This window comes from Simochromis diagramma, unplaced genomic scaffold (genome assembly GCF_900408965.1).
Source record: "Simochromis diagramma unplaced genomic scaffold, fSimDia1.1 OVJJ01000603.1, whole genome shotgun sequence".
In the NCBI taxonomy this organism is placed as follows: Eukaryota; Metazoa; Chordata; class Actinopteri; order Cichliformes; family Cichlidae; genus Simochromis; species Simochromis diagramma.
This window is the reverse complement of record NW_024387414.1, coordinates 10,239,579-10,363,395: the sequence shown is the minus strand read 5'-3', so window position 1 is coordinate 10,363,395 and position 123,817 is coordinate 10,239,579. Positions and strand designations below refer to the sequence as shown.

The 123,817-nt window shown below is 40.5% G+C and overlaps 2 protein-coding genes across 6 annotated transcripts; one reads left to right on the top strand and one right to left on the bottom strand.

The window, feature by feature from the left end:
* The first annotated feature begins 3,097 nt into the window (after positions 1-3,097).
* On the top strand, positions 3,098-10,725 carry ubl7b (ubiquitin-like 7b (bone marrow stromal cell-derived)). 2 transcript variants are annotated; one of them, XM_040011863.1, is made up of 11 exons: positions 3,098-3,211; positions 3,612-3,813; positions 3,900-4,019; positions 4,113-4,198; positions 8,607-8,691; positions 8,780-8,837; positions 8,925-9,058; positions 9,229-9,278; positions 9,390-9,566; positions 9,742-9,855; positions 10,029-10,725. In XM_040011863.1, exons 2-11 carry the CDS (start codon positions 3,639-3,641, stop codon positions 10,167-10,169), a joined length of 1,140 nt encoding a protein of 379 aa, XP_039867797.1. In that variant the 5' UTR covers positions 3,098-3,211; positions 3,612-3,638; the 3' UTR covers positions 10,170-10,725. The 2 variants fall into 2 exon arrangements, with proteins under 2 accessions (XP_039867797.1, XP_039867798.1); XM_040011864.1 differs by lacking the exon at positions 3,098-3,211 and adding an exon at positions 3,253-3,423.
* A 6,046-nt stretch (positions 10,726-16,771) lies between these two features.
* Positions 16,772-106,349, bottom strand: zgc:158464 (uncharacterized protein LOC791139 homolog). Of its 4 annotated transcripts, none has more exons than XM_040011836.1 (7): positions 105,569-106,349; positions 91,084-91,216; positions 41,478-41,696; positions 32,353-32,499; positions 26,368-26,542; positions 26,144-26,263; positions 16,772-20,251 (listed from the first exon to the last, which is right to left on the bottom strand). In XM_040011836.1, exons 1-7 carry the CDS (start codon positions 105,998-106,000, stop codon positions 20,065-20,067), a joined length of 1,413 nt encoding a protein of 470 aa, XP_039867770.1. In that variant the 5' UTR covers positions 106,001-106,349; the 3' UTR covers positions 16,772-20,064. The 4 variants fall into 4 exon arrangements, with proteins under 4 accessions (XP_039867770.1, XP_039867771.1, XP_039867772.1 ...); XM_040011837.1 differs by having other exon boundaries at positions 32,353-32,496; XM_040011838.1 differs by lacking the exon at positions 32,353-32,499 and adding an exon at positions 40,542-40,634 and having other exon boundaries at positions 105,569-106,346.
* Between the last annotated feature and the right edge of the window lie 17,468 nt (positions 106,350-123,817).

Below are 123,817 nucleotides of genomic sequence, written 5' to 3'. Positions count from 1 at the left end.
TACTCTTGCTTGTGCTGTTCTTGGTCCATCAGCCAGCCACAGAGACAAAAACGAAATAAAAATAATGGAAACTGTCCACTGCAGCCACTGTCTGCAATGTTCATACAATGTTCAATTATTTGTAATATCTTTGATGGGGTTTTTTGTGCTTCTTCCATTCTTGGTGGATTCTGCTGTTTTCTTCTTTTTCTTTTCCCTGTTCTGGTCAGCATTCGACCAATACACAGCGCTACCCACATCCAGCAATCTGCAGTTGAGATTGTGGAGGACTGCACTGGAGCACTTTTAGGTTGATTGAAAACCCTTCTCCATAGCCAAATACATATGGAAATGGACACAATCATGGTGCCATAAATTAAGCATTATTTGGCACACTTTTTTCCCCACATGCAGTCATCGACTTTTCTTTCCACATACAGCATTGCTGTATTTCATAAAACACAACATTCAGAAGAAAACAACACAATAACAGAGGGGTGTGCTACAAAGTGATATTAATGGCTTGGCAAATTAATTTCACTTTGATCTGCTGACAAACTAAAGTTATGGGCTATGGGATGGTAAAAATGTATCTTTAAATTGATTAAAGTTTGACATTTCAGAGCTCTAATGTGCAGATGTAAAAAAAAAGAAAAATATATAGTGGTATTTAGAGTGCGCTCAGTGATAAATATACATATACATATATATATATATATATATATATATATATATATATATATATATATATATATATATATATATATTTAAACTGGAATTAAATGTTTACCACTCTTCATGTAAATTGTTAAATTGTTAAAGCCCAAGATAAAATACTTTATACAGTATTAATCTTTTGTCTCATTTGCAACAGGATTGCATTTTACTGTTATATTTTAGATGTTCTTTATTGATTTTTCATCACAATTTTATCATCATCATCTGCTAATGTCTCTTATTGGAGCAGTCAGCGCTCATAAGGATCATTTTGTGTGAAAGAAGAGTTATGCAACCCATGAAATGCACTTTTTCTTGTGAGCAAGCACAGAGCCTGAAGCAAAAAGCCTAGCTTAACTGAGAAAGTTGATAACCGCTGTCATGATACCCATCATATCCAGCTGGGTTTTGAATTTTGTCGAGCCAGCTACGGCAAAGAAAGCTTGGTTGTGTTGAAATACATTTATAGTATACCCTTCAGGAGAAAACAAACAAAAACCTTGAAATTAGGGCCTAGATGCAGACTGAGAAGGCAGGCAAAGTAAACACACACAAAACACACCTTTAGTAGCAAATGGATCTCATTCACTACTAAAAGTAATGTTTTGTTTGTTGCTTCGATCCAATTCAGAAATGAAAAAAGTCCACAAACATGCAAGAATAAGAGTGGGAAACACACTGGAAGGATAAACATGCATGGTGATAAAGGCTGAGGAGAAGACAGTAGACTTTAATATACATAAGGGTAACCAAGAGAAGTGGACAAAGCAGAGTAAGCACACAGATGATTAAAAAATAAAGACAATGAGACAGGAGTGTAAGCAAACCTAAACACAAAACTCTAGAAACAACAAGCAAAATAAGACAGAAAGAAACTTCTACAGAGGCCAGACCCACACAGACACCTAAGAGCTGCTAAACAACGAGGGAAACTGGAGTGAAAGAAAGCTGAGAATGTGTCAATAGTTGTGCACATTGTCATTTGGTAGGATATTAGCAGCAAATACAAGCAATGCAAGGGATAATACATAAAGGTTGTTTTTTTTGTATAAAGGGTATAATTTTTTGATAAAGTCTATCAATGATTGCAGAACTGGTGATAACAAGGCGATTACAGAAGTGTATAATTTAATGGTATTAGCAGCAGTAGGACTTTTTTTTCCCAGTTATTCCCCGAAATTTGATTTGCATTATAATACAATCCTGATTTTATGAACTTTAAAAAGCATGTTAAAAAATTTTTTCCCCCTTCCTCTTCCTTCAGTGACAGATTAGTAATGGGTAGGTACAGCTGCAGAGAAACAGGCTGACATATTTCCTGTCAATTATGTTTTTCACAAATGTTTACTCGTTAATTACTCATCTAAAGTAATTGATTAGCTACCCAAGGGCACTTATTGCTCATTCAAAGTGGCCACTTACACTTGTCTAGCGGTTTATTGGTAATTCAGACTAGTCTTTTAAATGTTGTAGCACATGTTAACCAATCAAATCAAGATTTATAGAAAATAATTGGCTCATTTAATATAATCTATTATTCATAGTATTGTTTACCTTTGTGATAATAGCCCATAACCCATCCCTGTTTTGTGAGATGTTGTTTTATTTGCTTTGTTTATGTTGATTTTGTGATATGGAAGAATGTCATTATTAATCTGCTTTATGCAACAGACATAGATAGTGACCGATGAATTTACATATTAATGATTCCTTATATTAGAATATTTTCATGATTGTTTATTACAATTGGTAACACTACCAGTTCCCTTAGCAAGGCTCTCAAAACACTTTCCTCACACCTGTAAACAATATTCAGAGTTTTACATGTTTCTGTGTAAAACCTTCTTTCAATACTGCATGTAAAAGTGGACTAATTAACCATTCAGTGCAGTATATACGGTATGCACTTTAACACACACAGTCAGTCCAATATAGTTAAGTCAGCATCATCAGAAAACAAAGAAAATATAATATAAAATATAATCTATCCACAGCTGTTAACACAAAGTCATTAATAATCGCTATCATTAGTAATCTCCATATCAGTAAACTGATGCCCATTCTGTGAATACTGATTTCAGAGCATGAAAGCCCATTTTGGTATTAAGTGAATCCCTACTACAGCGATCAAGGTAGTTTGAAAAAAGTGGTTTACAAAAGGTTTATCAGTTGAGGGCTGGAGAATTTTGGACTGATTCCATCTTGGACAGGTAGGATATGAAAGTCATTCTATGTGATATTCCCACAGATGCCGTGGGATAGAGATACTGATGTAACAGTCTGACCGAGAGCTAAGTTGGATTAGCATTTATTTTTCATTTGTGTGTGTGTGTGTGTGTGTGTGTGTGTGTGTGTGTGTGTGTGTGTATTAAAGAGTCATCACAAATCTTCGAAAATATATCTATCTATGAATATCACAGAAAAGTGAAAGCTCCTTCGTTTGGACAGTGGACGTAAACGCAACCTAGACACGTGACTAAAACCAGGAAGTGAATTCAGTGTCAACAACAAAAGGGTGAGTGTGCAGTTATTCGTATAGAGTTTTAGTTTTATTCTTAGTTCTATAAGACTCAGTTATTTAAAAAAAATGTTTTAAATCACCCAAACTAAACGGCATGAAAAGTTTAATTTAGAAAATCGGCATGCTTCGTGAGCAAACGCTAGGCAGCTAACCGGGTTGAGTGGTAACGTGATTCATTACAACCTCGTAGAAAAGGTAATCGTCAGGTAATAGCGCATTTTGTCGTGAGTTCCTCCTGTGGATCATGGGTCTAAGGTTTATTTTGTGTCAAAAAGACCTGCCTTATCTTCACACTGAAGCAGAGTGAAGCTATAATATTATACTGTTAGCTAACAGTGTATATGTTGTGGTCTACCCCACTGTGTTAAGCTTGTGTTCTGTGGACTAATTGCAGGTGTGTAGGGTTATTAAACAGGAAGAGATGGCCTTGTCAGAATGGAATCTGTCTTTGAAGCTGGTTGATCAGCCCAAATCTACCTTCCACTTCCCGGAGATGATGCCAGGTGATGTTCCACCTGGAGGATACAGGGTCGCCACCCTGAAACAGCTTGTTGCAGCTCAGTTCCCAGACTCCATCCCAGACCCTGAACTAATAGGTACGTCACCATCATCCTTTAGCTGTCAGTGAAATCTGTGCATGTCTCTATGTGAAAATCTCACCACTCTTCTGTGTGTTTACCAGAGTTGGTCCACTGTGGACGCAAACTTAAAGATGACCTTACACTGGATGCCTGTGGGATTCAACCAGGATCCACCTTACACATCCTCAAAAAGACGTGGCCAGAGCCAGAGAGTAGTCCAGGTCTGTGTGTATGCATCATTTAAGCTTAAAACTGTGTTTAAGCTGTAAATGACATTGAACGTGTGAATCTGAATGTGTGTTTATATTTTCCAGAGCCAGTAAACAGGGTAACTGCAGCAAGGGAGTTCAGGGTGTTTCATGCTGCTCTTCATTCTCTCAGCTCGGCCTACAGGGACTCGGTGAGTAGAGGAGAGGAAACACACTGACGGTAACTGAGCTGCTTAGGATTTCAGCTAATTTTTAGTGAGTGTTAAAAAGAACTTGATCCTTCATTCACTTCTTATGAGATTTCTCTCTCTCCACAACAACCATTTTGGCTAATATCTAAATTTTGTTTGAGGAAAAGAAGAATCAGAGATCTTTTGCTTGTTAGGCAAATGTGTAAACAAGCTGCTGTTTCAGCAAGGCGTGAATGCTGTTATGCACAGTATATTAGATTAGTTAATGACTTTATAAATTAAGATAAGATAAGATAAGATAAGATAAGATAAAACTTTATTAATCCCTCGGGTGGGTTCCTCTGGGAAATTCGGTTTCCAAAAGCACAGCACCGACAGAAGTTACAGTTACAGAATGTTATATATATATACACACACACACACACACACACACACACACACACACACACACACATATATAAATACAGAGACAAATATAAATAAAATATACGAAGGGGATAAATAGAATAAATAGGAATAAAAATAAAAATACAAGGGAATTGCACATTTCAAGTATTGAGGTCTATTTGCACCATTGACTATTTACAAAAGTATTGCACAAAGGTATTGCACAGTGAGGTGAAGAGGCACTACAGCTTAGTTGTTCCCCCCTCCTTTGTCCTCCTGTTTCCCCTCCCTCTCCCCTCCAGAGAGGAGTTAAACAGTTTGATGGCGTGTGGGACAAACAAGTTTTTAAGTCTGTTAGTTCTTGTCTTGGGGAGAAGCAACCTGTCACTGAACAGACTCTTCTGGTTGTTAATGGCCGTGTGCAGAGGATGCCCAGCATTGTTCATAATGTCCAGCAGCTTTTTTAGTGTCCTTTTCTCTGCCACTGTCACCAGAGTGTCCAGCTTCATGCCGACCACAGAGCTAGCCTTCCTGATCAGTTTCTCCAGCCTGCATGAGTCCTTCTTTGCTGTGCTGCTCCCCCAGCACACCACAGCATAGAAAAGTACTCCAGCAACCACTGACTGGTAAAACATTCTCAGGAGCTTCCTGCAGATGTTAAAAGACCTCAGCCTCCTGAGGAAGTACAGTCGGCTTTGGGCTTTTTTATACAGGTGCTCTGTGTTGCATGACCAGTCCAGTTTATTGTCCACCCACAGCCCGAGGTACTTGTTGACCACCTCCACCTCCTCCCCCTCTATCTGAACCGGCAGTGGACCTTCTCTGGACCTCCCGAAGTCCACAACCAGTTCCTTAGTCTTTGAGGTGTTGAGTTGCAGGTGGTTTGTGTGACTCCATGCGACAAAGTTCCTCACCAGACTTCTGTACTCCTCTTCCTGATCATCCCAGATACACCCCATGATTGCTGTGTCATCTGCAAACTTCTGAATATGGCATAATTCAGAGTTGTAGCAGAAGTCAGAGGTGTACAGGGTGAAGAGAAGAGGGGACAGCACAGTTCCCTGTGGTGCTCCTGTGCTGCTGACCACAGTGTCAGACGTGATGTCCTTCAGCCTGACGTACTGTGGCCTGTCGGTGAGGTAGTCGGAGATCCAAGCCACCAGGCAGGGGTCCACCTCCATCCTGTTCAGTTTTTCCTGAAGCATACAGGGCCGGATGGTATTAAAGGCACTGGAAAAGTCCAGAAACAGGATCCTGACCGTGCCTTTTCCCCCATCCAGGTGTGAGTGGGCTCTGTGTAGGAGGTACAGGATGGCATCCTCCACTCCGACATCCGCCTTGTATGCAAACTGTATGCAAATTAACATTGGTTTTCCAGTGTTAGTCCATGATGTGTTAACTCTATTTGAAGTAAAGTACCGGAATAAGAAACTCATTTCAGCACCTGCAACTGACGCATGCAGTAGAATGGGACCACTGAAGGTCACTTTGAGTTTCATGTCTTGTCCTGAAGCTATCATTAGCTTCTTTACTTTCCAGAGCCATGCCATTAGACAAGGCAGTTCATCTTTCAGAGAAAAGTACACAAGTGTTGACATTTTGTGTTTTTGAAAGACATCATACTCTTTCATTAATGAAAAGTATGCTTAAAACAGTTGGCCCTAAATATGAACCACTCAGCTGGAAATATTTTGTGGTGGTTTCACAGCTGCTTCTTGTGCTTTTTTTTTATTATTATTATTATTTTTACAGTGATTACATGCCTTGAACAGACAGAAGTGTAGTTCCAGAAAAGAAATGTTGTTTTGTGTTGAGTTAAGGGAATAGTTATCAAGTGAAAACATGAATCAGCTGTAAGAATGGAAAAACAAAAATCATTCATAATTCATTGGCTTAGCTCTTTCTTTTTCTTTTTTTTTTAGGCCATGTGGCTTCACAGCTTGCATAAAGTTATTTGACACAGGCACTAAATTTTATTTTGGTCATGCCTTAAACTAAAATAAATACATAAATAAGTAAACAAATAAGCGTTTGTCCTTGACCATGCTGGAATCTTCTCCACTGTCCTTTGGATGATGTCACATCTTTGTTCAGTGGTGTTTACCTCTGATTGCATCACCCTAGTTGCATGTCGGAGCTATGGATAAACAGACCCCAGGCCACTAGGAGCTGCTTTAAACATAAATGAGTTTAACTGTTGCAGCCTTTGCAGCATTCAATCTCAGCAACATTACAGCATGTTGGCTTAAAAAAAGATTGGACTAGGTGGATTCTACATAAACTGGTATAAATAAGTCACTGCTATTGATAGTGCACTATATGAACAAAACAAGTGTGCCACATATGCATTACAAGAGCTGCTTGGCCTTGGTCCACTGGAGCTCCAGGGGCACCTTATTCAATTATTAAATCTTTCCTCCATAAAGACAGCATTTGATGACCTCCCCATACCCTTAATGATGAGTTTTCTGACACCCCAGAATAAATCTTTTTTTTTTTTTTGTTAAAGAGATGTTGTTTAACATCCATTGGAATTGTTTCTGGGTTTTTCCAAGCTGCACAGGCAGAGACCAAACCCAGTAATCTTGTTCTTTAAGCAGGCCTGACATATGGCAGAAGCCATTCACTTCAGAAAAACAAGTTCAACCGTTACTTCTAGTAACCTTTAGAATAGAATAGAATAGAATAGAATAGAATAGAATTCAACTTTATTGTCATTGCACATGCACAGGTACAGGGCAACGAAATGCAGTTTGCATCCATCCAGAAGTGCTTTAGTGATATCCTTTCAGTCCTTTCAGGGAGTAAAGAGTTATGAAGTGTGTGCCCCAGTTCTTTGGTCCATATAGTGTAGCTCATAAAAGTCAGGTCAGATGATACAGTAGGTCCTGTAGATGTATATAATCAGACGTACTTGTTAGTTCACATGCTTTGGGTGCTGTGTTATGGCCCTCAAACATCATTGCTATCATCCTCAACTTGTCATTTACATTCTATATAATGTATTTGTACAACTAGTACTTGCCCATGCTACAGTATTGCTTGGCCTGTTTGTACTTTTTGGCATACTGATAGACTGCATTGCCACGAGAAAAGTGAAACAAAAAAAAAATCAGGTTAATAGATGTTAACCTATAACATCTATAGTAGATTTAATAGATGTTGTTCCCAACAAGCTCATCTATAACCGGAAGGTTGCCGGTTCGATCCCCGGGCTCTCTGTCCTGGTTGTTGTGTCCTTGGGCAAGACACTTTACCCTACCCTACTGGTGTTGGCCAGAGGGGCCGATGGTGCGATATGGCAGCCTCGCTTCTGTCAGTCTGCCTCCACCAGTGTGTGAATTTGAGAGTGAATGAATAGTGGAATTGTAAAGCGCTTTGGGTGCCTTGAAAAGCGCCATATAAATGCAATCCATTATTATTATTGTTATTATTATTATTATTATTATTGTTATTATTATTATTATTAGTAGTAGTAGTAGTAGTAGTAGTAGTATTACTATTATTATATGCTAAAAATGGGTAATTTTAGCCAATTGCTAACTGGTTGCTAGACATGTATAATTCAACTTTTGAGGCTATAAATGAGATGTTACTGGCATGAAAATAAAACAATAAGATGCTTTCATGTGGCTAAAAACAGGTTATTTTAGCTCATTGCTTGGTGGCTGCCAAGACACTTGATGACATCATAATATATCATGAATAATACTACAAATTAGTCATTTTAGCTTGCTAGTTGGTTGCTAGGCAACAGGATGATCTTATCATATCTGATATCGATTATAAACTCGAGGGTCCTAAGATGCACCCTTGTGCCAAGTTTGGTTACTTAAACTCTTGATGGTCTCCGAGGAGTTTGCGATCAAAGAAACAAAGCTAACCCTAACAGAGAGGCAGAAGTTTCATATGTTATCGTAAGAAAACACTAGTAAATACCACAGCTGTTACTGTAACTGCTGCTACATCACCACTTCTTCTTCTTTTGCTACTATATTTATTGTCTTTTCCCCTCTCATAGGTCTATAAAATGCTGACAAACAAAGAGTCTCTGGATCAGATTATTGTAGCCACACCTGGACTCAGGTCAGATCCAGTTGCTCTAGGTAAGGTCATTCTGAGTTTTATGAACATCTTTAAGCGGGTTTTGTTGTACCATGCAAATAGTAACAATTTCCTTAAATCCACACTCAGGAGTGCTCCAGGATAAAGATCTCTTTGTACAGTTTACAGACCCCAACATGTTGGATGGGTGAGTATGGCTTTCCTCTGATTTCAGCTCTGTTATGACGCATAATATTCATGTACAGTGCGGTGGATGGTTGTCTGTCTCTCATAGGTTAATCAGTTCACATCCGGCCCTTGTCAATGCCATCATCCTGGTCCTGCATTCTGTGGCAGGCAGTATGCCCGCTCAGTCCAGTGCCAGCTCTTCTCGCAATGTATCAGCCAGTTCATACAGTGATATGCCGGGTAAGCAATATAACTGAACTGAAGGAGGAGCATATCGATAAAGTAGTTCCAACTGCGAAATCATCTAAAATTCATTGTGCTTTTTCTTCCTTTTAATAATATTGTGCGTGTTTCTTTTAAGTGAATGTCCAGGTTATTAATCAGACAAAGCTTTTTGTGTTTCTTGGCAGGAGGCTTCATGTTTGAGGGCATGTCAGATGATGAGGATGAATTCCAGTCTGTAAGTCAATACAAAACTGCAAAGATCATGTATAGAAACACTGATGCCGTGTGATGTTTAATGTTGTTAATAGCCATAACGTCACTTGGTGTGCCTAAATATGTGTGACAGAGTAGCCCAGCAGGCCCCTCTAACAGAGGCGGAGTCTCTGCAGGAATGCGTCCAGTGTCCCTGAGCCATAGTGGAGCAACAGGACCGAGACCTATTACACAGAGTGAGCTGGCAACTGCACTGGCCCTTGCTAGCACTCCTGATAGCAGCGCTGTCACTCCGACAACGGCAAGCCAAGTGAGGGTTATTTCCATTTTGCGATAGATATTCAAAAACATGCATAAATCTTTAAAATAGTACATTTATGCAGAATTTACTTAAGATTATAATGTTACACATTAAAAAAAATTACAAAAGCATTATTCCTAACACTCATTGCTTGCTTTTATTTCTCATCCTGTCTTTGATTAAGTCGGACCCCTCCAGTGGCATAGCCCCCATGCCAGCAGGGACACCAGTCAGTAACGATCTTTTCAGCCAAGCACTACAGCAAGCTCTGCAAGCCACCAACATGTCTGCTCTGCAGGTGAACTAACTGAATAAATCCCACATGTGTTCAGTTTATGGAGAAAAGAATAATATAACTGCCATTTTCCTCAATGGGTATTGGCTTAGGTATGTAGTGCAGCTGCAAGCTTGTTTAGACAGGGCTATGTGTGGATAAAAGATTAGGCCTTGAACATGTTTTTGTTTTGCTAGGGCCGCTGGCAGTCCCAGATGCAGCAGCTCAGAGATATGGGGATTCAGGATGAGGAGCTGATGCTGAGGGCGCTACAGGCTACAGATGGTGACATCCAGGCTGCCCTCGAGCTCATATTTGCCGGAGGCCAAGGACTCTGAGCCCGTACCCCACGGACAGCCTTTTATAGATAAGAGAGCTTAAAAAAGCTGGTCACCCTGCTGCCCAGAAACAATAGAGCAAATTATGAGTGACAGTGTAAGGATTTCTTAACGTTTCCCAATAAAGAACAGAAGCAATTCAGCTCATCTCCACAGGCCATTTTGTTTCTTATTTATGAGACAAATCTTCTAATAAACTTGTTCATAATTACCATTCAAGCATTGTCCATGCCAGATTTATAGTTTGTTTGCAGTATTAAAACCTTAAAGAATACAACTCAAAGTTAATTTAAAAAGGTATTGGCTATATTTTCTTTACTACCATATATACCATCATTAATAGAATTAATTGACTCGTCAGGTTTAAATGTTGATTTAATTTTGACTAAAATTAACAATTTTTTATTTGGTTTCTTTTCTGCCTAATGACTTGAAGGTATGCACAGGCATATGGCCCATTGTAGATTTTTAACATTTCCCACATCTCTATAAAAGATCAGTTTTCAAGTTGTTGTTTCATATAAATGTGTTAAATAAAATCTTCTTTTATTTCAGCTCCAGAAGTTCCATTTAATGCACGTAACACTTATTCTGTATTTACATTATCCTGCCTGCATATGCAATTCCCCTTTGTGTACACTAGATGGCAATGCAGTAGTTTAGTACTGTGGAGAGTTGCCTGATTATCATCTTAGCACACTTGCTGCCCTTTACCCCCCCCTATTAATTTAAAGTCTTGGGTTTGATCAGTTTTTTGCTGAACATTTCTTGGTAAATGGTTTGTGTTTGAAGTTGTGTGCCTTCATTTCCTTCAAAGGAGCACAATGCGCCTAGACAGACATCAGCATAAAAGAAAAAGTTGCACAGATAAGGTGAAAGCTTTATTAGCATTCTCTGATATTCCTGTGCTTGTTGGAGAATTGTTACATTAGTTAAGCCCCCTTTCCCCCCCAGCATTATTACAGACGGATACATTTGCTTTGTTTTGTTGTCTCCCGTTGGGGTATTCAAGGGGAGGACATATTGTTAACCCCCCCCCTAAACACGCACACACATACACCCTTCCACCCCCTCTTCTTCTGCTACCTACCGTTCTCCATCTACAGTAATTGCCCTGCTTAGTTTTATTACGGCATCTGTGAATGTGACAGCTCAATCAGTGGATTGGCCTTTCATGAGCACAGCACCCAAACAGCGCTTTGTGTCTGTCTGTCCCCATTACCATTTTATATGCACGCACACCTGCGGGCAATTTCCACCTCCAACTGCCTCCAAGGGTATTTTAAAAATAAAGCATTTATATTGTGCTGAAGGAAACGGTGTCACAGGTTCAAAAGAACAATGGTGAATAAAAGTGCCATTGCCTTTCTTGCATATTAAAAAGGAGACAGTTTCAGTCTTTCAGAAAGAATTGTTTAATTTGAAGCCAACAGAGTAGATGTGGCTTTTTGGTGCTTGCTTTAGCTGCAGAATAAATTCAGTTCATATTATATATACTGGTGTTTTGAGTGCATACTACTGTATCTAAAGCACAGCTTCCATACTATTCTGAACAGTTTACTGTGGCAAATGGCACTATGAGAAGTTGTCATGGAGATGCTCGATGGTGTGCGAAATGCTGCCACACATACAGTATGGAAAACATGTTATTACACACCATATTTAAGTCCCTTTTGTTGGCAGCTGTGAGAGTAGTATTGACTGTGTAATCCCTGAAATTATAAAACACTATAGAGACTGTTGGTACCTGTCGACTCTGTTTTCACCTTTCCATCTATATATATCTATATATATATCGATATATATATATATCGATATATATATAGTAGGGGTGCAACAATACACAAAATTCATGGTTCGGTTCGGTTCGATATTTTTTCGATACAAAAAAAAAAATGTTCATGCCTTTTTAATTTGTCATTTATTAAATTTTCACGGCACATTCCGCACCACATCTCTGTGCGTTCATCATTTGTTTGAAGCCAGCTCACCTCCTGCAACTACTTTTCCGAGAATACGTGCTTCTTTTGTGGTTCGGACTCCTTCTGACATTTGTTTAAGAGTTCTAAACAAATGTCTGTCCTCCTCCTGAAAATCTTATGTATGCAAACACACGTTGCAACTTCTTATCTTGTGCCCGTTTTTTATTTTGACAGCGAATGCGCACCTGCGGACCACTCATGTGCACCCCTGGTTATTTCGCTTGTCATATTGCAGCCACAGAAATTCTTTTGTCCATGAAACCATAAAGCTGCACTTTCTTTTTGCCTTATAGTCTGATTTGTCATAACTTTTCCGTTTTGTGGTAAGCTTTTCTTTGGCTGTCACTTCTTCACCCTGACCTGTCTTATTTGGCTCAGCAGAACTAAAATATTGTGGCGAGCTCAGACAAGGAGGAGACGGAGGTATCGTTTGGTCTTGCTTCCCGTGAGCTAGCCAGGGAGCACAGCCGTTTATTGACATCTGCAGAAGAACACTGCCGCTAGCTAACTGCTCAGCGCGGCAACAGCACAGCAACAACAACAACAACACACAGGGCTCCCTCTGACCCCAGAAGGACACACCGTCGCAGCGAGACGGCGTCACCCGTCACTATAGCAACATAAACAAAACATAACTGTACAAACAGAACCCCGAACAGCCCTGACCCGCTACATAGCCCCCACCTAAGGGGTCAGTCGTCCCCAACGACCCCATTACCCCACACAAAGTCCTGCAAATGTCCAGGTGCCTTCTTTTGGCGCACCGGCCGGTCACGACCGGCGGGGGGAAAGTCACTCGGGTCAGAACATGGGGTGCCACCATCATCCCACTTCTGACACCAATGTGGCGAGCTCAGACAAGGAGGAGACGGAGGTGTCGTTTGGTCTTGCTTCCCGTGAGCTAGCCAGGGAGCACAGCCGTTTATTGACATCTGCAGAAGAACACTACCGCTAGCTAACTGCTCAGCAAGGCAACAGCATAGCAACAACAACAACAACAACACACAGGGCGCCCTCTGACCCCGGAAGGACACACCGTCGCAGCGAGAGGGCGTCACCCGTCACTATGGCAACATAAACAAAACATAACTGTACAAACAGAACCCCGAACAGCCCCGACCCGCTACAATATATATCCTGCTGCTTTTACACACGCACTCACATAACGCTCAGCAATTCTCTGCGCGATCAACCTCTCACATGTTTAAGCTTGCTGCGGGAGATTTCACTTGTCATGTTTGCATAGTAAGCTAACGATTGATAAGACGATGTCAGAGGAATTGGTGCGCAAATTATCATCACTCACCAATCAGTGCTGTCGCTCTCTATACACAGTTAGCACGATTGCAAAGTGAAAGCAAAAAACGAGCAAATTCAAACGCGATTTCAATATGTCACATATTGGCAGTGGCTCACCGATGCCAATGACATAATTACCCAGCTACATTTCCGAAAGAATGCAAAAGCATTGACATATATTTTTCCTTCCTACAATAGCCCAACGGGCAGGGAAGAGATAGATTTTGGTAGCCCGACTGGAAAAATCGCTAAACTAACCTAGCCCCAGGACGTTGGGCTAGCGATTTTGCGAGCCCTGTATCTGATTGAGGAATCACTCATCTTTGGAAAAGAGAGTTTATTACAGAGAAATGGCTCTTTCCAAAATAAAAGCTATACTATACGCTTCTTCTGGGCTATATTCTCAGCAGCATATTAAACATATCAGGTCCCCATAAGAAGAATCATGTGCTAACGGCTGTCTAAATGACTCGGGTAAAGTTTGTAGCATGCATGCTTGTTGTTTTTTTTTCTGCTTCCACTTGTCTTTGCACTAAGATGATGTCGGTGTAAATGTGCAGTCATATTTGTTGTGTTCCCACTAGTGCTGTCAGCGTAAATCTCGTTGAAATGACGTTAATGCCACAACGGCAAATCTCCGTTAACGAGCTACCGGGATTGCCCGTGCATGGGGCTGGACGGCCAACACGTTAACGAACTAACTGCGCTAACACACTAGCTCCCACCCATGTAATTGAGCATTGCGTGGCACATCCAACATACTGTTTTACTTTAGTCCATGACGCGCTTACCTTCAGGGTCATACATCACATGAAAACCAAAATAGTTCCAAACGCCAGATCTGAATGAGGGTGGGGGAGGTTCAATTTGCCATGTTGCAAGGAGAGCTTAACTTCTGTCTCGCTAGCTTGCCCTGCGCTCAGTGAATCTGCGTTCGACTACTCCGCCTAGGCTGCACTGTCGAGCGCAGATCCACTGAGCGCTCAACACAGACAGCATCGTCAGCAGGAAAGTTGATAAAATAAATTAAAAATTTCGATTTCGATACATATGTCTACCGAACCGAAAGCACTGTATCAAACGGTTCAATATATATATATATATATAGTCATACTCATACCAACTATGGGTATAATAAATATATAAGATCTGACAATTCCCCCCCAAAATTTAACAGATTAGTTCTATTTAAATTGTACAACAATTACATTTTGATATGGTATTAAAGCATTTTCACATGAAACCAGCAAGTTTGAGGAACAGACACTTTTTTTTTTTTTTTTTTGACCGTTTACCTGTGTTTTTGTAGATCAATATAGCCCTATTTACTGGGCTTTGCCATTGTTATCACAAGGTGCCTTCAGTGCACTACAACCCTAGATGATAGAGCTTTTGACTAGCTTTGATAAATCAGATATTTTAAAACATGGACCAGAAATGGCTTAAACAGTTGGAAAAGGGTCCTTTTTAATGAATCAGGCCCTGAGCTTTGAAGCTGGCACAAATCTGCCCAATTATTCCCACAGTGACCTGGGATTCAGGTAATGAGCAAGGTTCTGGAGCGTGTCATTAAGGGCAATATATTAGGCCAATAGAAATCATCAATACCAGGCCTTTTGAAATGGTGTAAAAGCTTGTCTAATCAAGCAGCTTCACAGACAAGCAGAACATTACCAACACTATTCTCTAGATGAAATCCTCTGACGTGCTGTTGCAGGAGGATGGGATAGGGCTGGTATAATGGCTTCCATGCACTTTTGTTTTTCTGAAAGGAGGCAACTCACATGTTATTAACATAAGGTCTGTTACCTGAGATTGCTTTCTGCCCATCGTGACTGAGCAGAATATGAAATGAGCTTCTGATAGACACGAGGCCATTTTATCCCCTTGTGGCCCATTCATTGCTTTCAAGCCATGCTTTTATTCGTTAGCCTTCTTTTGCGGCACACTTTTTGCCCACAAAAGGTTCTTTGATGCATTTCATCCAGGGTGCTTTAACCCTTCACGGAGCTTCTCTTAAGGAGAACAGAATTGAAGCAAAGAGAAGGGTAAATATTCTAGAAAAACTACTGAGGGGAGTTTCTGAGGGTACAAAGCTTGCTCCAACAATCCAAAGACATGCATTTCAGTTTAACTGGTGATTCTAAATTGGCTTTAGGCGTGGATGTGAGAGTGTGAGATTGTCTGTCTCTCTGTGTTAGCTCTGTGATGGACTGGCAACCTGTTGAGGGTTTTCCCCATCTCTCTCTGTGGCAGCTGGGATAAGCTCCAGTTCCCTTCATGAACCTAAGCTGCGTAAGTGGTTAAAAAAAACCTGAAAATGCAAAGTTCTGTTTTAATTGTCTTTTTTTGACCGAGGTTGTAAGTCAGATTAATTTGTGTTGGGTATGAGAAAATGAAGGAAAATGTAAACCGACAATGTTCACTGTCATTTTTTATTTTATAGTTCTGCTAAGAAATTGCTGGAAAAAAAAAAATACACAGAACAATTTGATTTAAACTAACCTAAAGTTGTGGCTTTTGCATAGTTCACCGTTCCAATTACCTTCAACAGCTGGACTCAGTATATGATAGTGCCATGGTGAACTGTCTGGTTGAAAAGTAAAGAACTAACAGAAAACAGTGCAGCTTTTATCCATTTATAGGAAGTAAATTTTTTAGAAAAGTTAAAAAACAAACAAACAAAAACTTAATCCTTTGTTGTCACATTAAACAAATTAACGGCACTGACTTTTTTTCTTTCTAGCAGTTGTTTCAGAAAATTTTACAGACCTATGAATAAAACCATCACCAGGGAAAATTAACAGTTGGCCAAGAAATGGCTGCTCAATCTGTCACTTGAGGTTTTTTCCAAATGCTAAAAAAAAAAAAAAAAAATCATGTATTATTCACACTCTGTAAAATCTAGGAAGGATGACTACACCTTACATATAATTCTGATGTACAATAAAGGCCGAAAGATGTGATTAAAGGGAACCGGGAAACTAAATGTAGGAAACGCTGCCAATTAAACTTCAAAGGCAAGTCAAGATAATCGTACTGGAATGAAGAACAGAGTGAAAAATATATTACAAGACTGCAACAAAGTGGATCAATAAAGAACAACAAGGGTTTGCAGTACTGGCTTGATAATAGCTTCAGCATTCTGTCCTTGACTCAAACAATGGTTGCTCTTCACTGTTTATTGAAGGGCCTCACCATGGTAACTGGTCATGGCCGAGATTCTGAAAAGGGTCTTTTCCCCCCGCTTCTTTTACCAAATAATTACGAGTTTGCTTTATTGATCTGAGTCAGTGTAAAACAGGGACTGTCAAATCAAACTCAACTTTATTTTTGAAATGTATTTATTTTGTATTTATTTTGAACCTTGATGCCTCTATGTCCCCATACAATACATTCAATATATACATTTGGCCATGAGGGACTGTACAGAGATATGTTGAAGTAGTGCATACATACATGGCACGAAAATGTACACAAAGAAAACTCAAAGTTTCCACTTTACCACAGTCAAGTCTCAGGGCAAGTCTGTGGCTGATGGCTGCTTACACCAGTGCACACACATGCGCGCGCACACACACTCACTCATTCAACAAACACTGCTTCAAGCATGCACATTGTGTGTGTACGTACACCAACACACACAAGCTTTAAGACACTTCTGAGGGAGGAGAAGGGTTCTTTCAGGTTCTCATAAATAGATACACAAACGTAAAGAGAGCGTCTGCTGACTGCATCACCCTTTTTTCAAGAACACCCTCTCCTCTGTCTCCTTTATTCTTCTTCTACATCTTTCCATCTTCTTACTCTCCAAAGCTAAGGCCTCTCTCTAGACAGTGCTGCCATCATACGCAGGATCTTTCCTATAGTAGGGTAACACTCATCAGCAGCAGTAACTTAATAAAGAGCTACTTTCAACATTTGATCTCTTAAGTAGTGAACATTTGCAACATAAAGAATTCAACACACACACGGTTAATTTTAAATTTGCATTTCCTATTTGGATATCTTCTCTCGAGAAGCACATAGGTCCACTTCAACAATGCACTATTCCTCGATAAAGCTGCAGTGCCATGATGAGACACCCTCATGCGATAACAGCACCTGTCTCTTCACTTAATGCACCAGCAAAATATACCTCTAAATACATACCACATTCTGCAGTTTATTTTTTTACTAATGCCACTCTAGTGATTAAATTTCTTCCTGGCAGACATCTTGTACCATCACATTTGTCATTAACATTTGTAGGAGGCACACACCTGACATTTTCCCTTCAATGACTGTAGTTTATAGTTGCATAGCACACAGCAGAGATAGTATTAAAGCCAAAAGTTAATTTGGCTTTATACAGAGTGGTCATGCTCACATAAGCCAGTTTCTAACTCTTAGTGTCTGTAACTTTTAGGTAGGACTAAAGCCTCTCCCCCCCCAACTTTTTTTCCTAATTGCTCATTAAACCAATGAGTTTTTCAGCTCATAAAAAGTGTTAAAGTTTACCAATGAAGAAGAAGTTTGGTCACACGTGCATCAGGCAGCCTTATTAAAATCACTTCTCGGTGCGACTACTGTTGGAAAATCGGCTTCTTCGGCTTATAATTTGTCAGTAACATTAGAAGCAAGCATGTCATTACTTTGAGTTGTTAAAATACAATCTGCTTAATGAAAGAATACAGGAAGAAAGGGGGTAAAAAAAAAAAAAAAAAAAAAAAGCCATAGGTGGGGGGGTAGAGGTGACAATCTAAGAGGTTTGAGCTGTACCTGTCACCAGGGGCCAGCGGGGTAAAAAAAAAAAAAACAATAATAAGAAGAAAACGACTGCAATTCTGAGTGTGTGCACACATTCTCATGTGCATACAAATACTGCACACACAGACCTGTTGGACACATGCATACTCACGCTTACACCTAGTATAGACATCTGGAGATTTTAATGAAAAGTGGAAGCATGACAGGTTGAAGGTAAGTGATTATCCAGTTTTTCGACACGCTGGACTGTAATCGATGTGTGTGTGGACGGGTACGCAATCGTCTCTCACACGAGGTTTGACAATCCTGTTGGACAGGAGACGCGGTGACTCGTGTCCCAGAGTGAGGCCACCGAGGCAAACTTGCACTTAAGCAGAACTGGAAACAACAAAAATGCTGAAGCACCACAGCAAAAGAGGCTGGAGTAGTCCCATAAAACACGATCACGTTGGCACAGAACGATGAGGGTGGGGGTTGGGGGTTGGGGGGGGGGGGGGGGGGGGGGGGAGCAATCACAAAGGAGTAACACATCAGTAATAATCACCCCAGAATAAATTACAGTCACAGAACAACTGTTAAAAGCAGAATTAGAAATCATCTGATCTAAGCGGACTGATTTGACCCATGCATTTTATAAGGCATTAACCAAACATTTCTTACTGACGTTGCACAGTATTATAATAGTGACTATACATACAGTTGCTGATCTGAAAAAACAAAAACAAAAAACAAACTGCTTGTGTTTTCATAAAACAGATCTCAGATTAATTGTATATAAAAAAAAAAGCATATTCCTAAAACTAATGATGCATTCTTTAAGGGAATTGGGAATGTCGAAGAGAGAGCAGATCGATGTCTGCAATCCCATTGTACCTATTGATCTGCACATGGGCGAATGAAATTGATTTTCTGAGGTAGACAATACAAGCATATTTCATTCTCCCGATGCAAAGCCATTCTAAGCAGGGGTAGTGGGGATAATTTGGTCCATTTGGACAGGCTCTGGTCTTTAGCCTCAGCCAAATGTACTGTGTCAGATGGGTTGACCATCCATCATGCTCTCCTGCCTGTCTCAACACCACGGTACTTACATTGTCACTGGTGTGATACACCCACTCAATGATGGATAGCAGACAACATGCACTATGACAAGATAGAGAGATCAGTCTGCACAGCTCACAGGCTTGTTGTTTCCACGCAGCTGGGGACGCTCCATTCATACACAGCCAGTTTATTTAATATCCCGGCCACTGTATGAGGCACACGTGGACGATATCGCTCAACATGCATCATAAATGTTGCTTCCCTTACAGAGGTCTTATAATCTTCAAATCCCCTTTGCAATATGATTACAGTAGCAACAGAGCCTAACCGAATGAGACACTCAAACAAACATTTCAAATATAATCGTCATTTTGTGTACTCACAGGACACAGGGTACAACAGTTTATGCTAAAAGGTAAATCCCAGTGACAAACGTTAAGTTGTACCTTTCTTTTTCTTTACGTCTTAAGTGCTATGGGTAATCAGCTCAACAGTCAGTGAAATGATGTTCTGTAGATAGTCAGTCTGATCTACTAAGCAGATGTCTATCATAAATAAAATAAAATAACATAACATAAAATAAAATAAAATAATAAAAAACTTCTGCAAATCTGAGTCTGTATGTATGAGATAGTAAGCAGAGGGCCTTCAAACAGGTCTGGAATCTGTTGGCCAGTGAGGTGAGTCAAGATCAGCAGTTTAGGATGCCACTGTTCATCTTCCCGTGAGCCTAGTGGGCTCTTTCCAGAGGGACAGGAAACAGCGAGCCACAGGTTGGCCCAAAGTACTGCAAAGCAGATGCCTGCAAGAGACCTGGAGCACTATAGTGTCCTGATGGCTACAGGGTAGAGCAGGGACATATGTTCAGCACCTTTGATGGGCAGCTTGCGGCTGGAGTAGAAATGGATGATCTCAGGCACGCTGTCGAAAGGGCAGCTGTTCTGGCCCAGGATGTACTTGTTCTCCTTGGTCCGTGACAGCTTCATGTGCATGAAGCCCTGGCTACTCCTGGAGACAGAGGAAGACAGAAAAAGCTCAAAACAAAATTCTGATCTTTACAAGACAAAACCAGATTATTTTTATCATGCTCTGACACAAAAAAAATCTTTGAAAAAAATAATTTGTTTTGTCCCCACTTCCTATATTTCAGGAGCAAAGAGGCCTTTCCTTGCTTCAGGCTCTGTCCTTTCACCCAAAAAGGAATTTGATGACAGTCCATTCAGCTGACGTAAAGACATTTCACTCAAAACCGTCGAAAACAGTCGAGCCAATTTGTAGATGTTCTAAATACTGTAGTTGGGAGATATCAGTATGCATCAAAGCAACGTATTGACCGATTAGCGAGCAGACTGATATTGCCATTCCTGGAGTCACACCACAAGCATGCCTTAAAAAACGCTAACACGAGACAACAAGTATGTCAAAAGCATCAATCTATGGGAGTCCCAACAGATATCCTCTTTTTTCAGCTTCCCCTCATTTACTCCTCCAGTAGTTGTTCCCCACAGTATGTGACAGCGCTCTGAAAGCTGGATTACCTCTGATAACTTTGGAGGTGTCAGGGGAGGGGACTAAAAGGCAGGTTGCTTAAGGTGCTGGGTTTCACATGCAGTGCATAAGGATGAGGCTAATGAACCCCCAGGATAAATCACTCAAGCTGCAGCAATAAATGCACAGCAAATTAAAAGCTCCCCGCGTGTTCCAAGGAGCCTTCGATCAATACATTTTACAGCTTGCCAGTAATCTTCTGCTTTAAAATAGAAAATTACTTTTTTTTTTTTCCCCACTTGGGAAGAGATGCAACAGTAAGCTTTAGCGAGTAAGGGACACAAAACTAATGTTCACTGTAGCCTGTTTTGTAAATATTCTCTTTTAGTAATTTGACTTTACAGACTAAATTAGCATAACAGCTTTTTCAATCAGCAGCTAATGCCTCCAGCAGGTTATGATTGCTTTAGGCACAGTTCATTGACATTATAACCTGTCCTCAAAAATAAAATGCACCAGCACCTGCCTAACATTTATTTTTTGGAAAATAAACTCTCGTGCAAAAGTTAAGAGGGGATAATATGTTAACCACATGTAGTAATAAAACTCCTATTTTTCACTAACCTAAGGATAACAGCTGTAAAGGTATTTACTTATGAGGCCAGTCAGTATAATCTACACTATTTCATTCTGTGCTTCACAGTTTATACCGAGCAGGGCTCTTGTGAAAACTGTGAAAATGCACTAACCACAACAGACAGGAGCAGTGGGCTGTCAAGGCTGTTGATGAGGCTGCCACATGAAGCAACTACAGCAAATAAATTTATGTTTTTCCACAGTAAATATATGCATATTTTTGTAGTTATGCCCATTATCTTTGATGAACAGGAGTGACAACTTGGCTTTAGGCACCTGAAGCATCAGGCCGTTCTTTACTTATCTCCTAATTGCATGTATGATGCCGGTGGATATGTTCTCTCTCTGATGCACAGAGAAAACCCAGAACAAAGATAGCAGTAAGATGAAAGGAAAAACAAAAAAAACCAACAACAAAATACATATACACATATACATACATATATACATATAAATACATACACATATATACATACACATATATACATACACACACACACACAGGTTCAATTTAGGGACACTGATCAGGAATAAAGCACAGATTTTTCTTTATTTTAACAGATAAAGAAGTGCGTGTTTTGGGGTTAGCATGATTGAGATTATTACTATAAATATCCAAAATATTTCAAAGCTAGTTCGGAGCTTTTTATGTGTAAGAACTGAAACAAAAAGCTGCAGGATTTCTAAGCCATTAAACTGAAATACACACGAGTGCCACCTCTCCATTATTGTGCAGATTTCCAAATTTCCGTTGCCACGGGTCTCTAAAATGCTATGATTCTGCAAATGGTGCTTTCAGAGCTCATTTACCAAAAAAAAAAAAAAAAAATCTTTCCTGCAAAGTGCATTTGATGAATCTTCACATGGAGCGCTGGGAGAAAGGTGTTAGGTTACACAGAGGCACACTTAAAAAGGCAAACACATCAATAGCATCATTTTTAGATTCCCAGCTGATTTTCCATTTGGTGCTCAAAGCTGCTTATTATGTTACAGTCCTGCAGAGACAGAAACCAGGACAACAGAGCAACACGGCAGTGTTGCTGATAAAATGAATACGGGGCTATTTTTGAAAAGACAGGCCTTTGTGGTGTTATCATAACACTGCGTTCGTGAACTTATATTTGTCTAATCAGGATTAATCTGACTGGGGAGGTGTGCTGTCTTGTTTATTGAGGTTTATGACTTTGATTTAAACAGAGTACCACTCAGAGCAGGAACAGCCTGACAGCAATCACAGCTTATCTTCACCTTCCATATATTGGATGGCTTCATGATTGATACTCTCTGTGTTATGAATCTAAGGCAGCAGAAAAAGCAAAGTCATATGCCAACAAGATAGTGAACCATAGCAAAAGGGCTGACCTTTTTAAGCCTTTCTGGGCATCGGATGTCGTATGTACTCATGATTTTATATTAGCATACACTAAACCTCCCTGGGATGATACCATTCTGTATTTTATCGACGCTAAGGCAAGTGGGTGAAGTGGCAGACAAATAAACATACAAACAACTCTTGGCATAGTTTTGTTCTTCGGCTGAGAAAGGTCAGGCTAATTTTTGTGCTCTATGCAGTCATTCGTCTATTATGTGTCATAATATGAAGCTGACATTTTGCATCTAAAAATGCTCAAAAATAGTGTCTTTGGAGGTGTTCCAGCGATAGAACACACCAGTAAGTTGCTAACTTACCCCATTTACCCCACTGGCATCAAACAGTCTTTGGGATACATTTCCCCTCCTCAACCAGTGGAAACAGGCTCTGCAGAGCTCTCTTGTGACGTGAAAAATGAAATGACACTGTGCTTTGAAAGCCCTGCGAAGGCTTTAATACAACTCAAATACCAAAAAAAAGGTTCTCTCCACTGAGAGTAAAGAAGAGGAGCAGGTGGGGACAGGTGAACATAAAAAGGGGTTTAGGAGGGAAAAGCAGACAAAAATGCTTTCCGTAAGGCCAGAGGACTCTTGAGGCAGGAGGTCTCAGTGACGTCTGTCTTTATCAATAATGCAATACACATATGTGGCACCTCGCGGCCTCATACATTTTTCAGTAACCTCAGACATGTCGGATCTTCACCTTGGGTTTCCACTCATTTTCTGTGGCAGCAGGGGAGACGGGCTTGAGTGAGGAGGCTGAACTCGTATTTGTAGGGACCTGCCATTTCCACAAATGAGCATGACGATCGTTTTCTAGGTTTCAGCTGGTTTACATCAAGGGCACAAGATTCTATAACCCAAATGTGCTGACACACAGTTACACAGAAATTATGAACAATGTGCTGTTATTTAAGTCTATCAATACAAAAATAAGAAGGTTAAACTCCTAAGATGTTTGGTTGCTTACAACTTTAAGATCTCATATGGTTAAAGTGAGCTCCCGCAACAGGGTGTGGAATAACAGGGGGAAACCACTGATTTCCAGTGCTATTGGCAGACCACAGCTATTCCCAGGCAACATTAAACCTCATTCTACTTAAGATTCCAAAAAACCTTGAAAGTAGGCCCTGGAGCGAAACGCTCTAACAGACAGTGAAAAGGTATTCCTAAAGTGCTCGAGACACTTTATTCTATAGTTCTCACTAAGTCGAGACGAGTAAATAATTCTGCATCAACACTAATGACCTCATCGGCATGGCCTTTCTCCTCTCCTTGTTTTCCGACTGACAAACAGCTATTAAATGTGTCACAGAAGCCAGTCAACGTTTTATCTCTTAAAAGAGTAACCATCAGAAAAGCGCAGTGTCAGGGGAGCAGAAGGATCAGACCTCACGAAAACACTTTCCAAACTGTTCTCTGATAGTACAGGCCATTATTATAAAGGTCCATCTGAACATCCTTTAAATGTGGATTAGTGGAATGAGACCATTACTGAACTAGAAGGTTAAAACATGTTTTAACCTCTCATCATTAAATACAACTTTACTGACCATTGCTCTTATCGTGGCCTGGCTGTGTTCAGTATAGAAAAAAAAAAAAGCTAAATAAGTTTCATGGCTCCAGGCCTTCCTTACTCCCCCGCCTCCCTTCTCCCTCACTCAGATAATCTAACAATCAGCTATTTCATTACTGGAGGTAACCCCAATGGCATTAGACGGCCAGTCTCTTTTTAAACATACGAGAGAGATGGATGGATTAATACTCTCAAGCCTGGCACAAATTATACACTACATTTTCATATTTCAAAATGGGGCTTTTGCTTATTAGAGAGGCTTTCGTCAAACTCGCTGTCTTCATCATTACTCTGCATATCATCATCCCGCAGCAAAAATATTCACTTGTTATCTTTACCATTTTGTTAAAAAAAAAAAAAAGCAGACTTTTTACTTTTCTAGATCACATATTCAGGTTTGCACTTTACACACATCAATATGTGTCTTTTGAGTACTAAACAAGTTATTTTTGTTGCTTAAACTGACATTATTACATGTTCCTAACTCCAAGGAAAATTCTTTTGGTTTTACTTTCCCAGTAACTTCATATTAGACTGTTTTGTGTGCCAGTCTTCTACAATGACTATGCAATAAAACATCTGTGCATTAACTGTTAACATGTCTGTTTGTCTTTTTATAGTGCTTAGCTTTAAGCATGCATTTACGACACAATGCATTTAATTCAAAATGACAACATTTGGGACAACTGTTACATATTCAGACAAATATTTTTCTCCTGCTGTTTGCAGTCATCCAAAAGCCAGTGTACTAAGTCAGCATCCTAACAGTGCGTCTTCTTTTCAGTCAGCAAGGCAGAACAAGAAGCAGCCATACAGATGATCAGCCAATGAGACAGGGAGTTACACAGGCAGTCGACTACGGCACTGTCAAGAGAATTGGAGCAGCAGCAAGCAGAATTATTATCTTTGTCTTCCAAGTTATATAAGCCTCCAGCAGGCTGACTCCACTCAAAGAACAAAGGCTAATCAATGTGTCTCTACATACTACAGTTTTATTTCATCTGATGGCTCCCACATAGTTGCAGAGATTTTTCTAAATGTCATGGGACTGAACCTTGCCTGCAATGGTTAATGGAGCATATATAAAGTCAGTTTTACAAGACTATTTGTTAACAGATATCGAAGCTGGTTAAACACTGTTGGTTTTGGAAGACTTTTTGGCCGTTTCATATTTCTGATTATGTTTCCGACGCCGTAGCCGTGACACCTGGTAGCAACGATCGTCAAAACAAATCCAGCAAAACTCCACATTCCTATCAAAGCGATGGGACTGCACTGTAGGACTTCAGGCTAAAGTAACCTCTTCCAACTGTCAGGCTACACGTAACATTTCAGAGTAGCTTTTTTTTCGAACCCTCTGCTGGACGCGGCGGGGATCAGGAGGTCAACGATGAAAGTGCACCATTAGCCAAGTTGTGGGTACATCAGCAATTCGAGGAGCAGATTCTGTCAGAGGGGTTACTGAGCGGAGGTGGAGGACGAGCCACGGGCAAGGTGTACAGCAGGTGGGGGATAGAGGTCTGAAGGGTGAAAGTGATTACCATACAGAAACGGAAGAGTCAGCAGGTATGTCCGCACCTCGACAGGGAATGATGTTACACTAGTCCACTGTGTGTACTCTGCCACTAAGTAAGTGTAGCTACTATGATAGGTCACACTGTTTTGTGAGTGTGTGTTCCGTGTACAAATCACTGACACAAGTTGTCACAACAGGCAAAACGGCCCCGAGTGTTTGGAATCACATTTTCACCAAGGCTGCCAACCGAAACTGTGCATCTGATTATACTGTTTGTGGATGGTCATTTAGGAGACGAGAGCAGAGTTCTTACTTGAGAGAGAGGGAGTAGTCGTTCTTGCTGGTCTCGCTGTTTCTCACAAGATAGCTGGCCTCCTTACAGAGCCTAAGCAGAGACTCTGCATCTGTTCGGCTGATGGCTCCATGGTACCAGCTACAGCAAACGACAGGAAACGAGGATGAGAAAGGAGGAGGAACAAAGGAATGTTAAGTAAGAAAGAGTCAAAGCTGCTAAAGAAAAACCAAGATTTGACTCACAACTGGCTTTCCAGCGGCATTGTGGGATCGATACGTTCCCCGAGAGAGGAGCTGCAGTGGTCCAGGGAAGTCATTTTGGTGTTGACCAGACAGCCACTGGAATGTCGCTGCAGCGGCCGAGTTTTCCCCTCCTTGGTGGGCGACATTCGAGACTTCTCCACACCATCAAACTGGACTGTAATAAGAGAAAATACAGCTGAAAAGATTTCATTCTGGACAGATTTGATGGTTCAAAATGGCTCTTAATAAAGACAAACACCTGTAAACATCATTGAGCTACACTTCAGATTAAGGTCACTTGGAAAAACAAATTGTGCTTACAAGTTACAACATCCACGGTGTCACATGTATCAATTAAACTAGACTACTGCGAAGTGTGAGAACCAAAATCCACGCTGTGCTTTTACCAACTTTCACACACGCGCACACACAGAGCCGCTCTGTTTAACTCATCCTACTGAAGGACATGTACACATGATGAAAGAGACATAAATCAATCTAGCTTGCCCGTGTACACATTCCAGTTAGGCAAAATACACACACACGCAACCTTCCTCCAAAACAAGCTCATGCGCCTGTAAATAATCCCATATATACTACTGTATGGCTGAGCATTTTCACTCTTTAAGTACACGCAAATGTGCACACACTTAAGTGCACGCCCAACTCCAACACCCAGGTTCTGCAAGTTAAACATTGAACTAGCTTTTCAAACTCTCACGGTCAACTGTGGACATGACAAGCTCTCTTGGCAGCCTCACAGGGAAGTGTTTGATGGTGTTTGGGGGCTTAAAGTGACCTATGCGCACACATGAAATGCCAGGGGTCACGGGGCAACTTCACAGCCAATCAGCAAACAGAAGATAATGCTCTCAAGGACAAATTAAATGTGAATTTACACTTGTGGGAAAGAGTTGCACAAGCTAAAGGAATAAAAGGCTGGACAGTGGATGTAAGAGTAATTATCATGCGTCACAGGCAGCTGAGACATTTTTCCTCAGTAATCCATCACTGTGCTTCATGCCATAACATCTAAAGCCTCTGAAACCCCCCCCCCAAAAAAAATATATTTAAAGCTACTGACACACTTCTCAAGCAATAACAGAGGGGCGGCTTCCTACATCGACCGTATGACAAGCTTTTCCTGGTTATTGTCGCCTGCTTCTATATGGCTCAAGACCAACAGATAGCTGTTTTTGTTTTTTTGATGGAAGTGGTTAACGTCGTATGAAACTCGCATCTACTAGGCAACATCAATCTTTGCTGCTCTCTGTCACTAATGGCCATCCTTGCATCTAGTGTTTAATTACCAGGCAGAACATGGCAGACACTATACACAGAGACAGGCAGTGTGATCTTAACAACACGTCTACATCTGTCTAGACTCTGCATTCCAGTCAGAGGATAGCATTACACTTTACAGATTGTGAGCTTGCCAAGTGCCTCTGTATCACGCTGAGTGGAAGGGCTGACAGTTTAAATCAATTCAACACTACTTACTACAAGTAGTTTACTTGAGTATTTAGATGTTGTGCCACTTTATTGCTCACCTCTATGACATTTCAGCTACAACTGATACATGTGTTTCTATAGAGCCTGCTCTTTTTCAAGATATTTCCTTTAAAAAAAAAACAAACAAACCACATGATCAGCTTATAGAATGCAATTAAATGATAAAGAGTGTTATCATTCAAAAAAATCTGGTTAGTGGTTGCTGTCATGTGTAAAGTTATTCAATGTTTAATTACCAGCGATTAAAACAAGTATTTTAATTATAGTAATTAAAAGAAGTGCCACTTCCATTAACAGTGAACTACTGCTTATTAACTCGGGATATCGGAAGAAAAGCTTGTAATGAAGTATTTTTACAGTAGTGCAGTTGTAGTCCTTTAGGAATATCTTTTCTTTTTCGAATACTTTCTATGACATACCATGATGTCATCGCAAGCAGTGCTTTTTTTTTTTTGACAGATTACAGCTGTTTCAGGTCTGACCACTAGGGGCTCCCCTTAACCTCCACACTCTACTTGCGGTTGAACTCGTTGGCCTTTGGCTCAATGATGCGATTCCCCAAACATAAACTCATGGAAATGATTATTTCAAATAATTCCGGCTGTTATCTTTGCCTCTGCACATTTGTTCATTAAAGGCCGACAGCGGGCTGGTAAAATGACAGCAAAATTGTACTGTTGCATGACAGCTGGGTAAATTCTAGGTCTAACCCTTGGAAGAATACAAGTTGCTGATCCATGTCCTTGAGGTCTGTCGCTCCTAATATAGTAATTCACATTATGATCCCGTGTTGTGTCTGCATTATTTTATATCATAGAGTCCATTTAAATTACATGCTGAATACTGGGAATTTGATCCAAGTCAGATGAATATATTGTATATGTGTAAAGGTGAGAAATGGCGTTTCCATGGAAACTGACCAAGGGGACATGGAAGATGCATGTTTGTTCCATTCAGCCCCTGTCAATGCTGACAGATCACAACATGAAGATGGAGCCAATTGCTCCCTGTCCTTTGCTTTCGATTTCTCTCTGTTTGCATGTGTCCAACCTTCTTCTGCCCTTTGCCTTCTCTTCTATCACTCTTGCCTCATCATTCTAACTCTGACTTTTCCCCCCGAGCTCTCTTGCCTCTCAGTGGTAGAAACAGATAGGGGAAAATGGACTGTGGAGGAATGTCTCCACAGGAAAAAAGGGGTGTTTTGATCTGTTATCTCTGATGGTCCCACTGCAGGGCAGACTGTCGCCAATTACACCTACTGCTACAACAAAACCCTTAACCAGTCTACTTGCACTTCCATATTGAGAATTGACTGTGAACATAATATTATCATCTCTTCACTGATTAGTGACGCAACCATAAGGGGCTGGAAAAGGCATCAGACATCGGGGGTTAAGGATACAGGATGCAATCTTGGCTTTTCCCTACATAGTCCATATTGTATCTACAATCCACTCACCCATGTGCCTGACCTCAGCTCTTCACATTTCCCTCCTCTTACCCAGACACAACAATCAGTGATTTATTTGATCGTGATTAAACTGTTTTTTCCCCTCTCCGCTACCAAGAAAGGGTGGGTTGAGTGGCTATTCTTAGTGTAGCTCACCCCGTCAACCTTTCTTGTCAAAGTGGAGGCTTCACTGCAGGCAGAGTGCAGTGCTCTACAAGGAGAGTATTACCCTGAAGAAAGAGCCCCCCAAACTAAACAAAAGCCATCATTTTTATTTGCTCAAGAGTGAATGGACTCATGTCTGCTTTGTTAGCTGGGCGCCTCACCATCACCATTCCGAAACTGATGTAGAGTTATGTTTTAAGGCAGAAAATCAGTGGGAGTGAGGCAAACCAATTCCCCTCTCTCATTCTCCAGAGCACACAGTTCGAAACATGGACGACAGGAGATTGACGAGAGGATTGGCCCACGGGGGAACAAAAGCCGTAAGAGGAAGCTTAAGAGGGACGAGAGGGTGAAAACCGCCACACGCACGCACGCACGCACGGTAACACACGTCTCTTGAAATAAACACAAAGGCACATGGGCAGCTCTGTATGTTATCAGAATTGTTGCTTGTAAAGCACTGCAAATGGAATTTGTGTATCAGATTGAACTGTCAGTCAGATGGTGACAGATGGCTGAAAGACCTGTCCCCTTCAGACACACAGCTTCCTTTAGAGACAACTATATAAAAAAAAAAGAAAAGTAAATAACACGCACGCACCCACCCCCACACACACACATATAAGAGGATGGGGAAAGAGTGCATGACAGAGTGAGCTGATTGGCTAAGGCACAGATTAAAAAGAAATGTCAAAAGGACATTCAATGATTACAAACCACGAGATAAAGCACTGCTATGTAATATAGTGCTGCAGAGCAAGGCACAGGTCAGCACAGTACATAATAATGTCACTGTCTAACAACATAAAAAACACTCCAAAGTAGAAGTCACAGTAATCAAAATAAAAATGAAGGGAATCAAAAAATAAAAACCACAAAAGTGTAGTGACATCTGTCACTGAAGACTCAGCACAATTTAACTACTACTACTGTCTCCTCTTCCCCCTGTGCACAGATTTCTCTAATTAAGCCGGCTAATTAATTCTCATTTACTAATGATACTCCTATTACAAAGGATGACTAGTCTGAGGGGCAAAGTGTTTCATCGGCTGCTGTATTGTGAGGTGAAAATTAAGTTTTCCAGCTAGGACTTGTGAAATGATTAACAGGTTTCCAGCTTATTAGAATGCAGTGCACGCTAAAAATAGGGTTAAACTTTTATGCCGATATTAATTATATGCACCAGGAACTAAAATAATTGCTGGATGGCTTTTATAATACTATATTTTAGAGCCCCACTGTGGCCGTTTGAAGCTATAAGCTTTATCTGTGATGAGTCAACCATCTAGGAATATGCTCTCTTCTTTTAAATAAATTTCAAAAGGAAATTCCAAATTAGGTTTTCCAAGACAAAGGAGTGACACTACCAAGTGTCAGCTGGGGAATTCATTTAAAATTAAAACTGGATACCTTTTAATTACTTTGGTTTCTTAGATTAAAAGAAAAATGAGGTAAGATAAATGCTTCAAAGTACATATAATTAATTCATGTTACAAAAATTAAAAAGATAGGAATCTCTGTATCACATCCAGAAAAAAGTGTCTGGGCGTAATGTGTAGATGTATTATTTGTTCTGCCAATTTGCATTTGAATTTTGGTAATGATGTTATATATCTAAGGACTAAACAAATTACCCTATCCAGCTTTCTAGTCTGGCTGACTCATGTAACAGATGACTAATGTCTTGATGTGTGACTGAATGTCTGCCTATATGCTGAGGTCAAGAGAGTACATTGCAACTGTATTCACAAGGGTTATGGAGGCCATCAAGCCCCCTCCCCAAGTCTACCACTTGGACCTTTGACCCCTAAAGATGTAGACTAGGGCCATACCGGCTGAGACAGAGAGGGGATCACTTTACAGCTGGATGCCGATCTTAAACCCACTCACTTCACCGAAGGAACCAGAACCTTTCTCATGGATTTACGGGCATAAATCAACTCCTCGCCCTGTCCTCGCCTACAACACACATTGGTGTCCTCTTACATGGCCTCACTAAGTCTTTCCACTCTGTCAGGGGAAATCCCATTCCTGAAATTAGTTCTGCTACATGTCCTTCTTTTCTCTGGATAATGACAGCAGACAGAGGGCAAGTGTGTGAGAGAGCTACAAAAATAAACTAATGGCTCTCTCAGTTAAAAATAGGTCAATTACTTATCCACTGCATGCAATGAAAAAGGTAAATATGGCAATAAGTCAAGAACTGAATTCGTCTCCAATGAGTTTGATTTCCTAATTCGTGTGAGCCACTTGTAGAGAACAGCAGACCAGAGGGACATCTGGGATGGTTACGAGTATGTTGACAAGAGGAAATGGGGGTCACAGCGAATGGCAATTACGCATGCAGAAGGCAGTTCGGCACAATTAAAACTAATGAGGCTTCAGCCTAAAACCTGCAAAAGAGTTGGTGATTTTCTGCCACATGTATTCCAGATGGAAAAGAGCAGTCATTACAGAGCTAATACCTATAGTCAGATTTTTCAGTACTTCTCACATATGGTAACTCTTTCAGTACGCCTTCAGTGACCAGAAAATTTGGGACAAACATAATCATACATTGCAGTAGCAGACTAACCCTACCTATGTTTTGGTAGCTGCATATGCTTGGCTAGTAATGTTTTTTAAATGTTCAGTAGAACTAAAATACTGAGCTGTATGCTATGTAAAACACCATGCCTTCATTAATTAAAGACGGATGGATGGATGGATGGATGGACGGACGGACGGATAGATGGATGGATGGACGAAAATGGACGAAAAAATGGACGGACAAACATGCCAACAGGGAATAGGAAGATGGATTGGAGTGCCAGGGTAACTGATGGAAAGGATGCTGGACAATGAACACCAACACCCACCATGGTGGTGCTGGTCACAGCTCGTCTGTCCTGGCGAGGGCTGAGCTGTCTGGGAAGGAGACTCAAGCTCCTCCACTGGGGGAGGGCTGGTGTTGAGCTGGCCGACAGGAGGGGGCCATGGTAGGTCCTTGATCACTTTAATCTCTACTGCAAGTGTCACCAGAGGAGAGATTGAGGCAAGGAAACGATAGCAACAAGAATAATAAAGAAAGGAAGTGAGTTAGGAAAGGGAAGTAATGACAGAAAACAGAGAAAAAGACAAAAGGTAAAAGGGGTAAGTGAAAAATACTGTGGATAAGAGCAGGAGAGTTGGTTTATACTGTGATCCAGAATTCAGCAGCAGCTGTGGGCTAGAAAAGGAAGGAATACAAGAGGACTGGAAAGGAAGGAACGTTAGTTCTAAAAGAAGGGCTGGATTTTATATCCGCTTCCACTCTGATGCAGAGCTGGATACTCAGATTGCTGAGAGGCCCTGAAGGTAACAAAAGGAATGTGAAAGTTTTCAATTATCAAATTCAATAATGCACTCAGATTCAGCCAATAACTACAGTCTCACCTTGGGAGAGATACACTAGATGGATGCAACAAGAAGTTCTTAAGGCCGAATTGTTCAAGCTCTAATGCATGATACAGTGCATAATATCCAAGGCCCAAGTAATAATACTGTACTTCTAATGAGCAAACTATAAAATATAAACCTGCCTTAAGTCAAACTAGATGATCAGTGAAAACAGCACAGCTGCATACACTCTACTGTAACTGTTGGTGCTGTGTTTGATGACAAAGACCCCAGGCCTCTATATTAAGCCAAGTCAGAGTGTAGAAAGTACCTAAGAGTAATCCATGAAGGCAATGGACGCTACCCTGGCTTTGCCCCTTAAATAATGTATGCCTCATGCAGCTGGGGCTTTACCAGGATAATTGAGCACTCATGCAGCAGCACATCTGTTTCCAGCACAGGGCCACTTTTTAACCAGCCAAGGATAATTAATGAATGAGACAGAAAGGGGAATGTTTTTCTTCATACAAGAGAAAGCCAGTGATCGAGCCAAGGCTAATAAATAAATGCAATCCATGGGTAATAGCTTTGGTGAACGACTGCATGTTCCTCGGGTGGTTGTGTTATTTGTGCTTAGATTTTGCAGAGGTCTCAAAAGACATCTTTGTGCCATCAAAGCCACAGCGATTGAGCAAATTCTAAGGTCACTGTCCATGGTGCTGGAGATTTTATTCCAGTTATGAAAGTACTGTAAAAGAAAGGAATTTTAATGTGCAGCTACTTTTGGCACATAACTATTAACGGTTTCTTTTAAGGTCTTATAAGTTAAAACAAAAAACAAAACACGTCATCCTATTAAATACATGTCATCCTTCATTCTCTTATCTCCTTTATCAAAACCAAATGCATTCGATGAGTACGTTAAGTTTAAAGTACGGAACAACAATGGCAAGAAAGGCTCTCAGACGGGTTCTATTCTCCAATCAGAACAAACCCCAAACATCCGAAACCCTCATTGTGACTGATATACAGCAAATATTTGGTCATCTGTCCAATAAAGGGAGTGACAGAATTGTTCAAACATGGACAAACAACAGACAAATAGATGGGTTGATGTAAATCAGATATACTATTAACGCTGGTGCACAGACTAGTTTTTAGTAGGAGGATGAACATAATGTTATGAACCTGTCTTCCTCCCTGAAAGGAATTGAACCATGGTGGTGGTACAGGACATGTTAATGAGAAGCAATATCAGCAAGCTAGATGAAGGGGAGACTGGAGAATATTCAATCCGACAAGCAATTAAATAGCCGGGCCTGGGGTGTCAGGGGGCTAATCTAGAGAAAGGTGGCTGGAAGGAGGAGCTGCTTGCTGTCTGTCCTGATGGGAGAGGTGTAGGCTAGAGGAGTGGATACAGAAGGTCAAAAACTCTGCTAGATAATATAACTTCCTCTACTTTGGGGTGAAGTAGGGGACTCTCTTCCTATGAGATTAAAAGCCTAATACTCATTTCACATTGCAGATTAGCGTGTAATTGTTTGGGGGAGCAGAAGGCTGCCTCCACTCTGCAGCCTCAGTGTGGGGACGAGGAGGTGATTTCAGCGAGCGTGGTTCAGAATCGCTTGGTTGCACAGCTGAATAATAGCATTTAGCACTGTGAAAATTAAGGAAAACTGATTCAATAGTCAGGGTTTTGGGTGTGTTTGTGTGCATTTTTTAAACCTGGGTGCCTCACCTTGTGAAGCATTTTAAGGTATTGTTACTCCTAAGGTTGTCACTGACTTTAGATGCCACGCTGCTGCACAGATGAGTGCATCTTTACACTGCAGGGACAAATTCATATTCAGCACAGAGGTGACAACAGCAGTTCAGGTGATTTACACATGGACCTGAAGGCTTACCACACTGCAGTCCACATTTTCACAGATCACACTGCCCACACTGGCTCTATCACACTGCCCTCTATCAATACATACCTGTTTACAGCTAATGTAGATTTAGACCCATTATCGGGTCTGTGGGTGGTAAATTGTACTATGTGTACAGGTTAACTGCATCAGAGACCGCACACGCATATCAAGTAGAAAATGTAAATCATGCTCAGTATGACATAAATACTGTGCATTTTGTAGGTTAGGTTAGTTATATGTGTTAATAATCTGAGTCATATTTGCACAGCACCTTTCTAAATGAAAAGAGAAATAATGCAGAGCCCAATTAATAATTCTGAACGTTCATGTGAATACATCCGATCTTTTTTGTCGTCTAACCTTCCTCACCTGGATAATCCTCATTCAATATTAGTACACACCTCCTCCTGTTGACACAAAGAGCAGGTTATTGCCTGCCTGGAACTTGCGAAGCAGCTGTCGCTCAAAAGTGGCCATGTTAAAAATTTGAAAAGAAAACCCATCACTCATGTCCCTCCCATTGTACTCCTCCCTTTGGATATGTACTTTGTTTTGTGTTGACAGTGTAGTAAATAAAAAGAATAAAAAATAATGGATAGGGGTATGCGCTTTCCTTTCCTTTGTTCTTCCAGGAGCCGTTCTTTTTTTTTTTTTTCCTCTCAAAGCCAGGTATTTGTTTACCCGGGCTTTTCATTAGCCCATGGCACTTCATCACTGTAAACAGTGCAGCACCATAAATCACCAGCTATGCTTGTTTTCCACCAATGCCGTTTAATTTAGTTCTGCTTAATTTGGCTGGCTAATTGCATGCATATTCAAAACAAGCTGGAGTATTGTGATGTTTATGCCGCACATTATGAGCGGAAGAGCTCGAAATACAAAAACAGCCTCTTCCGAAGACGTGTTTGTTCCATCTGCACTCAAATCATTACAGATAACAACTGTGTAATGCTCCAGGGGAACTGAAATGCCACTTCATAATTTTTCCGGTATACTGTATCCATCACATTACATAGTCCGGCTTTCTTCTGAAAGGACCTGCGTTTGTATTAAAAATGAAAGTGACACAGAAAATGGGTGATGGTTAAAAGATGACAGCAAGGCCTTTTTCCATGCTCTTCCATATAGAGAGAAGGGAAAGATGGGTTACTGACAGCTGGCCAGCAGGAGCTTCCATGGGGGCTTTCTGGCAAAACGCTGCTTCTACACTTATAGCGGGAGGTTTACAGTGCTGTTGTGTGTGGCCAATGTGTGTGAGTGAAGATAAGACCCATGGCAGCAGCGCTCCGTAGAGAACGGTGGGACACATTTGAGGCTCATGAAAGAGGGCTGACAGGAAGGTTATCAGCAGGGTGTTGCAGCAGAGGCCAGTAGGACGAGACAGCGCTGCAGAGTGACAGGCAGCGGTGGGGGATATCGGATCAGCCAAGCACAGAGAAACTGAACCCCGACACCCACAAAACAGCTGGCTTTAACCCTGTTGCAAGACACCACGGTAGGACTGTAACTGAATCAATTATTTATTTTAGAACATTAGAATCAGATCTCAGATTTCTAGGTCGTTAAGCCCATGAAGATTCGTTAAAAAAACCCATAAAGTTTCCCAGGACCTGAGGGGCTAAGCGACTACACTGCCTCTGATCTCCAGTGTTAAATGCACGGTACCCTGCAGGCCAGGAGTCAAGTGAAAGGAGTTAGTAGAAGGTAACAGGGCAAGGAGATTAGGTAACAGTGGCTCTTAGTCCCACTCCTGCTGAGACAGCGCTCGGATTTCCAATGGCGACGTGTCCACGTCTGGCTGTGAGAGGGAGGATACTATATGCAGAGCCAAAATGTACAGGGTGATAGACATATGGACAGACCCTACACGGGCCTCATATACTAACGCTTCATATATGGTCAAATTCTAATGCATCTTGGTCACACTTCACCTCCAGAATCATCCATCACTTACTCAGCATCCAGGGAGTAAGGATAGAGGTTGTGTCGAGTACCTGTGTTCGGCAGCCGAGTATGGTGTGGCGCTGGGGTGGAGAGGGACAGTGAGGATGAGTGATTAACTAAACCGCAAGTACACAGCCTCCCAACCCCCTAACAAGGCAGAGGATTTACATTCCATTGCATACCTGTCAGGAGATAGTTCAACAGTGAATAATAACACCAGACCAAGTGTTGTGAACAGGCGTGCAGGCAGGCTGTGATAGGGACAGCTGAGGAAAAGGGGGCTGCAGCAAGGAGCATTACTCTACTTTGCCTCCCCAGCATTAATGAAGACAAATAGTCTTTTATACAGATTGCATTACCGTGTTATACCACTGTGGGAGGGCGTAGGCGGCACTTGGTACTTATTTAATTGTTTTTTTTCCTTTATTTTTGAAACACCTACTGCACAATTTAGCAAGGTTGTTCATCTTTTTTCATTATGTGCTAACACTTTGTTTGGCGACATTTTCATTTCCCACATAATTGTGGGAATATGAACTGTGAAGGTTTTGATGGGTTTAGCAAACCGCTTCTAAATCTAAATGGTGAACAATATCATTAATCATTTATATTACACAGGCGTAAAGTGCTTCAGCAACTATAGAAATGTTGCTGAGGAGAAGTGCCCTCTGGAAACCTAAAAAGCCCACTGAGCTATAATTAGTCCTATTTAAAAAAAAAACAAAAAAAAAAAAAAAACAGGCTATCTGAGCACAGAAAGGCTGGAATCACAACTTACCGCAGCCTGATAACGTATTTACTTAACTGCTGACATCTGGAGGCATGGCAGCATCACCACAATGGAAATCAGGGAGATCTGAACATGAACAGTCAAACAATTACAAATCTATATATAAAACAAATAAAAATGTTGTCATATTCTGAATAAAACAAACTTAAATCAGATTTAGTCTTACAAAATCTGATAGAAATTTACAATGGAAAGCTTGGAAAATATAGTTACTTCTTTAAATTGGTGGTTTGGGTAATATTTTTAAAGCTTATGATAAAAATTAAGCCAAGGTTTTTGTTTTACATGTTCATGTATGTTTAGTTTTTAATTTGGACCTTTGTTTTTTTCTGTCAAAACATCGACTTTGCTGCAAAATGGTTAGTGGTTCTGAAAATCGAACAATCACTTCAACTACAACTAGGTTTGGTAAATTACAAAAAAAAAGGCGTTTAGGCTTCTCAAGCTCTAACGCACAGACAGTTCATGATCTAAAATTACAGGACCGCCCGAGTAACCCTGTCTCGACTAAGGGTGTAGGACAATTCCGTATTGGATCTGTGACTCATTTATGCCACAGATTTCCTGGCAATGAGAAAACGAATGGATCCAAAATATAATCGACAGCGGTGCAATAAAGCATCTCTGGGAAAAGACAAGAGTAGCTGGGCCCTAACCTAACTCTTAAAACAGTGCCAGAAGGGATTAAATGGGGATAACTGCTAAGCATTTGGCTTACATGACTTAAACATTGAAGCAATGTATAATGTCCTGAAGTCGCAGGTAAGCTTGTTGCAAAGATCAGAGACATGGGTGCAAGCACACAAACTTCAAGCTTGAAAGGTATGAAACTTTCTCTAAGCCCCTTGATGTCAGGATCCAAGGCTGGTCTGCACTGACACCTGCGAAAGCAACAAGCCCATGCTGACAAGGCTTGTCCTAGAGATGTCTTTCTTCTTTTTTTCCCCTTTCTTCCCTTTTCTGTCGTTCAAATGGTGGGGAATTATTTCGGCTTGAATTAAGCATAAAACAGAACACAATCCAGTAATAAATCAAAGTACTTTTTACACTGCAGCTTTCCTTGAAAGACAACTTAAAGACTTATCTCTTCAATTCCAAACCAATATACTTTGACATGCACTGGAAATTGAATTAATCATCATCAAAAGAGGGACACTCTCTGTAAGAGGGGGGAGTTGAAAGAGGGATGTGTTGGTAAATAGTGTCTTAAACAAACTCTCCTGAGTGCTGCTTGACAGAAAAATAATGAGGGAGAGAAGGAAAGTGATTAAGAATGCAGCATCCCTTATTTAACTAATCACTAGCACAGGCAAAAGAACGCGACTCCTATGAAAACCTCGGGGCCGAGGGTACACAGAAGTAAACAGGAAACAGAAATTAAGTGGAAACATGGAAGGATGACGAATGAACACACTGACAAATTTATTTTATACATTTGCCTACAGAGTCTCACTACACTCTGCCTAACATGAGCCAATGAATCCCTTAAATCACAACTCCTGCCACAGTCAGATACATCTAGCTGAATGCTATCTATCTGTGGAAATCTTCAAAACTAGCCCAAAACCTCTCAGTGGACAAAGATAATTTTCTCATTTATTTCAAGAACTTATGCTATCTGTAAGCACCATTGATTGGTACATACCAGTACTCTCATTACCTGCAGGTATGCACCAAATACTCTTATGAGACTCTTCTCCAGCAAATGAGATTCATGAGTTTGTTTCCCTTGCAATGCCACATAAGACTTTACACGTACTTAAAAATGAGGGAGCAGACCGTCTCCATCATTAATAACATTACAAATAATCTACACAAATAGAAAAGTGCGCTATTCCAGCGATTTGGGATGGATCCGTTTTGAAATAGTCACTAGCTCTGACTGGCTCTTCGAGGCATTACATCCAAATTAGATTCAACAATTGTGATGAAAGTGGGTTGGAGATGTGGCATTAATTACATGCTTTATTGTTGGATATTAAAACGTAGCTGTGCATGTAAATGATATTTATGGAATAGTTCCCTTCAACTGCGTGACTGTGTGAAGTCCGTTGAAACAACCCATTAACAGCACAACACCACAAGGGATTAATGCCTCTTTCATCTTCTGTATTGTAACCGTTTTACTTTATTGCAGTGCACTTCATCAGTGATTTCAGAGCACAAAGGGAAAAATAAAGGACACACAAAATAGAGACATTTGTAGAAATAATTAAACTATAAAGAAATTTAATTACAAAAAATGTGAATTATTTTTGTACTTTGCATCACAGTGAGTTTTGATTTACGGTGCTATACCGCGCAATTACTTTTGCATGTCGAAAAACCAAATTACAAGCTTTGCCACTTGTTCCCCCCCTCAACTATACACTAAAATGAGCCTTGTGGCCATGCGTGGTTTTAATAATGCATGCGTGTTGTTTTTATTTTGCTGTGCATCAGAGACCACTTTGCCATATTTTCTGTTTGTATAATGATCATTTCCACAGAAAGCCAAACCGCACTATTCATGTCATGGAAAAAGAATAATTAACACTGCAAAGGGTGGACGAGTAAACACAGTTTGCTTCACTTCCACTCCTGCACCCTTCACCCCATTGCCTCTTCTTTTAAGCAGTGCTACTGCACTTGCTAAAATTGTGCGCCTGCTGAAAGACTAATCTGAAGTACTTCTACCATGCCTTAGCCTTTTTTTTTAGTCCACTTCAAGCTCTGGGGGATTGTGCAAGTAGCATACTGATAATGTCATTCTAATTAGCAACATTTTCCAAGGCGTTTTTCAGTAGGTGACCGCTGGGTTCATTTGGAGAAAACAGCACTTAGGATTCAAATGTTAATCAAATCGTGACAACGCTAATAAACTGTAAAACAAGCTTGTAATTTTAAACAGCATTTCCAGAAAGTAGAGGGCAACCCAGAGGTTCAGGCATCAGTTTCAAAAAGCTCTAAAAACATCATACAAAAAGATAAAAAAAGAAGAAAAAAAAAAGAAAAAAAAAAAAAAAAAAAAGGAGACAATCCCCAGTCCCGCCTCCATTGGTACCTGTGAGGGATTTGGAGTCCTTTCTGCCGTAGGGATCTGATCCAGTGCCATTTACAGAGCCCTCGTAGCTAATGCAGTCATAACAAAGCAGAGCTGTTCAAGGATGAAAAAGAACAAAAATATATATATATGAAGAGAAAAATGGGGCGATTGAAAATAGTCAAGGACTGCTGATTTTCTTGAAAAAGGTTAAAATACTTTTTTTTTTTTTTTTTTTAAATTTGGGGTGCATATTTATATTCTGGCGGCATATCTTTCCAGGAACAGCCCTGTTTGATGTTATGGCTGTTTTAGCCATGCTGAAGCTCTTAAAACCACAGTGACTACCTGGACCTACATGCACCTGCGCAACCAATCATGCCTCCCTGAGCAGCGTAGGTATCAACTTAGTTTAAACAGGCAGGAGCTGGATGAAAACAGTAAACAGTGTTCTGGACACCTGCAAAATGAAAGTAGCAGGTGCAGAGGAGAGGGGGGAAAAAAACGAAAAAGCTTAAACAGAAAGGTAAAGGCAGCAGCAGCAGCAGCAGCAGCAGCGGGAGCCTCATAACCTGACAGAAGCCTTAATCAAATTTGTTAGTGCTGGAAAAACAGACGTCTGGGTTAGTAAAGAGAAACAGGTTCAGATTACGTTGTGTTAAAAGCTTGACAGTTGAGCCGTTAGTTAGATTCAGTCTCTGAGCATTTGACATTAGAACAAAGACTGCGAAACAGATCGAAATGAAATTCTGTTTGTTTTTTTCCCCCTTTTTAAAGATACTTACTAAAAAGGTAGAAATAATGTTTTCAGAGTAAAAGTGCATTATGCATCTCTTGTTCAAGTCTTCTTTGCAGTACTTTCAAGATTTATTTCACGTACTTCTCTCTGTGCCGTAAGTTACAGTGAGGTTTATATTCTCCTTCAGTGGTCATAACAATTCGGTCAGTCAGTCCTACCTGCAAAGGCTTTGGAAATCCTCTCCTTCTTCCACTCCCAGGGCTGGTCGTACTCCTCAGGGGGTCGCTCATCATCCTGGGGTAGTCTGCTTTCTCTGGGGCAGCGCAATCGGTCAGGGTCTGAGTCGCCACCGTTCTCAGCTGGCTCGTATGGTGTGTCGTACAAGGGCAGCTGCCTCACGGGTCCGTCCTTAGGACCTCTCCCGCCAGACCTGATCTCTAAAAAACATGAGAAAGACTCATTGTTAATGCTAGGTCTCTGACATAAAACTTTATAGATGAAAGCTATAAAGTTATGACTGTAGGTTCACTGGCAAACACAAAGGCAACATATTTTATCAGGCCTGAAGTGGATATTTCTTGTAAAGCACGGAATATGGAAGAAATATGGAAGAAGTAGCCTCACATTTACACTTTTAGCATCTGTGTTAATACAGGAATAAAACTGTGACCAGTGACATCAGTTTGATGGCCAAAGGGCACAACTAGCATCACCTATCAAGCTGAAGACTAGAATCTTGTTTTCTATGTGTTCAAATGAGAAAGTATCCATAGGCTGAGCAAGTCCCTCACTTAGTGGGTTTGGCAAATTTACAGTAATATAGAAATAATAAATAAAATATAATAATAAATTTAGAAAATAAACAACAGCAAAAAAACAGACTAACAATGTAGTAACTTGTGGTGAGCCAAGTTATCAAAACACTGTTGTACAATATTAAAAGAATGCGCTTGGTCTAAAATGCCAAATGCATTTCTTGTACAACAGCTAGAAGCATCTCAGTCAGAGGCCATATGTAAAATAGCAAGGCAATGCAATAGTTAATACCGGCATAAGATGGGTGCAGATAGCACAAGTCCTGCGATATCAGGTACAGAGCACTGTCAAAAGCAGGCTATTCTCACTGAAATCTGCCATCAACAATAGTCAGAAAGCAAAATTGGGCATGAATAAATTGAAAGGCAGGGCCTCCTACAACTATTATTCAGTGAATGGCAGTGACAGTTTGCTGTTGCTATTTGCAGAAAGTGGGAAGCGAGTCTGCACTGAAATAAAAAAAAAAAAGAAAAGAAAAAAAAAGGTTGAGTTCATGCAAAAGCAGCTCTCTGCATAAAGCGTAGAAATCACACAGCGGTCCTCGATGAACATGCCCATCACTGTCAGAACTGAGTTGAATATAAAGTACCAATTTTCTTTCTCTCTGTAACATTTAACGACTCTTTGAAACCAACAGAAACCGTCACAAGCGTTAGAATAATTTTGTCGTAAATTATGTGAAAATGTCAAAGGGCCAAATAATGCCCCTGATCTTGATGTCACAAAAGCAAAGCAAGCTGTGGTTTCTTTTAAATAAAATGTTTTGTAGTCTCAATTTAGTTCTCAAGCCACATAAAGCCTTAAATCCTTTGAGCCTATTCCCTCTAGTGTAGAAATACTTTAATCATTGGTTTTGGAGGTGGATCCCAGAATAACTATTGATACAATACAGGAATGACAGGTTAGCCACAATAATAACAGTGTTACAAAAAAAGCAATTCCCAATACACTGTAGAACAATTTTCCATAATATCTGTATAACTGAGTAATAAAAAATAGCTTGAAAAAGCAGACAAACACCTATTATGTAGTGATTCACTGCATTATGGCGTCACCACACAAAGTGGTTAAGTACTGACACACGACATGCTCGTTTTAATAATATAAAAACACAGAAACAGTGCTACAGTGTATTCATCAAGTATCACTTGAAGAAGCAATATGACATACTAGATATTTTCCCCACAACCTACCTAATGTATGATTTCATAGCAACCTTTGTACTACTTGTCAGCATTTCTCCATCAGACTTAAACTCTTGGCTAGACGCACAAACAGAAATGATGACCACCTGGTGACCTAATGCATTAGAAAAAAAAATATTTTTTTTCCAGAATGACCTCTCTTCAAGAAACGCGATGTTTGCAACTGGCAGAAAAGATGTGGGCACAACCCACATCCTCAACCCTGCTGTTCAACCCAGAAAGGGATTTTCCTTATGAATGTGACATCATTTAACAGCAAATACTTATTGTATTAAGTTTATGTGCCACCACTCATGAAAAGATGAAATGCAGGAGAGGATTTACAGTGCCAGAAAAGAAATAGCAGGATCAAAAAAAATAAATAAATAAATAAAATAGAAGGAGGAGGAGGTGATTTTATCTATCATGGTGGTTGGACAAAAACAAATGTGGGCATAATGACATTATACTTTGTGCAATCTTTGTAGAGTTCAAGAAAGGGCTCCGTTTTTAAACTTTGGTACCCTCCTGGAACATACACCATTAACCGGTTTCTGGAACATTGCCAGTTTGTCTATAGACATCAGTTATAAAACGTCTACGTTTTCTTCTGTTTACATGTATAATCATCAGTGAAACAGAAGGCATTGAACGTTGCTTTGTTGTTCAAAGGCGGTGGAAATACAAAGTAAAACAACTTGAGCGTGTTAACCAAATATGACTTTCCCCCTGTAACTGTTGCATGCAAGGAGCAAAACTGTCAATCCAGTGTACATTTTTATATTCATGAGTCACGTCGCAAATCTAGTTAACATCACCTAACCACAACTAAAACGCATGCCAACCCTTTCACTCTCCATGTAAGAAGGTGAAAAAGACCTGACGATGCTAATGAAGCATCATGCCCTTGAGAACTCTCCTCTCCCTCTTCCACCGCCTCCTCCCTTCTCCAACCTTCCTCTTCTCACATGAAGTTGTTAGCAGCCTGCACCTTTCCTCCTGGGCCACATGAAGCTGTTAGCGGCCAGAACCACCATAGAGCAATGCGATGTGAAGAGAATGAAATATTATGCCACACTACTGCATAATTGCCTCTTAGCCCAAGGGAGCTCTTGCGGAAAAATGAGCAATGCGTTGAGCCTAATGGAGCTACCCGCCACCGGTGGTGGTGTAGGGGTGAGGCTGCCAGGTCCCGTATCTGAACGTAATCCCGCATTAGACAAACTTGCACTCTTTGATCTTGGCAGTTAAAAGCCTTGGTGTTATGAGATCCTACCACGATTAGGCCCTACCTTTGTTGCAGAAGAACAAATAGCTCTGGAAGAAGGGAAAGAAAGCAAGTTGCAAAGAAGGGGGAAAATTAATGGGGGAGGTGTTACATTGGTGGGGTGAGTACACCATGTGGAAAGAACCCTTTTATTGAAGGCATGCTGCCTTCAATAAACTGTTGTGGTGGACTGAGACTCCCTGCTAAACCAGGCTTGTGTATGGAGACAGGAGCCTTGTTGGCCTCCTTACCTTTATTTGCATTAAAAAAAAATAAAATAAATAAAAATAAAAAATTCTTCCTCCCAACCTTTCGTTCTTCCTTCTTTCATACTGCTCGTCTTATTCATCCCGTCAGTTCCAGTTGATACACGTTTAGTAAACAGGGAGGGGACACATCTGTCAAGACAAATTGCAGAGACGGGCCTGACCGTGGGGTTGCATGTCGCAACACTGCTGCAGCCTATATTTTGCATTTGACCCCTACCCTCTGATAAGGGTCAGAAGTCAAGCACCACACCCTCTCTTGATCTACTTCATACCTTCCCCTCCCCGGATGTCAGAGTTCCTGTCCAGATGCTGCACTTCCACTTTTTGCTTTTTACAGCCACCCCCCAAAAAAAGCTTGCAAAATGTGATTTATAAACCTCTCTAGGGGGCAGCAACATTGTTTTTGTATGTTGGAAAAGCCCTAATACAGTCCACCACCCTCAACAGGGTTTTCAAAAGTCATGTAGTGGCAGCAATCTAACACCCACAACCATCTGTTTAGTGCTACTAAAAAAGATGTTTGCGATGGCAGCACACTGCTGAGAACCGAACATCTGCCTTTGCACCGAGAAGCAATTTTCTCTAATGAAAAATGACAAATACTTCATGCTAAAATAATAGGTGTCCACAACTGAAGGCAAAAAAATAAGAAAATAAAATAAGAAAAAGAAAATGTAATCTCCAAAATAAGAGGCAGATCCAATCTTTGTTTTCATTTTTCTTCCTGTGGTTCCAAACTAAGGGAGGCTCCTGTTCTACTTACTGCATGAGTAGCCCTCTGGGCATATTATCATGGCAGCGCAAGGGCAGTCAGAAAGCTCTGGATTAAATCAAAAAACATTAACTGCAACAAACCTGGCAGCCGCATCCTGCTGCACATAAAGAACTGATCAAGCCATCCTGCCATCACCATCATCCAGACCGATTCTGTGTTATTTTCCTCCATTTCCATTATTGACGGTCAGTAAATTCACTGCATTTGCAAGAAAGTAGCAAACAACTACATAACCGTGCTTTTATTGCGAGGCTAAAGAGTGTAATATGTAAAAGAAAAACACATTTATCTGCCTCTCTGGTTGACTACCACCCACCCACTCACACTGAGCCAGAGAGAATTTGCTGCTGTGAGGCGCTTTCAGGGGCACAGGGAATATCTGGATTTGATTGAGGGCATCTCTTGAGCACTAGTGAAGGATTAAATGTGACTGACTTTACACCCCTAGAAAACAATGTGCAGAAAATATCCAGGCTTAAGGATTTGCTCTGCCTGCTCTACCAGCTAAATCACTCTTAAAAGAAATCCTTTATCATTTGAGTTGGCTTGCTTTTTAACAAGGTGAATTTCTGCTGACAGCAACTCCTTAAAGTGAATTACAAAATATCACAAGTGAAACTGGATGTAGAAAATGAGGCTTTTTTGTTCATGTATTAAACAGATACATTTAATTGCATTTGCTTTCTGATTCGCTAAAATAATAAAAGGCGTGGTCCTCCCAAAGACACATATTTAACAGAAGTAGAAAAGGAGCTGATGAACAAAGCTTTGATTTCGTTCCGTTTGATTGGCCTAGTCTGTGAGGAGAAAACGGGGTTGATCTGGTGTTCAAAGCCAGAGATTTGAGCAATATCGGGGGCCACCCACAGGTACTGTGTGTCAGTCAGAAAGCTCGCTGACAAGTAAAGGTGTTTGTTCATTGACCCATGGCGCCTCTGTGTTGAGTATAAATCTGCTTAGTGACTAGAGCCAAGAGGAGGCTCTTGCTGCTGACGGTTCCCCACAAATCTCTGGGAGAAAAGTTTCAGTAAACAAAGACACCACAGTCCTGTCATCTTTGTGTCTGTATCTTGGCTAAATTATGATTTCATCTCTGTGTTTTATAGAACAAAAAGGAGAAAAGACAAACATGAATACATTTATGTATGCCTTTTTAACAGTCTGAAAATATCAACTTTAAAAAAAAAAAAAAATTATTTCATAATATTATATGTTATAAAGAGTTTTTGTGAACCACTCAGGGTAAATGTTTGTCCTATCCATGCTCATGCTGTGACACGTTTGTCCACGTGTGTGGAGGACGTGCATCTGTGTGCTGCTGTGTCTCCATCAGCCTCCTGCAGATGGAACAAAAACAGCCATGTCGTTTGTTCTCTCGCTCCTCCTTTCTCCTGGCTTAACACTGTACTTGAGGTGGATACACATTGAGGCCTGTGACAGTCTCCCTCTCCCTCCGTCACACACACACACACACACACACATACCTATATATATATATATATATATATTTATGGGAAGCCTGGAAACTAAGTCTCAGATCTAGTCTATTCATGCTTGGTCCAGAGAGGAGAATATTTTGGGTCTTGCCACACTATTTTTGGTTCGTTCCTTCCTATAATTTCTGTTTCTGTTGAAGGCTGTACTTACTGAGAAACAAATGACACACAGTGACAGGCGCTTGTCAGCAAACCCACATAATTGGGTCACCTTTGTGAACTGGTGAAAGAAAATCTATTAAAATTATTTAATACAAGACATAAATATGTACTAATTTGTTCAGCGATGGTACAAAAAGAACCTTCTATCAAAATAGCAAAACATAAAAGAAGGCATTGGAACCAGCCAGTCACATATCATATCCCAGCGAAGGCATGCCTGTGTTAGTGTGTGCACTTTATGCGTAAATTGTTTGTTTCTCTAGGTGGCCTGAGGGAGTAGAAGATGAACAGTGTCTTCCACAGCACACTGACATGTATATGGATTCATTCCCTTACTGGAAAAGAGAGTAAGCCTAAAGAGACAACATACACAAAGCAGAAAACAAGACAGAGGCGGGCGGTGACGGAAGTAAGCCAGACAAAGTAGCGGAGACAGAGAGCGACGAGGGGAAGAGAGGAAAGCATCGGAAGGAGACAGTAGGGATGTATTTAAAAAAAAAAAAAAAAAAAAAAAGACAACAGTGACAGCGAGTGAATAAAGAAGGGGAGGAAAAAAAGAAAATTAGAGACAGTCAGGTGATGCAAGTTTGCCACAGAGAGAAATATAAAGAGAGAACATCAGGAAGTTGAGGAGAATGAAAGCAGGAAGCACAGATGGTGGGAGAGTGTGGCAAGAATAAATATACATAATAAAAATACATAACAGCGGACAGCTCTAATGAACACATATTACTTGATATTTGAAGCTCAATATTAAGAGACCACTTCTTCTGAAGGGTCAGGAGCCAAGAGGAGGCTTTTGCTGTGAATTGGTTTTAAATATGAAGGAGACGTACAAATCCTCTTCAACATAGTCTTCTTGCTTTAATTCTCATAGGACGGGAAATCCTTACTAATCAGTCACACCATTACCAACTATAACTAATACACAATACTCTAAATTTTACCAGCCTCTAAAGAAAAAACATCTTCAGATTTCCTTTATTGCATTCCTTATGATGCTTTTAAACTCATTAGGCATGTTTAAGATGAGTTCTTTCTGTAGAGTGATCCACGTCTAAAGTGCGTAATATGAAAACCGTTTTTTCCCCAGATGTATCCGAGGTCTTAGCAAATCAAAAACAACCATTTAGAGGAGCACACTTAACTATTCGTATCAGGAAAGGCTACAAAGAAAACAAGTGTACCTAGTATTGCTTTATAGAGAAAAAATATATATATCAGTGCTGCCTTCTGCAAGTCATCAGTTGCAAGATTTATGACTTAATTACTATGGCATGCAGACTAGAGGAAGCGGGAATTGAACCACTGAACCTCTAACTGGTAGACGCTCAGCTCTACCTCTTTAGCAATGTTTACATTCAAGAGAAACACCATGAACCCAAATACTTGTAGGTGTGGTGGAACAGATTTAGTGTCAGAAGTAACAATGCTAAAACCATCAAACATGGGTGGGTGAGCTTTTGACTATACCATAAATTTTGTCTTTTGAACATTTACAACCAGTTCTAAATGCAGTTTTTCAAGAGTGAAATGCAGTCTGGAGCTCTTGTTCTGCCTGTATACAGAGGTAGCATACATGCATATAATCGCATCATCAGCCTAGAGATGTAGTTTTGCTGGAATGCTTGCGCCAAAATAAATAGAAAATAAAATCAGTCCGAAAATGACCCAGCCTCTAAACTCCTCAAATTCCAATCTGATCACACTTCTTTTGGATGTCCAGAATGAATGTGATTTCTAGATGCACTACTTTGCAAGTTCTGTAGGTTGTGCCCCTTGCTAGACTCCACAGCGTACCCTCGGAGATCCAGTATCTGGACTGTGACAGATCAGGATGCATGATGGGAATTTTCACAACACTGGTTTCAAACATTGTCTGAGAACCATGAATGTTGTCTACAGCAGGTAAAAACCTAAGAGATCAACAAAGTCATCCAGAATTCATAATACAGTTGGCAAATTGTAATGCAAATATTTTACAACTATCAATCTGACTGTGGTGCTAAGACACATTCAGAGATTATCAGTCAGCAGGATTCAGGTCATATTTAAATTTTGGCCAAAGTGTTGGACTACTCCCAACTCACTGACATCGTCATCACTGTCAACAAACTACTTGATGAGGTCAAGCACTCAACACACACAAACTTAACACTTGAATAAGTCTTGAGTTAAGCCTAAGAGCTTCCCGTTTTATTTAAAGGATCAGCTTAATAGCTGACACAGTCTGGCAGTAATGAGTAATTAACTGGATTTTCTGATTACCATGGGATCATTTAACACTGTAAAATCGACTCCCTGTGATTCGATTCTCGCATCACTGTCTGATTGGCACTGCCTCACCTACATAAACGCCTGCCCACTGTAGGACCACCGCATATAAGGTGGCATTGATTCTTTGCGTAGCTGCAATCACAGCTCATTAGGATTGAGGTAAAAGCTCATTAATAGAAGATTAATGGGAACAGTGGCTTGGACAGGTGCCTACCTACCAACAAGAATCACAGCATAGCCCGAACAGCTAATTTATACCGCTTCATGGTGAACAAACAAAAGACAAGCGACAGATCAGCATACTGACACAATGACAGCAAGCACAGATACGAGAAGTCATTTGCTCTGGCTGTCAATTGCACTGCAGTAATAGAAATTCCATTTCAACCGACAGTCAAACACACAGAAGCCGAAATAATTTCTCGACAAACAGTGAGGAAGACTTCATGTGAAGCAGAGACAGGCTGCTTGGCTGATGCTGCTGGATGCAGTGTCCCACAGCCTTATGGGAGCAGAACATTTTTTCTGACGATTGTAGCTCTGAGCCATGCTACACTCTGTAGCTATTGTTCCGAGCTGAGATAAGACATACGGTGGATTAGAGGGGAGTGCATCCAGAGTTCAGGTTGTGTATAGCTGGTGAAAGGAGAAGACAGCATGGGAATGGGATTGGTTTTGGGAATGGAAATGGGAAGAAGAGAGTGGATAAAGAGAGGACAGGAGAAAGAAAAGGACAGGAAAGGATAGTTGAATTGGTAAGCACCTTTTGTCATGATTCCCGGGTGGTCACAGAAGAGGGGGACAGGGGAGTCAGATGACACGTGGATGTGGCTATGATGTATTGCCACTTCATGCCTCTACCCCATTGGGGGTCAATAGCCCATTAATGTTGAAAGGCCTCCAGCAACAGTCAGCAAAGACCCACTCGCGCCCCCACCACCTTGCTGCCACAACCTTCAACTAGCTCACATTCCTCCCGGGAATGTCAAGACAGCTCATTCTACTTCTCTTTTAGAAAGAAAATGCATTGGAAAATGGACTGGACATTGGAAAGGAAAGTGCTATATAGGGCCTACAAGGGCTGTCTTATCCTCCCAAAATTATTTGCCAATATAAACAAACAAAGAAAGATTTAAATTGTAAAATTTTACATAAAAAAAAGATTGATAAAAAAAAAAAAAACATCCAAAAAACCCCAAAGATTACAAATTTCCCAAATATCACCATTCAAAAATCATACAATTCCCAATTAAATATATAGTTTATACGATCTGCAAATCATCTTCTTGTGTTTTTGGTTCACAACTTTTTAAAGATAAGTTTGTATAATATACAAAGATAATCACGTTGGATTTCCAGTTATACTTCCCCAAGAGTCTAGCTTCAACAAATAAAAACAGAAAAAAACAACACACGCACTAAACACTTAAGCGGTGAAGGCGCGAGAATCTCATGCTTTTAAGTCTATTTTTTTATTTCTACATTTTCCCTCATTGTGTGATAATCCGATAATCTCCCCCTGCAGCACAACAATGCAGACAGAAGCCGCAGCCTAGAAATATGAGGAAAATTAAGTTCTATCACCTCCGCACTTAACAGTGCTGACAGACACCGCGCTCTCCTTAGGCTGTCTCTCATTAGTGGAGATAGATTCATGCTCAAACGCTGACATATTTTACTCTCAAACTGGGTTGCAAACAGAGGACAGAAGCAAATCGTTTCTTGTGGCAAAATTATACAACCTGAACTGTGCGTGACCTCAGTTTTGCTACTCGTAATTCACAGTAAAGTCTAAACTACAAATACACCCAATGTGCATTTAAATAATAAAGCATAATGCCACTCTTACTATTCCATCACTTCAAAGTCATGGCTCATTTATGAGTCATATTGCGCATAAATGAGGACGCTATTGCAACGAAGTAGGAGAAATAGTGTAATTAGCTCAACAGAAAGGCATAAATATTTATTATGTCCAAAAAAAGTTAGATTTTCAGGCTAAAGGGGGGGTACATAGGGAGACGCCAGAGTGCTTGGTATTGATTTGTTCTCTTTATCCGAGATAGCTACTTCTGCTGGTGCAGCATTGTGACCTGTGTACCAATCCTGCTATTCCAGAGGACGTACGTGTCCTTGGGGAAAACGTGCATTAGCGAGGCTCGGGCAATGCAAATAGTTACACAGCATTGACCGTGGTCTCTCTTGACACTTGTGCTGTTTTGACCTTCAGATGAGTGCTGCCTCTTGGTAGGTGTTCCCCACTTGATTACACATGAAGAGAAGTAAATACAGTAAGGGCGGATTACCACTGTAAGCTGCTAACAGTGTTTACATGACTGCCTGTGATCTGATCCCTGTCACCCTGCTTCTGAGCAAATGAAACAACATGACTGCCAGCAGATTAAACAATGGGGAACACCAACAGTCTTAGAGAAAGTGGGTTCGAAATATTTTACAAAAGGATAGTTGCAGTCAACTTATTATCAGATTTCCACAGCAAACTGCAACATATTGAGCTAAAATGCAGAATCAGCAATACAAGTCTTTTGGCAAATACACAAAATAAACTTTCATAATTGGACCTTTGTTCAGGAAATGATTGAATTTTTACTGAAGTGTATTTTGCCAACAACATTCAGAAAACAAACTCCCTTGAGGTCAGACGTAATTGATAACTTGATCACTCAGGCATTTGTGCTGTGCTGGTTTTATTTTAGCCATTCAACTTCATCCTCTATAAAAAGAAAAGACAACTAAGGCAGAGAAGTGGCTCTAATGATATAATGGGAGAGTGGATAATGTTTTTCATGTTTTATGTTTCTGCTGGAATGCATTTTTTATAAAGCCCACGCTCTAATATTGAAAGCATCCAGTCCAACGATCAGACATGAATCATTGCAAATAGCCAAAGCCTAATTAAAACCTACTGTAAAAGTGTCTGACTACAGCTAGAGACTGTGCTGTCGGTTACTCCAGCTAAACTTTACACATATGCACTGGTTTCAAAAAGCAAACAAAAGAAAAAAGAAAAAGAAAACCAATAACATATCGTAAAAGCTTTATATAAGCAAAATGATTAACGTCATACACTTCACTCCTCTAGCGCCTTTATGTACTTTGGTCTTTGGATCTGCAATATATCCAGTGAGCTGCACAAGAGTGAAAGTCTACCCTGTGTGTGTGTGTGTGTATGTTAGTGTGTTTGTTGTCTGTCCTCTTCAGCTTCCATTAGATCAGACATTAGACAGCCTGGAGAGAAACCTCTGATAAAGTCCAGTCAGACCTCTCAGCTCTGTCCAACCTGATTCAGTCTGACAGGGCAGATAGACCAGAGCTGGGAAGGCACATGAAATATGAGCTAGCAGTAAGGGCCACGGCATTTCTTATAAAACTAAAGGTAAAAAGGGCCGAGCAATTTGCAATAAAACATCCAAATGTGCATCGTTCTTTCTCTGTGCAACCAAACCGCATTAAATCTGGGTTTTAGAAAAGGAAGTGCAGTAAAGTCCTTATATGCTCCCACGAAACCTCTCTTCATTTTCATGGACGTTTTACCCGCATGCCTACCAGTTGGCACAAATATGCTAACCAAGCTCCCAGCAGGTGTAGCTGAGACCAAGACCTGCCTGACTACAGCGCAGACTGGAAGAACAAACACCGTCGTAGCAGATGGTCATTTGCATCATTTTCTCATGCGCCATTGTGGCACTGAGGAAAAGGCAGAAATGGAGTATAACAGCAGGGGTTTTTACGCAATATTTCACCATTCTTATAAGATGTACAGAGAGCGAAAGTAAACATGAATGTTGGTCATGCTAATGAATGCATCCACAAGCTGGAATGCATTTGTGTCACAGTACAGTTGCTGTGTTGCTGTGATATTCAGATCCAAACAAGAAATTTATAGCATATTTTTATCTCATGAATTTGTACCCGTGCCTTTTATTAACTCACATGATGTATTGATTTCTTTTTTATTAAACCTTTTCTCACTTGTTTTATTACATTATCTTTCATGACACTCAAAAGCCTTTTGATTGATTTGTCACACTGCATCAAAATTAAAATTCTTTATCCCTTGTCGGTATTTAGGTCAATATTTGACAACAGCGAATGGGATGATGCATATTTTTTGTTTCCATACAAACAATACATATTAAAATTTCATTAGCTTTCACATGGCTCACTGTTAATCAAAGCGTTTTAAAATTCATGGCACGAGCTTACACATCAATACTGCTGAGCACCTGCCCTTGAGGAGTAAACAAGACAATGCAATAGCTGGCAAAAAAAGAAGAAAAGAAATGTCATTTCAAAAGAAAGGACAAGAATACATTTCAACACGGTTGTCAATTCAAATCTTGTTTCCAACCAAAGTCGATTTTATTTAAAAAAAAAAAATCGTTATAAAAGTTGACGTGTAGTTATGGTGAAGATTAAAGGCACACGAGCCAATGTGTGCTCATGGTGACGGTATGTAATGAAACTCAAACGTCAGTTCAGTCTCACTCCAAATGAAGCTCTTAATTTTACTCTTCTTCAAATTTGCTTTATTCACACTCTACAAGGAGCTATCCCATAAAAGCGAGCTCATTTTCCTTAATGAGTCAAACACAAAACAAAAACTCCAGATGACTGAACAATGAATGCTAATCGACCCCAAGAGTGCACTGTAGAAAATGAGCTCTTGTAAACAAAACTGATTACCAGTGGAAAAAAAAAAAAGTTGCAAAGTAAACCTGGAATAAACTAGTTCTATCGCTCCTCATGAATACATTTCTTAAACACCTAAACGACTTCCACAGCGCTCGCGTCCTTAAGTGGGGTATGACATGTGGCACTTCATAAACTACTGGAGCAGGAGTAATTTATGGACAGCTGATTGATGGTGTGTGGGAATTAGTGCTAAAGATTTTCGACTTTTTTTCTATGTGTCAGGTTAAAGTACTACCATAACAAAAGGGCTCGTCAATAAAGGCTCGTAATGACAGACCCTAGAATTAGTATACAATTTTGAAGACAGGATCTCTGCTTTGCATTTTCTTGTGGAAATATTAAAAAAAAAAAAAATAAAGAAATTCAGCAGAAGTTTAACTTCACTCTTAACCTTTTTTTTTTTTAATTGTTTTTTTAGCACAACTACATTTTGCTCATGTATTTACACTTGTAACGTTATTCTTCTTACTCTTAGTTTAAATTTTATTTATGAGCTGCTGACTTTAATTTAACAAAGTATAAATTGGCCTTGCAGACAATCTGGAATCATAAGTGCATCCCAATCTAGTCTTTAAAAAAAATTTCAATCAAATATAATTAAAAAATGTGCAAAACTGTATAATAGCTACGAACATGATTTAATCAGATATGATCGAGGAAAGACAAACATAGCTGCCTTGATTCGCAGTAAAACACGGCTCGCAATGTAATAATACGATGTCAGTGTCTGCTATGCCAGGTCCCACACCTTTTTTACACTTTTATGACACCTCTCTGTTGGCTGGACCCCAGACATGTGCCTGCAGTATGCCACGTGGGCTTCTCCACAAATTTGCCAGCAGCAACAGCAGCAGCGCTGGTCGTTCCTCTGCCAAACATCCGTCAGCGCTCTCCTGATTTTTATAGTTCAAGTTCCAAAAAAACACCACCAATGAAACTACAGTTTGCCAGCGCTGTATTTTGGGAAAGAGTGTGTCACTATTGCAGAACAGTTATTAACATTTGACCGGAATCAGGCTCAGGACTTGCGTTACAATGTCCCTTAAAATATATTCATACCCCGCCTTTAAAAGTCAGTGGGAATCCTGTAAAAACACTCATGCCAATAAAAACTGGATGATGCTGAGTGAGTAATTTTTGCCTCATCCCTTTCCCGGATCCAATAATGGTCCATGCCATTGCAGAGAAAACATATAAAAAAAAAAAAAAAAAAAAAAAACCCAGCAGAAGGCTGAAAGAACTGCCAAGCTATAAGGCTCATCCCACTGATGAAGCAGCAGAAGTTGGTGTGACAGTACAAGTCAAAAGAACGGCTTGTTTGCACTGCAACTAACTCTTTGTGGCAAAAAAAAATAAAAAAAAAAAAAAATTAAAAAAAATGCACTTTTAGATTTATAGTATATACGGAAGCCATTGCAGGCAGTCAACATGTAGTAAAGATGAGCCAAACTAGGTTTTACTCTCCCACTTCTTCCACTGTTTCCCTCAGGAGTGTAATCATCCTCCATGTGGTTTGGCCGCCTCCTTCAACCCCAGCAGGAATGCCTTCTCCATTGCCAAAATCCCTTTCACAAAATGTGGATGCAAGCAAAACACAAAGAGCCAGGCCGTCGAGCAGGATGAAGCTCATTCTGTCACTAGGGCAGGGAGCGTGATATCAAAGTGTTATAAGCAGCTGCCGAGTATGTTTTGTAGGAATGCTACTGTTGATTTAAGCCAGCTCCCTCTGTATATCACGCTAGTTGGAAGGAATGACATGCTGGCCTTTTTTTAACAATAGTTATTCACATACTCAAGCATGCACGAGAACACACATACAGAAAACTCCACCTTTTAGGTCAAAACCATCTATTACTGTGGTCTAAACTACAATATCATGGCTTCACAAGGCTGCATACCTGCTGTTAGTCTGGTATTTAGCTGGTTATAGCACTAGCGAGTGGGAGGCTTCTGGATTTGTCTCCTTCTGCAGCTGTGTGGGCGACTGTATTCAAAAAAAGGCCATGTTAATGAAAGGTCACCTGGTACGCACAAATATGAGACAAGTAGCTACATGAACACATTTGACGCCACAGACGATTGGCACAAATGTGTGGAGAGCACACAAGATGCATACCAGTGGCTGACAATCACACGCATGGATGTGCCATACTGCCACGAAAAATACTCCCTACCCCACCTCCCTACAGAGTAACAGGGGTGGGCTGACAAGACCCATCCCGCTCAGAGCTGCTAACACATTCTTGCACCTGCTGCCTCACTCCCGACTGCTCCTCATGCGCTCTCTTTAGGGAGCACACACGCCGGATTCCACACATGTGTTGCGGCTGACTGTTGAACGGTCATAATCTTTCTGCTATGCACAGTTGTGCTGTTAACTTCTGACAAGTGTATTTCTAACTTGAGCGCTCTGTTTTCTTCAATGAATAAAACATAGTTTTGCTGAAAAGGAGCCTCTACGGGACTGACAGGACATTAGGCAAATGAAGAAATGTTAGCGGGGAGGAAGGAAGCAATCTCTGCTATCTTATGCGAGGAGTAAGACTTGATTGTAGGTCTACTTGTCTATATACGTGTGTGTGCGTGAAATGTGTGACAGGGAAAGAAACAAACATGTAGGCAGGCCCTGCCCTACAAAACATACGGAGGAGACAGGGGTTCTGTGTTCTAGTTCTGTGGGCGTGGAGATGAAAGACTGAGAAGTCTGACTTTTTGCACTTCCTGCTGAGACATAGGAAGCTACCAAAATCCTGTCAGGAACAGGAGGGGCCAATTTCTTCTGGCTCAAATTTTCTATAACTTGTCAGCCTCTGCTTCACACACTACAGAGAAAGACAAAAAAACCCAAAAAAACCCCAAGATTGCTGAATGACATTATCACCTTTCTTGTGTGTACACTCTATATGTGATCATGTCACAAGAGAAACAGAACGATTGAACCCTTACAGTCTAAATAACAGTGGGAAAGACGAGAATATTGTCGGAAGCGTCTTATCATCATGCTCTGTGTGTACTGACATTTTCCACTGCTGTTGTGTAAATTCTTGTGGACACAGTGTGGAGGATGTGGCACCAGCGAAAGCATTCTCCGCTGGCTAAATGATACCTGACCTTTCCACTGGCAGTCTGCAAAACAGGGAGCCCAGCTCACAAGTGAGTCTTGATAGGACACAAGGGGCGGAGCGGCAGATGAGGCTGAAAAATATTTACGGCTCCAAGAACTCATGAATACACGCGTGAATGGATGAAAAAGATGACACGGTTGTTGCAGATGAGGAGGATTATCCCATCCTTACGCTTTTGCTCCCTTGAAATGGTTAATTTTGAATGGCTGTCTGCTTGCATTAGCAGGCTTCATTAATAACATTCATTAGCCATTCAGGGTCTATTTGAACAGAGCATCAAGAATCTTCAGCCTCCCCTGGCTCCCGTCCTGATACACTTACATGGACCATGTAATGCCTGCAGGACAATTCAATTAGGAAAGAGGCATTTGATCACCATTAAGACTTAAGACTCACATCTTAAAAGCATAATTTATCACCATCAAGGTCTATTGTATGACAGTGCTAGATTAGACGTCCTGAGCATTTTCTGGAAGGTGACACATAGCTTCTTAGAACTGTTAGGGGTAAATGAGATTAGCCTAGTCTCCTCCTCTCTTTAAAAAAAATGGAGCCCCGAAGAACTAATGATACAGTCTCACTTGTTTTTTATTGTTTTTACCTACAATAGATCATGACTGAACACAAGTCATTTGTTGTCCTTCTCATCATAATTACACAGTTTCCAGGAGAGAGCAGCAGAGGAAGAAACAATCAATCACAAGAAGCCCATCTGCAGATGTCTCTTTAAATCATCCACAAATCAAGGCCATGAACAATATCCACCGAAACCAAAAAGGGGAGTTGTATTGAAACAAAACCACTCAAAGGTCCATTTGCGGTGAATGAAACCTTGCCAAGTGGAAGGAGAATGAGCAAGAGTTGAAAAATGGGATGAAAAAAAAAAAAAAAAAAAACAGAAGAGGGGAAATGAAGATGCCAGGAAGTAAGGCAGGGTAGTGTGTGAGCAGCCCTCTGTGCCAGCTGACCCACTGTTGGCAGGTCTGACTGCTGGGCTCTTGCTACTCTCAACAGCACCCAGACGCAGAGGGGAATCCGAGGTAATTTGTCCACTTGTTTGGATAATCCACCATCTGCCACACTGCGAAAGGCCTCAGGCCCAACCTTAAGGCTCAGTGTTGGACTCAAATGCTAAACATATGGGGGCAAGCAAAAATGAAGTCCAATTTTTTCTCAGGGCACCACAATTTCAAAACAAGACATAATCGGGGAGCTCCAAAACAAAAATCGAAAAAGCATTCTTTCTGGACAAATCAAGCATGATTTATGATGCAACATTTGAGTCCATTTAGTAGCATTTTAGATAATTAACCTTTATTTTCCAGGTTTATTTTTAGAATTTGGGATAATCGAAAGCAGCAGATTTCCTTTACTTCTTTTAAGTGTTTATAAGTGTGAATATTTTGCACAGGGCAATAAGACATGGACTGCAGCTCAGCTCAGTTATTGCTTTCATCTCTATCGAACATCACAGGTCAACTCCAATTTGGTGCTAGCTGTTTTGTTTGCTAGCAATGGATAAAGCTAATTTATTTTTATTCAGTTCAAGTCTGTTTCCTTATAAAGTCCCAAATCCCAACCACGGTCAAAAATGATCTTTGATCAGTATCAATGCAAACTTCAGCCTTATTTGGCAAGAATTCTATGTCATTGCTACACAGTAACTGCAAACTTCTACAATATAACCTATGACGTAACCTGCCATCTGCATTTCGGGCTACTTTTTGTTGCAATTTTTGAGTTTTTCAGTAACAGAATAACAACCATGTCACAGTATATGGAATACAAATCATACAATTAATATAAAGACTCACAAATGTTAGCAAATTCCTGGAGAGAGATTGCAAAATATTAGAATGGAAGTGAGGGAACGTAAAAGGACAAAAGGAGAAAAACATGTTTGCCCCCTGAAAACAAAGACGACGCAGGAAGTAAAAAAAGTCCCAGCACTTTACTTGTTTGCACTGCATATAAAACTCTGGGACATGAGCACAAGTTAACTGACACATAATCTACCAGCACAAGCATAAATGCGAGCAACGATGTCAGCCACTTATGTAGGTTATGTATTAGACTCCACAATGATTCACAGCAGGAGTCTAAATCAGGCCTCAGTTAACACATTTTCTCGTTTGTCTCCAAATAACCTGGTACCATTCTAATATTCATGAACAACATCGAATTAGTCAGAAAAACACAATATAAACCAACAAATGCAACAGCACAGCACATTTGTAAATGTGCACTTGCAGGATGTAAAACATGCTATTACGGGAACTCCAAACTGCAACTTTACTAAAGCAGAATCTGTAAACATAGATAAAAACACACACGCTCAGTGATGCGCAGTGACTATCCTTCATTATTACTGTAGGTTCAATCAGCTGTTGGTGCTGCAGTTTCTCCAGCAGCGAACAATTAAGAGACAGACAACCTCTTAACCGCACTCTCTTGGATCAAAGACCATCCTGGTCTTCTGAAGTTGCAACACAGCCCAGCACTTAACATTCTCTGATGTGAATTAGAGAAAGCTCTAGAATGAATTCATAATATTTAAATAGAGATTGCAGGTCTGCAGCACCCACACTGGCACAAGGGAAACTATATTTGTACCACCAAAAGGAGGATAGCAAAGCGTACTGAAATGTCATGGAAAACCCATTTCAGGAAGGTTTACCATTCTATCAAGAATTATTGCTTTCAATTTCCTGGTTGTTTATAAGGATAGGAAATTGAGAAACATGTGAGGCTTCATCATTTACATGACTGGGCCCTCAAATGACCTTTGAAAAATAGAAAATTACTTTCCAGATTCTGGAGTGAAAGGAGAACACAGTTGTAAGAACTGAATACTGAAAACAGCACTATGCAAGTCTATCATTATCAAGTGAATAAACATGACAATATTTTGGTGCGGTGAACATCATCCTTTGGAAATTAAGTTCTTAAACCAGCTTCAGCGCAATACAGGTTAGCTTACTGCACCTCAAAACAATGAAGAAAAAAAATGAACAGGTAAGCCGACAAGAGTGGAATGAAACACAGAGTGAGACTTGGCAGAAAGAAATTCAAACAACAACACTCTTGGTCATATGCCTAAGATTGCTCGCCACACTATTTCTCTGCTGTATTTCTTTTGACAACAGAGTGTTGCGGCAGCTACTCACAGTGCTTTGAAGTGCCGTGAAAATGACACAAACAGTACTTTCGTAAAAGGATGAACTGAGTCACCGGGCAGTGGTGTGACCAGGTCTGGAGATGATTACTGCGAGGAGGCTGTGAGGAGAATAACTTTGGTGAAGAGTGTTCTGGTTTTTGGTCCTTAGCTTGGCTGCATGGCTGCATAGTTAGCAGGTTCCCCACTAAGAAGATGACTTTGATTTATAGTCAAATGAAGTAAATGATTATCCTGGTGATCAAAGCCTGGATTTCCCCTCAAGTCAACAACATCTGCTGGTCTTACATAAACATTGTGCCCTTAAGGAAACATCACCGTGTATCTATTAATAATTGCTAATATATGATTTTCTATCACTAGCTTTAAGTCACACAAACACTGCATATTTCCTGTCAGAATTTTTGATTTTCCACAATCAAAGCAGGTTAACATTCTATTCTATTATTAGCAGGAAACCATTGCCACAAAATGAACTGAGTCAGCAGGTTACTGTTTGTATCGCACACACGTTTTGCTGCCATCTTAACCGCATGCAATGAACAACTTCTTCCAGTTATGGGTACTAGTGCAGGGAATTAAAGTTTCTGTAAGGCTAGCATGTGCTGAGAGCAGCTGGATCCCCAAAGACTGTGCTCATCCATATAGGCAGTGTCTATATGGATGGGCACAGACTGTGCTCATCCATACAGAAACTGCCTATGAGAGATACTTAAGAAGTCTGCATTTTGGTTTAACACTGAAGCAGAGCATTATGGCTTTATCATTAAAACCATTTATTTAAAAATATTGAAAACAGCTATGCCTCTGAGGAGATGTAGTGGAAATTAGAAGTCTTCATAGGTCCGATCAGACCTGTTTTTCGAACTCAGTTGAGTTGGAAAAGGTACAAACGCCACTTAGTCGAATTGGGTCAGGGAAGATCCTTTACAGGATTTGTGGGTCAATATGTAAAATGTCTGGATTAATTTTTATATAAAATTATGAAGCACATAAGCAAACTATTTCAGTTCCTTTTAGTTCTTACTCGCTGCTCGTGTTATTCCTTGTGCTGCCGATGACGTTTCTGTTTTCTCTCCATTACAGCCTGTTTGAGTTGACCTCGTTATGGACTGGGCTCAGCTATCCTTCAATCTTTTCAGGTAGGCTCTGTTTGTTGGGTTCAGCTATCCCTTTTTTACTGGAATCCTAATGTATGCAGATCAGATTCCACAGGTCTGCTTCAGATGGGGTCCAACGTTTTTGGAGCAGTGAAAAATCTCAACTGCAGACCACCTGCCAAACTGCAACAAAAATCCAATAAGTTACAAGGTCTGGGAGAAATCCCGTCTGAACTCTCTTGTGCCATAATTTGCATCTCCTATTGCTCGTTCCAGCTAGGCCATATGTAGACAAGTGAATGGATGTGTTCTGGTTGCCCAAATCTGTAATTTGACAAACGCATTACATGGAGTTCTCAATGTTATCAGAATTACTGTTGTTTTTTGAAGAGCGGGACGGGTTCATTTTCTCAATGCTTACCGGTGCAACTTGAGCATCTGCATGCTCTCCCAGACTGCTGAATGAGTGCAAATTGCTGTAATGAAGCTATTTCATTATGGGGATGAGCAGTGCTGAATAAACAGGAACAACAAGGCAGAGTGCTTCATTGAGCCATCTGTGGAAGTACTTTGGCAAAGAGTATTGCTGTGTTTACAACACTGATGGCTGGCAGTAGGACACAGATGACTTCTTGCTACAGTAAGTTGAACAAAAGTCATGTCCACTGATCTACAAATATAACCACTTCAAAGCAGTGGGGTGGTGACACCAGAAAAGAATGGATAGATAAGAAAGCTCATAGTTGAAAATTAATCTTAAGTATTGTCAGTGTCGTCTTTATTGCAAGGTCATCTGATTTTAAGGCATATTTATAACAGCAGGAAATTAATTTTAACCTTACAGCTATCTAATCTACCAACCTCATTATGAGACAAATTAAGACAGCCCCTTTATAAGAGAATGCTTGTACTGTAGTAAACTAAACACAACACAGAAGAAGCAGATGATGCAGACTGACAGGACAGTCAAACACAGTAATAAGAAACATACCCAAACTAAAAACAACAGATAAATCAGATATATAAGGTAGAAACGGCTTTCTACCTTATTTCCTTTGTTCTCACTTAAAAATAATACTTTTTTTATGCTGAGGACTTTAAAATGACAAGACACAACGTAAAGCTAAAAAACACAACAAAGCAACACTGTGCTGACTTCAGGGAGTACTCAGGAAGGAGAAAAGGAGCCAGGGTCAATTTCAGCATTTTTCCGCGCCCCCCCCTTACAGAAACGGATGAGAAATTGAGTTAATAAAAGAATCGAAAAATGGGAGAGAGACACCACTGTGTCAAACAAATGCCTTTGTATTTGCTGCTGCTGGTGCAGCATGATGCCATGCTGGAGACTTAAGGCGCTCTCTGACATCTGATAAAACTGAATCTAGAGTTGATGCTCCAAGAAAAAGAAAAAAAAAAAAAAAAAAATCCACTTTTTATACACACTCACTGGCCACTTTGTTAGATACACCTGTCCAACTGCTCATTAACACAAATTTGTAATAAGTTAATTCAGATAAGGCATCAGTGTTTTAGGCTGTGAGTGGTGGTGGGGTGGGGAGTATTTTCAACAGTGTAGCAGTCAAACAAACACAGAATGCTTGGCTGTGTGTGTGTGTGTGTATGATTATTATTGTGGAGTCTTTACCTTACAATATAGAGTGCCTTAAGCCAACTGTTGTGATTTGGCGCAATATTAATAACATTGAAATGAATTGTTTTGAAAAGTGGGTGTGTACATATTTAGACATCTTTGTGGGGACAGAAAATACCCATGCTACTATACTTATAAGTGACCGTTGGTCCCCACAAGGGCAAAATGCCCGTCCCCATGAGTTTGAAGGAATTTTTGAGGCTCAAAATGTGGTTTTAGTGTCAGGGTTACAATTAGGTTAAGGTTAGGTTTAGGCTGAGGGTTAGGACTAGGCATTCATTTTTGATGGTTAGGGTAAGCGGCTAGGCAAAGCATTATATCAATGAGATGTCCTCACCAAGATATGAAAACAAGTGTGTATGTGTATGTATGTGCGTACAATACTTTGTCTGAAAAGCAGTTGTTTAAGGAGTTGTAATTTGTCAAAAGGTAGCTCATGATGGTACTGTAACAAAGGCTGCATAAATGAGTTAATTTTCAGTCATGACACACTCCACGGATGATTACACGATAAAGACGAATACATCCAACGCATCAATCGCCAGCCTCACAAATGTCCGGATCAGCTCATTTTCATGCCAGAGTCACATTCTCCAGACATGTCATAATTACTTGTCTCCTGACATTCATTAAGTAACATGCTGATTTCCCTCCTTCTCTCAATTGGGCTTAATTGACCGCTTTTAAAAGCCAAGCCAGTTCTTCCATTAGAACAAAAGCCAGACAGCTAAATGTGTCGGAGAGTGGAGAGTGCGTGTGTGTGTGTGTGTGTGTGGGCACCACTCTGCACATTCCCAGCAGTAATGGGTTGGGGCAGCTGGTCTCAGTTTTTCTGTCATTCCTGTGACAATGATGGAGGCTAGATGGCCGGCCAAACAGCAGCACTCAGCCCTGCATCTTATTCTAACATTGTGCTGCTAACGAACAGAACTGCTCAATGAGCTTCACGTTACAGAGGCAAACTGGCAATCCTGGTTTACTCAGGAATGAGAAGTTTAACAAAAAAAAAAAAAGTAAAATATTGTATTGCTGTACAAAAAAACCTGTAATAATTTTACTTTAAGAATGACTCTTAAAAGTTACCTGGTTTCTTAAACAGGAACACCTGTGGTGAATGCAAAATTTAACAATTGCCTATTTTCTTAATCGACCTTTTAATGGAAGGAACACAGATGGGCTTTATCCACATCACATTTATCTCACATCTGCACAGTTATCAGCTTATCACAATCAGCAGTAGCTGCGGAGCATTCCCGATTTCTCATTTTCTTGTCACTTAAAACAGAGCCTTCTGTCACTTTGCTGGCTGTGTGCCGTGTCTCAATTATACCTGCTCTCACCCTGGTGATGTTAATACCTTTAATTCTTTCTAATGCCATTAGAAGTCACAGCCAACCATCCTATCATCACATATAAACTCAAGTTCAATCTAATTTCCACTTCTTCCATTTATTTAGCGCTCTACTGTCCGTAATGGGAGCAGATTAAAATATCTTTGCATGGTCCGAAAATTGAGGACATTTTAATTAAATATGTCTTGAATGAAAAGGTGTGTGCTGTTAGAATACAGAGTGGCAGTCAGACGTCAGACTCTGTTAGCTGGCTAACTGCAGTGCTACTGCAACGGAAACCGTGATGGGACAAGGTGGACTAAGGAGCACTGGAGGGAGCTGAAATGTGGCTGGATGGATTCATGGCAACAACAGGAGGACGTGTAACCCTTTGGTCTAAACTAAACCTCACACTGCATCTGGAACTCTGCACTGCTGTTGGGTCTGAATAAATGCATGTAATGAGTGTAGTTAGGAGAGATACGGTGCATGACTGGACCACTGACCTTTCACTTAACTTTTCCCCTCAACAGCAATCCTCAAGACATAATTTAGCAACCACAACTAGGCCTGTCAAGGCCTGTCAGGCTCCGTTTTCTCCAGATGCTAAACTATATTTGTTGGGATGTAGTTAGAGTGATACTGGGTGGCAGTGTTTTGGTTTTTTTTTTTTTTTTTTAAAACTACTTTTCCAAGACTAAACGCACACATTCAGAAATCAAAGGAAGCCACTAAAATGTGTGTTTATGTGCCATAAATGCTGGCTAGTTGGCTCGTGTACATCCTTAAAAATCAGAGTGGTTCTCCTGTCTAATAATCGCCCCATTTAATTAAACCACTGCATTCATATCATATTACTTAGTGAGGCAGTACTGAAAGTGTTAAATCTGTGTATTTTACAAACACTTGAAAGCTAGCGTGGCACGGCTTCATTCCTAATTTTCCTAAGAATGAAATTCCATGATAAGAAGTGAGATGTTCTTTTTTCGACACTTCCCCAGAAGAACGTGAAAGACTCTTCTTCTAAGAGCTGCAAGTCAGAGATTCAACCTTCAGTTTCATGAGAGGCAATGTTATCACAATCCACTGAAATATTTGTGTTCCACTGTTTTATCGAAATTAGGAATAAAACTGGAAACTGACAAGTGTCTATTTAACTTTGTTAAAGCTTGCTATGTCTTATGAAAATTAATTTGTTCTGTCGTTATTTATAGGTGGGTACAAGGAAATTAAAAACAAAAAAACCCCACAACAACACAGCTGTGCGCTTTATTTTATAATATCTACAGTGCTTATTTCTTATTATCATCATCATAACAATAACGGCAGCGACTGGTCATCATGTTTAGCAGATACTGGGATCCGCAGGCTATTTCCCTACAACACGAACAATAAGGTCTTTCAAGTATGAAAATGTAGGGTCAGGTCAGGGGCGCCCAGGACAAACTCTATGAATATAAATCAGCTATGAAGGAGAGCTGCCAATCCAGAAGCAGATATTTGGCTGCTGCACACAGAACAGAGTTGGACGCACCATCCAAATGTGTCAGAAAAGTCAAATATCAGCTTAACAGCATTTCCCCCTGCATTGCTACGAACCTCCGCATTAAATTCATCAAACGCTAACAGGAATAAACACAGGAACAACTGACAGCTTTTGACTTGAACATCACTGTGCTCTCTGAAACTGAATCAGGCTTACTGTTATAAGCCATATGTTTATCATTTTCCTGTCTGTGTCCCTATGTTTACAGTATTACTCAGCAACAACAGCAGCAGCAGCTATGTAAACTAATTTGTGAGTGACATTTATTAATCCAGATAGGAAGATCAAAACCTTCCTGTGACACCAAAAGCATGCTTTCACAGGGTTGTAAATCACAGGCATTTTGCCTCAGCCTAGGTAATGTCAGTTTATACATTAACTCAGGTAAAAATTACATTTGCTGTTAGATGGCACTGAACATGTTATTTTATTTTAGCCGAAATAAATGGATTACAGGCTGATTTTGGAGACAGTAAAAAAGATACTAAGCACTAATAACTGAGAAAAATCTATAGCTTTTAATGTAAAGTAGTGAGATAAGCTTTTTTTTTTTGCTCCTCATTGATTGCATTTGTTTTGCTTTCATACAAAAGGTAACATAAAAGACCTGTATCTCAGAAGGGTGAGATAAGTAATGTTGACATGACAGAGTCCTTAAGTAGCTGAATGGACACATTTCTGTGTGTATCCATTCATTTTGTGGTAGGAATGCCTCAATGAAAAACAGACTGAGTGGTTCAAAAATAGCTGGAGTGCTGCTGCAGTTGCATCACTGCAGCTGTGTCGACAAACTTACAACTGCTGACTATTTACAGTATGAGGCTACAAAGCATATACGTCTGCATCACCGAGCTGATGTTGGCTTTATTTAGAAAACCTTTAGCTGTTACTCTCCATTGTCTCAATTCAAGCTTTTTCTTTGGGCAGCTCTCAGATTGCCACTGTAATTCACATAGAATTAGAATTCCAACAGTAGACCTACCATAAGAGCAGTAATAATAGCCCTTTACAAGCCACACAATTGCTTGCCTGTTATAAGGAGAAGGTACAATGAATCAACAGTCATACTTAACTGGAGCAAGATGACATACCTTTTCCATATGAGGGCATCTGATGGGTTATTTTCAGCTATCCAATAACCTTCAGTCTCAGTATTTACAGTGCTGACTCAGGCACAGGTGAAGTCTCAACACACCAACCGTCGAGACTAAGAAAGCTATTTTTAGAGTAAAAGTTCCATGCTATGTGCAAACATAAGGGTGTTAAATTAGCTTAATGCATAAACATGCTATTTACAGTATTACAGACTGGCAAAGAAAACAAATAGCAGTGCCAAAACAAACGTCACACATTTGAAGTAATACAATCCATGAATCCTCACAAAAGAAAAATTAAGGTACTATAGTTTAAGATTTTATAAATCACCAGCTCTGTGGCAGTAGAGGCCAAATGGGAGCATCAAGGAAACAGCAAAAGAACTCCTCGACTCCCGTCCCGATAAAAACTCATTTTATCCGACTTATCGCAGCAGAAGTAGAGTTTACACAACTCTACTTGAAAAGTGACATTGCCGAACGGATTTTCTGCCCTGCATCTGAAGGGCCAGCTTGAACTTCAGAACATGCCTGAGGCCACTTATGAAGTGAGGACAAATCAACCTCGAGGCCCACAAATGTAGTGAAGTGAATACATAATGGCAGCACCGGCACTAAGGTCTGCATTATCTTAACTCATATATTGTGGCTTTACGACAGCAGGGCATGGCTGTGCATTAACTGGGAAGCACCGATCTTAGGAAAACAATCATTTTAGACATACGGAATAAGAGACATATCCAGATATCTCATCGTTTTATATCTTAGACATTCTCACCATTAACCTAAGGCAGTGGCAAAATTTCAGCATGGCAAGCATTCAGATCCTGCTCTTTGCAACCTCATCTCTCTGATTCAACACTTTCCTGGATCCGCCTCAGCTATTTAGGACATTTTAATAATGCATCATCTAATGATCAAAGCCAATTAATAGGCAGAAGAGCCTTTTTGACTCTGTGGCTCTTAACCTTGTAAGGCCTTCAGTTCTGTTGAATAAATTATCAGCCAACGGGATCTTGTGTTTGCATAGTGTCGTTTCAAGATTGAAAAGCCTGTGTGGGCAGGAGTGCACACTTATCTTTTTAGACTTACTCAGGCCTCTTGGGTATTTCTACAAGACTTGGTATATCTGCAGCCTTGGCAATACTTCTCTTTGTAGGAAACACTGATAAACATCAGCTGACTCAGTCCTAACTTTGTCAGTGGACACCTAGTCCCATTAGTAAACATCATCAGTATGAAGAAAAGGTGTCAAAGCAGTGAGGCTCAACAATCGGGAGTGTGAGCACAAGAATCCTCCGACAAACAGGAGTGGCATTCTCAGATGAGAGATGGCGGGGAACCAGATGCTTTATTTATTTTGGGAAAAAAGCAAACATGCTCTCTGTCAGCATGACCTTGTTACACATTTAAATATACATAGAGTACGCCTTGCCTTGTACTGACAGCGTTGAACTGCAGGACAAACATGGTCACTGAACAAAAGCTGCAACCTTATTCAGGGATTAAAGTCAATCAAAATGAGTAAAAAGGGAAAAAGCCAAAGCTAAAAGAAAAGAAAGCTTTACAGCAAATTCAAACATTACACAACAGCACCACATTATGTTCCATCCGTCTTGTGCAAAGACAGACAGGCTTGCATATAAAACTCATATTCACCAGCACATACCCATCCATCACTTTAAAAAAAAAAGGGGTACATAAACACAATACGCAAACAAAGAATTCTTAGCCTACATCCCAAAAGGTTTACTGTAATATTATTATATTACAGAAAATGATGGTTCAGTAGCTCTTTTGTATTATGCTGCACACTAGAGACTGTTTTGTTTTGCTTTATTGCAGGAACTGCATACCTTTTCTTAGGACAGAAAAGTATGTTGCATGTGATACAGTTTGTTAGACTCGGCTAAGTTAAAAAAATAAAATAAAAAAAAATAAGGAACCCAAGATCATTATAGGTAGTGCAGAGACGGCGGGATGTCAGACTGCCTCCCTTTCATTTTGTTTTAAGAACATGACCTATTTCTTTCATTGTCTCTCCTGTACATTTCGTCTTCTTTCCCCTGGTACATTTCCGTGCTTTCACAGAACAGAGGCCTGAAAAGGAATGGGAGTTTTCATTCCGGATCTCCTTTTCAATTAAACTCCTTCGCTTTGCCCGGAGTTAAAGCAGTCCAGCGCTTATGCAATCTTCCTCCAAACACTGAGGTTAAGTGGCAGAGGGGGAGAGAAAGAAACACAGAGTGAAAAGAGACAAAGAGGTACGAAAAGAGCGCGGGACGAGTGATCCTTGCAAGTGTCTGGCACCGTCTGACCCGGTGAATGGCTTTCCTTTGTCAGGATATGGAGAGCGTGGGTGGGTGGGCGGCAGGGTGCTTCCGTCTTCATTCGCACACTTTCTTCGCAGATGAAGCGACTGTGTTGCCACACGCCTCCGCGCAGCTGTCATAATCGGACCAGGCAGCAGGTAAACACTGTGTCTGCCCACCTGAAATCAGGGGCCCCTGTCTCTCACCAGGTCCCCAACTGTTCCATTAGAAATTCTGAAGTTTCCATTGAACGGGCTACCAAGCTGGAAGACTTGGAAAATAAAGGGGGCCCGGCTGGAACTGCAAAGGAACTTTGATATATGTAGCGGGTGATAACAAAACTCCCCAGGGAGCAGGAGGCAAGCTGGAATGAGAAATGGAAAAGCCACAAGGTTTTGCAAAAAATGCTGCGGTTGCTGTACATAAACCCCCTCCTCTCCTTCCAAAACCCTAGCAGCCCCTCTCTGCATCCTCAGTGTGCACAGCCGCTGCAGGAAATACTAGGTCACACTTGTCTAAGAAAGACTGGGCTGCTCATGCTGGGATTTTCTGCATGGCACTTCACAGCTCTAAGAAAGCCCAAAGAGTCTAATTACTCAAGATGAAACCACAGCATGCGAACAAGTCCTACAGAGAAAAACGTCCACTATGAAGAATGGGCTTCATAGATGTACAAAATCCAAATGAGTTTAGTGACGGTTTATCTATAATCCAGCTGCGATGACATAGCTTTTACCTAATGTAAGTAGAAATGACAAGTCTTTTACAGACATAAATATGTCACTCTTCATAAAGCCATCTGGCACTCTAATCCCTATGTTTACACATATATGGAAACTCATACACAGACTCACTTCACTGTTTGCTTGCAGTAGTTTGAATAATCACTACCTGCATACATAAATCCAGTATTCATAGCAAACAATCCCTCAGGACTTCCAGTTATATATGAGAAGAGCATCCAAGGAAGAGGCCTCAGAAAATTCAATGCATCTGCAAGTAATGGGGATAAAGCCTTCGATATTTTAACCTGGGTATATTTATGCGCATGGGGCAAGTAAATGAGAAACCAAATACATGCTCTATTGCATTTCAACATACAAAACATTAACGTAAAACACTCAGGGCCAGAATGTGAGGTCAGAACTGCATAGACACAGCAAGTTCATTTCATTAATGACCAATATTCTCCAAAGAGCGCCACAAATTAGTGCATCAAAATTAGCAAAGAGGACGAGGGACTGAGCAATCTAACCAAAATAATACAGCGTAAACACAGGTATACGAATCCATTTCTCTTCAGAAACAGTATGCCAATTCAAATCAATGAGAAGCAGCTGAAGAAGAATCCATATCGTTTTGATATTGAGACAAATGCTTCGGTTAGAAATTGCTGAGGAGTGCTTATTATCTTGCTGGTTGAGACTGTGGTTTTCTGGAGAAATGTGTACCAATAGGTTGACTGTTTATTACAAAATATTCAATTATAGAAACTAACTTGACCTGTAGGCTATGCAGAAGAAGAACATGAAGCATTTATGTTTATTATTTATTACTGGCAAACATCAATTTGGTTTCTAACAGATACTAGGAACACTACCTGTACAACAACATGCACCCATGTATGAGTCTCGTACTGGGATTCTCCAGCTCCCTCGGATTCTCACTTCGGTTCAGTTAAGTTATGCTCCATTTCATCAAAATCCCACTACTCCTGATGATGAAATATGTTGGAATCAGGTTTAAACATGCAGAGTGAGGACTCAATGTAGAGTAAAAGGACACGGCAAAAGCTTAAGGACTAGGCTCACAGCATTGAGCAATCCACCTTTGACATCTACCCACTTCTTCCGATAAATTCACTCCCCCCCCAGTCCACATAACCCTCCTAGTGTCAACTGCCACAAAAACACCAGGCATAAAATAAGGCATGCTTTTTATTATATTGTATAAAATTTAAAAAAAAAAGTTGCAGTAAATTGCCTGCTGCAAACCTTAGCAAATCATGCTTGCATGATTCAGTTGAATAGTCCCCTCCCAAAGTCTGTCCCTAAGAAAAACTTCTACAAGCACATATGGCAAGGCTCTTTGCAAAATACCTGTATCCAACATTTTCAGTCACCAAAGTGACCCTGTGCCCCTTTAGTAAACACCGGGAGTAGCTTTTTAAAAAGGGTTTAAAGAGGTTGTTTGTTTGTTTTTTTGCTAATGCAGACCATTAGTAAATCTGGCCCTTGGAGTACTGTAAAGTAATCAATTTTTTTAAAATCCATTTCTCAATCAAATCAACTTATGCCTAAAGCTGTTTATGCATACACACTGTTACAAACATTATCCCACTGAGAAATGTTTGGCGAACAGATTTGCTAAACACTGTCTTAAGTTCACATATAATAGGAGCTTGGGTTCCTTGCCCTATGCTGAGGATGACGCCACTTGTACAACTAAAAAAGTGGCTCTCTCACTCTTTTGGTCACTTCACACAAATCATGACTACAAATGAGAATTTCAGCCACTGGAAAACTGATAACTTCCACCTCCAATTCCATTTTCACACGACTTCCTGTTACTACTTAAGTGTCAATCTCACCCGGGAAGATTTCTAATCAAGAGACAAAAATCTCTCAATTTCTTCTTCAAGGTAGAAATTTGTTCCTGCTTCCTAAAAGTCCAATTTTCTATTTGCCAACCATGGCCCAGGACTACCTAGCACTGATAATCCTGTCTGCTGCATGTGAGGCTTCAAATTGTTCACCAGCATGCTGAAGGCCACAGGTTACTAAAAAATACTTTTGCAATGCCATCATTTCAGTTTTTTTACTACTGTCACACACATTAAACTAAAAATATTTCATTTAAGTCGTTTTCTTAAAAATAGCGAGTATCTCAAAAATCAAATCTTAACTGGCTTTTACAAGAAAAGAAAAAAAATGTTAGGTAATGTTCCCTTAAGTGGCTTTGGTGTTACAATCATCTGGGGTTACTGGGTAAAAATGTTATACAGGATAAGAAAAGCCTGTTATTATTGTGATGGTCCTGGAGACTCAACACTGCTTTTGTATGGTCAGGAAATTACCCACCTGGTGCAATCCAAGTATAGAGGCTTTATTGCTTAAGTGTTTTGTTGTACTGAATCCTACCTCTTAACACAGAGGGAGTACTGGTTACTGAGCAGAGACTGAAGAGGGTAAGGGTCTCTCCATCTGATCCCTGAGGAGCTGTCCTTTCCACAGAATTCATTGGTAATGTAAAGTACATCAATGTACCAGCAAAGCGGGGAAAGCTTTCAGGGTGCTCAGGGTATTTGCATACCCTCGTAGTGGGTCAAAGATGGAAAAAAAATTAAATAAGAGCAATGACCATATGCACATATGAATATCTTTCATTTCATGAGCATGTTCACAAAACAACCACAGGGGATGTGTTGGCTCGAAGTCAGACTGACTTAGCTAAATGTGTTTCCAGGAACAACATGAGAATGAGTTCATTGTCACTCTCTTTTCTAGTTAAATCAATGTAATCATATTAGACTGCTTCATTCCTTCGCACTTTGGAAAAAGAATCTAAGCTAACACACTGTCTAATTAACGACATCACATACAAAAACCATTGTACACAACTTCATTCTCTTGTCGAGCGCGTCTCACCGTTCTCTGACCAGCACCAACACCATGTCCATAGGCAGAAATCGCACGCATAATGTTCTTTGATACTTGCAGTTAACTTAAAATTACTATGCACCACCAGCCTTTGGTGTGGAGAATCGTTTTGACTGAAGTTGTTCACTTCAGTCTGCTTTATCTGTCCTGTTTATTCTATTTGCTAAATCCAAACTGAGAAGCCAGCCAGGGGACACAAAGGCAGCAAAAAGAATGGAGTGAGAAGGGAAAGAAATAGAGCCAAGTCTCCTCTGTGTGTTTGTGGGTGCTGATGAGCTAGGCAGAGAGGATATGGAGAGGGTTTCCTGTGGGGCAGCAGTCTGCTCTGAATGGGCCAGCTGTTCTTTGCTCATTCTCGTGTCCCAGTGCCCACCGAGCAGCAGGTCTCTGCCAAAAAGAAGGACAGGCACAGCCTCACTACGGCGCACACACTGACAAAGCCTGCTTTTGTGAGGGGTTCCATTCAGAGGTGACCAACAGGCTCCAGGATAGCTGGGAAGACCATATGCTCTAAGCAGGGCAGAGCTTCTGCTCCTTCTTCGGCTTTCTCCTCAGGACATAGTCCACCTCCATTCGACCCCACGACTGGCCTGGCTTGACCTGGCACGGATAGTTTGCGGGTGGCCTCGGGGACCCCAGGGAGGTGTTGATGGGCTTGGAGTCCAAGCCTGGATGCCCTGCTAGTGACCCACTGACAGTGACACGTGGGCCTGCTGACGGAGCACTGAGCGGGAGCAGAGAGGAGCACGGTGAGGCACTGTAGCCAGACATCTGTGGACTAATGCAGGGCAGTGGAGGGTTAACCCTGAGATGGAGGGGTTGAAAGTACAACTTTCAAGTACCTTTGCTTTGTTTTTCAGTGAGTGCAACGACGAGCGCATATGAACAGACGAGGAAATAATGGAACAACTGAGTGGAATCGGTTAATCATTTACTTCTGAATTTCTGAGAGTGGCAGGTCTTAAATGTTTCACTTTACTGGCAATGGATCCACTCTGGTGGAGTGCAAAAAAATTTCAAACTTCCCACCTTTGGAAACTCTAAAGGAAAGCCTAACACCTTTCTAACTAATCTCAGTCATTTATCTTAATGAAAAAGTGCAAAAGAAAGCACATATGCTCAGCCTACTGAGATACTCTGGCATCATCATGAATAATAACATGGTCCCAATCACCCCACTCAATCAGAGCAAGAAGCAAAACAGGCACTGGAATTGTCCTGAGTAAACAAATATATTGATTATATTCACGAGGCAATAATCACTGGATGTCAAGTTGTAATTACTCTTTAATCTCACTTTCAAATGAACTTCATGGCAGAATCCATTTTTCATCAGAAAGAAATTTCACGCTGCTTATGTGATATCATAAGATGCAAATGTGATGTGTTAATAAACATTTTTTTGCAAGACTTGTGATTTAAATATGATTAATGATGGTGTTTTCATAAAAATAAGACATTGTAAATAATAAATGTAAAGCTGTTACAATTAATTAAATAAAGAAAGAATAATTCAATGTTTACTATCATTTTTCCTAACATAGGCTTGACTTATTAAACTTTTAAAAATGTATTTAAACTATTAAACATATTATAATTAACATTTAATCTTATCTAGACTGTATTGAGACACAGACATACAGCACATGCTACTTAGACTGGTCTCTGTAATTCACCTGCTGCCTTGAGTAAGCAACACATCTCTGTCTGCCACATCTGCTTGGGTTTAATGAGCTCTGAGGTCTGATAATGAAATTACTGCCTGCAGAAAACAGCACTGTGAAGAGGTTTTCTTCACTCACATTCAGGAGCACTCAGCACACAACACTGATGTGCTTGCACATATGAAAAGGGTGAAATGGTTGCATTATCAAGCATCATGTCTGTAAGTATTACTGGAAAAATAAATACCCCAAATAAAAACACCACATCAAAAAACCAACTGACGTGGGCACAGTGCAAATTGATTCTTGTGCACCTGAGGACCATTTTAACACACACGTTGCTGCACTGGATGTGTCTCTTTGGCTCTGGGTGATTGGCGACTGCTCGAGCAGTGAAAGGCGCACCATAAAGCCACTCTTAACAGGATGGAGGATTTCCTGCTGTCAGCGAGGCCTGAAAATCGGAAATGTCACTAGTTGTGTTTTTTGGGATATTTATTGCCACTCTCTTCACTTTTACTCCTTCAAGCCCAACGCTTTAGGTGCTTGTCATCATGAACAGTGTCCGAGCCACGCACAAGCCCAAATATAACGCAGGCTGATACTGCTTAATACAAATATGCTTTGACATTATTTCAAGACATGATGTAGGATTCTGTGTATAATATTTGGTGTGTCTGTGGCTCTGTTGTAAAAAGTTCCAATATGCTCCTGTTTTATTCATAGGTAAAGAATATGGGGGCGTCAACTACCTCTATTATATCAACTATATATAATTTTTAATAATGTCCATTTTAGGTTACAATACAGGGAAGGTTATGTAGACTGAAGATATACCAGTGCTCAAAGGTACATCATCAAAATCTGTCTCCTGACAATACAATGCAGTAGTATTTAGACAAGACTTAAATTCACATCCTATCAGGTCAATGTAAAACATCACAACTGCCACACCTCTGAGTAGTCTTCCAACATGACGGACTATAACATGTTCTGATTCTTAGGATGTAAACAAAAGCAGTGATTTATAATAGACTAAGGCATGTGCCATGTTTGCCAGTGCAGATCCAATTTACTAACAGCGAGTGGCAGTAACTCAAGAGCAAGTGACGCCATGAAGGTTAAAAGGAAGGTCCGTGTGTGTGTGCGTTCAGCCATGCTTGCTCACTGGCTAGCCAACAGTAAAGTGAAGACGGGCCAGGCTTCTTCAGAGGATGAGTCAGATCACAGATGACACATCTGGCTGGTTAAACAAGGACACATATATGCTGGAAGTTAGACTGATGTTGTTTTAAGACCAAACCAGAGACTGTGAGGTTGTGTTATCCCCAACAGGGCACTGACTCTGAAATATGAAGTGGCACTAATCATACAGAGAGAAAATAAACACAGGTTAAAAGATGCCGTAATCTGAGAGGATAACTGTCAGCTTGGTATTAATGATGTCATGATTATACTGAACTTTGATTGTTTAGAGATTTGGACAATGGTCATTTGAAATGCAAATGCTCTTCTGTAAAAAGCACCACAGGCTGCCGTAACTCAGAAAAGAAAGGGATGAATATGGACAACTATACCTTTAGTTTTTCCTCCATTTAACAAAATGAAAGAAAAAAAAGAACTTACAATGTGTAGCTTCAGTTCCTGTTTTTCAGTCCCAAAAAAAAATCAATTGTCGTTCTGTATTCTGAAGGCATGAACCAGTACAATCAGGTAGCCTAACTGTCCACCAGGGACGACTCCAGGTCAACCAGCCAGTGCTTTATCCCCTGTAGTGATCCCACATGAACAGCGGTCAGCTTCTAGCTCCTGCTGGATATCTCTGAGGTAACTTCACAACCCACAACCCACTCTGACTCGCTTTCTTTTTCTGATATACTCCCTGACAAAAGATAGACAGCTATGGAAAAAAAAAGGAGAAAGACATATGCAATGGAGAAGACATGTTTTGAATCAAAATGTTGCACAAGCTAAGTACAACTCATAAATTCAAACTGTGCTACAAAGACAGGAAAATTGTGTGCTTTGAAGAATAGCAAACCTGTGTTTTAGAAACATAAAAATAGAAAAGAAATCAAATTATCCCTCCACAGTCAAATAAATACACCTAATAAAATGGGAATAAAACTGTGAAAAGAAGCAGTTGTTAGAAGGAAATCAATTTCACTGCAAAATAGTTTGTAGGAAGCTAAATATGAAACTACCCAGACTGAAGGAATGTGTCCTCTTTCCTATTTAGTTTTGAAGATTGAATAACCTAACATAAGAAGTAAGGATGTGTGAGAGAAGAACACAGCAGAAGAAGCAAAAGCAAAGACACTACTTCAGTTCCAAGTATCCACTCATCCGCATCAATACAGCCATCAGTATTTTCAGATCACCGAGATGTGGGTTAACCATGACCCTGTTGCTCTGGGCAAGGGCCACAAGGGATAGGCTTGCTGTGAGGTCCCACCCTCCCGAGTCTGTGCTCAAGTCTGGCCCTAGCTCCCTTAATCACCACCACCAGAAAGTCAATACAGCGCACGAGTCAATTACCTGGGGAGGAGAACTCAAGGCTCGACATCCACGAGTTTCCCTTATCCAGACCACCAATCTTTCTGACAGCCAAATCATAGGCAACTTATTGGATTCGGTGGAGAAGGAGATTTTTACATTAATAATTCACTCTGTCCGTGGCTGCATCTCATCTCCTCTGTGCTACAAAAAAAAGTGAGACCACACTGGTGCACAGAGCAGGCGACAAAATGCAATGCTTGAATGGAAATGAACCTCTCTCGCTGTACTACCTCATTCTCTGCTTCCTTGCCTCTTCTCTCCTCTTATTTGTTTCTCCAATATTTTTTTCCCCCTCTCTCAGCCTCCATCTTCATACCCATTCTGGTTGGCTGGTGATAGCAATCCTGTGCCATTTCTTCTGCTTCTCTACTGTCACAAACACTCAGCCTCCCACACTCACTCTCTAAACCAACAATGCCGTTGAGAATAAAAAGCGGATGACAGCCTCGAGTATACTTTCTGACTTTCATCTCAAAGATTTATTTTAGTCTAAATGACAGGTAAACTATTCTGGGGAAAACTGTGTGTAAGGTTTATTAAAAAAAAACCCAAAAAAACCAACTCCTTTCTGAATGGAGTATTTATGGTCTATGGATGAGAGTATATCAGTGCCCCTTCAGTGTCCCCATTGCTTCTCCACTTATGTTTGCTGTTTTAATACTGTCAGACCTAGAGTCTTTTCTCCGTCACTTTCATCCTCTTTCCAAATGATGTCTCTTCCTTTCCTCCATCTATTTACCTCCATCCCATTTTGCTCTTGCCAGTGGTGTCCTGCTGGTGATGGAGAGCCGCATTTCCTTCGGTGAGCTGCTGCCCTTAATGAGGCTCCTCAGCCACACACCGTATCAAATTAACAGGCTGCACCAAACTATTACAACCCATACCCACCAGCCGGGCCCCGGGCAGACCCAGCGCCTTACCTCATTGCACCCACGATCGCACTGTGTGATTGATAAGATGGGATGTGAACAAAGAGAGTAGGGTGTGCTACAGACCTAGAGAGAAAGAACACCAAACTCTGAATTTTGTCCCGTAATGACAAATATTAGGCTTTCCAAAGAGTAATTATCCTCCTGATGGAATCAGTAATGAGGGGAAAAGGTCACAGATTGCCTGTGTGAAATATTTCACCTTTAAAAAAAAAAAAAAAAAAGATTTAAGACACAACAACAGCTGCCATAGTCTCCCAAGGCCACGTTTAAATGCTAGTGTTGGTCTTATAGCTGCAAATGTGTATCTTTTCTTTTTCTGGAAAACCTTGACCCCTGTTTCAATCCAGGGGGTCAATGTGGAGGACTATAAATATCTTTGAGTGTACATAGACACTAAACTTGACTGGGTTAAAAACACCACTGGACTCTACAGGAAGGGCCAGAGTCGTCTCTATTTTCTGAGGTCTTTCAGCATCTGTCAGACAATACTGAGGATTTTTTACGAGTCTGTTGTGGCCAGTGCCATCCTCTATGCTGTTGCATGCTGGGGCAGCAGGTTGAGGGTCGCAGATGCCAACAGACTCAATAAACTGATCCGCAAGGCCAGTAATGTTGTGGGGATGGAGCTGGACTCCCTTAGGGTGGTGTCTGAGAGGCGGATGTTGTCCAAGATAAGGACAATGCTGGAAAATAGCTCCCACCCACTCCATGACGTGCTGGCTAGTCAAAGGAGCATGTTCAGTGACAGACTGAGATTACCAAAAAGCACCACTGAACGACACAGGAAATCGTTCCTGCTCGTGGCCATCTCCCTGTACAACTCCTCCATCTAACACACTGTAAACACTGCAATAGTTACACTCTGTCATTTATTATTTTACTGTAGAGCGTGTGCAAAGTTCACAGGTTAGAGTTAAATGTCAATGTTATATATTTCACTACTGAAATATTCTTGATATTTAGAATTGAGTGATTTGTATATATTAGTGCCATTTCTTAAATTCGTAAACTTTGTAATATATTGTATTTTTTAATTAGTTTAGTCTGTTACTGTTACTGTCTTGGAGCAACAGTAACCCACATAATTTCCTTAGGGTTTATTAAAGTATTCTCATTCTGATTTAAATGTTTGCTACAAAAACTTGCAGTTTTAAAGACCTAAAATGATTTTTTTCCCCAGCACCAGGCTTAAAACATGCAGATGGGAATGTATGCACAGGAGAGCGTGTTATGCTGTAACCATCCATCTGGCTAATTGGATCTCGAATCTTAGAACACACACTTGACATGCTCTGATAAGGTTATAATCTCCCTTGTGTCTTTATAGTGCTGGTTCCCTATTTTAATTAGTCACCTCAAGTTTAGGATGGCATCTTCTATAAAGAAGAGGGACTCTGACATCACGTGCTCGTGAGCCGAACGGAGCAAAGCAGAACAGATGCGCTGGAGCCAAAATGACTGTTAGGTGATACAGCATTAATAGAAATAGTACACACGTATTCATTGTTCAGCACAAAGACGTGAAGACAAAAACTAAAAAAAAGGAAAGGGTAAATGTTTAAATCAAGCTACAATAATAGCTGGATTACTCTGCTAGGGGAGATAACGGCGTGTGTCTGTGGAAGACAAATCCGGAGAAGGTCATTCCTGAATAAATGTCACCAGTAAATTGGCTTCCAGGGAAGGAAAAAAAAAGCTGGGTTATTTTACAAGACAACAAGGCTTATTATAAAGGAGCTTAATCCATTGTCTATCACAGGGACAACAGGAATGTCCCAGACTTCTGCCTCCTGGCTAGATGATAGCAAGAACCTGAAAAACCACGAGGTGAATACTAGAGCAAAAAACAAGACAAAGAAGGCGGAAAGAAAAGGAGAGAAGAAGTATGCTGGCACTTCAAACCCTCTGAATCCAAACCTTTTTATCAACGGGCCTCTCCACCTGCATTAATCACAATGAAACAGCAGTTACCGGCCAAGTGTCTTCGGAATGCACTGCTCACACAGACAAGCGCGAGCAATCAGATATAAAAATAACCCGTTTCACCCAGAAGCACCCAGAAACAACAGTGAGTCGTAACACTGTATATAAGAAATTTAAAGTGCCAGAAAAATGTAATCGCAATATTTCTCATTTTTCTAAGTCTCTAATGAAATGAGCCTGAGACATTCTGGGTGGTTTGGTGAAATATCTGATGTGAGACATCAGAACTGGAGCTTGAATGAAATTTCAGACACTATAAAGCTGTTCTTTTGTATGCACTGCAGAGCATCTCCTTCCTCTGTTTCATTCTTTCGCTGCCCTTAAAACACATTCACCTAAAGTCAGGTGAATGTGGACGTGAGCTTAAACTGCACGTGAGCACGGCTTGAACTGTACAGTTACAAAAGTGACAAACACAAACTGTAACACTGCCTCTGACACTGGCTTTCTACTTTATGAGATTTATGAACATTCACACACTATCGCCTCAAAATTCATGCCACTGAAACTAATAAACTAATGAGGCACATTTTGAATCTTTCTGTCATACAAAAAAGAAAAAAGAAGCAGAGCCTTCTATGCCTTTAAATGTTTTGTACTGGCTTAAGTATATTGTACGTTTGCATCCCTGTGAGTGCCGAGTGTTCCAGTCTTTCCAGTTTTTTTTTTTGTTGGTTCCCCATCTGTTCTTTTCGTGTCCTTCAACAGCTGCAGAGTGCTAGCCGCCCACTCGCACATACTCACACCTAAATGCTCTCTGTCACACCAGAGTGTCAACAGGCCCGATTTCCACTCTAGCTCAACCGTCGATTCCGCAGAGAAAACAAAAAAACAAAAAAAAAAAAAACACCACACACGCACGCACACACGCACGCACACACACACGTCTGAGGTGAGATTGGTGCTATCAGTTTGTCTATTAGTAATTCAGTGAGTCTGTCATGCTCTCGCTTGTTCTCTCAACAGCCAGCCAATAAAAATCAGACCAATAACTCCCATAAAGTAACTGCCTCCAACAAGGACACAAACTACAGCCTGAAGTTCCTTCACCACTTCAGGGCAAATGGCTACTTGACATATAAAATGACTCAGTGAAAAGTGTTAAGGAGCGCACGAGAGCAGCCTCTGTGCATGCACGTGTGCATTAGCAGAGCTCATGCATGTGTGCCGCAGGCCCCAGGTAGCCAGCAGCGGGTATGAATTCTGCCCTGTCCTCCTCTGCAGTGGCCCAGACATGGATTAATGGTGTCATTAATCTTACCTTTAAAATGAATGACTTCAGCACCTCCAACCTGCGCCATAGCAGTTGCCCAGTCCCTCATCTCTACTCCTTACCCCCCTCCCAATCCACTCAGCTGTGACGGATGGATAGTGGGTCTGGATAGTGGGTCTGCCATCCTTGGCTTGGCACAGACCGACTCAGTGGGATATCAGAGGCCTGAGAGAACTCTCTTGCCAGTACCCATTGCTTCCTTGCAGACGTGCTGCTAATTTTGGTGCCTTTGTGTCTGTCTATGTCCATCTGCAAGCTTGTTAAAAATCATTCATTGCCATACCAGTTGTAGTGTGTGACCATAAAACACAATAATAACAATAACTGCAGTTATATATAAATATTTCCTCGACGGACCAAATTACGCTCAAGTGACATCATCACAGAAAGCATGATAAGGGCGTCTATATAGTGGTTTTCATACCAGAACTGTAATGTGAAAGTCACGTTACCTCCTCACTTTCCATTTCAAAAACCTGCTTGGCTCTAGGAATCGGCTCTTACATAAGTAGCGATTTCATCATGTTTTCATCAAAAGCCAAACAACATCATGTGATTTATGGATGAGTGACGTTGGAGTAACTCAGTTATTTTCAATATTGACTAACCTACTGCTGCTTTTTCAGTGAACCGCTGAATCATTTAATCTATCAAATTTAAAAGAATAAGAAAGAAAGTTCATGTCGTCAGATATTTTTGCTTTTGTATTTACCGAGCGAAACACCAACGGCTAATTGAAATGCTGTTCTCTCATCACCGCGTGTGTGAATATCTAATGGAAATGCAGAATATATATATCGACAAATGCAGCACCGACGTGCACAAAGCCATGTGTGAGCTGCTTGAGCTCCAGTGCTGGATGCCATTCATCACTAAGTGAGAGGGAGGGAGGTTATCAGGCTGAGCTAGAGATTTCTCATTTCATCAATAAGTCGTCAGTCTTCCTGTTCTTCCCTTCTCCTCCCACCTCCTACACCTTCCGTTCCTCAGCTCTGCCAAATGACCGTCCACACCACGGAGGCTGCTGGCCATTATCCAGCAGGCCAGAGACACACTTACACATACACAAAACCACATAGCCATAACCTGCTGGACTGTATGTCACTGTCAAAGTCAAGGAAGCACACAAAAACTGTTTTAAAAACACCAGTATAGGGAGGAAATATTTTGCTGAGCATGTGTTGTTGTTCAGCACCGCGCACAGTTCAATAGAGGCTCATTTTTCACATTCTGGCCGCTGAGCATCAGATAAAAGTTACGTCCCTTTTATTTGAACAACAGTTCAAATAACAGCACAATTTCCACGTGTTTCTTTGAAATAACTTAGCCTTTACTTCCTCTAACAAACCAGAGATTATAGCCACAGGGAATCAAGGAAGAGGAGGAAGTCAGACTATTTATAAAGCGGGTGTCTTTGTTTAAGCTAATTATTGAGCAGAACTTGACATTTATCTTCCTTATGTGAGGATAAGGCTTCATAAATGAATCAAAGAACCAATGAAATCTTAGAAGTAACCAAAGAAAATCTCCACATTTTATTAATTTGTAGTTCATGTTCTCATGAAATAATGAAAAAGGAAATTTATGTCCCAAAACACCAGCATACCATATTGAAACCCATCAAACCGATCCATTCCACACTGAACATAACAGCTAGATAAAACTGCAGTTCTTCTCTAAATGTTGTTTCTTTCTTCAGCAGGATCACTTTACAGTTCAGTATTTCTAGAAATAAGACCCAGCTCTGCTCTTATTACACAGCGCATTTTGTTGACAAGACCATTTTTAAAAGTTAAAATAATATGGGCCCAACAATAGCACCAAGCCAAAAAAGGACCACCTGACACCAGCTCTGGGACTGTGAAGGACTGGTTTTGCATCACTTGGTACCACCCTGTCAGATCAATGTGTAATAACTGTCAGTCACTTCTCATGGGATCATGAAGACGTGACATAAATGGGTAGCTCGCTTCTGACAACATCTGGCAAGCAGCAGTGAATGGGGTGCAGACTTAATGACCAGTCAGAGAGCAGAGTGTAAAAGAGGACCGTTTCGCTGTTATCTATTAAATAAACACTCATACATTATAGTCAGCCTCAGTGGGATAAGTAGAGACTCTGTGGTGAGTAGAAAACCTTGAAAATAAGGTTACTGTAACTATGGAACCTGGTTGGAAACAGGCAGGCACGCAGCCCCTCCCCTCACTAACAGTCGAACACATGAAAAGTAGTTGATACGCACAACACCGAACAACATGTTATGAGAGGTCAGTCGAGAGGTCAGCCAAGCTGCTGTTTCAGCAACGTCTAAGAACTGTATCATTTTCAATGCTAACACGGGCAGCGCACACAACTAATGTAAGCCATCTGTTAAGTTATCAGTATGGTAGTGGCTATTGGCTAACGTGGGAGCTAAATAGGAAACATTACCTGTCCTGCCGATCTAACATTAATTTGACACACTGCAATAAATCATGTCTAAAAAGTGTCCAAGTCCCAGACTGAAGAAGGGGAAGGTCAAGTAACTTAATAGAAACTCATTATATTATATTAGATTATATTAGTATAAACATATACACATGCTGTATCTTTCTGCACTACCACTTAAAAAGAGTGATGCCACTGATGTTATTTTTATTAATACAGACTCCTGGATAAAGTTTGTTAGTGAGGTGCAAGCAGTGAACTCTGGTGACCTCACATAACGTCTCCTGCTTAAAGCAGAGGCTGGCATGGAAACGTTTCCCCACATCTCGTGCTGTTGGCTCCACAGCTTCATTATAACAGTTTTCCCCTGAGAATGTAAAGTAATGCACTTTCACTTTTGATTTTTCTTTTCACTATGAATGTTCTTCTGCTAGTCATTGTTGTGAAATCCACCTACACTTCTTACCCCAAATTAGCAGCACATCATAATGTTCCAGTCAGTACACAGTACAAAAACTGGTTGTAGATATTTCTCTCATTTGTTAGGAAATCTTCATGTTTTAACTTTTTTTTTTTTTTTTTTTTTTTTTTTTTTTTAAAACTGGTACAAAAATAGAGAGAGGGAAAAAAAGAGCAGCTTTGAGTTAATTACATGGCCCAAATGCCCTTAAATAGTAGTTTGTAAGGTGCAAGAGAAGGAGGAGGGTGTTAATTATTCACTTTCCTATCCAGTTCACAGCTACTGGCCTTGCAGTCAGCACTTATTTATAGCTGCCTATAATCAGCTGGGGTAATGCATAAATGTTTTGCTGAGGTAATTCTTAAGTAATTCTTCAAATACTCCGAGACTGATGTGAAGGAACAGAAAACCAAACTGGAGAGGATAATTGCTGAATCATTTTATGCTAAACTAACAAAACACTCCTGGGAATCTAAATTCATATAATGATTGCACGGACTTCCAGAAATGTTAAAAAACATATCACTTTACAAAAGTGCCACTGTCAGTACAGGCTCCGGATATCCCTCGAGTTACAGCTTGAGGCAATAAAAGCCGTGTTACAGGCCAAGAAATGTGCAGCCACATGTACCTGCCATTGCCTGAGGTGAGTTTAGACTGCCATGACCGAGTGTGGGGGAGGTGGAAACCTTTTGGCACACTATGCTTCCATTCTTTTCCCTTAAAAAAAGACTCCACAAAGTAACCCACAGGTGCTGTAACACGAATTTGTTCCCACCGTCTTTGCCTCTAGGTCTCCTTCTCTTGTCACTCCCTTTACTTTCTGTCATGGACAGTTGCTCTCTTTTGATTTAGTTTCTCCTGCCTTTTGCTTTTATTTCAACTCTTTCCTTTCACTTTCTCCATCTCCAACAATGACACATCTAAACATGTTCTCTCATCCACTCAAACTAGTTCTAAACTGGTAATATTCCTGGCACCTATATTGTAGAGGCAACGGAGGCTTAACACCACACTATCATGAGTAACTGAAATAACTAACTCCATGGCTAATGAATCATCCTTGGCAATGGATGGTCTCCACAGCATTTTGAGTGCGGTGCATGAGGTGCCAAATCTAGGAGCTTTTTCCCGGCATGTGTTTCAGTCACAAAAGAGAGAGAGTAAGAGAAGGAATGAACACCCATCTACTCTGAGTCAACCATTATGGAAAAACATCAAGGTTTTTTTCTTTTTTCCCTGTGGGCATTTTGGCCCTCTTGCACAACTCCCATGCCGTGAAATGACAGAGCATGACCTAAAAGATGGGATGAGGACAAATTGAGGTTACAACTTTGACACTGTGTGTAATAAATTCACCACTAGCATAAAATATTTCACACTGGGTTATTTTTGTACGATACCTCCAAATACAAACACATTTTTGGTGTGGTGTAGCTACGGTTTGAGGACTGGCAAGTGGGCCGCGCTGGAGTTTGTTTGCTCAGGAGAGCTCAATCGTGCAAGATGTTTGCACAACAGGCCTCTTCTGTACTGTGGGAAATCTCTCACATGGTCGTCTGCCTGGCTAGCTGACTGGGAAGCATGAGGATGAGTGTGTGTGTGTGTGTGTGTGTGTGTGCGCGTGTGCGTGTTCATTGAGAAATAGCTTGACGCAGGCTGCCCTGCAGTACTAGTCCAGCCCCTTGTACTTGTCAGTGGAACAAGTCTCAACAGCTACAATAATGCATGATGGAGTCAAGTGGAGGAGATATTAAAAAAAAAAAATTGCAAGGGTTTATTCAGGCTTTTCTTTTCCCAAATAACTCCTCCTATGATTAGGTCATAGGCTATTTCCTGTAGCCTGGCCACGCTGATAGCTGAGGAGATGTGTGTGTATGCTTGTAGGGGAAGGTGTGAAATACTAGAAAGAAAAACTTGTTTTTGTCATAAACATTCAAATTAGTTGCATGCCACAATAAGCATTAATATCACAAGTAATAAGGGGGGATAGTCTTCTATTGGGGTTATACACACACATGTACCACAGACTCCTACTCTCGAACAGAAATAGCACATGCAAAGGCTGACGCGTGTAGACATGACAAACATTCAAGGCATTCTAGAAACACACGCAGGAAACAAAGACAGTGTGTCTGTGCACATCTTCACATAACTACAGGAGGTGCAATGATTCCCTGCCAGCAGCCAGTGCGGAGAAGCTTATGGGGGGGTGGGGCTGGCTTTTCAGGTTAAGGAAGTTGTGACATGCCCCTCCAGTAGGCCCATAAATCAGCCAGCTCAACCTCACTAAGGATGGCTCTTGGGAAAAGAGACACGGAGCACACAGCACATACACAGGCACACAGGTCTCGGTCTCAAACACATACACACGCGTACAACAGTACCCGACAGTGCGCGTGCCAACACACACAAATAGCAGGAATGCACACTTTGTTATGTAAACGGCTGTGGCACTTCGCCTCAGGCCTTACATGACACACCTCCCACTATGAGGTTGAATGTGTGTCTTTGTGTGTTTAAGGTGTGAATGTTGTTAAGGAATTATAATTGTATCTTCAAAATAACACCTTCCGGTCTCAAAACAGTTCACTTGAAACCAGTTAAAAACATAATTCTTTTTTTAATAATAGAATCTATACAGCAATCTTTTTCAGGTGTGCAAGCTTTCAAATTTCATTTATAGCAATGGCAAGGGATCAAGAAAACACTTACTACAATCAATGCATGTGCACGTCAGTGGAATATGCCTTTGATACAAAGTTGTAAAAGATAAGCATCCTTATATAGTATATAGTATAAGGGGAGACTTTCTTTCATTATTACAAGGTATGATCATCAGGGTGCAGATGTAAAACAGACTGGACTCATCTTCGAGGCAGGCACTTCTTCCATTACCACTGCCACTTGTGACCACCTGCACATGTGCATCTGTAATGTACGCTGGATTTCCTCCAACTCAAGTTTGAGAGTTGCCATTTTGACACAGTGGAGGCTTTTCAGTACACTGTGTGTAGGCGCACAACAACAAGACACGCACCACAGTTCATGTCATGTTCATCCTCAGTTGCCTTAGGATGTTAAAGTTGAACTGATTCTAAACTTGACCCTCGAAATGAACTCATGGTGCACAAAGTCTTGTTGACACTGAAGATCAGTGTGCTTCTTCTGAGTTTGGATGCTACAGACTTTTCCACTGAATTCTGCCCTTTCATTTTTAAATCCTAACTGGAAACCAAGCACTTGTCACCAGTGAAATCTGGGTCAGTTTAACACAGAAATTGTGTTCAAATTTGAGCTCACAGTGATCACAGACATACACATGTAGGTGACCAGAATACACCTCTAGGGAGCAATCTAAAAATAACAGCAATGCTCAAATGTTCTTCTTCTTTTCCTTATATTTCAAATTGCTGGCATTTCCCAGTCTTTGAAGTAACTTCCGCTTAGTCATGCTGTTGTTCATACAGCTGCCTTTTGGCTGATCACAACCAAATTTCTACTCAAAGCTGTGCAAAACCACAAGTAACGATTAAACTCTAAAGATGTCATCAAACTCTTGGAATTGTATACCTGAGTCTGTGGTTCCCGGTGTTTATGACATGGCTTTTGTGTCACAAAACAAGGAACTATGCAGTTGAAATGAGGTTATCTGAAGACACTAGAGTATAATTACTGTCACTGATCAGAAAATGTATTAAACGCTCACACTTCGACTGAACCAACGTGTGTGTCTGCTGAATGAGGTGAGCGCAGACATGTAGAAACATAAAAAGCTAGAAGAAGATGATGAAACAGTTAAGATGAAACAGTTTCTATAAAGAAACAGTTAAAAGGTCAGCGGATGAGTCATTTTCAGTCTACTTCTTAAAATGAAAACGACGGAATTTGAATGAAAACAACGGAGTTTGAATGAAAACAGAGTTTGAATAAAAACAGAGTTTGAATAAAACCAATGGAAGTTTAAAACAAACAGAATTAGAATGAAAACAACGGAATTAAAATTAATTGGAAAGATGTTTTTATAAGAGACTATTTTACACACAACTTTGAGTTTGCAAGTTGAGACGGTTACGGTCCATTTTATGAGAAGGTAGACAGACCATTTTATAGACGGTATAAATTTGGCCAGCAGTAATTAAATAATTAAAACTTGCTTTGACAGCCATAAATAGAAAAGTTTGTGTTGAGTTGGCATGTTTAGGGTTTGGTGTCCATCTGCACCAATCTGTGGAACCAAGAGCTGAGAAGCAAGGCTCTTAAAGCTACAGAAACAACAGTCTGAAAGCTAAAGAGAATTTCTATTCCTAACAGTGCTGTTGTTAAAAGTCAGAGAAACGGCAATAGTGACATAATTAGACAGAATTAGGGTCAAAAGGACCTCTTTTGCTAGAGTGCAGCAGTCTGTGCAATAGTTCCTCCTTCTCCTGTTAGCTGATGAAATTCTGAGTGTGCACCTCTGCCTGACTAAGATGCTGTCAGAACGAAAGATGCAGCAATTACTCTATAGCATAGCCAGTATGTTGATGCATTGGCGCGTGCATCCGGCCTTGCACAGTGGGAGAAAGTGAAAGAGCCTGACCCTCATTATATCTCTGAGACGCCCTTGGGTGAGGCATTTAACCCCCAACTGTACCAGTGGGGCTGTAGTGTGCAGCTTCCAAGTTTGAATCTGGAATTTGGTAGCTGTGTGAATATGGAGGAAAGCATTTACTAAAAAGATTATTCATCCCCAGTGTTTCTTCTATACTTGGTTCTGTGCAAAGGTCTTGAGCCACCCATAATTTCTTTATATATTTTGCCAGGGGAATAGGTGCAGCGATTTACTGCAACATCCGCAAACATACATGGAAATACAGGGTATAAGGCAAAAACAGAGTTTGTACATTTCTGATATTTGCTACGATCGCCTCTGCTGTTCAACACAGCATGAACCTGAAGCTTTCTTGTGGTTTCTTTAAGTGGACTTCATGAATACATCTCTTAAAAGACAGTCAAAATGTATTTTCTCTTTGGATGTTGCTTGGCTTTTGTTCCATTCTGTGTCAAGATGATCCTATACTGCTGAGGTTCTGACTCTGGGGAGGCCAATCCAAGTTTTTTTTTTTTAATCTATCCAGGTATGCTTTTACTGCATCACAAGAACATCTCGCTTCTGGGCATCAAAATATAAACGATCGAAAGGGATGTTCAAGACTTTCGCACAGCGCTGTATGTGGCCAGTATGTTAAATGTAAGAACTTCTTTCATGTCCCTGATGGCATCCATTGAGGAAATAGCAATCCAAGGACTTCTTTGAATATTAAAATATAGACAGTAAGTATATATAGATCTCTTCAAAGCTCTCTTTATACAACACCCCACCAAAAAATGGCAATCAATACATATAAAAAATGAAAGCAGGAAGCCTGAAAATAACACCACCTCAGGTTACAAAGATAGCAACGACCAGAAAAATAAAGTGAAAACTTAATCGAATCAAACAGACAGCTACTGCCAGAATAGAACTGTTTGTCAATATAGCCAAATGCAGAGCTGTGTCAAGTTAAATTTATAAAGCAGCCAAGAACTTGGAATAAGCTCAAGATTCTAGCGATACCACAAGTCTTGTTGAAATTTTATTTTTCCTTTTACGGCTTTCTCATTCCGAGAGAGGCGATTTATCCTGAGTTTTTGTACTCTGCAGAGGCAAAGACTCGGCCAGAGGTCAAACCAGTAAGACAGATAAAAACAAGAGATTGTCTGGAGGCCCATTAAAAGAAAATTGTTGTAGAGGGACAGAGACATTCACGTCCTGCCTCCGTGGTAGCAAATGGAGCAATGTAAGGGCTGGTTAGAGGAAACTGTTATGTCTGTGGATCGGGACTATCATATACAATACCTTTTAGTCAATTCACAGTTCCAAATCTGCTATTCATATTTTCCATCATCCTCATCTTGGACACTAAAGTCAGTAAAAGAGAGGAAAACAGCTGCCACTTGTTTTGTTTGCTTAAAGATATTTCCTCAGTTCTCTTTTTCCTTGTGCATATTCCTTGCTCTTTGTCACCGCTTTGCTCAGCCACAGGATGAACGTGCAGTGACGAAGCCATATGGGGAATGTGGTTAGACTAAATTCTTGTGTTAGCACACAGCTATTGTTGTCGAGAATTTAAAAAAAAAAAAAGCCTTCCTGGAAATCACAGCAAGGGGTTGTCTCCGTGTCTGCACAGTTCAATGAAAAATATATACATATAAAATCTCCTTCTCCTAGATGCATTGCATCATTTAAATCCTTGCATGATTTTTTTTTTTATGGGCAAAGTCACAGCTTTTGAAAATGGTTTGACATCTTTTGTGACACACTAGTCATTTATGCTCTGCTGCACCTGTCTTGTAAAATGGCATCAGGGCATCTGAGCCTCTTCATTAATTCATATAACCTCATCACACTGCATATTAATGACCACTCCACTACAATAAGTCCTTAACTTGTGATTACTGCAGGTGTGGAGAGGGTTAGAAACAGTCATGTGACACACGCGGACACACAAAAGGGTGACTAGAGAGAAGATTTAACACGTTGACCTACCTGCCATCATCTTCTGGGCTTCGTATGGCTCCATGTAACCATCGTTCTCAGTTGTCACTTTTTCTGTGGTGGTCTGAGTGCCGCCAGCCTGCTCGGCATCAAAAGGGTCCGCGTAGTCTTCAAGAATAATGAGCTGTAGGAGATTTTAAAAAAAAGAAAAGAAATAAGGTCAGGTTGAAGGAGAGAAAAAGTTTGAAAGAGCAACCGGGGAACACTGCTGAACACTCAACATGAGTATGGTGCTTTGTGACAGACACCACTTTGGCCCCGGACAGTACCAAGCAATATCCACTGAGGCAAGCCAGAGAATAAAGGGTGAAATACATAAATAATGCCCCACCTCTGCATGCCCCAGCACACCGCCACAATGCCTCAGCTTTTAGCCTTACAGCACACTCTGCTACTGCTGGTTTGCCTAATTATATGATAGCCTTGTGACAGGCCTACATTTCAAAAGTAGAGGAAAGAAGACCACAACTGCTCAACTTTCTTAAGAGAAACAATTTGGCAGATTTATCCCGAGCTGGCAGTGAGCCACGGCTAATTGCAGTCTTGCTTTTTTGCTGAGCATTTTGTGCAGTGGATGGCAATTAGGTGGATGTCCTGAGACCCAGAAATACAGCTCAAACCTTTAGGGAGCAAAGCTAGCCCACTTGTACAGTGCCTTGGGGGATATTGCTTTCCTTGAAATGTTTGCTTCATTTATGAGCACACCACTTCAAAACTATGGACCTTGAATTTGAAAGGATATAAACTCCCATTTGAACCATCTGTCCTCTTGAACACTGGCTCTAATAAGGGTGTGTGACTGAGGTCATTTGGACCAGTGGCTAGAAAATGCACTTTTTCTCTGGAGCCTCTGTCTGCTCCTACCAATCAGTGGTTACAAGAGAAGAGAAGGGCAGTGCGTGTTTTGTAATCTGAAAACATGTTAGTAAAAGGGCCTTTTTTTATTTTCTTTTTTTTTTTTTTTTTTTTTTTTTTTTTTTTTTTTAAAAAAGGTCAGTGCACAAACAAGAAAACACCTAAATGACTGTGTGAATATGTACGACTGGCACTACACCCAATGAGTCATGTGTAACAGGAAGGGATTTGGTCTCATTATAAACAAGCTCATCACTCATCTGGTGGATGGGAGCGGGAGGGGCAGAGTGGAGGTGGACTGAGGCTCATGCTCGCCATGCTGTGCCTCCACCGAGCCAGCGTTCTTTTGAGAGAAACCTCTGTCCATCTTTGCCGCAGAGAAAGCATACTCCCCGAAAGCCAACTCCATATCCAGGCCACCCATGAGAGTGCCACAAACACACACAGACACACAGACACACAGACAGACACACACACACACACACACACACACACACACACACCTGCCAACCCTCAGGGAAGAAAATGCACAGATACACCCTCAAAATTCGTGCCAGAAACGCAGGAATTTTAACATCATCGATCAAGGTTAAGTATCATTTAATGCAGTCACACATTAAAAAAAAAGAAGAAGAAAAAGACATCTTGAAAAGTTTCCAAGTATTAAATGCAAGTAAGTTCACTGTCTAGGGATAATTTGTAAGCTGCTTAGTGACAGGGAAACGCTGGCAGGTATATTCCTGCTCAGATCATCCTCACTATATGTGGATTAGGCTATAATAGCATAGAAAGTAAAGCACCGCGGATGTGTTCATAGCAGCTACTCTGAGTTAAATCTGCTTTCTTCAGTATTCACTCTCCATCTGTTTGGGGAAAATAACTAGGACTTTTCTTCTGCCACAACATAATTATGGGTTCCTTGAATGTTTTGCTGCTGTGAATTCAAACAGCGGGAAAAATCCAATACAAACATCGTCCTGGTTTGTTTTTGCGCTGCAAAAGATATACATATTTACAGAAAAGCGAGATTAAAATTCAGGCAGTCTGATAAGTGACATCTTTGCAGCCCAAGAGACCCTAAAATTATGCATCAGATCCAGTATCATTACCATCTTGCACCTTCTTGCTTGAAAACAGCCATCGGTAATCATATTGTGTGGCAAATCCACTTCAGACACAGAAACTGCAAACACAGCCAAAATCTAAGAATAAGTAACCCTCATTAATAAAAACTGGATTCTCCTTAATGGCAAACAAGTCCAGTAGATATCTTACTGTGGTTTACTTATTGTAGCAGAGTGACTCTTAAAGTGACTTTAAAAAGGTGTATCATTCATTTACATAACTGCTTTCCTCCAGATGAATTCACTTTAACACAATACAACTGCACAGCAATGTACGAGTACAAGCTAGAGCTCCCATGTTCACATAGCAAAAACTATACTATACTGTATGTTTACTCCTAGCAGTGTGTTAGCAGAGCTCCCTGCTTGAACTCAATCACCTTACCACTTAATGCACCTTCATCATGGGCCAAAGGATGTTTGAGCAAATTTCAGGAAATAATGGCAATCACTCGAGTAATGCGTGGAACCACACCAAATGCATGACATCATACTTTGCCTTTCCTGTTGACATAATGTAGGACAAATAAAGGCTGGGCACAAAACTTCTGAAAGAGAGGGGATGGATGCAATCGTGGATAGAAACCAAAGCCATCATTTGAGATTCAAACGCCATCCTTTGTTTTGCCAGAAGCTTGAATTTAATATTAATCAGTGTTGCAGTCTACCAGTGCTTAATGTTCAAGGCTTCAAAATGTTAGCTGTTTAACAAAGATAGTAGCATAGCACCGGTGGGCAGAGAAAGCAAAACACTTCACTCAAACGTAAGCATCAGTTTACCTTCCTAAACTACAAACATAAAACAGCTATGTGCAATCAGTGATAAGTGAGTCTTGAATTCTTCTTCTCTGCTTATCTGCAGGAGCTTTCAGTATTTCAAAAACCCTTTAAATAATTTAAAACATTCTGTTTTGGAGCTACAATCAAGAAATCTGTTGGATGGATTAAAGGAATGCATCCACAATTGTGATTAACAGTACTATTAATCATGATCTCTCATTCCTGCTCATAAGTGCTTGTCATAATGATTTGCATGGTAAAGTGCATGTATATATATGAGGCTCATAGCTGGGAAGTAAAAGGTTTTTCGGTATGTTGCTTGTGTTTGTATTTCAGTTAGAACCAAATGTGAACTCATCTTTTTTTAATTCAAAACCAAACTTAAGTATCAGACCAACTAGTTTTCAGTCTCCCCACCAATATCAAATAAAACGAAGTAGTACTGATATATCGAGGTCATCAGTTAAGTTTCATTTTGAGTTATGAGACAAAATCTCATTAAAAAGAGTGACACTGAGCTGTTTGATAAATACCTCTCGGAAAATTGTAGACTATATGATCATTATTATTATTTTGGTCTTTAGACCAGTAATGTGTACACGTATGGTATTTTATTGTCATCCATAAGCTGGTAAGAACATTATGAATTTCATCCCACGCAGGTCATTGTTTTGCACTTGGAGATCTCTAAACTACTCACAGTCAGATAAAGTCTATTTGGTGCCATCATACAAGCCCTGCAGTCCAATTCAAGATAGGACAGAGGAGGTGGTTAATATATCCAAATTGTTCCAATGTGTTCTTCTTGTCCCACTGCACTAATGACTACTTGTCAGTAGGAGGAACAAGGGGCTTTGAGGAGAGGGGTGCTAGAGAGCAGTGGCGTCGCCTGGGGACACACCATCTGCCTTATGGCATGCCAGGGTGTGTCAGGACTGCAGCCAAGCCACACTTGTCATGAAAGTAAAATTCCCCCCTCAGCACAAGACTGCAGTGCCTCCATATATCAGGTCTTTGCTAAGCTGTGATGTAAGTCTATATAAATCTCACAAAGCCACCTGACGGGCTTAGGCCATGTCCCTGTGGTATCTAGGTCCTTTACTGGTCTGCAGCATAGAGAGAGAACTCACTCAATTACTTTCATTCCACAGTTCAGATTTCGGCTGGCCATGTCTTATACCTGCCAGAGCTCTGGCAGGTATAAGACGTGGCCAAGGAGATAGCAACAGACTTCTTGAACTGCACTGCGGCTCTCAGGCGATGAAGCCGACTTCAAATCAGTGGGAACAGAGGGAGAAAATTAGCAATGGAGGGAGGCTATAATAGGCACCTGCCACTTTGGCTCAATGTCCGTGACGCTAGAGCTTCTAGGATTACACTTTGAGTTTACCCTGGTCTTCCATTAGAAGTGAGAAAACGCAGGCTGCGATCCTCCAGCAGTCTTAATGCATAATGTGTTTAGTCGGCTCATCAGATAATCAAGAACAAAAGAATCCAAACGAAAAAAATTAAAATCCACAAACTGCATTAGATGAAATTTGAGCACAAATGGTTTAAGGGCGACACAATAGATCGCTGAATACTGAGCAAGCTACATGTCCATTGTTGGCATTTTACAACCCTAATCCATCAGCAAATGGATGGTTTTTTCAGGAAACAGAAAAAAAGACTAACCATAAAAAAAAAAAAAAGAGGAAAATTGGGATTAACACCACTCCTGTTAAATAAACGCAAGCAGAGTGATGATATTAATGTCATATACACATGAAGAATAGAATGCATCAGAGGCTAGTCAGGGTTCAAGCCCTGTGACTACCACAAAAGTCAGCAGGCTGCAGAAAGAGGGAGAAGGGAGAAAGAAAAAAAAAAACGAAAGAGGACTGACGTGTGTGATTTATGTCTCGCGCCACAAGGGATTTCAGCCACCGATAACCTAATACAAGTCTGTGCTTAGTGGGTCAATTGCATTAAGGCATTTCAAAAGGCTTCTTTGTTCTTGTTGCTCTTTTGTTCTTCGGTGTAACAAAAAAAAGAAAACATGCCACTATTTAAAGAACAGTCAAGTTAAAGAATATAGGAGGGGAGGGGAGAAAAGACAAAAGCTGAGGAGACACTATTGGAGACTGACTTGTATAAAGAATGCTTTCTCCTGTGGGGTGGAAAAAAATGTTCATGTAAATCCAAACTCAGCAAGCTGTACCTCATTGAAATGCCTCTGCTGATAGCTCTCCCACCTTATCGTTGTCTATAAACACAGGATGAATGCTGTGTGTGAAGTCATCCTAAGATAACGTGGCTACATTTTCCCCCCCCCCAAAGAACATACCAGTGAGAAACACTCCCTCAAGGCAATTTATTTAAGCAAAAGCGATCACAGGCTCTCTGTTGACATAACACAGTTACCATCAATAAGATACTTTTATGTTTCTAAGAAGCAAGCACAAATCTGGTTACATTTCATTGAAAGCCCCTTGTGCAGGCTGAGCTTTGCTGGGTTCTGCATCTCCCAAATAGATTAGGTAGATGGAAAACTGGCTTTGCCTCTAAAGGAGAGACGGTGCAGGAGTGCAGTTCCTACCATACAGGCCTGACATTAATGAAACTTTATTGAAATGTTTCCTAAGAAACATGGTTGCTGTTAGAGCATTTTGCCTCTTTGGAAGCTTTGAAGAGCGATGTGCATCCTTTAAAGGCCTGCTTAGGAGTCTGCAGGGGTACCTAATCAAATTAATATATTTGCTCTAAAGGCGCTGCCTTGCAATCAGTCACAAGCTACTGCAGTCCACGCAGCAATGAAGAGCACTTCAGTGGAAATAAACAAAAACTCTGTTTATTTCAAGGTGTGTTCATTTGATTTGCTTTTAATCTAATTGGAGAATCAGTCGAGAGCAGCAATTCAGTGTCAGTAAACATGCATCAGCAAGGCAAGAAAAAAAAAAAATGGAGACTTCGAAGGGAACAAGATAAAAGCACCCCCCACACTTCTTCAGAGCATTTATAGCCTGATCAGGAGTCGTGCTGTAAAATAAACAGAAGCCCCTTTCATTTTCTTTTCATAGCACCATTTAGTGTAGCAGCAGCTACTATTAGCATACTCAAAAATACTGCAGCCCATGCACAGCCATCAGTTGTGCACGTGTCGTCCTCAGACATCTGCATTGTGGGTGCTGACTTATTTATTACACCCCACCCCTGTTAAGATTTAGACCACATTAAAATGTTGTTCTGATCTCTGCACTCTTGCCCATGTGGAGCAGCTTTCGCACGCCAGCTAGGGTGAAACTGGTTCTTTTGGCACAAGTGATTTAGGCTGTTGTTAATCATGGTTTGCATGGGAATGCTTCCAGATGCAGCAACAGCAAAACTGATACCATGCGTCACAATTCAGTGGAGAGACAATCCGGCAATGTAGAAAACAGTTGAGTCAGAAAGGAAGGGAATGTAAAAGATATCAAGTACACCTGGATCATCCCCACACCGGCACTGTGAGAGCACCATTAACTGTGCAGTGAAATAAAGACAGAGGAAGAAATACAACTGTCAACCACAACGACAGCAAGTAAAAATGACAGAAGACTATGTTATTTTTACCTTTTCGTGATCTTTTTTCAGCTCAGAGTAGACGTTCTGGAAGTTCTTTGTGAGCTCATGAGAATCAACTTGGATAGTTGATACTCATGAGTAATGTGGACTGATAACGAACACTTTTGGGAGTGATCAAGGCCTTGCTGAAACCCATCTCAATGTGTGCATTTGTGCAACTTGTGCAGACACACTTGTGCAGTGTTTGTAGGTTTTAAATATGTATATCTGTATAGCATGTGCCTTTATACTAAAGGTTTAACTATGTTCAGCAAGTCTAATCAGCTGCTAGTGACCCAGAAAAGCACACATTTCACACTTTAACATCACCACCTGTGAGTGGACTTCTGTACTAAGACAACTGCCAATCATGAGTATCAAATCATTTGCCTTCCTTATCCCATTTACAAATTGATTAGGATTCTCACAGATCCTAATTCAATAAGGGAGATTGACAGAATCCCATAGTGTAATTTTTGAAGCACTGCCTTTGTAGTGCAGAGTTCTTTTTAGACATTATTACCTTCCCCAAAAGCATCTTTAAAAGCAAATGAGAGTAGGCTATAGAACCTCTACACTCTAAACTGCATTTTGGTTGTACTTAACACAGAACACTGCAACCTCGACCACAATAATAGGGCAATTTAAACAATCGCTCCAATTAAAGCTGTCTTGTGCCTTTTCCTAATTTTATGTAGAGTGCTCACAAAATTAACTTGAAACAAAAGCTTGTTCTCAGTGATTATAATAATTATTAAGCCAGTCATCGTTAGCTATTGAAAAAAAATGTATGGCTTTTTGTATCGACTTGTTGGGGGGAAGCTCAAAAAGTCAGAAGAAAGACAGGGTAAGAAAATAATTTGGTGGCATTGGAAAAAGGCAAGAAGTAAGGGTTTAAATTAAGATTCAGAAATCATCCAAACAAGCTACAATGTGACATTTAAGCCACTAAACAATCAATTTTAGAGGTCAAAAAGTAAGTAGATATAAGCATGTTTTATGACATGGTCTCTTATATTAATTGCTCAAACAGGCTGCACCTGGCAAACAACATTTCCTGCGGCTCTACTCCACGAATAGTATCCAGTGTGGATTATTTCACATATATAAAGAGCTAAATCTGCACCCCCACTTTTCTGCAATTACTTACTCTTTCCTGATCTCCTGATAAATGCATATGCATAGTTTGTTAGCAGAAAACACCTCAACCTGTCCCCAAGGATCCCCTTCATTGAAACGCACTCCACACAGCCACTTAAAAACTCCAGCGAGGGGAAGGGAGGGGGCGAGAGAGAAGCCAGCGGGTTGCACCCTGTAGAGGGGACGCTGCTTTTAATATGTGACAGATATTCAAGATTAAGTACTTGACGACACGCTTGACAAAATCCAATTTCCTTTCTCTGTCCCCATCCTTGTGTGATAGATTTATTGGCAGTGTTTCTGCTACATACACTAAGTGGTGCCGCACAAGAGTCAAGAATAATTCAGGTACTGTGATGGAATGTAGGAATTTTCATTAAATATGATAATCCTGTGCTAGTGTGAACAAACAATTTGTCCTCAACACTACAGGCATTAAGATATAATGTCTCGGTTTTAAGATATAAGAATAATTTAAGATGGAAAGAAAAAGTTGTCTGCCCACTGAATGTTTAAGTATGCTGGCATTTGCAGTGAAAATGCAATATGCTCCCATTTGATGTACAAAAAACGCCATATTTTAGTGATAGCTTCTATAAGACAGAAAGTGACAAACAGGAGAATAGGGCTTCATGTAATAACACGATGGGATCCACAGGGAAAGAAGCTTTGATTATGAAAGTGTGATTCACTGAGCAGGGAGGAAAACAAAACGCACTGCTGGTGTGTGGCGTTAAACAAAGCTAGAAATGTTTTCACGCTATGTGAGGATGAGCTGACTGAGACTGGGAGCTCTGTGGCCTCAGATTGCCTCTGTTTGGTGAGGATGTACTAAGGTTGCTATACACTGCCCACTATGACAATAGAGCTAGCGCAGGGTGGAGTTCCATACCGCTGCTATTGCTACGCGGCTTCCCACCTCTCTAAGGAGCATAGCGAACGGCAAGAAAGGCTACGTTCAGATGGTTGAGGAACAGTCACTACTCTGTTTCCACAAAGTTATGTGCCTTTTGCCACTTGAAACTTTCAGAATTCTCAAGTAAAAACAGCCACCAGGAGCATTTTATTAAAAGAGGGAAAAGCAGAATAGGCAGCCAGAAAAGAGGGGCAAGCACAAACTTGACAAGTTAAAAAGGGAATGTCACCAAGTTGTAAACACTTCCTGTCAGGAAGGGAGCACTTCCTTAATCCTGGAGCAACCAAGCCACTCTGCATTTTCTACCATACAACTTCAGACAGTGGTTTAATTCTATTCCTTTAATCTTATCACCAAAACAACTGATTAAAAAAAACAAAAACAAACAGACTAATTTTAAGAAACAAAAGGAGTAAAACACTATCTTGTCTGCATAAATGATGCAGTAGCATTACAGCAGTTCTATTTCTTTTACTCAAATCTTCTCTCATTCAAAGAATGCATGAAATGAAAAGTCTGGAATCCCGCTCAGAAGAAATGGAAGTGTTCGGCTTCCTGGTGGGCACTTAGATCACAGGGCAGCTCTGTTTGCAAGACGGAAGTCTGGCTGCCTCCTGCAGTGTGACACAAAAACAACAGCAGCCACTTGCATGCACCAAATTAGAAAAGAAAAGAAAAAAAGCAAATCAGTCTATCTCTAGGGCCTCTACAGCAAGGCAAAAAAAATAACTATTTGGTTACAGATGAAGTTTGCATGGCTTTTAAATCAGAGTTAGAGTGAGCTTGCAAAAATACGGCAAAAAGCCACTGCTTTATGCAAATTCTCTCTTTGTGTCTCAGATGGCATGCAAACTCATTTGTTTCTCTTTTAATCTGTGTGTGACGATCTGCCTGCAGACCAGGGCTGCCTGCTTGTACACTCAGCTACACACACTGTCATTAAACAAAACAGAGCCATGTGTCTACAACTCCCCAGCCGCCAGAGCTGCAGCACTAGTCTGCAGGCTAATTGTGACCTGGTGGAACTATACGACTGATGTTTCGGCGCAAAGCTGGAAAAAGCAAATCGAGCAACAAACACAACAGACTCCATCGGGACTCTTTAAAGTGGGAGGAAGGTTCCCTGTTGGAGAGAAAAGAAAATGAGCAAACAATGGCTAAGGGCCATTATTCCCGAGGCCTTCAACTTTTACGCACACGTGGTGGGATGGCTGGGGGAAAAAAAACAAACAAAAAACCCACTTTAGCCATGGTTAGTTATTACACTCATTGTTAGATTACAATGCCATGATGTAAATGAAATGGGATTTGTGTTTCCACCAAAATGATATCTTGACAAAAGGCAAAACCTTTCCATGCTTTAAAAGAGTAACTGTTACATGATGGCTCACATCTTCCACAACAAGATGACCTCATACTGTTTTAGACGAGGTGGAGCTTAAACATTTGAGTTGTTAAACTCAATGATCCTTCCTTCCGTTCAAAGAGCCCTTCTAAGATTCTTGTTCAGGTCAGGAATGCATTGTAAAGCTCTGTTATCAACAACAATAGAGCATAGAAACGGTGAGTATAAAAAATGTTTGGAATGAAAGACTACATCTGTGGCAGAGGGCAAATAAAACTTATTATTGGACAGTATGATTAAAAAAAAAAAATGCTGTAGATGCTTAGCATAACTCAGGAAATTCAAGGCATTCCTGAGCCCTTTAGTGGATACATGGGTCAAAGTGGAAATGAAGAAAACACTCTTACAATCAAGCTTGGCATATCTCACCAGTAACATCACTGTCTAGTCCTCACTGCTATGATTCAGAAAAGCCATAACAACACGCAAACTTAATTATGTGACACAGTTTAACACAATTTATCAAAATAGTGAGTCACAATGTGCCCGCAACTACCGAGCATGATTATGAGAAACAGCAGCTGCAAAACACAAGACAGCACGACACAGCTTTCACACCAATCTGTTGATTATTTCAACTTGGGCATAAAACTGTCACAGCAGTGGAAAAAAAACAACAAAAAAAACACCACACATCCCTTTTTAGTACTGCTATACAATAATTCCATTATACTATATTTATTCAACAATTCAACATACGAAAGACATGACTTTAAGATATATTGTTCCAACTGAGCGAACACAAATAGGTTTGTGAAAGACTAGAGAAACAGCTGCCAAACCGCACTGCTCCGACAACCAGTCAGGCCTGCTATCAACCTCGCCAGCCTCCGTCTGATACAAAAAGCCAGAGAACTGCAAGTAAAAGGTGAGCTATAACAAAACATGATGGGCTCTCATGTTTTCATCCATTTTCTGGCTCCCTGAAGAAAAGCACTCTCGCAGACCCAGGTGATATTGATGTTTGTGCTTGACATTTTTCCTATCACTGGCAGAGATGAGACCGTGAAAGGCCAGTGGGATGCATTTATACAACTCCACTGATGTCTGGAGTGCCAGGGTGAAAGGCCAAGCGGAAATATTCAGGGTGTGGGGAAATGAAGCTGAGCGGAGATTAAACATGCACTACCGGCAGTGTAATGTGCATGCAGTCCAGACAGTCTGACCAATGCAGAAGACAAGGAAATGTGTCGGTAGAAGTATATGAACTTGTACCAAGTTTGATGTTTTTGCATTCCCGACCTTTTTATAGTAATACAATCCCCAAACTTTACCCCAAGACAACAGCTATACGTGAATGCTATGGTAAAGTTAAAAAAAAAAAAAAAAAAAGAAATAGCACATTAACTTTTCCCAAGCTGATCACTTTTAATGCATATGGCTGATAAGATTGGATTTTAACCCTAGCAAATGTAGGAATCTCTGTGTATCAGTCTCTCATTGCGTTTATCGACAATTGTTCACCAATCAAGTTCAGATACAAGGGAACGTATTAATGGGAACTTGAGTAAAAGCAGTGACAAGTGATTTTTTTTTTTTTTTTTTTTTGGGGGGGGGGGGCTGTACTATCTGTTGGTAATGGAAGACACTAGCAGCACATAGTACGTTCTTATATCCTCCAAGAATGCGAAAAACACTACCGATCTTGGGAGGGTATAACACAGTTTTTTCTCCTCCAGCAAAATCTATTGAAATTCAGAGTGAGGTCTTGTAAAAAGGTGCACAGAAGGAAAATAAGCATAGAGGATATCGGTCTATCCAGATGCCTCTGCAGGCTGCACAACAACTGTCTGCAAGCCTGATACAACTACTCATTTCTATAGACAGAAATACAAGCTGGCTTGTGGGATCACTGAATCAAAGGTACTACGGGCAGTAAAAAGAGCCAAAGTTAGATGGAACAGCCGTTTCCCAGGTGCATTGACAGATACCGATGATGACAGGCACCACTCCGCCCAGATGGAGCACCCTGTCAGCTCTCCGTTATTGCTTTTGTTTACACGTTTTCAAATGGAGCTCATCACCACTTTTGGGTGTCCTTGAGAGAAGTTGAAGCTGAGTAGAGCGATGAGCTGGGAGATGAGGCCTTTAATTATCTCCAAGGCAGGATGATAATTGATCATCTCTCTCAGCTCACTGTACCATGAAGGGCTTGGCATCATTAAAAACAAAATGCATCACAATACTTTGAAAATATAAATCTATGAGTTAAACGCCATAGTCTGCATAAAACTCCATGTTAAAAGTGCAAATCAAAGTGAGCGCAAAAAGATTATTTGAAATTTTATGAGATGAAATGGAACACTTTGAAATTGTAAGAATAGATACAGTGTTCTCACTTCAGAAAATTCACTCCACTCTGCTATTGGCATTTCAGGCATTAGGCAAGCAGTGATATAATTAGAATTCATGAGTCAAGTAATTAAAACATCAATGTAACTGAGCAGTGCTGTTAAGGCACTTGTGTGCTTTTTACAGAGTCTCCTAGCAGTCAGCATTTAGTCTGCAGCAAGACAAATAACTATCACTATGACTGGGAATCTACGCTTAGATATGTGCTACAAGGTGGAAACACACTTCTTTTTATCATTATGCAGATACCCCTACGTTTGTGGTAACACAATGCCTAAAGAAAAATAGCTATGAAACTGTTAAACACGAAGAACTCACAAAGACGACCACCTACCTTTAACCTCTTAACATTAGGCTTACTGCAGAGATTGATGGAACACACAACTTCATTAACAGCATTTTTAAAAATCCACACCAGGAGAATCCCTTTAACAAGGATTTACAAACAATTACCGTGGCCGGCAACAGCCGGAAAAGAAATCCTCAGCTTCCACACAAAATGTAATCCTCACAAAAGCCTCACAATGCTCTTTCAGGAAGTTAAGGAGCGTAGCTTACGGCATTTCAAGGGCTTTTCTCCAAATTTCTCATCCATCATTTAGAGAAGTAAATATATGGGACATACCCGTGCCCGTGTTTTTTTTGTGGGGGAAAGATTTGTGAAACAGTGTAATATTTTTTGGCAGCTATTTTTGCTACTTCATCTCACTCCTCTCTCCGTTACTGCACGTTTTTATTGAAACTTCATCACCTGACAAGAAAGCCTTAAAAACCTTCTCTTGACATACTGCTTAAGCTCCCCAGCTGTCAGTATTGATTTAGCTCATCTATAACACCAAACATGCTTCTCGGCGTGAGGTATTTAGCCCATACTATGCCATCAATTGTCTGTACATTAAAGCCATGTGTGCACATATGGGGAGAGAGGTGAAGCGCAGATGCAAGTGTAATTCTAAATTAGTGAGATCTAAATAAGCTTCAATTAACAAGAGACAACTGTAATTTCTTTAATCAGCTAGAACAGCTGCAGTGCCTGGTTAAAACTGTGTATTTTCATTTCCTGCTTTTTCTTCTGATAACACATAGCTGCCTGATTCTCAAACCGGCATACCAAGTTAATGAGGTCTGATAAAAAAAATAGGAAAAAAAGAAAACGAGCTGACAGTGTGGGAAAACAAACACTGAAACAGAATATCATTTTATGAGTTTCACTTGGTTCCTGTTTTTTGTGTTGAGGGTATATGGGAATTTCAGGGGATGGTAACAATCTTCTTGCGCGTCATTAAACCTGGACTTCCTTCGCGCAACACTCTTGTGGCAGGCTGCAGACACACTGGAGTATAAATGAAAGTGTTGAACACTCCAAATGTCACAAGACAAGTGTGAAAGGTGCTGGAGGAAGTAACATGCAGATGAAGTCAAGAGGCACGCAAAAATGTTATAAGAGAGGTGACTGAGGCGTGCTCTGAGTTAAGAGCACAGGTTTCAGTTAACAAGGTATGCAGAGACTGAAAATATTCTTAAGCTGGATCAATCTCATAAAACCACATGTCTTTACGCCCACTAATACCAAACATCTCAGCTTTCTCCAAATAAGCCCAGTGCATGGATTCCTGAGAAGCCTGGCATGACAGCATGCCCCAAGGCACAGCGTGTTGTCTGGCTGTCAGTCTCCACATTCACTCTGAGAAAGTTAAAAAAGCAAAAGGTGCGAAGTATGTGCTGGCAGAGCCAGGAGAGGATCAAATTAGAGCATAATATATCCATAAACTCATCACAAGTAATTTCCCTCTAAGACAGCAGGCTTTACTGCAATGAACATTCGCTAAATTGGTCTGTCTAGCTAAACAAGATTAGATTAAAGTTAAATTAAAGCCACTGTCGAGATCACAGTTGCTCGAGAAGAAGCTGCAGATGGGCTGACAGCAGTGCGTCTGCACGTGAAGGCTCAAAAGGTGAGCGAAAGATCATTTTTGCATCAAAATGAAAACCGGGCATATCAGCTGACAAACTGAGCTATTTATCATACGGCATACAGTCTCTGTGGTGTAGCTTTTTACAGGGGCTGATGTCGCAATTCTGGTGGAAAGCCGTTGTGCGATTGTGATAACAAGTTCTGCCGGTTGTGACGATTAATTCCTCACAGCAGTAAAGTGCCATGTTCACGACACACGTTTTCCCTTGAGTAAAGTTTTAAACGAAATAGCTCTAATTTGGTTTTGAGGGAAACGATTTGTTCACATACAAATATTAGTGGGAGGCAGAAAGTTGTTGCTCTGTATACGACTCGGGGGCAGGCTGAAAGGACCAAACTTTACCCACCTTCTCCTTGTTGTCGAGGTCCGAGGGAGGTGAAGTAGGAGATTTAACGCTCCCTACGGGGACAGCCTGGGTGACCGTGACACCCCCGCCGGGAGCTGGGCTGCTCTTTTCGATTGTTTCCACCTTGATAAGTCGGTGCTTTGGTGACACATACTTGATATCCGGTGACCCCACAGTGTTCAAGCTCGGGGGGAATGAGATATTTCCACCTGGAGTGTACGGATCCTCGAAATCCAGGTCCTTTTGTAGTTTGTAGGCAGCGAGGATGTCCGGCTGAGCGGGACTCGGAAAGGTGGTCCCGGAGCTTGTTTGTTGGAAGCCAGGCGCACCGGGCACACCGGTGTGACAGTGTCTGTAGTCCGGTTTCGGAGGAGCCGGTGGTGGTGTTTTGGTAGTTTTGAATCCTAGGTGCTCCTTGAACCACTTGGCCATGCTGCCAGTTCATCGCTCTCAAATCAATTCATGTAGTTTAGTTCCACCTTTCGTGCCAGAGCAGCCCGAGTCTGGTCATCAGTGAGGGATTCTCGGGTCACACGCGGCCAGCCGACTGGCTTCGGAGCGTGTCGCCAGTCTCGTGCGACTCTGGCGGTCCAAAGAGGACTGCGCGAGCCGGCCAAAGAATAGCTACAGGCACTTTCTGATCTGCCCTGCCGCAACTCTGTCCCCGTCACACACACGCACACACTCTCGCGCGCACACACGCCGCTGTCGCTCTAAGCGCTCGGCTGCGACCCACGTCAGGTTTAAGCAACATACGAGCGCTTGTGCAAGAGGAACACACGCCCCCCCACTCCTCCACAACCTGCCCTCCCTACCTGAGAACACTGCACTGCCACCTACCGGACTTCGGGAAGCTTATCGTAACCGTCGAAAGCACAATCGCACCTCTGTGTACTAACCAAGAAGAGTCTAATCTCTAGCTTGTCTCTCTATTGGCATCCATGAGGACATGTTCTGGTAAATGCAGAGCATGTCTGAGCTTCTGGGTGTGAGGCAGCCGTTGAATAACACAGGGAGGTTTCTTAAACTTACTGCTGGTCCTTGACAATACTTGATGAATCGCTTGCTGCCATATAGTTGGAACGGTTTATGTTGACTTTGAGGTAGCTTACCAGTGAAATTGAGTCATTAAAATAAATAGGACCTGTCCCATTCTTGTGCAGTTGTCCAGACATATAAAGCAGTATTAAAAAGAGACCTTTTTTCACCAGTGGAGCTCAAGGGTAAACTGTCATTTGCTTATTCTTGTTGCTCTTTTGTCCAGATGGCCATTGCAGTGTGTTTTAATTGCAAACTGCATTGCAAATGACCAGCCAGAGTCTGAATTAAAATTGCGTACCTTCCTGCTAAGTCCATTATACAAATCCACGGGTAGAGGATGTGATTTGTTTAAAGCAACAATACAAGTAAACATCTCTCTCCAATGTGTCTTTCAATCTATTGACTGATAGGGTTTTGGGGCCACAACACTAATTGCCTTTGCAATAGGAGGACAGATGAAAAAAAAAAAGTCCCATTCCACCTCCCAGAGACAGCAACAGTCTGCATTAATGGGAGTCCTGGCTGCAGCGCAGCAGGTTTTTATGAAGCAATATTTCTTTTTAATAACACCACACACATAGCCTTGAGCAAGTCATGGTGTGCAGATCAGAGTTTAACCCTGGCAGGCCCCTGGGAGAGACAACTCCATGCTCTAGAGATCAAAACTAAATCTATTATTTCTGTCCTGAAATTCTGCCATTTCTGCACAATCGACTTGCAAAAAAAAAAAAAAAAAAAAATCTGACCATTGTAATTCCCGTGCACTTTACGAGGACAATTATACCTTGCCGCCAGGGCATTGATCTGATCAGCTAGTGTATTATGCATTTAAAAAATCTTTAAAAGACAAGGAATGGGTTGGGATAGGCTTAGTTATTGCAGCACTGTTCTTTTATTTCTGGGAAAAATAGCCTTTCAAACAGAAGAAGACAATAATTTAGGCCTCAGGTATATTTCAAGTTTGCCTTTACAGTACACACTGCATGTTTAACTGCTCTGCTGCATTTATCCGGACTCACAATGTAATAAGTACAGAGAGTGATGCTAGCTAATAACCTGTCTCCTCCTATAGGTCTAAGAGGATCAGTGTTAGGCAAGAGCAGGTGTGTCATTTAGGTTGCCAGGCTTGATATTACAGATCCTTTGTCCCACTGCTGCAAATGCATTCACCAGTTTTCTCCGGCTGCCTTCAACAACACTATTTAAAATGCAAACCCTGTAATCCAGCACCTCATAGGATTCAAATAGAGTCTTATGGAGCCTTCAAAAGCAGGGTTTGATAAAAATTAATTTCTGAAGATATAGTATTGAGGCTCCAGCCTCCCCACAGCCCTGGTGAATAAGCTGAAGAAAGCTGATGTACGTATGGATGGATATATAGGATCCTGCTTAAACCATAGTATTAAAACCGTGTCAGAAATGTTGGTAGTTTATTGGCAAAAATATCAGTACTTCTCACAAGAACAGACAGAAAAACCTTTCATACTTACAGAAGTGACAACCCCTTCTTTCAAAGAAATGGACTGAGTCAGAATTTCGGCAGTGTTTGATTAATATGCTAAACTGTAGATGCTTACATTCCCACATTTGCATTTAATCTAAAAGGGAATCTGTTATTCTAGTGATCATTTGATACTGCACAAGTTATTTGCTGTCTAAATGAACTGCGAGTATCATCAACAAAGTGCTACTAATTAAAAACAAGTTACTTAGAGGATCTGGTGCAAACTTTCCTTTCATCGAGGTGACAGTAATAGGGGTGTTAGCATGGCAGGATTTTCATCTACAGAGTTCAGACAAGATGACAGCTTAGGTTTGCTCCAGGTGAATATTAATGCATTCAGGAGTTACTGCTGGCAACTCAAATGTTTGATATGCAGTGCAAGACATATGACAAGTTTATTTTCCTCTTTACATCTGCTGGCTCTGAAAATGTGGGAAGAGAAAATGCCCCAGTGACGGCTGAAAAAAAATAAGAAAAACTTTAAAAAGTCATATCAACTAAATATGAAACTAGGCTACGTATTCTCCATTTTTATATTTTTAGAGTTTCATTTAACTTAATGTTTTGTGTTAAGATACAACAGTTTTTATAGACAGTTCAGCATCTTCTAAGCTCACTGTTTTCATTATTGTAATTGCATATTTTATTATCACAACAGCTCAGCAATAACTACTCGCAAATCCTTTAAAAATGTTTTTGGTAGCATTTAAGCTTTGCATATGAAAAGAAGCTGGTAATCCTTCTCACTTATGCTGTGAATCTGTGAAATAAACCAGCTGAAAAGAAATTACAGTATGTGAAAAATTGCTGAGGAAATAACTGAAGCACTCTATATAAATATGTATGTTTATGTTCAGTTTGACTAATACATTTCTCAGTGGTAATGAGCAAAATCCAAGATGACATGAAAACAGCTTAAAAGAATCCTAATCATATTTGCATGCAAAACACACTGTTGTCATGCTAAATTGTGCTGTAGCACACAAGACCATTGTTGGCTTCCTGACACCTAAAATAAATGTAGCAAACACACACACACACACACACACACACACACACACACACACACACACACACACACACACACACACACACACACAAAATCAATGTAATATTTATTTTTCTCTGCTTTGCATTTTCTAAATGGTTCTCACTGCTTTTTCATGCACCCACACTGGCACATATACACCGTGTTCTTACCACCACTGCTTTTTTTGTTTGTTTTTAAAAAATCTGAGTCCACCAGGTCTCTTTTGCTAAATAAACACTAAAGTCTACTGTCCATCAACAACAAGATCCTCAAGCAAAAAAATCAATATCTTATTGCTCATGTAGACAGCGGAAGACAGTGGTCGGACTGTGAAGCTCCCATTGTGAATGTACTGCAGGAACAGTTTGAAATGAAGTGAAGCAGCTGCTGATAAACAGAAAGCATGCTTAACATAACTTGTTGCCCTACTGAGGACCAGTTAAACACTGAAGTTAAACCATTGCTTTCAACCATAATCAGTAGGGAATCAGTAGAGAAACATACAGTAGCTAATCAATTATCTTTACAAAGCTATGCACTGGTACAGATTTAGTGGTATTAGACACATGACACCAGTCAAATATAGGCTTTAATCCAGTATATAACATGTCTAGAGACTCTACATTACAAAATGTCAAAATGAAATTTAAGATACAACCTCTACAAGTTCAGTGCCCAAACCAAAAATGGAGTTCGGAACAAAAGTGATGAAATATATACAGAAGAGGTTAGAGCACCAATACATGCATGCTATTCTGTGGGGTTTCATCCCTTGTGTCTCTGTGTGCGTCAGTGTTTTCCTTTTTTTTTTTAGTCTGACTGTGCTTGCTTTCCCATGGCTGTCAATCAGAACAAACACTGGGAGCTTAAAAGCTACCTCCTTTAGCAACAGCATGTATGTCATCTTTGAATGTTAAAGAAACGATGGCTGCTGCAGACTGGTGCTCTGAATGCATTATAATTATAATTACTATAATTACTAATTTGACTTAAATGTGGATCTTTCCATCTGTTCAGATGTAGGTGGGGATGTACATTATATAAACAATGTCGGACTCTGTAGTTTTCTCTGGTCCCCTCCCCAATCAGACCAGACCAGGAGTGACATGTTTAGCCGCATGTTCTCCTTAAATTGCTGGCTGTCTGAGTGGTGTCCAAAAAACGATGTGGGCTTCATAGATAATTGGCAAACCTTCTGGAGGAAAACTGGTCTTGTTAGGAGAGACGGCATCCATCCCACTTTGGATGGAGCAGCTCTCATTTCCAGAAATATGGACAAATTTATTAAACCCCCCCAAAATATGACTATCCAGAGTTGGGACCAGGAAGCAGAGTTGCAGTCTTACACACCGCTCTGCAGCTTCTCTCCTCCTGTTACCCCCCAAAAAACCCATTTCCATTGAGACTGTGTCAGCTCCCAAACAGACAAAAACAAACGAAAAACCAGCAATAAATAACTTAAACCTAAAAAATCACAAAGAAAGAACAATACAGTATCCACATCTGAACCAAAGAGTAAAACAGTGAAATGTGGATTATTAAATATTAGGTCTCTCTCCTCCAAGTCTCTGTTAGTACATGACTTAATAATTGATCAACAAATCGATTTACTCTGCCTTACAGAAACCTGGTTACAGCAGGATGATTATGTTCGTTTAAATGAATCAACACCCCCGAGTCATTCTAACTACCAGAAATCTCGAAGCACAGGGCGAGGGGTCAGTGTGGCAGCAATTTTTCACACGAAAGACCAAGACAGACTTTTAATTCATTTGAAAGCCTGATGCTTAACCTTGTCCACCCCAGCTGTGAATCTCAGAAACCAGTCTTACTTGTTATCATCTATCGTCCACATTCATGTAGATGCTAAAAATTACAAGCTCAACATGGCATTTAATCTGTTATTAGACTCAATTGGCTTCTCTCAAAGTGTAAAAGAACCCACCCACCACTTTAATCACACTCTAGATCTTGTTTTAACATATGGTATAGAAACTGAACATTTAACAGTGTTTCCTGAAAACCCTCTCGTGTCTGATCATTTCCTGATAACATTTACATTTACAATAATTGATTACACAGCAGTGGAGAGTAGACTTCATCACAGTAGATGTCCTTCTGAAACCGCTGTAACTAAGTTTAAGAATATAATCCACCCACTGTTATCATCTTCAATGCCCTGTACCAACATAGAGCAGAGCAGCTACCTGAACGCTACTCCAACAGAGGTCGATTATCTTGTTAATAATTTTACCTCCTCACTGCGTACGACTCTGGATACTGTAGCTCCTGTGAAAACTAAGGCCTCAAATCAGAAGTACCTGACTCTGTTGGTATAATTCTCAAACACGTAGCCTAAAGCAGATGACTCGTAAGCTGGAGAGGAAATGGCATGTCACAAATTTAGAAGATCATCATTTAGAAATAGTTTGTTGCTTTATAAGAAAGCCCTCCGCAAAGCCAGAACATCTTACTATTCATCACTGATTGAAGAAAATAAGAACAACCCCAGGTTTCTCTTCAGCACTGTAGCCAGGCTGACAAAAAGTCAGAGATCTGTTGAGCCAACCATCCCTTTAACGTTAACTAGTAATGACTTCATGAACTTCTTCACAAATAAAATTTTAATTATTAAAGAAAAAATTACCAATAATCATCCCACAGATGTAATATTATCTACAGCTACTTTTAGTACCATTGATAACTTCAGTAATTACTTCCTCCAAACTATCAACGTGTCTTTTAGACCCCATTCCTACAAAACTGCTCATAGAAGTCCTGCCATTAATTAATGCTTCAATCTTAAATATGATCAACCTATCTCTAATAATCAGCTATGTACCACAGGCCTTCAAGCTGGCTGTAGTTAAACCTTTACTTAAAAAGCATCTCTAGACCCAGCAGTCTTAGCTAATTATAGGCCAATCTCCAACCTTCCTTTCATATCAAAAATCCTTGAAAGAGTAGTTGTCAAACAGCTAACAGATCATCTGCAGAGGAATGGCTTATTTGAAGAGTTTCAGTCAGGTTTCAGAGCTCATCACAGCACAGAAACAGCTTTAGTGAAGGTTACAAATGATCTTCTTATTGCCTCTGACAGTGGACTCATCTCTGTGCTTGTCCTGCTAGACCTTAGTGCAGCGTTCGATACTGTTGACCATAATATCCTATTAGAGCGATTAGAGCACGCTGTAGGTATTTCAGGTACCGCGCTGCAGTGGTTTGTATCATCATCATCAATAGACTCCAATGTGTGCATGTAAATGGAGAGTCCTCTTCACACACTAAGGTCAATTATGGTGTTCTACAGGGTTCAGTGCTAGGACCAATTCTGTTTACATTATACATGCTCCCCTTAGGCAGTATCATTAGAAGACATAGCATAAATTTTCACTGCTATGCAGATGACACCCAGCTCTATCTGTCCATGAAGCCAGATAACACCTTGGAGTCATTTTTGACCAGGACATGTCCTTCAATGCACATATTAAACAGATATGTAAGACTGGTTTCTTCCATTTGCGCAGCATCTCTAAAATTAGAAATATCCTATCTCAGAGTGACGCTGAAAAACTAGTTCATGCATTTATTACTTCCAGGCTGGACTACTGCAATTCATTATTATCAGGATGTCCTAAAAACTCGCTGAAAAGCCTTCAGCTAATCCAAAATGCTGCAGCAAGGGACAGGGACTAGAAAGAGAGAGCAGATTTCTCCTGTTTTGGCTTCCCTTCATTGGCTCCCTGTTAAATCCAGAACTGAATTCAAAATCCTGCTCCTCACATAAGGTCTTGAATAATCAGGCCCCATCTTATCTTAATGACCTTGTAGTACCATATCACCCTATTAGAGCACTTTGCTCTCGCACTGCAGGCCTACTTGTTGTTCCTAGAGTATTTAAAAGTAGAATGGGAGGGAGAGCCTTCAGTTTTCAGGCCCCTCTTCTGTGGAACCAGCTTCCAGTTTGGATTCGGGAGACAGACACTATCTCTACTTTTAAGATTAGGCTTAAAACTTTCCTTTTTGCTAAAGCATATAGTTAGGGCTGGACCAGGTGACCCTGAATCCCCCCTTAGTTATGCTGCAATAGACGTAGGCTGCCGGAGGATTCCCATGATGCATTGAGTTTTTCCTTTCCAGTCACCTTTCTCACTCCGTATGTGTTAATAGACCTCTCTGCATTGAATCATATCTGCTATTAACCTCTGTCTCTCTTCCACAGCATGTCTTTCATCCTTTCTTCCTTCTCTCACCCCAGCCGGTTGCAGCAGATGGCCCCGCCCCTCCCTGAGCCTGGTTCTGCCGGAGGTTTCTTCCTGTTAAAAGGGAGTTTTTCCTTCCCACTGTTGCCAAAGTGCTTGCTCATAGGGGGTCATATGATTGTTGGGTTTTTCTCTGTATCTATTATTGTACAATCTACTGTACAATATAAAGTGCCTTGAGGCAACTGTTGTTGTGATTTGGCGCTATATAAATAAAATTGAATTGAACTGAATTGAATTGAATATGGTGTATGGAGACATTGACGTGTTGACTTAGTTTATATAACATGCTTTGATGGTGAAGGTGCAGGTGCAGTGTGTTGCAGTGAAGTGAAGCCTGACCTTGTTAGCTATGTGTGTGTCTTTCTTCTTGAGTAATTAAAGCAAAACAATTTGTGGTCTGAGAGAAGGAGGATAGAAGTACTATATAGGTCATTTATTAGAGTCACAAATAGCATAATATAAACTTTACTAGAATAAGAATGTATAGCATTTTTAAAAGTAAAATAAATTAACAGAAGTTTTTATTCAGTACCATTACATAATTTGAATACAGCTACTGATGCATTAAATTACTGGCCACATCTCCAGGTTTTAGCTGGTTCATTTGAATTGCCTTATAAAATGTGGGGTAGTTTAAAATTCACTGTTTCCAAAACTCTGAGCCTCCTGGTGAAGATACGTTTGTCACAAATCTTTTCTTACCAGCTCATCTGCTTCAGGGTCACAGGAGCTGGAGCCTATTCCAGCTGTCATGGCTGACGATGTAGACCCAGTCTATCAGAGTTTCACCGCTCTACAGAGAGACAGACAACCATTCACACCTATGGCCAAAAACCAACTGCTCATTCCTCCCACAGTCTTTAGAGTTTTAAGGAAAGTGGAGCAGAACTCAAAGAGAACACAGACAGGTACAGGGAGAACATCCCAACTCATCATCATCCCATATAAAGCTGCTTCCTAGAGAATTCAAACCTAGGACAAGTGATAACCACTGCAGCACTCTCCTCTACAATTAACAGCTCCTCAGACAGGATTTGAATACATCCAAGTATTTAGTTCACCCACAACATTTCAACCCTTATAAGCTGAGATAAAATCTGAAAAAACTTCCATGGCTTTCTCGGTCACCCTTTCTATGTTCTTCCATTTATGTTAAATGGGTTAAGGTTGTAGGTAAATGACTGCAGAGGAATGGCTATGGCAATCACTACTTCTTGTTCTTCTTTGGTTGTGAAGTAGATCTCACAAAGCTTTGAGGTCCATTTGGGCTCATTTAATTAATTTCCCTTTCTAGAGTTGAACATTCATACCATTGTGCTTCACTATATGTCTGTGATATCATTGTCCTTCCTGTCCACCTATTTACATTTGTTTCAGCCATAAGTCTAACATTTTGATAAAGTAAACCATTAAAAAGAAAAAGTCCACCTTTCTTGCACACGGAAACACTAAATCCATTAGTATTTTGAAACATAAACAATTTCTGCTCAGTGTTCAAATTTTACATTGTACCTCTTTTTCTGAAAAGCATTATTCTTTCTAACTCCCAAACACTATATTCAAGTCCCCTAAGGTTGTGGTGATTTGTCATATTCTTGAGCTTGTCAGAGCTTTCGTGTGTAGAGTCTGATAATGTTCCTTGTACATAAAATCAACAACTGTGTGAGATTTTGTCAAAGGCTGGTTTGCATAGGTAGTATGACTCAAGCTGCAAACTAAAACCACTGGTTTACTTGCTTCTTGAAGACCTAGAACCAGGCGGAGATGCCTACTTCTATTTTTTTTATATGGAATTATTCAAGGCATTTCTCTGGTATCCCTAAAAACTCATTCCTCACACTCGCACAAATCACGTATTGCTGTTATTGCAGGGTAAACAGAGTATATCCAGACTGGCTCAGATAAGGAATAGATCTAATCTCAAATGTTTGATGTTGGCAGAGTGTGACCCTTCCTCAGCAGTAGCCCTGTTCCCTTTTGGCACTCCCAACTTTGAGGGGTCCTCTGATCCAGTCATGTCTCGCTGGACACTTCCCCGTGTATCGTCTTTGTAGATTTAATAACATTTAACAATGAAAGTTGTAGCATTGTCAATTATTAAGGAGCTGCAACACTGAATCCCCTTGGAAAATTTTCTACTTGTGTTGGTTTAGCGATTCTCCTATCACTCTCCCACTGAAGCCCTCAATTTGTCAGCAAGAGAAGCACTCCAGCTGACATGTTACCTTTTGAACCCAGCTAAGTGTGTCACCCAGTTTGATAAAATACACGCTGTCATACCATGCAAAATAAGGATTTACTGCCTATTAACTGGGATCCAAGTGTGTGCACGGGTTGGTTAAGAAGATGGTGCAAAGCCTTGCTGAGCTTTGCTAACGAGAAAGAATATTCTGAGTGATTGATGTCGTTGCCAACAGTAACAGACATGGATCAACCACGATGTGTATGTTTGGAAGTAAGGATTTCCCATTTGCACGGCATATTTAAAAAATATTCTGCAGGTAAGATTGGAAAGAAAAATCTGTTCTTCATCTCATTCTTTTATGTTTATTCAGATTGCACTCTTGAGGGTTGCATGTTTTTTCCGGGTATGAGAAAGACGGTCGTTTAGTATCACTGTTACTCAAGGGAGTGTATTGTGTGTGACTGTGATGAATCAGAGCAGCATGGTTCACAAGTCTGCCTCTTCAGTCAGTGTGACACAGTCAATGGCCTCTGACGAATGAAAATGTACTGCTCTTCTCTCTTCACTGTCCCTTTATTATGCACTGCCAGTCTGCAGTGCCATGTTTGGACATGACAAGAGAGGCCGAAACTTCAAAAACAGAGAACAGAAAACCGAGCATTGTCAGCGAATACAGTAACGCTGCTGTGAGGTGATGAGGACACTATTTTTATTGTGAATTCACATTTTGATAAGGGTCACTGAGTAGTGACCTAATCAAAATAAGATTAGGTTACCACGACTCCCTGAATCAAATTGACTTAACCTTAAATTGGTTGTATAATTTTAAAGCTCTTGTTGCACCAAGATTAGTGCTGTTTGATATTATTTCAAAAATGCAAGCATTCCACCTCCCGATAATAACAACCCTCTACATATTTTTCCTAATTCTCCCCCTAGTTACAGTATCAGCAAAATGATTATTACTGTGTGTTGGTGATACTTCAGCTTGAATGTGATTTAATTATTCCAAAGCACAATTATGAAAGTATAAGTCCCAACAGTTAAACTCATATTGATTGCCTTGCTGGAGGTTCGAGTGATTCGATAGCCCCCCATTGCAACTACCCTCATTTTCTTTTTCATTATAAATCTGAATGTATTTCTTCAACAAAGAAAGTCTCCAACTGAGCAGGTAAACGGTGGCTGGTGTGCAATAAGGTGAATTTGGCAATCTTAACAGCAGGCCTCATAGTAGCCTATTAGTGCCAGTCTTGTGGTATATGGTGAAACAGCCTCCAAGGATCAAGGGCTTACATAGAAGATGGATTTTGCTTAATAGTGGAGCTGCAGAGAGCTGTAGAGAATCGTAGAAACTCTCTGGGGTGTTTCTCACTGAAATACTCTGTACAGCAATTTTGAGAGGATGTAAAACAAGAAAAATGTTACCCAGCGGCTTCAGGCATTACTGCTATTGTCATGTAAATGCTTCAGCATTGACTGGCTGTGCATGTATCAAAACTAATAACTGCTTTATTGGGTTTTTCATGCCGTGTCAAAGGCAGAACTGATGATGGCTGCTCCCTAAATGTTGCCCTAACTGACATGTTTTTATATAAACAATAATGTAGTTCAAATGCATCGGTCTAAGCAGAGTATTCAACGCAGAAGGCAGCAGAAAAGGTTCCTCCCTTTTTTCTAACTGTACATCAATATCCACTGCAATAGATCAAGTAAGGATAAAGACTGCTGATGAGTTTCTTGAGAGTTAATTGCCAAAGTGATACTTAGACTGATGGATGAAGGGTAACACATTTACTATTAAGGAAATCTGGAAAGTTGAGATAACATGATTCTTTATATTTGTACTTCATGAGCTATAAAATATATAAAACTGTGATTGTATTATTGATCCCTGCCTTGTGTTTTAATGTTGCGCTTGGTTTGCTGCCCTAATCTTTAGTTTATCAATAACCTGTTTGCCTTCTAATTGCATATTGATTCAACAAACGTGATGGTTGAATTTTTTGGGTGAATTTTCAGACAGATCTCCGCAGCCCTTTTCATTTTCTTTCGTGGGGTGTACAAAACATATTTTTGTGCCCTCTGTGGGCATAATAACTGTTTGTCAAGCACCGAGAGACACAGTTTTCTGTTTACATGCAGAAATGCCCTTGTTGTGGTGAACTGCAGATGGTGAAGGTATCTGCTGTGAGCTTTCACATTCCACTAAACACGAGCATCCAGCATTCTTGAGTACCTCTCTAACACCTTCTTGGACAAATTAGACACAGCTCAGTAACACTCAATGGGCTTCACCCATGGGAAATTATCACAAGACAATGGGCTTCTCATCTTCTTTTTATGTTCTGAGGGGGAAAACGGAAAGAACGAGTGAGGGGGGAAAAAACACTTTTGAGAATTCCCCTAAAAAGAAATACAGAGACTGTCTGTAAATTCGACAATCAAAGAGCTGTGAATAATAAGCAATTTCATCGTCAGTTTGTCATCGCACAGCAGCGGATGCCTCAGACTCTGTAGGTGTAGTGTTTTAGAAGCGATGATTGCATCCTGAAAATGATGGATGTGCGCTAGATAATCTGGGAGACAGGAGGATGTCCAAGATGCTCAGTGGCTGATGACTCGCCACTGGCAGCCATAACCGCAGCCTCATTACACACATAGCCTGAGATAAGCTCTTTATCCTGTGGCATGAAGATTAGACAGGTGATCTCAGTAGTCTTGCTCAATTAAGCAGAGCTATTCACACCCCCGTTTCAGGTGGGAGTCTGTTAAAGACTTTTAAAGAATAAATGGGAGCATTATATAATGAAAAAATCTCTTTCTGTTCCCACCCTCTGAGGCAAAGTGGCAAAACTGATTAATTTCTCACTTGTGAAATGTCAAAATGACTTAATGATATACAACATATGCAAATGTAAGGCTCATTTCGCTCTGGAGGAAATTTTCCTTTAGCTCATCCCTGGTGTGAGCTTACAAAGGTTCTATTAGCATATGGTTTTTGGAATGGATGGCAGCATCAAAGCCTGTTATAGAGACGCACTGACCTGTTTCAAACTGTTGACCCAAACAATTCAGGGCACATTTCATCTGATAGTACGGTTCAGTGACAGGATGAAAAAGCCAGCCTGAGTTCTAAGCCTGCTGAAAGGGAAAAAAAACAGTCTGACAATGTGAAAAATTCACTTTTGAAGATGTTGTCATGTTGTTTTAATTAACATAAAAAACTAAATCCTGTATAACACCAATAGCATTTTTGTAATAGGATCAAACAAACACGTCTATAGGCTTTACCTAGCAGCTTGGTGAGGGTGTTTTAGACCTCTGTCATCTAGTAGAGTGAACTTCACCATTGCTTAACACTGTTGAGGTAGTGAGTAGAGCATTGTATTGCAACTAGCTTTGGGTTCATTTCTCCCTTGTGGGGTTTATTCTAAAATGTAAACTCTGAGATAATTTTATCTCTTAAAAAAGAAAATGTATGACAGCTGTTGTGTACATAGCACACCATTCCAGTAACAACTTCTCCACTAATTGAATCAGTCTGTGTGTTAAGCTTATGTTAAAGCACACACCAGGCAAACATATATTTCCCACTGAGAGACCCAGACTTGTTTGCTCTGGGAAGCCACCTTGGCAATAACTAGCAGTAGTTTATTAGATGTATCTTTATGTGCTGTGAAAGCCGGGAGAGCTCCGGGCGGTTGTCTTACCCTTCCTTTCCTCTCTGACTGTTGTCTCGGTGCAGCTGTAATTCTCAGCCTGTTAGGCTGATAGCAGCCATTTGAAATCCACACTTTCTCCACATAAGTATGTGCAATGTCAAAGGGAGCATTGCACATAACTGTTCCCGTATATTTCAGACGTGTGTGATGATCACTTGCAGAATTTTGATGATACCCTTGCACATTAGGAACAGGGCTCATAGCTCTGATGTCTACGTTTCCAGTAAATCGCCATGGTCTTTTAGTCCCTTAAATTAAGAAGTTGTCTAATTAATTTCCCTCATTATTTGTTTATCTTCCTCAGCACTGGCACAAACACATCAAATTTGTTACAGTTCTTAATTAAAGACGATTTTTTGATCCATTTAATGGATTTCTTTCAGACTGTTTTTTCTCCCAGATCATATCTTGAGGATCAGGATGACATATCTGCTGTCTATGGAAACCTGGGAACTGTGACCAGAATTACAAATAGTGTAACTTTATATAATGGACTGGAAATGTTAAGCACTACAGATTCTGGTTATACATCCAGCACAGAGTCTTTTAAAATTGCTTATTTTTTTTTAAATTGTGTTTTATTTTTCCTTATTTAACTGAGAAAAACTGAAAAAAACGAGTCACTTTTTTGAATGAAAAATATAGGGGTATATAGTGAGGGTGCACACAAGTCTCTGAATGGGTGGGTTTTTTTTGCATATAAGTTCTAATAACTAGATGGGTGGACAAGACTGCTGGGGAATTTGAATAAGTAATGCTTACCAGAATAGAAGGTCAAAGTAAGTCTCCCAGTTGACAGCTGAAAATCCAACTGGCTCCTTTGGGACAAAAATGAAAGGTGTCCAGACATATCTGCCATTTGGCAGTTGCCTTGGCATAACATGATCTGTAAGATGCTGCATTATACAAACAGCTCTCCAAGATGTATTGGGAAATTATTTAACCCAGCTGTGCAGTGTGCCTAAAATACTTGGAGTTATTTTGCATGTACCCTGACTGCCTTCAGCATGACAGAAATTGAGTTCTAAATGGAGCGATGCACACCTTCTCTGTTTCCTGTGACAGCTCCTCCCCTGAGAGAACAGTCTGTGTCTTCATAGTGAGGAAGCTCTGGGAAGAACAGAGAGACATGCAGAGAGTATAAGAGAGAGATATAGAGGATACTGGGTTCAGTGTACTAAAAATATTCTTGTGCACCATGGCAGTCCATGGCTACATCTCATGACCCTCGTGTTTCTTTCAGCACTACAGCAGAATTTTCATATCATAGAGAAAAGTACACATTAGTTCTTAATGCTGGACATATTTTCAAGTATATATTTCTTCTTTTGCACTTTCTGTTGAAAATTGAAAGAGCAAAAAAAGAAAAAAGTGCTGCCATGCAATTACACCACAGGTGGACACGTGACCAGGAAAAATGCAGGACAGGCGTGATCCAGTGACCACCGCATACATTTCCTTCTACAAAGGGCACTGTTTTATCATTCTCTCAGAAGAATACAAGTCATGTCCCATCTGAGTGAATATAATTAGCATCCGGTGATAAAACAAAACCCCAAAGGAGCTGTCCACACACAATATATTTAATTGAAGCAAATGATATAAAAGGATAAATTGTGAGTTATATTACAGGGCCATGACCCAATAGTTCGAGCATAAACTATTATACAGGCGAAGTCATTAACTGTGGAGCATTCATTAAACAAAATGGTTCCAGGCAATGAAAACCAGGCAAGAACTTGGACAGTGGGGCTTAGTCACCCCATCCTGTTCCCTCTTCTCCAAAAAAATAATGGGTGTTTTAAGTGTGTGGATATGCATGCATATGCCGGCGTGTGTGTTGGTCATGCTAATAAACCACTTTGATGTCTACCCTCACCTTTGTGTGCTCGTCTGATCAGACCTCTGACAATGCCTCACAGAGGTCAGGGCCTCTGCAGACAGGTTGCTGGGCTTCTGATCTACTGACTTCATTTGCATTGCACAAATGCACTGCATCGCATGAAAATTCAAGCGGACAGTTTTCTCTGCATTCACCCAGTTGTGCAGAGTCACAACCATGAGAAGATACTTGATTGGCATATATACCAGCTCACATTCAGAACACAAATGAACACACATGCACATCTCTACACTGAAATCCTTGTCTTTGTGCATGGTTACTTCCACCAAAACGATTCTCAATAAAAACAAGCTTTACAGATGATTTCCTTCTTCTTCTTCTAACATACTGTTTTTCTTCTCCAGGCAAAACACGCTGCCAGACACTGCATTTTAATTCTAGGCAAATAAGAGTTTGTGAACAATTAAAGCAACAAAACAAAGCAGTGTGAGAACACATGTTGCAGAATCTTTCCTTAGCTTTAGATCACTATGATTCTTTGTTTTTAATAAAACATGTTCAAGATTGTCAATACGGCCTGTTTCAGATCAATTCAAAAAGAGAACAAAACAGCTTAAAATGAATATGATTTTTTTTTAAATAAACTGATTAACTTAATTTAGTGGTTATATCAAGGTTGTTCCTGTAGACTGTTCAGGTAGATGGACGACCTTAGTTAATTAGATTACATTACTTACTACTTACGAATGCAGCATTGTTCCAGGGAGTGCATTGCACAGTTTGCCCATTAGTCTCATTAGTGCATTAGCCTCAGTACTGTTTTACTTGCTAATTACTGAGTGTTAGAGGAACTGGTTGGCTCATGTATTGTGTTGATTTAATTACAAAGCTCTGATGCTGGGATCTCTTTGGCATCGGTCTTTGTTTTATTCTGACAATGATAAATACTAAAGCTGAACAACCATGTAAATAACATCGTGGGCTCCAGTTGCTATCCCTTTGATGCACTGCACAAAAAAGCCATTGTTGCAACATGGAATATTCACGACAAATAATACAGACCAGTGTGAATTTAGCTAAGATCAAAAAGATGGTAAAATCTTGCATAGCGTGTGATTTTATTACATTTCTTACTGTCTGAACGCAAACAGGCAGAATGACATTACACCCACCATCACTGCAATCAAACAGTTTCTTACGTTTGGAAAACAGATGTCTGACTTCTGTATTAAATTTGATACGCTCTCATTCTCCTTTGCTCAAAGAGTTCATAAAAGGAACTAGTGAGTAAAAGGAGTTTAACAGTTTTTAGAGAGGAATGTAAAAAGTCACTATTTTCTTTCCTTGAACAACACAGAGTACTCGAGACAGAACTAAGGAATACGACATCATTTTCAAAAGATGGATTTTTGCCTGTATGGCTAAATGTGACATATTTAGATGATGGAATTATGGCTTTATATTAATGAATGTGTTTTTATCTCATTTAAATTCCAAAAAAAAAAATAAGCAGAAACATAAACAAGTGTTCTCACTAACAAACAAGCAGGATGGGCAATAAATAATCTCACAAAATAAACAAACTAGAAGATTTATCAAGCAAAAATTAATATCAATGGATTTTCCTTGTGACTGGCTAGTTGATTTCCTAACCAATATATCTTATGTCCTATACAGTTACACACATTATCTCACCAACTTCACTTCTTTTTCGGCTAATAACTTTTACAGTGATACATGATCAGATGTGTCCCTGTGTACTCTGCCTATATGTGTGTGTGTGCATGAACATATATGTTTGTATGATGAATAGCACACACTCAGAAAAAGCCATTATGTTCAGTAATGGTAAAGTGATGTCAGAGAGGCTTTTTGAGCCACTTAGCTCTGTCAGCGGATCAATAGTGTAGCTCTGGGATTATTTACACTGTCCACATCTCATTTTTAGGGTTACATCTTGATCATCACTCGCTGATAGATATGTGTTTCTGTAGCAGACTCCCGAATAGATCAGTTGTTTTGGGTCAAACAACCATTTTGATGATCCTGATTAGGTATAGTGGGTGTCTATTGCGGTATTGATTTTTCAGTCATCCTGCTTGAGATCATCTACTAAGTGGGGTGACACATAGAACTGAACATAGACTTGAAACTGCAGGGAATTTATTGACCACGAGAGAGACTGAAAGGTGAATACTCATTGTTCTGTTAGAGCTTGAAGGGTAAATTGATTATTTACACTGAGCACACTTCTTAAAAAACAAAAAACCCCAAAAAACCCCAACAACAACAAGCACATACACTGTTGAAAACACCAGAATTTAGTGTGACAAAAATTTTCCAGACTGACACAGAAATAAAATTTCAGTGTTTTCTGCAGTATCAATCGAAAACAAACAAACAAAGAAAACCCCCCAGATTTTGCAAAGAAATCCAAAGTGCATTAAGCTCCCCAGAGTGTGTTTACTCCTCCTCCTTTTCCTCTTTTTTTCAGTGGTCCTTCACTTTGAATCTGACATCGCATTCTTTATTTTCAATATCTCCGTGCCAGTCCGTAGAGGCCAAGCAGCGACAAGTGATGTAAAGATCTTGTAACATTCCATCTTTGATTCCTGAACCTCTGCCACAGTCCTGCCAAAGCCCCTGCTGCGCTTTG

Excerpts from the sequence above, each read along its gene's own strand:
- ubl7b (XM_040011863.1), top strand. The coding sequence starts at position 3,639 with ATGGCCTTGTCAGAATGGAATCTGTCTTTGAAGCTGGTTGATCAGCCC. Across the intron at positions 4,199-8,606 it reads GCTCGGCCTACAGGGACTCG|GTCTATAAAATGCTGACAAA; the intron begins GTGAGTAGAGGA and ends CCCCTCTCATAG. Across the intron at positions 8,692-8,779 it reads GTCAGATCCAGTTGCTCTAG|GAGTGCTCCAGGATAAAGAT; the intron begins GTAAGGTCATTC and ends ATCCACACTCAG.
- zgc:158464 (XM_040011836.1), bottom strand. The coding sequence starts at position 106,000 with ATGGCCAAGTGGTTCAAGGAGCACCTAGGATTCAAAACTACCAAAACA. Across the intron at positions 32,500-41,477 it reads GATTTCCAAAGCCTTTGCAG|TAGAGATTAAAGTGATCAAG; the intron begins GTAGGACTGACT and ends TGACACTTGCAG. Across the intron at positions 26,264-26,367 it reads ATGCCGCTGGAAAGCCAGTT|CTGGTACCATGGAGCCATCA; the intron begins GTGAGTCAAATC and ends CGTTTGCTGTAG.